Genomic DNA, 144,179 nt, shown 5'->3' on the forward strand with positions numbered 1-144,179 from the left:
GGTATGGCCACACACTTCGCAGCCCCCGGGACAAGGGCATTTCCCCTCCTCCCCGCTCCCTGGGAGGGGAGCAGGGAAGGTCTCCCGGCACAGGCACGGCAGCCGTGCTGTGGCCAATTGGCCGGGCAGGGGTCTTCTGTCTGGCCGCTGCCCGGCGCACTGCCCTGCGGGAGGAGCTGTCCCTAAGGCCCCAGGCCGAAGCGTGCAGCTGGCTGTGGCACGGGCAGCCTGTTTTGCGCCCGTACCTCTCTGCGAGCGGCCAGCGGCAGAGCCTTGAAGACTGAGCCAAGCCCGTGCAAGTCACGCGCCTCGGCTGAAGCCTTGGGAGCAGCCCCAGCTATCGGTGGCAGTGCTTTAGGAGAGTCTCTTCTGCCTTTGCAGAGCCCCTGCCGCCATGTGTTTGAGGATCCCTATCGCCCTCCCCACCTCCTGAGACAGGCCTATGCCGAGAAGCTGAGGGAGAGGCTACAGGAGAAGGAGAGAGGCCAAAGCCCTGCAAGGCAGAGAGCATCAGAGGGGCGGGCAGAGCTGCACCCCCCCAGGGAGAGCCTGGGAAGAGTAAGTGTGCGCCGGCTCCTGCCGAGGCCGAGGCCGGGGAAAGCTTTGAGTGGCTCCCAGCCCTGGAGGCATCCGGGCTGAAGACGAAAGGCCGGCTCAGCGGGCTGGGCTCTGCCCTCCCAAAGCGGGCAGCCTGCGCTTGCCCTCCGTGCGCGGTGACTGCCGGGCAGCCGGCCCTCAGCTGCGATGCCCGCTCGGTCCCGGCTCTCGGCGCTGCCCGGCCTCCCCCCGGGCTGATCTGCGCTCTTCTCGCTGCAGACTGGTTGGGGTGCGAGGGCCCACGAGGCGCCGCACAGAGCAGCGGGCTGGCCTCGGCAGCACCTCCAAGAACTACTGGCCTGAGCCAGGCTTTGGGGCGTTGCGGGCCCTTCTCCCTGGCCACAGAGCTGAGGCCCTTTCTTCTGTGTCCTTTAGCAAGGGGGAGAAGACGAGGCTGCTGGAGCGCCGCGGGAAGGCCCAGGGAGTGCCAGGCACGCCAAGAAGCTGCGAGCAGCCCCGGCGAGTCCAGCGGCAGGGGCCTTAGCCGTCACGGCGGCCACCCTTTTCAGCCGGAGAGCCGTCCGTCCGCAACGGGTGGCGGGGGCGAGGAGTGCCTTTGCCAAGTCCGGAACGTGCCAAATAAAGGCTGCTGGTGCCTGTGCCCAGCCGGAGTGACCATGCTGCTCCCTGCACTGCTTTTCTCTGCGGCCAAGGGGACAGGAGGAGCCCTGCAGCCCCCTGGTCGGAGGGGTTTCCGGGCAAACGGGCCGGGGGGGCTGGTCCTGCCAGCCAGTCGCGACAGGCCGTGCGACCGGCAGAGCGGCGTCCCTTCCGGGGCACGGGGCATGGGGCACGGGGCACGGGGCACGGGGGCTTCAGAGCACAGCTTCTCTGCACGCAAACGCCACTTGGAAGGGATAAGCAGAGCTCTGTGGCTGGTCCCAGCACTCCCTCAGAGCACATTCGCCCTGGCAAAAGAGAACGGTGGGCTTGATGCTCCTTGAAGAGCTACACCGGCACGGAGAAATGTGCTTCACTGAAGACGCTCCGTAGCGGAGCCCTTGGCTGACCCTCAGGAACCGTCTCACGGCCTTCTTGGTAGAAGAAAGTTTATTCATTTAGGAAAGCGAGAAACTTTTGAAAGTGAAAAAGCCCCTTTTTTGGCAAGGTAAACCTCAGCCTGAAGAAGCAAGCTGTGATCTGGAAGGGTAAAAGAGCACTAGCAGCAGCACGTGCACCCAAGCCAGACCCGCGCCGCTCAAGGGTCTACACTGGGACCACTGCTCCCGAGTGTCTTCCTTAACGACGTAGCTAGTGGGATTGAGCGCAGCCTCAGCAAGCCTGCAGATGCCCCCAGGCTGAGTGCTTGGAATCTGGGGGTTCTTTTGGACAGTACAGAGTCCAGCTCCCGCGGGACCTGGAAGGGTGAGATTCCCATCTCTCTGCGTGCTCCTCTGCCCTTCCATAGCGCGCGTCTTGCCCCGAGCAACGGCAGGACAGCGGGGCCCCTGGGGGTTGAGCAGAGCGTTTGGGAAGCCGATAGTCGTGCCTAGGGAAGTCTTGCAGGACGGCGAGCGTGCCTGGGAGGAGGCACTTGCAAGGCACGTCGTGTCTTTGCAGCAGCCCACGCGGCACGTGCTGTTGCGGTCCTCCTCTGAGGATCCCGGTGCGGTGCGGTGCGGTGCGGTGCGGTGAAAGAGGTGCGTGCCAGCGGCCCTAGGGGATGGGAGGGGCTGAGTGTTGTCTCGTGATCCAAAGCTTCGCGTTGCTTCCCCTCGTGGCCCGGGGTGGACCTCTGCAGCCCTGCTCTGAGTGCGCGGAGCCCCTTCAGCATTAATGCGCGTTGCTTCCCGGCTTCCAAGGGTTTCTCCGTGGCCAGCCGCGGGGGGCTGAGTTGAGGTACGCAGGCCGGAGTGTCAGCGCAGCAGCCTCAGGTGCCCAGCGGGGCTGCCCTGCCCATGCTGGGGCCAAACGTGGGCGGGGCTGCGGGCTGGCGTCACGGTGGGACACCCGCATCACAGTGGGACACCCGCATCACAGCGGGACCACCCGCGTCACAGCGACAGCTCCCTCTCCCCACCGTGCCCCCGGGCCACATTCCCCGGCGAGGCCTGGGCAGTGCCAGGGCTGCTCTCGCCAGCTCTCTGCTCCGCAGGAGCTGCCCTGCCGCCAGGAGGAGGCGAGGGGAGGCTGCGGGAGAGCGCTGGAGACGGCGCTTGGGGAGGTGGCGAGGAGGAGGAGGAGGAGGAGGAGCAGAGGGGTTTAGTAGCAGGACAAGCACCTCTTCCCCAGCTGCTGCAGCGCAGGGGGGCAAAGATGATTAAGTACCTGCTCTTTAACCCCTTGGAGCCCGAGAAGCTCCCAACCCTCAAGGAGCTCACCACCAGCGGTAAGGCCCCGGGGGGCCCTTGCGGGAGCACTGTCGCAGCCCAAGACGAAGTGGAGACGAGCTGTGGCGACCCTGAGGCTGGGACTGGGGCTGTAGCGGGGGTCTTCTGGAGGGGAGCGGCGGCTGCAAGGAGAGCCCCGCCTGATGCTGCCCTTGGGGCTCGAGGGTGGCTTTGGTAGCCCAGGCCTCTAGCCGCTGCCCGTGTCAAAGGGCGGCACCCCCTTCGCCAAAACTCTACTGATGCCTGCCTTTCCTCCCCAGGTCCGTGCTGGGCGCAGGGCGGGCTTCTTGGAGGCTGGGGGCGCTCAGGAACGCTGCTGGGCAGCCCCGGCGGTGCGAGCGTTTGCTCCGGGCGAGGGGGTGGCTTGAGCGCACTCCGCTGTCGCCTCCGTGGGTAGCGGGGGGAGCTGGATGGCTGGCCGTTGCTGACCCGGAGCACGGCACGCCTTTCGTTGCTTTCCAGAAATCTGCAAAGTGTGGGCTTGCGCATCGAGGCACATCCGGAGACAGCTCGTGCAGAAGAGGGTGAGCCTTGCCTCCCGCCCGCGCCCCATCCTGCCCCTCTGGGCCTCCGGAGCGGGGCACAAAGGACCATCCCCAGGGCCACGCGAGTCATGCGGCAGCCTTCCCGCCTCTGCGCGGCCCTGCCAACGCTCCCTCTTCTTGCTCGCGTTTTCAGGCGGTGGAGATCGGAGTTGGGACATTTGCAGTTGTCCCAGCGCGTGCCACGGTGGGAGAGGACGAGGTCTTGCCTGTTGAGAGACCCGTGTTCCAGCCGTGCAGGCTTCTGAAGAAGTTCTACAAGCTCAAGTGCGCAAAGACCAAAATTCCTGGTAAGAAGACGGGTGCTTCCCCTGCACAGCCCTTGCCTTTGGCTTGGTGCCGACGCCTCTGTGACACGGCCGGGCAAAGGCTCTTCCAACCTGGAGAGCGCTGAGCGTGGGCACACGTACGGCGGCCCAGCACCCTGCCCCTCCCCGCGGAGCCAGCCTCATCTCCCCAGCTCGCCCCACGCTCCAGCTGGTTGCTCGCAGCAGGAGGCAAAGCTTCTCTTTGCCTTCTCCTGTCCATCAGGTCCGTTCCGGAGACGTGGCCGAAGCTGGAAGGGGAGCGAGCGCTCTCCGGCGGGCCGTTGCCCGAGGGCTGGGCGCTGACGGCACCTGGTCTCGGAGCCGGCTGAACTAAGTGCGGTGGGCGTGACTTGGTTGCTTTGCGCTTGCTTCCTAGACGAGACACCGTCCGTTCCGCTCGACTTCGAGCAGATTGCCGCGGACATCCACTTCCGCCGAGAAATCGTGGAGCAGTGCATACACGAGACCCTGCTTTTCTTCGCTGGGGCCCTCCGAGACAACAAGGAGGTGGAATTCTCCTTCAAGGGCATTGGCATCCTGGCTGTGCGAAGAAAAGCCGTCAGCATGACCTTCTTTGATGACTGCCTGCTGGAGCTGGATGCGACCGGCAACATGCTGGCAGCTCTTCTCGGGGTGAGCTTGTCATTCCTCTGGGGCTCCTCCTCGTGGCTCTTTGGCAACGCTGTCAGAGCTCTCTGCAGCTGCTTTCTCTCAGCTGCCGTCCGTCACCTGCCTCGCCACCTGGCCCAGACACGCTCTCGATGAGCTAGGCCCAGCCTCGGTAGCGCCTCGGCCCCTTCGAGGGAGGGGCTGATGACATCGAGGGAGAAAGAAGGTGGTGCGAGGCGTTCCGAGACCGCAGCCTTCGTGCCTTTGAGCAGCGAGACGGTTTGCCGCCTTTCTGAGCGGCAACGGGCACGCGTCCTGAGCGTCTGCTGACGCGTCTCTTGTCCCTTTGCAGGACCCCAAGATGATGCGTATCGTGGCCTTTCCGGGCAAAAACGATTTTAATCGGCTCAGTGAAGACGGGGTCATCACGCTGCCAAGGTGAGCAGCAGGACGGCTTCTGCAGCCCCTGGCTGGCCCAGGGAGCAGCTGCTCAGCTCCTGCCGTGGGGGCACCACCCGCTTGCCGAGGCCCCTCTCCTGCCAAACTTGGGCAAGACCAGCTCCTTCCCAGGAGAGCTTCCGGGTCCGCCCGCCGCTGGCTCCTCCTTGGCTTGGGGAGTGCGGACGAGGTGGCCGGTGCGCCCCCGATGTGCCCCGAGGGAGTGAGAGAGGCGGGAGGGTCTGCGGGGGCAGCAAGGAGGGCGTGTGCTGCGATGGTCAGCTTTCTGGCAGGAAGGCGAGGGAAGCACGGGCAGAGGCTGACCGGAGACCGTGGGGCCCCTCAGGTCCCACAGAGAGTTGCGTCCCCCAAGGACTTGGCGGTGGCTCCCAAAGACGCCTGCCGGCGCTGAGCTTATTAGCGTCAGCCCCCGAGGGAGCGTGGTGCCCTTTTGCCCAGCTGGTGCCTTCCTGTTTCCAGGCTTGCCGTTGAGATCCCGCACCAAGCGTCGGCCCCTGCGACTTCTCTGAAGCCCAGGAGAGAGAGTCGGCGCCTTGGGGCGGGGGTGCCCGCAGAGGTAAGGTCCCAGCTGAGCGCTGGCAGGGGGCCGTGGGCGCGCCTCTTGTCCTCCTCGCGAGGGCGGGAGGGCCGAGGTCACCGTGCGAGGCGTGGCGGAGGAGAAGGCCGCTCTCTCTGCGAGCCTGCGCGCCCGTCCTGGTACGTGCGGGGCGACCCGTTGCGGAAGAGGCTCTGAGCTGGACAGCCCCGCGCTGCGAAAGGCAGCCGAGGGCTCTGCGTCCCGTTTCGCCCTGGCGGCTGCCGTGCAGCAGCTCTGCCCGGAGCTGTCGGCGAGGCCGGGCCGGGCCGGGCCGGCGTTGCTCTCGCAAGCCCTATGCTTGGACCTGAGGAGGAAAACTCTTCTGCGCTGGGGTAGTTGCCCCTGCCCAGCGGGCCCCTGGTCGTTAGTTGCCCCTGGGCTTCCCCAGCACCTCCCAGTTCCTCCCAGTGGTGGGTGCCTGCTGCCGGCAGAGGTGCGAGAGCGAGCCGGAGCAAAACCATGCCCGGGGGGAGGCGGGTGGCTCAGTAGGAGTTCAGCGCTGGAGCAGATCCAGCGTGGGCAAGGGACAAGGACCTCCCTGGAACCGTGGCTCCCGTGGGTGGCAGGGACTGTCGGCGAGCCTTGCCGCGGCACGACCGAGCAGCTCTGCCGCTCACGCTGGCCCGCAGGGTCCCAAAGCCGCCGTTGTGCTGATCTCTTGCCTCCCGCTTGCAGTGAGCGTGCTGGATCCGGTGTTCCTGGCTCAGCGGAGGGTTTCTCTAGCCAGGCAGGCGGCGAGGCAAGGCGAGCGGGCTAAAGCCGAGGAAGCTGGCCGAGCCAGGTGAGCCTCCCGGCGGAGCGGCGTGGCTGGGGGCGCGGGGGCACAGCGTGCCGTCGTTGTCGTGCGAGTGCGATGTTTCCCTTGGCCGGAGGGGTGCCTGCGCTGATGCCAAAAGGCCCCGCGGACGCTGCCCTGCTGGACACGTGGTCCTCCTGCCGAACGGCCCGGCCTGGTGGTGCCGGAGCCGGGAGGGGCAGGCCGCGAGCGGCCCGTCGCGGAGCAACCGGCTCAGACGGGGCTCCCGCAAGCTCAGCCTGCCGTGCCTCTTTAGGTTCCTGCCGGTAATCCAGGAGAAGTCCCAGGTGGAACTGAAGCAGCCCAGACCTCCTGCCTGGCCGCGGTTGCAGCTCCCCGCCTGTGTTGCGCAGCCCTCGGGAACGGTACGGCCTCGGGATCTGCCGGCCCTGCGTCACGTTCCGGGCTCCGGGCCGGGGCGGAAGAGGCAGCAAGAGCTGCCCACCGTCCCAGCCCTCCTGCCCTGCCCAAGGCCGAGGAGACTAACGCTGCATGTGTGTGTGGTGTGTGCGTGGCCTCCAGGGAACGAGCTCCCCCCGCACCGAGAGGGCAGAAAAACGTCTCCGCCTGCTGATGGCATCCAAGCGCCAAGAGGTGGAAGCGGAAGTGTGGCGCCAGTACCATGCCAACAGAGCGGGACGGAACATGGGGCGAGGCGGCCAGGTATGGCCACACACTTCGCAGCCCCCGGGACAAGGGCATTTCCCCTCCTCCCCGCTCCCTGGGAGGGGAGCAGGGAAGGTCTCCCGGCACAGGCACGGCAGCCGTGCTGTGGCCAATTGGCCGGGCAGGGGTCTTCTGTCTGGCCGCTGCCCGGCGCACTGCCCTGCGGGAGGAGCTGTCCCTAAGGCCCCAGGCCGAAGCGTGCAGCTGGCTGTGGCACGGGCAGCCTGTTTTGCGCCCGTACCTCTCTGCGAGCGGCCAGCGGCAGACTGCCTTGAAGACTGAGCCAAGCCCGTGCAAGTCACGCGCCTCGGCTGAAGCCTTGGGAGCAGCCCCAGCTATCGGTGGCAGTGCTTTAGGAGAGTCTCTTCTGCCTTTGCAGAGCCCCTGCCGCCATGTGTTTGAGGATCCCTATCGCCCTCCCCACCTCCTGAGACAGGCCTATGCCGAGAAGCTGAGGGAGAGGCTACAGGAGAAGGAGAGAGGCCAAAGCCCTGCAAGGCAGAGAGCATCAGAGGGGCGGGCAGAGCTGCACCCCCCCAGGGAGAGCCTGGGAAGAGTAAGTGTGCGCCGGCTCCTGCCGAGGCCGAGGCCGGGGAAAGCTTTGAGTGGCTCCCAGCCCTGGAGGCATCCGGGCTGAAGACGAAAGGCCGGCTCAGCGGGCTGGGCTCTGCCCTCCCAAAGCGGGCAGCCTGCGCTTGCCCTCCGTGCGCGGTGACTGCCGGGCAGCCGGCCCTCAGCTGCGATGCCCGCTCGGTCCCGGCTCTCGGCGCTGCCTGGCCTCCCCCCGGGCTGATCTGCGCTCTTCTCGCTGCAGACTGGTTGGGGTGCGAGGGCCCACGAGGCGCCGCACAGAGCAGCGGGCTGGCCTCGGCAGCACCTCCAAGAACTACTGGCCTGAGCCAGGCTTTGGGGCGTTGCGGGCCCTTCTCCCTGGCCACAGAGCTGAGGCCCTTTCTTCTGTGTCCTTTAGCAAGGGGGAGAAGACGAGGCTGCTGGAGCGCCGCGGGAAGGCCCAGGGAGTGCCAGGCACGCCAAGAAGCTGCGAGCAGCCCCGGCGAGTCCAGCGGCAGGGGCCTTAGCCGTCACGGCGGCCACCCTTTTCAGCCGGAGAGCCGTCCGTCCGCAACGGGTGGCGGGGGCGAGGAGTGCCTTTGCCAAGTCCGGAACGTGCCAAATAAAGGCTGCTGGTGCCTGTGCCCAGCCGGAGTGACCATGCTGCTCCCTGCACTGCTTTTCTCTGCGGCCAAGGGGACAGGAGGAGCCCTGCAGCCCCCTGGTCGGAGGGGTTTCCGGGCAAACGGGCCGGGGGGGCTGGTCCTGCCAGCCAGTCGCGACAGGCCGTGCGACCGGCAGAGCGGCGTCCCTTCCGGGGCACGGGGCACGGGGCACGGGGCACGGGGGCTTCAGAGCACAGCTTCTCTGCACGCAAACGCCACTTGGAAGGGATAAGCAGAGCTCTGTGGCTGGTCCCAGCACTCCCTCAGAGCACATTCGCCCTGGCAAAAGAGAACGGTGGGCTTGATGCTCCTTGAAGAGCTACACCGGCACGGAGAAATGTGCTTCACTGAAGACGCTCCGTAGCGGAGCCCTTGGCTGACCCTCAGGAACCGTCTCACGGCCTTCTTGGTAGAAGAAAGTTTATTCATTTAGGAAAGCGAGAAACTTTTGAAAGTGAAAAAGCCCCTTTTTTGGCAAGGTAAACCTCAGCCTGAAGAAGCAAGCTGTGATCTGGAAGGGTAAAAGAGCACTAGCAGCAGCACGTGCACCCAAGCCAGACCCGCGCCGCTCAAGGGTCTACACTGGGACCACTGCTCCCGAGTGTCTTCCTTAACGACGTAGCTAGTGGGATTGAGCGCAGCCTCAGCAAGCCTGCAGATGCCCCCAGGCTGAGTGCTTGGAATCTGGGGGTTCTTTTGGACAGTACAGAGTCCAGCTCCCGCGGGACCTGGAAGGGTGAGATTCCCATCTCTCTGCGTGCTCCTCTGCCCTTCCATAGCGCGCGTCTTGCCCCGAGCAACGGCAGGACAGCGGGGCCCCTGGGGGTTGAGCAGAGCGTTTGGGAAGCCGATAGTCGTGCCTAGGGAAGTCTTGCAGGACGGCGAGCGTGCCTGGGAGGAGGCACTTGCAAGGCACGTCGTGTCTTTGCAGCAGCCCACGCGGCACGTGCTGTTGCGGTCCTCCTCTGAGGATCCCGGTGCGGTGCGGTGCGGTGAAAGAGGTGCGTGCCAGCGGCCCTAGGGGATGGGAGGGGCTGAGTGTTGTCTCGTGATCCAAAGCTTCGCGTTGCTTCCCCTCGTGGCCCGGGGTGGACCTCTGCAGCCTCATCATGTTCAACAAGGCCAAGTGCAAGGTCCTGCATCTGGGATGGGGCAACCCCCGATATCAATACAGGCTGGGAGATGAAGGGATTGAGAGCAGCCCTGCAGACATAGACTTGGGGGTGCTGGTGGATGAAAAGCTGGACATGAGCCCGCAATGTTCGCTTGCAGTCCAGAAAGCCAACCAAATCCTGGGCTGCATCCAAAGAAGCGTGGCCAGCACGTCTAGGGAGGTGATTCTGCCCCTCTACTCTGCTCTGGTAAGATCTCCTCTGGAGTACTGCACCCAGCTGTGGGGCCCTCAGCAGAAGAAGGACATGGACCTGCTGGAGCAGGTCCAGAGGAGGGCCACAAAAATGATCCAAGGGCTGGAGCACCTCTCCTAGGAGGCCAGGCTGAGAGAGTTGGGGTTGTTCAGCCTGGAGAAGAGAAGGCTGCGAGGAGACCTTCTTGTGGCCTTTCAGTACGTAAAGGGGGCCTACAGGAATGATGGGGAGAATCTTTTTAGCAAGGTCTGTTGTGACAAGTCAAGGAATAATGGATTTACTAAAGAGGTTAGATTTAGAGTGGATATAAGGAAGAAATTTTTTACAGTGAGGGTGGTGAAGCAGTGGAACAGGTTGCTCAGAGAGGTAGTGCAGACCCCATCCCTGGAAAGATTCAAGGTCAGGTTGGATGGGGCTCTGAGCAGCCTGGTCTCGTTAAAGCTGTCCCTGCTCAGTGCAGGGGGGTTGGGCTAGATGACTTCTAAAGGTCCCTTCCAACCCAAAGCCTTCTGTGATTCTGTGATCTTATTTGATCCAGAACCCATCTTCTGTTCTTCAAATCTGTCAATTAAAGTTACTTTCTTTGTGTGATAACTGAAGTTGGGAACATGTTTGAACTGACTGCTGTCCTGTAAATCTCCTGCCCTCCTTTTCCATAAGATCAATCTAGTCCTAGGTGTACTGTCATGTTTCTAGTCCACTGGCTATGACCTGCTGGTAAGCAGTGACCTCTTTTGCTTTCTCCCCTGCGGGCTTTGCTTCCTTACATGATGCTGGATGTGTCCAGGGTTCTGAGGAATCCAGACAGGATTAATTCCTTGAGGAATTTAAGTTCCTCCCTTGATCTGAGGAGTGAGGAATTAAAGACGAGGCCCAACAATATGGACAGGCCAGAACCATCTACAGTCTCCACTGCATCTTCTTGTCATAGCCAATCCTCCCCCAGCTTATGCAATCTGCAGGCATTGACATACATGTGATACTTCTGAACCCATAGAAATCTACAGCAACCTTTTTTTCTGTCTCCTATGGGATCAGGCTGGAGCAATAGTTGAATAAGAAAATAACATGCCAAAACACATCTGCTAGGCAACAATAATTTGGATCTTCTCCCAAAAGGCTTCCAGTTGGTGCTACAGTAATTTGGAGCAATCCCTATTTTGCATTTACCACGGGAGTAGCCCCTAAGGCACTCACCAGAAATACAGGTTTTTGCTTAACATTCATTATTAGGTGGTTGACATTTTTTCACTTAAGTTTTGTTTTAAATGAAGAGTGATTTGTTGAAAGACTGGGTGTTTGGATTGAACTTTGAACTAAAACATATACATTTTTGATAAAGATACCATTAGCAATTTCAATTACTTTTTTTTAAAAAAAAATCTTTTTCTGGGCTCATGCATGTAGAGATAAAGACATAAACTGTTGATAAACATCCTGATAAAACTGGGCTGAAATACTTCTTTCCTAGTGTTTGTCTCATGATAATGAAAAGAGCAGTGTTCATCTGTTCTAACCAAATCATGTTGGAGGCTGTAAGGTACTGGATGCTACACAAATAAAAAGCTCTTCCTAAAAAGCTGATTATCTAAATGACGGAAGGAGGGTAAGGGAAGGCAACAAAAGCAACATAAGTGACTTGCCCCTAGTCATCCAGCTTGTCAGGAGTAAGGAAAGAAGGGACATCCTAGGTCTTTCAGACCTATGTGATGTGCTGGGCGCTGGATCCCACTTTTCTGTTTTATGTCCTAATTACTCTTTCCCATGTTGCTGACTGTATTGAAGTCACACACATTTGCTGCCCAAAAGGAGAGGCCAAGGACTGAGCAGGGAATAGAATATGAACTCCACTTGATGAGGCTAATTAGTCTGGGTATCGCTGCTATCAGCTTTCAGTGGTCCACACAGAGCTTTTAATTTGCAAGTGTTTTTCAAAGGTTAAACGTGTAAAAAGGTAGAATGCCTTTTTCAAATCCTAAAATACAGTTTCATGTCTGCTTGTAGCCTTAATGTCTGGTGAGAACACCCCTGGTAACGTTCACCCAGGTGGCTGGAGATACAGGGAGGGTAAAAATTACTTTGGTGATGTATGTGGGAGATCAGAGTTAATTCTGACAGTGTTACAAACATTCTTTTTCTCTGTAATATGGGATGTGTTGGGAAGTGATGTTTAAAACTTCATAGCAATCCTGTTTAAATAACACAGTCAGTTGGGTTGATGCAGTGTTTATTCAGATGCTGAACAGCTTACCCTTCCTTCCCCTCTACTCATCACCCGGGTTGAAGGGAGCTCCACTCAGTACATTGCCTTTGAAACCCCAACTCTCATTCTCCTTCACAGTGAGCCCTGGTCCACAAGGAGGCTTTGGTGACTCCCTTTGACTTTGGTGGGAGGCTGGTGTCAGAATAACTCATGGACCAGAGCCCCTTTTGTCACTTAGGCTGTGAGAAAGAACCTTACTGTCAACTGAAGACAGAGAATACTAAGAGAGTAGTTTCACACTGGTAAATACTTCACCTTTAGCGGTAAATACTGATTTACAGTACTGCCATCCCTCCCTTCCCCTCATCCTTGCTCTATGCTGCTGTGAACCCACCCCTTCACATCTGCCAGTGCAGCTGTTTGCATGGCTTCTCTCTGGGTGGGAATGGAAGCTGAACCTGGGCTCAAAGGCAGAGAGAGATGGTGGTTTGGATTTTGCCAAGTTATTTTTAAGCTGGGTGAGTTCCTTTACCACAGCCACAGAGCAGCCACGTCTGCATTTGTGCTGACAGAGCTGGGGGAATGGTGTATACTCAGATTTCCACCAAGAATCTGTCTCGTGAAACTGCAGCTTGTGCCAGGAGGGAAGGGATTGCCCACACAGAACTAGCACCTGGTGTAATGAGGCCACCGTAAGGAGCCTTAGCATGAACGGAGACTATACCCATAGATATCACAACAAAAACATACCAACAAGGGACATGCTTCCAATAAGCAGTTTAAATTTCCTCCTTTTTTTTTTTTCTTTTTTTGAATTAATGCACAGAAAGGGCTAAAAAAGTGGGAACCTCACTGTACTGTCAAGTGGAGGAACCAGGAACTCTTGCTGCTCGGATGCTTCTTGTTTCTCCAGTCCCTCAGGAATGGCTGATGTTTTCCAGGAGAATGAGAAACTTGTTATGAAAGGAGGAGGACTCAGGAGAGTGGCAGTGGCTGTGGGCTGCTGCAATTCTGCTCTCATGAAGAGCATATTGCCTGCTTTATTTTTGCACCTCTTTCTGGCATTACAAAAGTGTGTTACAAATTTTACAGAGGAAGGGGAGAAAGGAAGAAAAGCGGAAAGGGCCCAGGTATGCTGGCCTAAGGCTCTGCAGTCCTGTTTGTCCTCTGATACTCTTCCAGCTCTGATTTCCTGTCCATGGCGAGTTGCAACTCCTGCTTGATGATTTCAATCTGCTTCTCCAGCTCCGTAAGCTCTTGCATCACTGAGATCCTAGCAATATTGAGGGACTCTGCTTTCCCATTGGTCGTTAAAGAAACCAGAGTGTCTCTCCTCACCTGAGGCAGGGGGATGTCTTGGTGCTGTCGGATCATCACCTCATTTTGCCCTTCATCGATGCAGATATATTTTTTCTGGTGGCAGTTGCCCAGATTGGCTGTATTCCACACAACATGCTGGCTGTTCCCTACATGGGACCTGAAAGAGATGCGAGAGTTAATATGAAATCAGAGCATGCTCTTGTGTGTATGCAATCCTCCCCTGTGAGCCATCCTACTGGAAAAATATGATGCTGCTGTTATGAATTACATAGAAATATTATTCCTTTATCCTTGGAATTATTGTTCTTGACAATTACAAATCATGAATGTAAATGGCCAAATTTTTGTGATTAAACCGTAGCAGAGACTAGAACAGAATCCTAAAATTGATCTTCCCCAAAACTTTTTTCTGTTAGTTATGAAATTACAGCCCTCTTAACTCCAGCTCAGGAAAATGCAAGTCCTCTTCTGAAGCTTTATGAAAGCTTTTGTTGTTGTAATGTCCTAAGTCCATTACAGCATTAGTCCTTTGTGTATTAGTAGTCTGTGCTAGCTTGGGCATTTGCCCCTATGGAGGAGGAAGATGGCTGCCTAGAGTTGGTGTGGAGAGATGAAGGGGAAAGTGCGTCCTTTGGACTTGAAGTCTTGTGGACTAACTGCTTGCACTTTGGCGGATGGACACGATGAACCGTATCCAAACCTTGCAGTGTGCAGATGTGAGTTCCTCACAAAATAAACAGAATTTGGAGTTTTCATGTTGAGGGAGAAATTCCCATTTGGGAGCTTTTTCAAATGCTTCAGTGTTTTCCTGTGGAAAAGTCTTTCCAAAATATTTTGATTCCAGAGAATTTTTTCCCTCTTTCTTGGGAACTTCATTTTGCAGCCCTCCCAAATCAGGGCATTTCCTAGGGTTTCTTCCTGAATTGAAGAGCACCCTGTGGCTTCTGGTCTGCAGCTGAAACATAAGGAAGCACAGAGTTTCTGTTGGGGGAGAGGAGCTTGGCTTTTGTACCTGCTTTACCTTTTGGATAGATTTGTGTGTGTTCGCTTTATAAACAGGTTGAAACTCTAAAGTAGTTGCTCTTAAAACTGCTCCATCATAGAGCACTTCTGTGGGTATCCTTGGACAAAATGCCTATTAGTGTGCGAAGTACCAATCAGCAGGTTAGGGAGAAGGATTAACATTTTGGGATTGGGATTGCTGAAAACAGTTGGTTTAGAGAAGTCTGGAGCTAGGAGTAGATACTTTTCTCACCTGCAGGCAGAGAAGGAAGTTGGAAAGCGGAAATTTCTTTAGAGGAGGTGGCAATCAGGAGTGTTTTGAAAAAAGTGGGGTAGCAGAGAGGGAGAAGGGGAGCCTTTAGGCAGGAGTGGCAGTCCCAGCCAGGGTCACGCTCTGGAGGGCTCGGGGAACTCCAGCGGGGACATATATGTAGGGTTGTTTATTTTACTGTAGATAACTGATTTTCTCATACTTCAAGATAAAAGACAGGAAGACTCTCAAGTCTTGTGCTAAACTGCATGTGTGTTTTATGATGCAGTTATGTTAATCCCCTGAAGAGATGAAAAAAGGTCACCTAGCAAAGAGCAGAACTACTGGCAAGGGGCTGTGGTGCCCGAAGCTGTCTCCCTGCTGTGTAGCTCTGCAGAGCTCAGGGTCCTGGGCAGCCAGTGTTACCAACACCTTGGAGCAGAAGTATGCATCTCAGAGAAGCTGCAGCCCTTTGTTTTGTAAATATTTCTCAAAGTCATATCGTTAATTCATAATTTCTGATACATTTTTCTTTCCTCTCATAAATCAAAACACTGCTTTTGGTAAGAGTTAGTAACTGACAGAGCTTCTGCTGCTGCTGGCGGTGGTGCTTTTGTCTGGGGATCTGGGCAGGTGGCTTTAACAAAGGCCAGAGTCCACAGTTAACACTCAAGTTTCGTCAAGTAAATGTTCTTGGCCACTGATGCTGAGCAGCTCTCCTTGTTTTTGCAAAGTTACAGCCAGAAAAAAACAGTGGATTTTCTTCCCTGAGGGAAACAGCAGCAGCATAATACAAATTCTTTCCACCTCTTTTCTGTATCTTGGTGCTTTTAATAATTCCACAGTCCCCAGCAGGAATAAAAGAAAGTGTAATAATATAATTGATTTGAGAGTCCTGGGTCATACCTTGCCACATCAGTGTTCATGACAAACTAGGCACCACGTGACTAGGTGTCTTGAGTTAAATTCCCCATAATTCTGTGCAAAGAGCAGCTCAGACCATGAGAAGAGCAAGGATGGTGGGTGGGTGTGCATGCACACACACACATGGGCTGGATGCTCTGTGGGCAGAAGTTTTTGGGTAGCAGCACTTTTTTACTCTCAATGTTGAAAGAGTATTTGTGTCGTTCTTTTTCTAAGCCATTCTTTATGGGTCTTATGGCCATCTCCTTGTGTTACAAAATTTTTGCACTGCTCAATATCTGGTAAATAATTCAGCTGGTGCTTTTTTATTATCAAAAATACAGACCCCTCCCCCCTCCTCTGGAAGACTCTCCCTCCAGCTGAGTTAGTGCCTCAGGTTGTGGGACTGTGAATGATACCACCCAGTGAGGAGAGTCTAGGAGCAGGAGGAAATGTTTTACACCAGTCAGCTCCTGGTACTGCCCTTCAAAGATCAAAAGCAACCAATTGCTGTGTGCAAGGAGGTGCCACACTATGGGGTTTTGTGGGGCAGTAAGATGAAAGAATGAACAGAGGAAAATAATTGCATACGCTTTTATATACTTGTTTGTATATATGCAGTCTAGAAGCTTACAGATGTTAACTTCTTATGTTTGCTGCCATTAGTGCAGGGATGACAAACTAAACACAACCTACATTTATATACATGGGTTTCAGCCATGCCAAACAGCCAGGCAGACATATAATTTCTATAGTCTGTGGCTGAACTTATCTATAGAAAAGCAATAACGCTGCCTGTTTCTTTAAAAAGTGTACTAATAGTTTTGACTTACTGAGCAAATGGATAGTTTTTATAGAACGCCTTGTGTTCCTGGTAGCTATAGATAAAATTGTCTCCTCTTCAGAAGACATAGGCTGTGAAAACAAGGCAAGGTTGTTACCTACTTTTTTTCTCCAGCAAGAGTTGTTTGAGACAAAGGTTTCTGAAAGGAGTGAATTTTCCTCTTCTCAGCTTTCTTATTTCTCCTTCTAAAAAATAAGAAAGCTGAAAAAGTTTCTCACATACACACTACCTGATCTCTCATTCACTGTGAAGTTATCTCACAGGGCCCTAGTTATCTGCCAGTGCTTTAGTATATGAGTAATTAATTACCTAAAAACAAGGGCAGGGGACTTAAAAAACTGCAAAGCCTGTCTTTAGGATGGGGGTGCTTTTATTATCTGTATGCGAAATCATGAAAGAACAAAATTTCTAGATGGAATACTTTCTATTGGAAACAATTCATTCATTTCTGCCTCCCTCCCTTGTCACTTCTATCTTGTTTCCTTTTTTGGTTCTATTATCTTTGGGGTGTATTAGATCCATAAGTAGATATCCAGACACAACATACTTCATTTCAAAGTAATTTTTGTAGTTTGTGTTTTAAGGCATGCAAAACTTCCTACCTCTTTTCTACTCGTTTTGTCTTAGGCTGGCATTTGTCCTCAATAAATGAACTGTTTAGAGCACGATGTAATCTCTAGAGGGAAAAGAAGAAAATAAATTAATAAAAGGAAGATTAAGAATAGCTCCATAAATAGGTAAACAATTTGGGCTTTGTGTGATGGACTTGAACATAAATTATTTTGTATGTTCAAGGATAGAAGCAATGTCTGTGCTTTGTCATTACAACAGATTTATTTTCCCATAGTTTCCCAAGGAAGGGCAATCTGAAAGATTGAGAAATAGGTTGCAAACAATCCTTGGTGTTAGAATTCCTCAGGAAAAAAGTGGATCTTTGCAAACTTCATTATTTTCTAAAAGATCTCTTTCACCATGCTGCTTTAAAGCAATAGCTCTTCCTTTTTGCGCCTTTTGCTGCAAAGTAGCCTCTTCCTTTAGACCAAACACCTACAGCAATTTTCTTCCATTATTTTCTCTAGAATAATGAAGGAAGTTACCCAGCACTTCCTGCATGCATCAAAATTTTGGGAACCTGTTAACAGTGAGACAAAATGTTCTGGTTAGCCAGTTCAGGGTAACAACACTGTTGCTTCTGGTGTCCGAAAGAGTTGTAAGGTTTCAAGTGCAAATGGAAAGGTCCCTTCCGTAGGCTTTGCAATGTGAATACTCGAACTGTTTCCTCTGTGCTTCTCATTTCATCATTAAGTAAGCCTCTTTGAACTCCAGAAGCTGCTGTCACACTTCAAATGCCAATCATCAGAGCTCTTGCAATCTTCTACACCTTGTTCTTGTCTAGGCTTTCTTAATCAGCCACATGACTTTCACAGGGTTACTTCTGAATACATACCTGACTTGTGTGGAGCCAGTACTTCATCTTGGATTTCTTCTTGATTCGTGGTAGGACCAGTCTGTACACAATGTGTTCCCCAATGGTAGTGAGAATGGACAAGCCAAACCCAATGCACAACATCACAAAGAGCCCAGAAAAATGCTTGATGCCCATTTGCAGTGTCTGTGAATAAAATCAAAAGGGGAAGTTAATGAAATAGGCTGTTTAGTGTATTTTAACAGATGCTTCTGTTGTCTCATTCGGAAATGTGGTCTGACTGAATATACAGTGGTGAAATACTGCAGAATAGTCTGGATACTGTTCACAACAAAGTCTTTCTGTGCTGCAGAAACCTCAGTGTTCAGTCAGAGCGAAGGACCTGTCATGGGAATGAGAACCAGTCAAAGACCAGGGAATTTCTTTCCTTGTGCTGTTTCCCTAATGATATTAAGTGTTGAACATGTACGAGCATTCAGTATTCATTTGTAAAAGCAAATTTGTGTTTGTAAAAGCAAATATTGCTTGACAGAATACAGTGAATGTACTGTAGAGCACGTCTTTCATCAGCAGTGAGCTAAGACTGATTGTTCGTATTTTCTGGGAATTGATCATTAACTTCCCCTTTTTGTGCTTTACTCCTGATGGAAGGTCATAAAGAAAATGTTTTGAAGTAGTAGCACAAACATGGCACCTCTCCACTTCCTACATTAACAGGACTGAAACTGTGTTTGTTAGGAACCCCGACAGCAATTATGAAAAACAGGAACACACCTTGTTCTGCCAACTCACTCTTTTCATGTAGGGTAGGAAGCCTTTAATTAATTTGAGTCTTTTATTGGTATTAATCATGTCTGAAGACCAAGAAACCATGTGCAGCAGCAATCTGTACCACAAACACTTGCACTCCAATGGGTGGGTCAGGTTTGCATGTTACGTATAATCTCAGTACCTTTATTCTCAGGCCTCTCTAACTCAGTTATGAGTTTATCAGTAACTAAAAACTCTTGCTAATAATTACTGCCCACAGACTACTTTGGAAATATTTTGGAAATATTTCCAAGAATACGAGTTCTGCTTATGCCTTTCTATTAGAAAATGTCAGGAAAAAAAAGGAGCAGGAAATTGCTTGGGTAGGGTTGTGTGTCAGGAGATGATATCTGGGATGCTATCACCCTGGAAAATGGACCTGTGTGTTCCTTCGGTTTGTTGTTGGTTTGATGGATGGGTGGTGGTGGGGATGGTGCTTTGTTATGACTATAGCTGTGTAATCCAGAAAAGAAACTGGCTTTAGTTGAAAGATAAATCACAGAATATTTGAAAAATCTTGTTATGAGGTCATTTTAAGCCATAGAGTTGATTAGTGATGAGTCCATTGAAGTTGCAGGCTTGGAAGTGCCTTTATATAATTTTGTTGGGCAACTGTGAGCAGTATTTCTCTCTTCTGGTTTTCATATTTGATTTCTGTTCTTTAAAGTACAATGATATGAGGTAGCACATCACAGTTTTTTAACAAGAAAAGAGCTTCAGCAGTCCAGCAGAGTGAGAACTTTTGCATGTGGCACTGGCAATGAACTCTTATTTCAGGGGTTCTCTGACAAGATCAACCCGCTTGCCCTGAAGCGCACTGAGCAGAATTTTTGGGAAGAGAATTTTTGTACCAGTGAATAAACACTACAAAGGTATTGAAGAGTACAATGGGTGTGTAAAAGCAATTTCTAAAGAAACTTACTGCAGCCTGGGAAGGAAAGTGGAAAAACACAGTAGAGTGAGTGATTCTGGGGTAGAAGGGTGTCAGAGTCTTGGCACAAGGGTTTTCTGATGCTGAGAGTGCATCAACCTGTTCAACCTGAAAGCAAAACTTCCCTCTCAGCATTGGAATTTCTTGTTGGCAAGAGCCCGTTGTCCCATACTTTGTCCTTCCAGTTAGAGGAACAGGAGGGCAACACAAAAATGACAGGTGGTAATGGTTTAAGCCACTCAAAAACCAGTGTTTGACTGGAGGTCTGTGTTACCTGGCCTGCTTCTTTTAATTAGCAGTGAATCCCAACTTTTAGCCCAGGTAGCATAAAAACAGAATGAGGCCCCATATCTGACATTTTTCTCAGTGGTCTTTAGAGCCAAGACCTCAGTATGGCTCATCTGTGAATTCAGCATATGTAAGTATCTGTAAGAAGCAAAAAGACTTCTATCTGTACTAGCTGAACATACCAGTTAAATGTGCTTTTCCTAATCCTCCAAGAAGCATTAATGCGAATCACTTGCTTCCCAAAAAAGATGTTCAAGGGCAAATATGAAACAACTTCCTTAGAAATGTAGAGTTAACAGGAAATGTAAGAAAAAACTGAATGAGAAATAAAATAATAATTAAAAAGGAATAGATTTTCTCAGTCATCTGAAGAATGCACCTATATATATATACTCCCAGGCTACTGCTGTTTGGTGTCATACAGAGTAACAGTCTATGGGTGGGCATTGCCATAAACACCGTTGGTGGCAGGAACTTGTCAGTCAGCTGGGTGGAGGTCCTTTTGCTTAGCTACTTGAGAAGTAATGCAGAAGTCTCCAAATGCAGGGGAGAATAGTAAGGAGGCCTGATCTGCTAGTGTTAGGATGCTGTATGGTATGGAGCATTTATATTGATCTGAGAATAGGAAATAGGTTTAATGGAAAATAATAAAACTCAAGCCATTCAAAATAATAATTAAAAAAAAGAGATACAGTGGCAATTGCAGTGGGGATTCCTGTATGCGTGAGATGTCTCCTCCAGCCTGAGGTCAGTGTTTGATGCCACTGCTGCAGAGAGAACACTTGGCCAGCTCTTCACATGAAAAATAACTCCCTTGTCTTCAGTAAAGCTGCTCTGATTTATGTTGATGAGGGTCTGGCTCACTGTCCTGTCAGCCCTGCAGAATAGTTTTCTACCTTCCCTGGAAAGAGGTGAAAGAAATTCCAGCACTGGCATCTCAGATGCGTTTTTCACTTGTAATGGATAGCTTTTGAAATTGTCCCAAACAAGACATCTTTTCCTAGGAAAGGAATGCCAAAACAAAGCATCAATAATATGTCATCTAGCAATAAAGAACATAATGCATTGAAAGAGCTGCCTGATAAAGGTTGCACAGTAGAGGGAAATTTTTGAGACTAAATTAAGTGGGGAAACAAGGTAGCAGTGTGTCTTGCAGTGTATGGAGTGATTATTTATAGCAATATCAGCACATTTACATACCATTGTAAAAAGGCAGTTTATCAGCTGTTCATAATTACTGTAGACACACACATGCTAAATAATTAAGGAAACCATGTAATAGAGGCACCTCATTTTCATAGCTTCATGCTGATCAGTATCAGAGTAGCAAGCTCTACTACTTATTTTGTAGTTTGTGTATGTTTTTGTAGGTGCATATATAGAATATATTTGGAAAGAGCAGCAATACACTGGCTTCTCTGTATCACTGCTTTCATCTCTGCTGAAGTGGTAGGGGGTCAAGTGTGTGTGTGTCAGGTCTCCGCTGGCAACAGAAAACCAACTGATGACCTTCTCTACTGCATTATCTTCTTTTCTTTCTTTCTTCTTTAAAAAAACAAAGGAGTAAAAGCCCATAATGTGGTGTGTTCTCTATTAACCCAGGATAAAAATACAGTCCTTGCTCCAACTTTGTAATCATAAATTCAGGAGGTAGCTCCCTGCATTTTAGGAGTAGGAACTCAATTATGCTCATGTGGTGGTTCTGAAGCAATAAGCAACCATAGTGAATCCTGTGATGATTACAGCTAATGGGTGCTAAGCACTACACTGGCAACAGCTATTATGTTATTTGCCACTTCCAAATTGGGAAATTGGCAGTTTCTGAAAACCATGAAATACAAACACAAAAGTGGAGGTATCTGCTTTTTTTATATAACCTTGGAGAGTCTTTTCTGATTTATCAACCCATATCTGCAATTCCTACCTAAACATTTCCTGCCATCTCCTCTGTAGTTACATGATTTTCTTCGGGCTTTGAACAGAATGAAGGGGATGCAGAGAAAAGAGTTTGATATTTGCATTCTTTTTGAAGGGGGGAGCAGAAACAAAAAACAGCACTCAGTGATTTCATTATTGGATTTCATGGGCAAAACTCCTGCCTTACTCCCTACTACAAGAGACTAAATGCCTTACTCTCCCTGGTGCTACTGAGAGCAGTGAGTAAGCCATCAAATACACCTGTGTTCCAGCTCTGACTAATTAGAAGCCTCTAAAGATTTTTGTGGATACTTTGCAGGTTGGCAGCACAGCATAGGTATTGGTGCTATACACTGCTGAACACAAACACATACAGGGGTATCATGTGTGTATTAGCTACAACAATAAGCTATCCATTTTAATAGCATTTTCCCCACAAGGATTTTAAAAAGCTTTGCTGAGATCAGGAAGATTTTACAGCATCTCTGTGAAGAAGGAATTATTTCCAGCTTTACTAGGGATAAATGGACACGAAGGGAAGATTTCTGAACTCATTTGTGCATCTCAGTAGGTTTTCAAACCCTACTGATGCTTGTATTTAGGTAGATAAACAGTAGTAAAACCTATCCCTGTCTCCAGATCATGGCTTTTCTTGTAGCTGCGGAGACTGTTATTTATTTATTTATTTATTATTTGTCCTTATGGCTTTCTGTGCTGTCAAAGAAGTGGCAGCAATGAAGTAGCATGTATTTAATCTCTTTAGGGAGATTATCCTTAGCAAAGACCAGTGACCGTGGCTTTAGGGTTTCAAGTGCCAAATTTTAAGATACTGCAAATCACTGTCTTGCATTAGCAAGACAAGTTCCTTTCCCCTCTTATTGTGAGAAGTTTTGCAGAGACCTTGAAAAATACTTTCTTTTGTAATAAATCTTTTTCTTTGAAGTTATCCATTATCCAAGCCCTATCTGTAGTGGGAACAACAACAATACACATATCATCCAAATTACGTACTGAGAAGATATTTGCTTCTGTGATATTACCAGCTGGTGAATTGGGAATAACAGCTTCATCTCCACAGATAGTGAACTTCTCCCTCCCCCCTCTCCCCCCCAGTTTCAACACGTGAATCTAAATCTGTTACTCATTTCCAGGAGACTTAAAACATGCTTCTCCTGACTCTGTTGTCAGGCTCAGTACTCACACACTCCTTTCTTCAGGACCATTGTGGAAAATATTTTTCCCCCAGGGCAAGTCCAGATGCCATTGCCTCTTCCCACATTGAGGTGACCCCTTTACAATGCAACATCTGTCAGTTTGTGACACCCTTCTTCATAATGTCCCCAGTCCTCCAGTGCGCAAGGGCCAACTCTCCTCCCCAGACAGCATATGTGCAGACTGAGCAAATTGTCTTGGCAGCAAAATCTTTGTTCCTGTTCTTTGTGTTTGTTTTTCATGCACTGGCAACAAGGTACCATGAAAGGTGGCTGATGGGTGGCTGTCGTGGTTTAGCCCCAGCCAGCAACCAAGCACCACGCAGCCGACATTTATGAGCACAGGGCAGGTCGTTCCCTCTGTGGAGGGGTCTGCATGGCCTTCCCTTTATACCTGCAGTGCACCAGAGACAAGCACATAAACCACAGCTTCAAGGTAATGGCTAGAAAACTGACTGTTGAGTTGTCAGGTGACTGGTGTAACAAAAAAGGAAACTTAACTGTTGACCTTTAAGGAGACTAGGCAAAACTCAAAGCAGAAAGGCACAATTTGCTGGATGACAACTAGATAAAATCATGGCATGATCAATGAGGTACTGTCCGATTGTGCATCCTGGGTGATGCCAAGGCCAAAGATCACCAATTCAGGCACAAGCTATGGCAGGTCCAGTTCGAACAAGATCCTCAAAGACTCCAGAAAGGAGCCATCAGTGGATGCCACCACTGATGAAAGAAGAAGGGAGGATAAAAGGACTTTTTGGATGAGATGGAAGCCCATGGTCAATGACTGATCCCTGCTACTAGCAGCGTGGACCTCTCCCTCAGACACCGGCAGAAGGACCATGGCACTATGCCTTCCCCACTGTCACCACCTGTGCAAAGGGGTGGGTCTGCAGTAACAGGGTTAGTTTGGGCTGGTGTAACTTGTGTGCTTGCATATATTGTTATTGTAAACGTTAGGTTAGATACTGTTTGTGTGAAGCATCGGTAAGTTGTTAGTATTAATAGTTGGGATACTGTTACGTAACAATATGTTATTTTTTATTCCATGTATTGGTTGTTATCTGACTGCACTGCCAGCCTATGTGTAAATCAGTCTCTGAGTTCTACAGCTTCGGTTGTCCTGTGACAGTTGTGACTGGAGAATATACAAGCTTTTCAAGTGAAATAGAAGAAACAGTTTCAACAACATTTTTTAAAAAAATGCAGCTTAAAAGCTATGAAACAGTCTGTATGCATAATTACCTTTTCCCAAAGCCTGACTACTCCCTGGACCAGGAAGGGCCCTTCTCTTTCATACTGTCTTGAGACACTGCGACGTGCCATCTCATCTCCTCTACACCCTGCCCTGATGATTACTGCCTGGTCTGAAGAGTCAAAACCACTGCTAATTGACAGGCAACTTGCCTGTTTAGGCTATCCACCCTGCTGCCATCACAGTGGTTTAGTGCTGTAGCTGTTTCGCTACCATGAGCAGAAAGTTGAAAAGCTGCCAATTCACTGCATTTTGGTTCTGAAAAATGCCACAGAAAGAAAGAAATTGCAGTCTCTCCTGAGCTTGGGTGGAGCTAATGTGCTGGAGGAGAAAGTCCTAGGAGCCTGGCTCCTGCTGAAGTGGCATTAATGAGAATAACAATAGGGTAGAGGAAGGGCCAAGTGTATTGTATGCAAATTGAAAACTAGTGACACTGATTATGTCCAGACGTGGTATGTGCAAATATAACACTGCCAACCCCACTTCCCTCCTGCACTATGCCCTGCCCTAAGCAGGGACTTAGCAAATTTGCAAGAAAGAAATTCCTCTGAGACTAGAGTATGACAATTTTAAATCAAGAGTACTCAGGTGATATTGCTAGCGACTAGCAATCGGTGTGAACAGCCACTGCTACCAACTATTACTTGTGGTGGAGAGGGTAAGATGCAATTCACTGCAGCAGTTCATTCCAAGTTTGAGTTAGCTGCATCCCCCATGAATGATCCAATAACTGCTGGCCAGAGTAAGATGTCTTGGGCAAGTGCTTTTGCTCAAGAGGTTCATACAGAACAGTGGAGTCAAGACCTACTGACCTCTGCACTTTCAAACTCATCTTTATTTGGTTTCTCAGCTTGAAGAGTCACTGCAAATTTTCTGGCCCCAGTCTGGGTCGTGTGTTTCCAGGACAACTTTGTTTTCAAATGCAATTTAGAACGAGCAAAGTGCTGCCCGACAGAGATGGAAAGAGCGAGCAGTGAGTTCTGCCACAGGAAATAGAATTTCCTAGTGTCACATTAGAAAAAAATGATGAGTAGGAAGACAAACCTCAAAACAAATCTAAAAAAAAATTAACCTCGGTGGGCAGGAGTGGCGGGTGTGTAAGAATCAGGTACCACCTAAAGAGGTAATGACAAAAAAGGAAGACGGATATTTCATAGAATCATAGAAACATAGAATCGTTTAGGTTGGTTTCACCCATTTAAAAGCTATAACTGATCAATATTTCACCTACGTATGTTCCCATTTTTGGGTCACTACTGTTGGTCAACAGGTACAGTATGTCACAGACCAAATTTATCAAAAAGATGTAGAAAAATACAAAGCCTTACTCTAGCTATCAAAAGGCAATTGCTGGGTCTTAGTTTCGTATATAATCCATGTGAATGACTACCCATTTCGAAGCTGAGACTGTTTCAAAAATGAATTATCTGCCTCTGTGTGGAACGTTGTCCACACTTCAGTGAATCTATTGAATGTTACTGTGACTGACTGCATGAAGTTAAATAACGGAGATTTCACTTTGTAAAGGATACAAATTGACATAAAGATAAGACCAGGAATAATTCCCACGCTTCTTGACGTAATGATGGGGAAGCTATCCTTTAGAGAGTGTCTGCTGCTTGGCCCTGTTTAGTAAATTTGTCCCAGCTGTGAAATTGCAAGTTCTAAATCTGCAAGTTCTTGGCCAAGAGGCATGGATGAAGAGGAGGGGATGCTCATGGGAGATGCAGTAGAATAATTCAGGAAAAGGAAGGTCTGGACTTAGCAGAGCTTACCCCACAACGGCACAGACTTACAAGTGGTCTTTTTATTCTGCTCAGTCTTTCTGATTGCATAAGGCCTTTGAGTACCTGAGGATTTGTTCAAAGACAAAGCCTTTGAGTGACTTTAAAAGAAGTCCTTCAGTTCAGTCACCTGAACCAGCTTGTTGGACCTTGGCCTCTGGAGAAAAACTCAGTTATGCATGTTGGGTTAGCACAATTGAAGATCAAATAAGGACTACAGTCAGATAACTAGCCCCAGAGCAGCCAGACCTGTCTTCCTTTCTGGCCATCATGTGGAGGTTACACTCAAAAGACTGAATTACTTTAAAGCACAGTACGTCTTCCAGCTGTGACCCCATGCTTAAAACCCCATGCTTAAAACCTATTCAACACCAAGAAAAAAGGAAGCCCATGGGACTATTCACGTGACAAAATCAGAATTTTCTTTTCAGGCTGGAACAGCTTTTTTTCTCACCTCTTTTCCCTTTGTTGGCAGACCTTGGGAAATCTTTGACTACTTAAACCACGTCATTGTTTTTTCATGCCATGAACACAGGGAAGTTTAAGGTTTACCTGGAAATCACTGACTCTCAGTATTGCATCACTGAACATGAAGGAGTTAATGAAAATCTAGGGAAGTGAAAGAACTGGGTTTGCCTCAGAGATAATGTACTAGCAATAGCTGTGCAGGAAAATGGTATGATCTTTCCTTGTATTTTTAAATTGCTTTCAGAAGGGTAACTGTAAAGATGACATGCTGCCTATCAGACTTTTTCTCTCCAGTTTGAATGCAAGGCTTATTCTATCTTTGCTCCTGTTTGCTTTTCTTCGCAAAAAGACAAATCCAATTGGTTTTATAATATGCCTTCTGTGGTTTGCCCAGCCAGGGCTTATTTTCTTTATTACTATATTTGCTATGGCAGAAAAAAAGTTCCTGTTTATAGAGACAGTCTTGAGATCCTAAGGCTTAGACTAGTGATCTCCAAACTTCTTGTTGATCGTGCACCTCTATCAATAACTTTTTGAGCATGCATCCCCATATATATATATTTATTTATAATGTTTATGTATATATATATTACTGAAGTTCTAATATTTTCTCCCTGCAACCCAGTGGATCATCTCACACAACCCCAGGGGCTGTATGCACCTCACTCTAGAGACCAGTGGCTTAAAGGAGCAAATATATGTTCTGGGAGAAAACCAGTACTAAATAAACTCACATTTTTTAACTGGAAGATATTTAGAATTGATTATGTGCCCTAGCTATTTCTCTAGGAATACGGAGAATACAGCCATGGATACAGCTACTGGAGTGATATTCTCATGATCAGAGGAAGCTCCTTATGGTCTCATCACTGGGGAATTACTAGGAAGGTAAGTTTGTCTCTGTTATAAGAGTTTTCAGTTTTAAGACAGTTGTGGTAATTAACACCATTACCATCTGGTAATTTTCCTGAGATATATTTCAAAAGATTGTGTTAAAATGTAGAGTAACAAGAGGTCACTGAATGAAGTGCTTGTTAGGAACAGATATGTCATCTACATTAAAAAGAAAATTCCCCAGATACCTGTCTTGTTAGATGATATTATAATCTTTAGATAAGCTGGATCAGAAATAGCAGTGAATACACACTTTTATTTAAATGTGCTTTCTTGTGTTGAATTAATCACACAATAAAAGAAAAAATTGAATTGAACAAGTTGAATAAAAATAAATTGAATTTCTTCTATGAATGTCTGATGTTAAAATAGAATTTATTTCATATTGACACAATCTTAATGAAAAAGTTAAAATTGTAATAAGAGATGCAGAAATACCCCAAACAATCTATGTATTAAAGCAGTCAAAGTTTTTCTTTGTCTGATCTCTAAAAATAGCAATTTTTCTAATGATTTAGTCAGCAGTGAGAGATTTGCAGATAAGATGCTCAGGTAGCCACTGAAGGGCAGAAGTCAGAGACCTAGGCAACTGGGCTTCTTTTTGGGGGGAGAATGGCCATGCTATCACTTCCTTGGGGAAAACACAGAGTTGGTTTGATATTTGGCTGAATGCTCTGAGGAGGGGATAGCATACTTCTAGCTACGTTTTGTACCAGTGAGAACATGTAACCTACAACTTTTGGAACACCTTGAGCTAAAAGTGTATGCTCCAAGCTTCATGCATGCTGGATCTTTTGATTCCTCAGTACTTTATCTATTTTTACTTGACAGTCTAGGGAACTTGACAAAAAACTGCTATTGCAATAAGAGGAGTCTTTTTCTCATAAATAATGGCCTACATCTTCAGCTGCCATGAGCTGGCACCACAACTCTGATTTGATACCAGGATGTAAAACCATGGGGATTTACTTCCATTTCCTGTAGTTCTACTTAGCATGAGACCTGCTTCTCTTCTGTTCTTAGCATGGTATCTTAGTGGGCCGTTTCTAGGCTGAAGTCCTATCTTTCAAACAAGGAGCTGCCACCCATGTTAGGAAGTGGTCAGGATTATATTAGAAATTTGGGATGTACTAAATTCCCACTCTCTGCTTTTTTTGCTCATGTTGGTCTCTGTGTTAGCTATTTTAGCTATCACTTCCATGTGAGATGGTCCACAATCACTGACAGATCCTGTAGATGGTGATACGCATAATTGAGTGGAATCAGATAGATTTGTTGTGCAGTGCGCCAGATCACTTTTTTTAATGCTACGTTACATGCCCCGTTTGCCTCCAGAGGTGCCCTCTGATGCATGTGCTGAACGCCTAACTTAGCAGCACAGCCTTACTGATGTTTTTCTTGTGCTCTGATCTGAACGCTGCTGAGCTTAGCATCTCTTGCTTTTGAAGCCTAATGCATCCCTTCAGCTGCAGCCCATCTCTGTCATGTATGTCTACCTACCACACATTGTGAATGAGGGGAAATAATTGGCAACTTGGGCAAATCCTCATTTATGTGACCCAAGTTCATCGCTTACCTCTGTGACAGCAAAGCTTCTTTTGCCACATGGAACAACCTTGTACCATTTGTCGTGCAGAACATCCATGAAACCGTGGGACTTGTACTGGCTTATCAGTTCAGAGATGTTTGAGGTGAGCAGAGAGTTGGGGGGAAGACCAATACCATATCCTAGAAGGAAAACCATTACAATCATCTCTCTCTTACTTGTTTGCTTTTTGCTAAAGTATGTTCATTTCAGCTATCCATTACCAGCATGGTAGATCAAGTTGGCTTTCTGTTTCAGCAAGCCAGTTCAAACCTGGATGCTGGCTTACCATGGACTGAGAATGCTGAGATGAGACTTTTTGCTGTGCAAAATAAAGTAGCCTAATACAAACAGGATATGTATATTCAAAATTATTAAGGCCACAAAAGTAATGTGTAAAATTGGAGGTTTGAAAACTTAAGATGAAGGTACTGATAGATGAATAAATCTGTTTTATCTCTAGAAAGAACCTTTTGCATGCCCTTGCCATGGGTTCTTTTTTTTTTACCTTGTTTTAGCAATGCAAAAGGGCCTTAATGTCAAGTAAACAATTCTGTGATCCCTTTACATTTTTAGACCAGTGGATGTGACTTATGGTGTCAGATGTGACGTTTTCTTTTCTTCCTATGCATTTTCTGATGACAAGCTGTGTGCATGTAGATGTATATGGGAGCAGTCTGTATTGCCACACAGCAATTTAAAGCCCAGGGGACTATGCTTTCCATTCATGCAGTTCTGCTCTGGCAGTGACATGGATCTTCAGATAGTAATACAGTTTTCAGCTACTGTGTTGTCTGTTTCCACTTTAAAGTGCTGATGAAGGACCTAGTGTAAGTTAAAATGGATTCAGTAATTCTAATTATGGTCTTTCAATTTGCAGAAACTGGGTTTTGACTTTAGAAAAACAAATACAATTCATGCCTGGAAGACATGAAGTTGCATGCAGAGATGTCCTGCCAACTGCCTGCAGAGATTCCTTTCTGGTCCACTGTGGATTTTCATTTTTCAGTTCAGAATTCAGAATTTCAGACTGTCTCCTTTAAAAATAAAAACAACACAGGAGAAAAGAAAAAAAAACATAAATGGACAGGAGTGGTAAATTTGCCATCCCAGTGGCTTGCTTTTCAATGATGCAGAGTGATGGGGTGATACGAGTACCTACAATGCAACAGTCTCCCTTGCTGCTGATTTTTGTACACTGTGCCTCTATTTTCACCTGAATATATTTGCTGACATTGAAGGAATGGTTTCAGAGAAGGCATAGCTATGGTTCATGAATACCACATTTTCAGCATATTTAAGTGTTTTGCAATTGAGTGCTATGAAGTCCAGTTATATAAAAACATAGAGTCTGGGTTTGTTTTTTTTTTTTTTTTCTGTATTGAAATTCGCTTTACTTGATTCAAAGTTGTGGAAGCTAATGGTTTACTTCAGTAGAGCTGACCTTTCTGAAATGGAAGATTTATCAGGTTACATATGCATGGTGAAACATGCAGCTGCACACACACAAATCCTGCTACAGCCCGAACAGCTCTCTGTGCATCTATCCCCCAGATAACAAAAAGAAGAAAATGGATTGCTTTCAGGTCTCTGGTGTGAATTCAAATGGGAGACGCTGATGAGGTATAGCAAAAAGGAGTGTTCTACAAAATGTCTAGTACTGGTGACTCATAGCTGAAATGATTAAAATGCTCAGCTTCCCCTGGCCTTCACTTAGCATATTGCCTTCCTCAATCAGGTTTGAACATTTCTGAAGGAGGTTGTTTTAATGTGTGATGGGAGCGGCCAGAGTGATTGCCCTTGGAGGGGAGGAAGGAGGGAGCTTCAATCATTTTCATTGGCCATCTATCACAAAAGTGATTCCTGAAGTCTAATAGCTGCTAATGTGCTCACCCACACTGGAGGCAGCTTCAGACAAGCCCAGCTTCCAGGCTACCTTCTGATCTGTCCTTGCTAATACACCAGGGCTGCAGGAGGCTGTGTACTTGGGTAAGCTCCCTTCTTCAGCTTCAATTACCTACAGATTCAGCGGGAATCTTAAGCTGACCTTTAAAATGGGAACAGTATTTATCTGTTTCAGATGACAGCAAAACTGTAGAACAGCATTTTGAACATATTCCACTGAGCTTTGACCATGTTTAGTGAAAGTGAGCCTACAAAAAGTAAGTCTTATTTCGGGATCTACTTGATTTCTTTATGAGCAGTGAAATGGATGGCGTCTCCTACTTGTTTGGAGACTGACTGTCTCAGCACTTTGAATAGTTCCTATAAAGATCATGGCAACAGACGGTGCATGTGATCTGAAAGTTCAAAAACCACAAAAAAGGGTGAAACCTTAGTTCTGCTTAATCACTGAGAATTTTACCATAATCTTCAAGGGGTCCACAGTTTCACCTGCATATGTTCATTCAGAATACCAAATCATAATAACACAAATGCAACACATGAGAAAGAGAGCAGTATGTTTAAAACTGATTATTACCTTCAATAGCAAAGGGTTTTCCCACAGTTAGAAGCTTGCAGTCAGCATCTATTGATACTTCATAATCTAAGAGTGCTTTATCCATGATGAAGGCATCAAGTTTCTCTGGATCATGCCTGTATTCAACATCAAAGTCAGAAACAGAATCACTTCACAGTCTAAGACTCAGTGATGCTCATTGAACATTTATCTATGCAGTTCTCTGGAAGATTACTAAATGAAAACAGAGGCCAGGGACTGCTATTTCAAATGCAAAACCGATCTATACTTTGAAGAAAGGAATTGTGCATGAAATACAGACTTTGTGCACCTACAGCAGGACAGTGAGGGTAGGACTTATTTTGCTCCCATGAAATATTACTGATCTGAAAGATAAAAAATACTACAATATGTTAGACTTCAACTCAATTGAAGGGTAGCACAAAACTTTCTTGGAAAAAAAAACCACGCTAAAATACTAGTGCTGTCTTGGTTTCCAATTGAGCAAAAATGGTTTCTCCACCTTTCTCTTTGAATATGAGATAAATTAATTTCCTTCACCCAGATCAGCTTTTCTCTATGTTCAGTCTTCATGAACACAGAGGACTGAATTTTCCTCACATCATCATTTATGAATAGCACGCTTGCATAAAATGATGATATAAAAGAACAGTTGCAGTGCCTGTTCTCATCTGATCCAGGGACTGCACCCTCCACTCGTGTCACTTTAAAGGTCCAGGTGTTCTCCTGATGTGAAGTTACATTACTTCCTTGGTTTTGATGGATTCATTCCAGTTTAACCCAAAGGAACCACCATGTATCTTAATTATCATTAAGGTAGGTCTGGGACAATTACATAAAAAGGAAACAACTTCTGGTGAAAAATTCTCAGGCCATCTGTTATGCAACTTCTATGTGTAAAATGAATGAATTATTTCAGGCTTATTATCATCTCTTGTTTCCTGACAGAGTCAATCAGTTGTGTGACCTCAGACTGTTAGGCACAAATGTCTCTGAAACACAGTGGTGCCATGATTCCCTAAAGCAAGAAGATTTGGTGTTCATTACTTTTTACCAATCTAATGCTTCATTTATTCATTTTAATGATAAACACTTTAAGGTTTCTCTCTGAGAACTTTCTCTCCTCCCAGCATGCTGAAGATGCCGAGGAACCTCATTCACAGCTTTTGCTTGGACCACGATGTTATTTTCTGAATGTTTCTCACTGCCTCATGAAGGGCTCCCAAGCACAGAAACCTGCCGGGATTTATATGTTGCCCATGCTTGATGGCACCCTAGCAGTTAGTGCGAAGCAATGCTTCCCCTGGAAACACTCCATCTGGTGCTACTCTAGCTTGCTCTCCAAGTGTCACTCCCTCCAGGTGACTACATGCTTTCTTCTCTATCTGCCACATTCCCTTCAATGACTGTTTTGTGGGATAAGTGACACTGAAAGTGGGAAACCCATCACCATCTCACTGCCGTGCATTCTGGTTGAGGGATCAGATCTGCTGTTGCATGCAGAAGCTCACTTTAGATATGCTATTCCATCTGGCGTTGCAGGAACATTGTACCGTCGCATGTACTCATGCATCTCTGGGAAGCTCTGCCTCACATAGTCTTCTGCACTGCTTTCTCGCACAGTTCCAAAACGAAACCCTTGGGATGGGTGGTGGAGCTGAGGAGATGAAATTACAGATTAGCAGAGTCATTTGCCTCCTTCACATCTGGTATCTTTGTCCTATGTGTGAACAGTTTGTCAGAAATTCTCAGCATTCATAGACCTGCCTCTGATGTTTTCCTGCAGTCAGCTTTCCACATCACAGAAACAGTTTGAAAAGAGTTAGCAGGTGACTGATTAGCCTGTTTGTGTACCCTCAGGATTTTGTGAAAAACATTTCCCTTCAGACACCCTGAACCCCCAAATCTAGGTGTTTAGTTGTATTATTTGTCTTTAAACCAATCAATGTTTCAGGCAGTGTCATAAGAAGACTCTGGGCTTGCTAGGATCCACTTTCTGGGGCTCTGGGAAGGCAGCAAAGGACCCACAATCTGGATTTGTTTTGGCAGAATGTGTTTTATTGACTCCTTAAGGATGACATTTAGTCTTCTGCTGAAGGGTAGCATCACCACTTCATTTCTAGAAGCCTAGACACCATACCACAGACCGCTGCTGTCTTTGCTGACGTTCTCTACAGAGAAACTGAGACTGAAGTGTTGTGGACACCAAAAAGTCTCCCCTGGAAGTGAGGAGGAAGAATACCCCTCAGCATAGCCCAAGCTGTAAGCTTGATTACCAGGCTATACACAGACAATTTTTTCAGTCCTGTGTCCTTTCCTTTTTACAACTGGCTCCACCTTCTGTATTAAAGCCCCGAGTAGTTTGGATGTTCACAAGTTTCACAGATCTCTGTTTCTGGAGTACCCTGTGTCTTTGGAGCATTTAATGATTCATGGGGAAATTCTCAAATTGCAGTGGCGGTGTCAGGCAGTGTCCTCTACCATGCCAAGCACTTCCTTGAGATGGCTGAGTGTTGCCAAGACCATACTAATTGGAAAGCCTTCAGCAATGTACCAGCCTCTAAAAGGTCAAACTTTCAGAGCACAGGAAGCCAAATGAAGCTAAGACTGAAGTAGTCATGCTCTGTTTGCTTCCCAGGAAGCTCACGGTATTCACAGCAGGTTGCAAAGATGATCTCATCATGGCCATGCTCTGCTTTGCAAAGACCAAGCAAAGAGGTATTCTGCTGGTCCGTCTGGCTATCTGCATTATCATCTACATAAAACAGAGTGTAGGGCAACACAAAGCCATACAAAAGACCTTTCCCACTCTTCTCTTCAATGACGCCATGGATAAAGAATATTCCTAGCTTTTTTAAGAATAACAGAGGTAGACTGCAAACAGAGTCATCTAGTTTGGTCTGAAAGGGAACAGAAAAAGGTCTTTTGGATGGTATTTTGATGTCCTGGAAGCTATGAATATACTATATTTCTGGTAATTTTTATCTGGAAAGTGGGCAAGTGCTTTCCACATTGTGGTCTGCTGATCTGGTCCCTGTGTTGCAACCCAGGAATGAGACCTGTGCATAAATGTAAGACTGTGGGCATGGAGGGAGTCTTGGCGTGTTTTTTGAGGTGTTCTGGTCTGGATGATCACAGGACAAGCAGTGCAGGGTGTGACAAGCAGACCTGGCCATAGTGCATGCTGTGCCAGAAGGACTGTGGGTGCAGAGGGAAATGTTCTTGCCTGGAAGTGTGGAATCAGCATTCAAGTGCCAGAAGACATAAATAACAGAGAGTGGTGCTGTGACAATACATCATGGAAACTTCCAGCACAATGCTGTCAACCCAGATCTAAGTCTAGTCTTGAGGCATTGAAGATGACTTGCTTAAAGAATGAGCTTGGAATGGGGTCCATGCACGCTATGTCCCAAGAAGCTAGTCACCACAGTCAGTACTATTTTGGATTTTATTTCTTGGCAGTTTCAGTGGAGAGACCAAAAAAATCACTGAGCCTCAACACTGAAGCATACTGCCACCTTCCAAGTCAACTTAGGTGTTGGTTGTGGTATTTGTGGCCCACCCGGTGATGCCAATTGCAGTGCAACATCTGATCTGCAGATAAAGGCTGCTGATGCCTGACTTCACTGAAAGTTATCCCTCACTCAGACTGTCACCAGTGTCTACATCTAGCTAAATATTTCAGCGTCTATGAGAAAGGCTAGTACAAAAGAGAGTGCTAACTGCACCTCCATGCAATTTTCTGTCCCAAATGCTTTACTGAGGACTGTTCATGCTTTGCTTTGCGTTGGGCACATTGTCAAATTTCACCACAAATGATGACAACATTAGATAAAAAGTCCATCTGGCTTAATATCCTGTCTCTAGCAACACCATATGTCTGGTGGGAAGTCTTGGAAAGTCTCTGTAGGGAAGTTATGTAGTAATCCTTTGCATCCTATGCTCTTCCTGTTTCTGGTAATCTATGCTTTTTCTTAAGCATAATTATGTGTCTGCAACTTTGTATTTGATAACTCCTAACTCCTTTTGTGAAGGAGTGTTTTAATCCCCTATGTCTTTTGGGACTTCTATTTTCTTCTTACTGCTGCTTATCCACATGAGGAAAGGGTTTGCTTGCACCTGTATAAATAGTGGATTAACAATGCAAAATGCTGCCAAAAGGAGATAATGGACTACCTGCACTATCTTCACTGCTAATCTACTAAGACTGCTAAGGGTTAATTGCTTCAACAGAAGGTAAAAACTTCAGGATGGAAACAAGACTCATCAGTTGTCATTGCTGCTTTCTTACTTTCTGTAGTACTCTCCTGGGAAGACTCTGTGAAAAGATGGAAACCACAAATATCTGTGTCCCCAAAGGATAGGTAAATGTCACAGTCTTCCTGTGAGTCTTGCCTTATTAGTTATCTCTTTTTATATTTCTCTTTTCTGTTTCTCATGCTCTGTTTCTTTTGTGTTTCTTGTATTTTAAGAGTCCTACATTGAAAAAGTATTTATCTTTTCTTTAAACCAGTAATAGAATCCTAATGCTTAGGGATTCAGAGAAATCATGAACTCTGAAAAATCAGCATTTGAAGAACCACAATTTGAAGAATCAAGACTAGCTTATGGTGATTTGGGAGACACAGTTACTTGCTTTTTTATCAGTAATAGCAAATATAAAAGCTATCTTACTGAGAAGAAATAGCTGTCCAAATTATAGGCATTTCTAGTATGTGGAGGCTACACTTCTGTGTATACTTTACTGTGTTTTTTCATTCAAAGCTCAGTTAGTGTGAAAGGTAAATAACCATCACAAAGCAGGTAATGGGCACTAAGAACTGTTCACACTTTTTGTATTCATAGAGTGCCTGGAGATTTGCTGGTAACTTGAGTATGATTAAAAATAAATGAATGCAATAGCTGCAGATCCATCTCCAGACATGAGCTTTCTTGGCATTCAGCTCAGATAACCTTACAAGGTCCCTCCAAAGTCAGGCATCTATGGCTGTAAGAAATCAAAAGGACAAGGTTTGGTTTGACCTAGAGAGAGGCTTTCAGGGGGCAATGAAGTCCTGGTTTGACATTGAATAAGATGTAAAGATAGTTATGGGTACAGATGACATATCCCTCTTTACTTAACTCTAACTGCCAGACCTCCCTTTTGAAGACCTGGGAAATTAGTTGTTTTTTTTTAAAAGGGCCACTGCTCCTGAATATAATTGCTCCTCAGCCAGTAGACCAACTCTGTACTCCCAAGCAGCCTCTCCCATGCAGTGCACAGGAGCTAAGCGTTGCTGCTGTGTGTGTGGCTCGTTAGTGCTTAGCAGGTAACCAGCCCTTTGAATGTTAGCTGGCAAGGCCACCACAGCGAACTGCAAACTGCACTGGCCATGCTGCACAGTGGGAGAAGTTGGGGAGAGCCAACAGTCTGGGCAATGTAACAGTGTGTATATGACTATATCAATGGAGAAGTTAAAAGACAATGTTTTTCAGGGGTTAGAAAGCTGTTTAGTGTTGCCGGTTAGTGGCTCTTCCAAAAAGGGAAAGGGTCTAGTAGTTAACAATATCATTTTTGCAGCTCAAACACTGGAGATTAGGGATTTCATATTAGTAAACTGAGTTTTATATCTGAAGCACTGGTGTATACCATGAATGGCCATACTACTTAGGTGCATCCCAAAGTTTTAGAACCATCTCCCCAGTCTACTGTGAGAAAGCTGTTGCACCTGCTGACCTCCCATTTGGATCTGGATTGGTACATGTGGCAAACCCAAGAGATGGTCATGAAAGCCCTTGCAGCAGAGGGAGGTAGTGCCAGAGGGGGCTGAGCACTTGTCATCTTGAATCAGTACTCTGACTTCACAAGTTCAGGGCTGTGGAATGCCAAGACCAGAGGATTTTGCTGCATAGGTCAGGGACAGATGGTTCAGGAAGATGACCCACCTTCTGTGAAGATAGAGGTCATGGGAGGGATGACAAGGAAATGCTGCTGTGAAGTGCAGGATGGAGGTGCAGGAGAAAGACTGAAGAACTTTGGAAGTGAGTACACTTTCTGGAATTGAGGTACCACTGCTGTCCCTGTGACCTCTAAGGACAATATCTACTGTGGGTTGCATGGGCTGTGCTGGCATTTCCAAGAACAGGTCTCACTGTTTAAGAAAACATACCATGGGTAAGAAAACAAACAAGGGATGTTTTCTTACACTGTGTAATAAAACAAGGAGTAATGTGAATGCCTCCAAGTGCCAGAGAGATGAAATGGTTGTTGGGTCACTTGAGCACTGAGACAAGGAGGTTATGTAGTGTTTAAGGAAAGTCAAGAGCTCTACAGAACATCCAGCTTTTCTGACAGCACCAGGAAAAGCTTTGGGACTTCTCAGAGCCTGATGTACCTTTTATAGCATTGTACTACTAGACAAATGATGTTTGTGCTGCTTACTGCCAAAAGCAAATACTGTAGCTACCAGTTCCCTTGGCTTGGCACCTTCTAAATCTTCTTGGTTTCTGTCTTCTGTTGTTAAAACATCTGCTAAGTGGGAAGTGCAGAATTCGTTTTATTTGGGAAGATGTTGAGGAGAATTGGGCATGTGCATACATCTATGGCTTGGGGTGCCAATTATGCATGAAAATACCAATGTGATAAAACCACAGGAGCAGAAACAGGAAAATAAAATCCTAAATGTCAGGGATTTTGCATTACTTGGCACATTCTAGTTTATGTAATACAGTGCCATTACTTTCAGTGTCATCAGCTAGGCTGAGAACACCTAGACTCAGACTTGAAAAGACTCAGGCATAGAAATAACCTATGCAAGTTGGGATTTAAAACTGGAAATGCATGAGATGCTGCCAGCAGTTAACCCTGACATACTCCAATGTTGGGCTGTTGGATTTTGAGGTCTTTCTAGCAGTTTCTGGCTTCTGTATGACCTTTCAGTACTGCAAAGCTAGAAGATTTGGCTCAAGGACTTCCCCCCACAACTTGGTGCCCTGGTTGTTATGTCTATTATCATTTTGAGGTTTGCATCACACTTGGTTGTTGTGTATTTTTGCACTGTGTAGGAAACCCAGGTGTTCTGAATATAAATACAGTGCAAAGATGGTCTCAGCTCCAAAAAAGCAGGCAATACAATATTGCCTTCTGATCCTGCGGAGTTTGAGCTTGCTGGGAGCTGTGAAGAGACACGGAAGGTCTAAACAGAGCAACTGTTGGGAAGTGAAATTACGGCTATTTTCTATAAGCAATGAACCCATAAGTGACCGAAATCTAGGAAATGTTTTCCCAGTACTTGATCGATGTGGTGCATTAACCCTCTCACTGAATCTGATTCAAGACTATTCTGTGCATCTTGACAGCTGCCTGGAGGAAAAATGCTTCAGGAACTGAATTTCTAATTGGCATCTCAAATCATTAAAATTATTTCATCATTCATTCAGTTAGCCTCTCCTTTCCAAAATTCAACTCCATGAATTATTCTTTGAGGGAAATCAGAAAAGGGCAACCCAGTATACAGTGGAGTGCAGTGCCACTGACTGCACCCTGCAGCGACAGATGCAGAGTTAACATGGATTCAGCTTTTACCCCTACCTACAAAACTGCTTTTTAATTTTAGTAGGGTATAGAAAGGGGGAACATGGCTGAAAACACTTTCCTAACTTTTCCAACAACTTCTGACGAAAATTGACAATGTTTCAGTAGCTCTGCCCCATGATAGTGCTGGTTACCTGGTATAACACCAAGTGTAGTGTTTAATGGACATCTCGTATATCAGCAGAATTGCTGTTAGTGCCAGCATGATCTCTGCCAGGGAACTGCTGCAGAATCTTGAAAAATACTCAGTTTCAGTTGCTAATCGCTGGAGAGGTGTAGCATTAAGTGGTCTGCTCTACTGTGAGGAACTGACATGCTTTTAGAGATCTGCTGTTTTGCAATGAGTCTTCTGGTTTTGATGTATGAAGAAATAGCATTTTATCTTGCCTTATGCAACCAATACATTTAAGTGGTTGGTTGTCTAGCTGCTAATAGATTTCTCATGACCCACTGATAAAAGAAACGCAATTGCTAGTGCTAAGCAAAGTTTCAGGGGAAAAAGAACAAAACAAATAAAATTTTAAAAAACCCAAACAATGTAGAACTCTGTTCATGGGCTTTTCCCTGCTTATCTGCAAGAGTTTTTGAAAACTAACTGGTGAATATTTATGGGGTGCAGAGGGAGATGAAAGCAAATAAAATTATTCACAGTGAAGCACATGAATTTCAAATTTTAGCAGATGAAAATTCACAGCTGAACTTCTGGAACTGGAGACTTTGTTCAGAAACTGTCCCATGTGTTCAGGCATGGGAAGTGGAGATGTTCCCAGGGCCTCCAGGAGATGGTGTATGCAGAATACATTTGAAAGCTCACTTTCCCTTCTCTGTTGCAAACAGTGTCACTGGAGCTGATTCTTGGCTTGCCAGGATAATGTCAGATTTTGTAAAAACCCTGTCACTTTGAATCCAACTCAGCTAGGTTATTAGTTGGCATAAATCTTTACATCTGCATTGAAGTCAATAAGCAGTTTCAATCTAGAAACAAATGCACATTCCAGTACTGACAGTTTATTCTCCTGCATTGCAACAAGAACATGCATGAAAAGAAATTGTGACTTAGGTCTCCGTTTAAAAATATAGCGCCTCTATATTGACACTCCGCATGTAAGTGCTGATAATCAGTTTTAAGATCTGCTCTACTTCTCTGTGTGCTGCAGAAGCTGTACAGCTAAGGGGTGACACTGGGGACTCTGGTCTGTGGTAGGTAAGTTAATTTCTGAAAATTGCCCTGCTGATTGAGTTGCTGGGCAGTGTCTTACTACAAAAAGCTCCATAAGAACAGAACTCCGGTGATTATGAACTTAATGGTGTGTTTATCCCTGTTTCTTAATAGCACTTAAAGAGTTTTCTGGACACAGGGATCTTTGAGCTGGGATTTATTCCAGGAGAGCTAAGAACTGTAAGATAGTAAGTGTAAATTATTGTAGGAACAATGGATAGACTGAGAAAAAATGGATAGACTGAGGAAAATAAAAGGGATGTAATTCCCAACAGGCAATAGATCAATGTTTCCAGTTGTGCTTCAGCAGCACAAAGCAGATGTAAAAATTCTTCAGACTGAGTCACTTCATCGACGATGTTCTTCTGCTTCCTACCAGTAAAATAGGGCTACTACTGCTCTAAGGCATATGAAGTACATTTCAAATTTGAATCAAAGGAAGGAGAGCTGTTTGGCTGAACACATGCTCAAACTACCAAAGAGACATGGGAGATTGCTGGTTAAATAATCCTTCTTGTCCTTCCATCCCAAGTCTCAGGTCTGCGGCTGAAAAGCTATCACGGTTCTCTACACTCAACTGAGGGCTGGAGGGCGAAGCCTAATGTTACAGTAGTTTAAAGTGTAGGTAGCTTTCTTGCCTTCAAAACAATCATATTTCAAATCCTTTTTCTTACAAATTTCTCCTGCTCCAGCTGTTGCTGGTTGATTAGGGCAACACTGTCAGTCCTCCTGACCCCTGGCCATATGGCATTTCCCCCAGGTACCAGGGCCAAACACAATCCTCTGTGGTGACACTGTCTAAACTTGTAAGGCAAGGCTAGTGCTCTGTGGTTTCCAGGAAAGGAACAGTCAATGGTTTTGTATTGCAAATGGGTCACGAGTTACTCAAAGAGGTTTCCAATTGCAGATCATGGAACCATCTACCAGCGCAACTCTAATTTCTTAAACGTTATCTCTTATTGGCTATTGTTTCAAAAGCATCAAATGAAGGTAAACCAGAAGGAATCCTTTGTTACTGACAGATCCAACACTGGAACTAAATGGTTTTTTTTCCTTCCTGGAATCCATCTGGAACAGTGAGGCATGTGTTAAGCACAAAGTGTAACAGAAAAATGATGGGCTCTTTTGGATGCCTTGACCTCTTGCACAGTGAAACAGGGACAATAGTATTTTACTTTACCTGGTGTTCAGTCAAATCTTATTTTACTCAATGAAAACTACTTTTTTTTATAGAAGGCTTGATCTCTTGGCACCCTTGAAATCCAGGCGATCAGTGTGGGAGCTGACTGACGAGTTCTATCACTAGGAAGGTAGGCCAGGCTAGCATCCAGGTCTCTGTTTATAGATCACACTTTGATGATCACACTGTGACTTTTTTGAACAATAATAAATATCCTCAATGCTGCTAAGTCAGCTGTATGATGATCTTCCATCTGCCAGGCGATAAGATCAACCTTATGCATCTTCTCTGTTCTCTGCTCCTCTTTGCCAGTTACTTCAGGAACATCTTCTCCTCATATTTCTCTGCTTACATTATTTGTTGCAAGGGTCTGAGCCCCATCTATGATGCAGTTCCTATTTCTGGTGATGGGCTCACTTTCTTTTTTTTTTTTAACGACATTACATACAGGTATACTGCAGTTTGAGAGTAAGAAACTGACGTGAAGACAGCTGTGAAAATGCTAAAACATATTAATTCCTTCTGGTGCTGAAAGAACAACCTTCATGACCTACACCACATGGAATGAAGACAGCAGGACTTCCTCCCTTCCACCCCTACCCCTACATTCTTTGGAACAATTAGCATGGTGAGGTAAAAAGTGGCCAAGACAGTAGGTGACAGTACAAGGCATTCTATGCAGGTAAAGACCCGGAGCAGTAGGGGTTAATATGCAAAGATACTGAAAGGATAATTGTTGGCAAGAAGGCATAAAAAACAGGTCTCAATGTGAAAGGAAACTTGATTTGGAGAACAGTGCAGTGCATTGTCTGATAAACTGGATATCAGAATGATAAAAATCCAAACTAGACATATTCTGAGCCTCCAAAGCTGTAACTTTACAAGAAAGCTTTAATGAGGTGATGGGGAAGCTAAACAAGTCAAGTGTTCACCACCATAAATTGCATGGGGAAGCTAAAGAAGCCAAGATTTCACCTCCATAAATTGCAGGTGTCTTTCATTCCTATTTGAGGTCGCTCTGCAGTGCCTGTTCTTTATTCCAACTGGAGTTTGCTACTTACTTTCTCCTTTGTCTGAGATTTTTTCACTTTGGTCTCTGTGACACTTAAAGACATCTTGAGTTCAAATCCTTCACTAGCTCATTAATACTCAGGAAAGCACCATGTATTAATTAGCAGGCTGTGATGCTGTGAGTCATGACCTTCCTGTGTCCAGTGACTTCCTGCACAGAAACACATGCTTTATAGATTTTGCTGCCAACTTTTAATTGTAAAAAGAAAAGAATCCTGCAGTCCTGTACAGATCCTAAACCCCATGGGAGCAATAAGATTTCTGTTAAATCCACTGAGTTTGTTGTGTGGTTTTTTGCTATACAATTTAATACATTTAATGCATATTTAAACACATGCTATTTCATTATATATTTAATAAATAGCAGTGCAAGTGGCACTCTTTATAATGATTCATCTTAGGTTTCTACAGTGAAAGACCATGGCAGTCTTTAAGACCATTTTCTTCAGTGTAATTCTTACAAGGCTTCCTTTTTCAGGAAGAAAATTTATCAATAAACACACAACAGTTATGGCTTCACTCAAAAGCTTGCTGAACTTGAGGGAGAATATAATTAAATGCAGGGGTATATGAATCGTGCCTGTAATGATGAAAAAGTCCTATAAAGTGGCCGGACCTTTCCTTTTACATCGTTTAGTATTGATAAAGCTCATCTGCAATTACTTGCCAGTTGGTATTTCTGGACTGTTTTAATATATATAACAGGGAGTTTTTAACTGATATAATAATGGCCATAAAGCCTCTAAATTAACTGAGATTTTCATAAATCAGGAATGAAAGTTTGCACCCTCACATTTTATATTTTAAATCTAGAAACAAAAATCTGGGTGACTGTACATCTTGAATTCCTGAGTAACAAAATCTCAGAAATATCTTGTCTGGATTACTCAAAGTACTTAGTTTTGTAATAAAAAGATGGAGAGCTTGTAAGAGCAAGTGTTCAGACAACAGGTTGGAAGAGAAGCAGAGATTTCAGAGGACTAACCCCGAAGTACACCAAGGCTTTTGAAAGGACTTGCTGGATAGAGCTTGTCAGAGTGATTGTAGGTGTCTGCAGTGTATTCCCTGGGGCATCTACAGCATTTGTGAGACATCAGTGCTGGCCACGCTAGTGCACCATCATGCATGATGGACAGAAGTAGGCACTTTCAGGGAACGGTTTGGGTAATCTCATCCTGAAGTAAGTGTCTTCAACAGCAGCCCAGTGTGCCTACCTCTCCCAACTAACTGTAAAAGCATATTAGACTGAGTAAATCATATGTAATGTCTCCACTGCAGGCATGTAAAGTTAGGTGAGATGACACAATGAAATTGATGATGGTGAGATTCACAGGTATAGCCCTTTTTGTTAAATGAAATCTCAATAGGTTTGATACTTGCTGTCAAAATACAATGTAGAAAGGAGCTTTGCCATTGTCAAAGGCTGTTTTGAAGGTAAAGTGATCCAGAGAAGTAAATTATAATCATAGTAAATTAACAGGCATAGCTATTCGAGTGTATCCTAAAGATGGCAAAGAAAAGCTGACAGCTGTCACAGAAGTGCCGGTGGTTGGATAGCACCTGAAAAGCTCATTATATTGTTGAAAGAATGACACTTTTAGCAAAAAGAAAGGCCACCTTATAGAAAATATGTCTAGCTAGTCAGCTTCTGCTGTTGTATGCTTCCTTGTCAGCATGTTTGAAATGTTTCTTCTGTCCTGTGGGCTGCCTCAGGTAGTCTGAACTACTCAACATGCTCCTGACTTTATAGTGCTTCTCCAACATGTGCTCTTGCATTAGAAGCCTGAAACCAAAGTCCAAGTCCCCTTGCCACTAAAAAAAACCACTCCCTGGGGAGACTCTGTAATACAAGACCCTATTTTTTGATTTGATAATGAAGAGTTTTATCAAATCCAGGCCTTAGTTTCAGGCTCGCTGGGCAACGGAAGGCACTAACACTGCTATGTACTTACAGATAATTTATTCTTTTCCTGTCTGTGGCACTGAGACCTAGATTACTCACATGCAGATAGTACTGCTTTATGGAAACCATACTGGAAACTGAAACATAAAATATCTGGATTTGTCACAAGACTGGCTAAAAGAGACAACAGCTGTAAAGATACATGCTTCTGAAGCATAATGGTAGCAAATTCTCTTTTTTGTACCCCGAGCCCCTTACTTATCAATGTGCCCTAGACTTTGGTGGTAGGTTTTTCAACTATAGCTGAGTATAATGTCATCATCAAGGGTCTAAGGAGCTATACAATAAGCAAGGTGGTAACCAGGTTTGGGAGATGTCAGGAATCAAGCCAGCTGTCTCCAGGCTGTTAGAGGTAGATAGGACAAATGACCAGACCAGCTCAAAGGCAGGCTGCTGGTTTGCATGCGTGTAGGCTGAATAACTGACCTTGTAAACAGCATACCTGCTCTGCCAAGCATTCTGACAAAGAAGAATGGAATTTTTTGTGCATCCAAAGATGCGACACTAGGAGAAAAACTGAAATAAACCTCTGGGATTCACGTGAGAGAAGGGATAAAAACAGTACAAAATTATGCAAATACAATGTTTTTCCTCTGTCTCTATCTCTATCTGCAAACAAGCTTTTAAACTTCTTTTCCCTGTACTGCAGAGAGCCTCCTAAGAGGGAATCAGGACACCGCTGCAACTTTCATCTGGGTAAACAGCATGTTCACCCCGTAGCTATCCTCTAGTGCTCAAACAGCAGACTGAAAATGTTCAAGCAAGTTTCTTCCCCAAAAGCTGTTTTTGCTAGTTTCCACAGGCAAGAGGTGATGGTCTAAAATGTGTAAGACTAGAAAATAAGGGAGAGAGGGCAGCTGTGGCCCAGAATTGCCCATTCTCTTAAAAGAGTAAGATTTTAGGGTGGCATGACATTACTTTAATATTTCTGCAACTTATTGGCTATGTTGTAGCTCCTACTGTAAAAAGTCACCTGAAAGGTGACCTAGTAAAGGCAGTAGCCAGCTTTGATGGATACTCCAGAAGTTTGGCTTTACTGACCCACCCTTGTTAAGATTGTTACATGGAAAATACATACTAAGTTTCCAAAATTCAAGACATGTTCCAGGAACTTAATTCTCCTGCCTCCCATTGCTTGCCTTCTGCTCTGATTTGTCTTGCCTCACTGGCTGCTCCTCCTTTCAGCAGCTTCACAATACTTCTGCATTCCCTCACTTCTACATCATTAATGCATTTAAAGTTCCAACTGAGGTATCTCTAATTCCACATTCCACTTTACCTTGTGACTAGTGGTTGTACAGCAACTCTTTTTCTTTTGATTTCTGAGGAAAATGTTGTACCTTCGAGATTTCAGCAACATGGGAGGACCTTGTTTCCTTTGCTAAGCTTCAATGAACAACTGGTAAAATACTGTACTGCTTGGTCAATTAAACATCACTGTTGTAATATGAATTTTTCTAGAAGGGCAGATGCTATTTATTCAGGCTATATCTAACCTTGTCCCTTTTTTTAACCAGAAGAGAGAGCATAGATATTCCTGGCAATACTGACTTTAGATAACAGGTTTCTAATCTTGAAAAAAAATTTTTAATTTTTCCCAACTTGCCTGCCTTCCTGACTGTTTGCAATCTCAGATGGGATTTGCCGTTTGTGGCTGCCAGCCTAAAGAAATTACATGTCTTACATCACCTCAAGAGGGTTGCTCCTCTATTTTGGGCTTTATTTTTTAAATACATTTCAAAAGCACAGTACAAGGGCATATGTATCCTGAGAGCAGCAGGAGAATGTTTAAAAGTATATTAAAATTAAAAAGATTATTTCTGCATCCTGCTGCCTTCTTTTTGAAATGAGTCTCCACCACTGAAAAGAAAGAGGTAAGCAGATCTGGAAAAAAAACCATAAAATCTTTAAATCATGTAAAAAATGCTTTGAGTGACTAACTAAAAAGTGATGCGTGTACCTCTGCAACTGTTGTGCCCCAAACATTTCCTAAACCTAAGCTTTGTCTTAGAGAGAACTTTGAAAGGGCACAGCGCAGACTTTGTGTGAGAAAAGGTTAAACCAGTACATTTTCTACTGTAAGTGCTCTTATAGGCTAAGACTTTGGAGGCAAATGCATGAATGAAATATGTGAAGCTATATATTTTGTAGTTCACGTAATGGCAGGCAATCCTCTTCCATAAAATCTACTTTGTCTTATTCCCACATTGGAAACTGGTTAACTACTCAGAAGCTTAGATCTAGCATATGAAGCAGAGAAGTGCCTGTCTAGGAAAGGCCAGTGATGCCTCTGATTTAATGGGATCACTGAGGTTACTAACCATGAGTCATCGGTGTTTCTGTTCAGGACTAAGACCTGTGTTTGCAGCACCTGACACGCTTCAATACTCTGCACTCAATTTTGTAACTCAAGAGCCAAGCTTTACAATGCAGCTTTAGAATAAATTAATTTTCTTGCAGTGCAGAAATTTCCCAATACCTGTCTTAGGAACTCTCCATGTGTGGTCACAATGATGCAGAAAAACAGGATGTATTCTGGTGTGATTTGATTTGATGGATTAGGTGATGCCCAGGCAAAGAGTAGAGGACTAACCTCATTTTCAAGCCAATATTAATGGCTCACACAACAATGACAGTAACAGAGATATGCCTGGAGCTGGGGAAATTCAGCCAAAAGGTCTCACTTGCTTATTCAGAATACTTTGAATAAAACAAATACATGATTCCTGGACTTTTGCGGCTTAAATTGATGGGAGTTATTGATGCAGTATTTATAATATTTTTTCTGGGAGAGGAAGGATAGATTATTAGTAGCAATTTTCTGTAAGTCATAAATAAATTTTAGAGTGCCTAAGGCCAACCATAAAAAGTATTGTATTCCCATTAGCAAGGGAAATTTGCTGTTGTCACCCTGTCCCCTTGAGTGACTGTCAGGTGAAAAGGATGCCTACTTGTGTCACCTGCAGCCATGTATTCTCTCTACAAACCATTCTGCACACATGTTTTCATGATCATTACTTAGTAGCAAATAAAATCAGAATAGTCTTATAAAATGACTGGACTTAAATTCCAACAGAAGACCCCTTCAGCCCCACTTGGGAGTACAGGAGAGAGTGGGTACAGACAGTCCCATTTCCACATTTTTTCTTGCCTTGCCAAAAAGTACTAGGAAGTCTGAGCTATTTGCAGATGGGTTGTCTACAACATAATTCATCTCCTCCCATAACAGTTCCCCAGCAGAAACAACAGTGCAGATCAAATGTTTGACTACTTGTAAAGTGAATTCTACTATTTTGATGCAGAAGGTAGGATTTTTCAAAAGATTTCATTTCTGCTTCAGTTGATTTAGCATTTGTGTGGAATTTTGCCAGTAATGCCTTTGTAAGCACTGTTATACCCTGTAGAATACTTGAAAAATCCTACCTAGAGCATCAGTGGTTTCGTCTTCGTGCTGTGTGGTTTTTTTGTTTGAGTTATCTCATGATGACCCTAATCATCCAACTGATCAAAACAACTACACCCAAAGGGACTTCAGAACTGAAACCTAACCCTTAATCTGCATGTAGAAGCCACTTTTCTTCTCTTCAGTGGGCAACACCAAAATCCTCTGCCTTCCTCCTGACCCTCAATCTTTGAAATCCCCCCCTACACTTCTGTGGATGTTTAAAGATCCCTCTCACTGAACTTTCCTACTGAAGTGCCGTCAGATGCTAACTAATTGTAGTGCAACTGCTGTTTTGCACACAGATTGCTTTCTGATTTTATTAGGAACCATAAATTATGCAGCAGTGAATTTTGACTGGGAAGAAGAAAAGGCTGAGTTAATAACAACAGACATACTTTACCTTTGGGTCGTGTATTCCAGAAAGCTCTTCATAGATCTTCTCTCCTACCATGACAGCAGCTAGGTTGGCTGTGTATGTAGACAAACAAAACAGACAGAAAATAGCCCAGAGATTCATTAAAAATCTTCCAGTCCAGCACTTGGGGGGTTTGATGGCAGCTGTTCTTCCAAACAAGATCGCATAGCAGACGTTCAGGGCAGAGGAGAAAGAGAAGACTTTGTTCCTATTCCTTCCCTTGGGGGTCATCCCAAAAGGACTTTTCCACTCATATAAGGTGAGGAATATAGCTGTGATGTGGAGAGCAACAAATATCCCCAGCCACATAGTCCAGTGAAGCGGCCACATAAAGGCTCCAATAGGAGCTGCTGTGTCTCTGGTCCTCACCAAGATGCCCAAGCTGGTTGAAAAGAAAGGGCTGGTGAAATCAATCACTTGGCTGCGGGCAGTGTTAATGCTAAATGACGTCACTGCCATGTGAGCTGTGCCAGCAAGAAGGTCTCCCACCAGCCCTGTCCAGTGGCCATTCTTCCAGGCTCCATATTTTCCATCACCAACAATGTACAAGTCAAAATCAAAATTCATATCCTCAGCTAGCTTCTCCAGCAGGTCAATGCAGTAGCCATAGCAGCACTTCTTCAGCTCAATGGGAACGGTGTCATTCCCTCCTTGAAGGGTTTCAAACAGGTTATCCAGCACAGCTGAATCATTGGTCAAAGGATCCAGGCACAGCTGCCCTGCTGGGCAAAGACCTTCATCATCTACATCTCTTGTAAAGACAAATGGATGCTCAATGAGAGTTACCACTCTGAGGTGCAGCCGGGTGGGGTGTTGCATGTGATTTTTATGTCTCTGGGCCTGTTCTGGCCATATCCCATAGTCCATTATTATCTTTCCTTCTTGCCAGCTCCCGAGACGAGTCCACGTTGGGTTCCCAACAGGGTCGTGCTGCAGATTCCAGATGAAGAAGTTGTTTTCTGAGCTGACAATGGAGGAGCCTTTCACTTTAATGTGGCCACTGAGACCGTCAAAAGTTGTGTTGGCTAAAAACCTGTTGGAGGGAGAAAGCAGAGTAATCAGAAGCAGACAACTGAAGTCATCATGCTAAAGCTTATGCAGACACCATGAATTTATGTTTAAGAGAATAGACTGGGGATATTGTTGAACACCTGTATCATTAATAGCTTTCCTATGGCATGATGAACAAGCCACTTAATTTATGACTAAAGTACTTGGGAACGCTCTCCTACATATCTTATGTAAGGTAAATGAAGACCCTTCAGGAAAGATATTCTTTTTACTTACTAGAAAAAATGAGTGAGAGAACACCACTTTTTTCGTTACTTTTGCCTCATAAATTAATGAAACATAGGTTAGTTCTAAGCTGAACTTACCAGATCTGTAGTCAGTTTCCTAGATAGAAATATGTATGAAAAATGGAAGAGTGGAAATTATGTATGAAATGTCCTTCCAAGAAAAATCTTATAATCTCAGTAAGATCTAGCCTACATAAGAGAGGTTACTGAAGTACTGTCAACAGCTTTCAAGCACTCTGAAGTGAACCAATCTGGATTTGAAAATGCAAATTTGGCATTGGTAAATCACTGTTAGCCACTTCAGAATGAAGAAAGGGACTCAGTGAAAGGTGGTTGCCATAGGACAGTAGTTTTAATTCTTACATTAAAAAAAATAGTTTCTTAAAATATATGCAAAAGTGATGTTCTTAAAAGTGCAATTTTGACATTGTAGCAGATCTCATGAAGTATGCCAGTTTTGCACTGCACATTTTGCATTGAGATTTCTGCGCTTCTGCTATTCCAGATATTCACAATAAAGTTATTTCCTTTGTATTGGGTGGCAATGTTTGCTAGTAGTTGTCCTCCCTTTATGTTGAATTCAGCTTGTCGTAAGTCATTATCAAAGAGGCTAAAATAACATGTATAAAGGAGCAGGAAATAAGTGTTATAAGGAGAAAATCCATTTTGCTGTAAAGACCATGACAAGCTGAACTGCACTCCGTTAGTAAGAAAGCTGCTATGCATTTTGCAGGGGCTGTATAGGGACCCTACTAAGACTGTTTAAGTCTTAGTATGGTGATTCCATTAAAATCAACTGAGTTAAACTGCTGCTAATATGGTGTAAGGTAAATCAGGCACATATTTTTCAGTAAGAGGCATTCAGAAGACAGACTTTAGCTGTCATAGTAAAATATAATGCCTCACATTAGTTCTGCAGATTGGATGAAAGCAAGTATTGGAAGAAGTATAAAGTCTATAGCTGTCATTCCAGCCTCAATAAGCAAGACATAAACTTTAAGCAGTGTCAATTGTTTATCAATAGTTAGAGCAGATAAAAAAAAACCGTTAAATTGATTTGAAAAGGATAAATCTACAGCAAGTGTGCATGCATGCATACTTCTGCCCAGTCTCTACCCTTTGTTTTGATGACTTTTGATGATTTTTGATGGAATTTCAGCAGTTAAAACTCTGGACTGTGTATGTCTCAAGATCATACCAGTTTTTGTCCTCAGCAAAGGATAAATATACAAAACTAAATATAGTTTTGAGTGTGGTTGTGTGTTTGAGAGCCTTCTCTGAGATGGCTCCAAAATTCTTCTTATGCAGTCTCTTTTGAGTAGGTTGAGTTCAGAGAAGATACAGCCAATACTGTCAAAAGTAATTGATCTGTACATGTGTTAACTTGGGCCTGAAAATTATGCCTAAAACCGGACATAGGTGTTTATAAATGAGACAGACACATAAATGTGGTTCTCATTTTTAAAATCCTTTACCATTTAGTCTAGTGTTAGCTAAATGATACCGTAAGTGGTGCCTGCCAATGTTTGATGAGTCCTTTCCTCCTACCCTGTATTTCATATTTGATGGTGTACTTGTGTATGTTTGTGTATGTAAACACTATCAAGACAAAGTTTTAGGGGAAGGCAATCTTGAGCACTAAAGAAAGGTTTATGTGCCCGTAAACTTACCTGTTTTTTCTCTCTCCTCCTCAGTCTTTGTAAAAAATAGTGTAACTTCTTCCTTACAAGCCTTGCTGTGCTTATATGCTGAAGCCATCACTATGACAATAACAGTAAACCCACTGCATGTGTACATGGGTCTGTATGTAAAATTTTAAAAGAATTGTTTAAGTGTGGAAAATAGTGTTAACAGTTCACAAAATGCCAAAATTGAGGGAGACAAGTCCTCAGATGGAATAAGCTAGCAAAGTTCTGATGAATTTGGCCCCACGTTGCTACTACAGCTTGGATATCAGAATACTGCAGACCAGGTGCTTTGGGAGTCAATGAAGCTATGGAATAATGCATTAGATTAATTTTCTGCAGATAGAATGAGAACAGTGGAATTTATGCACTGTGTTGTCTGACTTTCACTGTAGAAATAAGCATGCCCATGAGGGTGAATCGAGCCCTCTGTACCTGTCCTGTGGTTGAATTGTGTTAGAAGCGGTTACCTGAGAAATTTAGTAGCATTTAAATGTATGACTTCGCTACGTTATCAAGTTAGTGGCTTACTTTTGCAACTGATTTGCATGTTCTATACTTTCGGTAGTAACAGGACATTAATCAAAACAAATGAGGGGAACCATGTGGGAAATACATTTTAACAACACTTTGTTTTCTAAGTCAGTGGCTATGGCTGCTAATCATTTGCATACACCATATGCAGCACTAGTGAAACTCATGCCAGTGACTTCACGTAAAAACTGCCTTACTTAGTAACATTAGGAAATAGATAAGGGTATCTGACTACATTATATAAGCCAGCAACCTCTAGTGTGAATCTTTGGGAACTCAAGTGCTGTGTATTGCATAGACACACTGGCAGTATCTGAGCAATATCTTTCAGTAGGGCTACTGACATATTTGTATGGAAAGATGACGTGTACAAATTTCAGAACATGAAGGGCCAGATCCTCAAGTCTGACAGCTGAATGAATTTCCTTGATGCTATGTCAATATATGTGAGCTGATGATCACACCAATAGTCTGTTATAGCTGTATCAAAGCTTTACTAGCTCCACTTCAGTTTGACCAATGAGTCCAAAGTGTGTCATTTGCTCCTTTCAGCTTTATTTGGTTTTCATGTGCTTTGTTGTAAGAACTGCTCATTAGAGCTTTAGCAGTACTACCACACTCCAGCAGCAATATGTTAGAATCATAGAATCATAGAATCATTTAGGTTGGAAAAGACCTTTAAGATCATCCAGTCCAACCATTAGCCTAACACTACCAACTGCACCACTAAACCAATTAAGCGTAGAGTAGCAATTTCGTGTTTCCCGGCTTGGTGGCGGGATTATTTTTTAATGAAAGTAAAAACTAGGAATCATTTAAGATTGGAAAGGATCTCTAAGATCATCAGTCCAACCATCAACCCAGCACCACCATGCTCACTAAACTATGTCCCAAAGTGCCACGTCTACATGTTTTTTGAACACTTCCAGGGATGGTGACTCCACCACCTCTCTGGGCAGCCTGTTCCAATGCTTGACTACCCTTTCCATGAAGAAATTTTTCCTAATATCCAATCTAAACCTCCCCTGGCACAGCTTGAGACCATCTCCTCTTGTCCTATCACTAACTACTTGGGAGAAGAGCCCAACACCCACCTCACTACAACCTCCTTTCAGGTAGTTGTAGAGAGCAATAAGGTCCCCCCTCAGCCTCCTCTTCTCCAGGCTAAACAACCCCAGTTCCCTCAGCTGCTCCTCATAAGGCCTGTGCTCCAGACCCTTCACCAGCTTCATTGCCCTTCTCTGGACATGCTCCAGCACCCCAATGTCCTTCTTGTACTGAGGGGCCCAAAGCTGGACACAGTATTCCAGGCGCAGCCTCACCAGTGCTGAGTACAGGGGGACGATCACCTCCCTGCTCCTGCTGGCCACACTATTCCTGATACAAGCCAGGATGCTGTTGGCCTTCTTGGCCACCTGGGCACACTGCTGGCTCATGTGCAGCCGGCTGTTGACCAACACCCCCAGGTCCTTTTCAGCCAGGCAGCTTTCCAGCCACTCTTCCCCAAGCCTGTAATGTTGCATGGGGTTGTTGTGACCCAAGTGCAGGACCCGGCACTTGGCCTTGTTAAACCTCATACAGTTGGCCTCGGCCCATCGGTCCAGCCTGTCCAGGTCCTTCTGCAGGGCCACCCTACCCTCGAGCAGATCGACACTCCCACCCAGTTTGGTGTCATCTGCAAATTTACTGAGGGTGCACTCAATCCCCTCATCCAGATCGTTGCTAAAGATGTTAAAGAAGACTGGCCCCAAAACTGAGCCCTGGGAAACACCTTGGTAGTACCTTTAAGAATGATCTAATTAAATGATTTAATTTTCTTTCAAGCTTCGTCATTCTGTATCTTTCTTGGAAAGTTTACTGGAGGCAACAACTAGAACGGGTAAGCAAATAGAATTGCAGGCTGCTGAAATTACCCAAGAAGCAGAGTTAAAGTTGTAAGACTAATTAAAGCTGTAAGACAAGATGAGGCTTTCAAATTTTAATGCCTTGTTCCATCAACAAGGATGCTCCCATGATCAGGCAGGAATAGATCATGGAATCGATCTCATTGTAAGAGGAATGAAAGATGGAGGATTAGAACAGTATAATCTTCAAGGGTTTGTACATCTATATCCATATCCATATAGATAAAGCATGCTTCGCCATGTACCAGATCCTGGTCTTGTTCACAATCATTATTCTGCTCTTGGGTGGCATTTAAATGTCTGCACAGCCAACGCACGAGTGCAGTGGTGGCAACGAAAGCTCAGGGGTCAGTTGCGGCAGCTTGTGGGACTGCTGTTTCACTACACACTGCAGTTAAGGGAGATGAAACTCTGTGTCACTGTGCCTTCTCCATCCCCACCCACCACAGCTCCAAGGCTACACATCAGGACAGATAGGTTCATTCAGATAGAAAAATGCCCACATTAATAAACACCAAATTAAGCACCAGATAAAAGTTTCATATTTGGAGGGGCACCACTTGCCTAAAGGCACTCATGCAATTGACAAGGTTGGTCATAGTTAAGCCACTCATCAGTGCTTCACGCCTGAGAAATTATTAGTACTGCTCAGAGTTAATAGTTATGCTGCTAACTCAAATATGTCATACTGGCCATCAGGTATGTGTCTCACACACTATAAAACCAGCTGTAGTGATTCAAGACAAGGGTTTATCTAATCTGTTATTTTGTCTTTAGTAGGGTCCACAAACAGATGCCTATGGAAAAAAAGGCTAAGCGTCTGATCCTTTCTTCTTTTCCACAGTATCTTTACTGAGATGAAGGGACAAGAAATTTCATAGATGTGAAATTTCATATTGTCTCCCAAAATATAACAAAAGTTACAGCAGTCACTGTTCATGAGAGAGCTAATACTTTTCTAGGCAATGATGAAGAAATATTTTGCAGGAATACTTTTAAGAGCTTTAATTTTGCTTTTCTTTTTCTTTGTCCCTTCCTTAACTCTCAAAAAGTCTATTTGTAAAACTACTGTCCTCAAATATTTGTTATTTTAAGAAGCCTCTTGCTGAGTTTTACTTTTCAGGGACTTAGGTATGATCTAGTTAAAATAAGACAAAATCAGTATCACAAGGCAGTGGGGATATTGCAAGCCAGTGCAGTAGTTATTCCCAAGCCTTGTTTTGCTCTTTGGAAACAGGGGGGTTTTGACCCTAAGTTATGGACGAGTGCTGATGAAGGAACTCTAAGGGTCTCAAATGGTTGTGTTTTGAGCAGTGCTGTTACCACGTTATTATCATAGAATCATAGAATCATAGAATGCTTTGGGCTGGAAGGGACCTTTAGAGGTCACCTAGCCCAACCCCCCTGCAGTGAGCAGGGACAGCTTTAAACAGATCAGGTTGCTCAGACCCCCATCCAACCTGACCTGGAATGTTTCCAGGGATGGGGCCTCCACTACCTCTCTGGGAAACCTGTTCCAGTGCTTCACCACCCTCATTGTAAAAAATTTCTTCCTTATATCCATTCTAAATTTACTCTCCTTTGCTTTAAAACCATTACTCCTCGTTCTGTCACAACAGGTCTTGCTAAAAAGATTATCCCCATCCTTCCTATAGGCCCCCTTTAAGTACTGGAAGGCCACAAGAAGGTCTCCTCGCAGCCTTCTCTTCTTCAGGCTGAACAACCCCAACTCTCTCAGCCTGGCCTCATAGGAGAGGTGCTCCAGCCCTCACATCATTTTGGTGGCCCTCCTCTGGACCCGCTCCAGCAGGTCCATGTCCTTCTTGTGCTGAGGGCCCCAGAGCTGGACGCAGTACTCCAGGTGAGGTCTCACCACAGCAAAGTAGAGAGGCAGAATCACCTCCCTTGACCTGCTGGCTACACTTCTTTGGATGCAGCCCAGGATTTGGTTGGCTTTCTGGGCTGCAAGCGCACATTGCGGGCTCATGTCCAGCTTTTCACCCACCAGTACCCCCAAGTCCTTCTCTGCAGGGCTGCTCTCAATCTCTTTATCCCCCAACCTGTACTGATACTGGGGGTTGCCCCGTCCCAGGTGCAGGACCTTGCACTTGGCCTTGTTGAACCTCATGAGGTTCACACAGGCCCACCTCTCCAGCTTGTCCAGGTCCGTCTGGATAACATCTCGTCCTCCTGGTGTGTCAACCGCACCACTCAGCTTGGTGTCATCTGCAAACCTGCTGAGGGTGCACTCGATCCCACTGTCTATGTCATTGATGAAGATGTTAAATAGCATCGGTCCCAGTACGGACCCCTGAGGGACCCCACTTGTCACTGGTCTCCGTGTGGACATTGAGCCATTGACCACTACCCTCTGGATGCGACCATCCAGCCAATTCCTTATCCACTGAACAGTCCACCCATCAAACCCATATCTCTCCAATTTAGAGAGAAGGATGTTGTGGGGGACTGTGTTGAAGGTTTTACAGAAATCCAAGTAGATGACATCCATTGCTTTTCCCTTGTCCACTGATGCAGTCACTCCTTCATAGAAAGCCACTAGGTTGGTCAGGCAGGACTTGCCCTTGGTGAAGCCGTGCTGTCTGTCTCGAAGCACCTCCCTGTCCTCCATGTGCTTGAGCATAGTTTCTAGGAGGATCTGTTCCATGATCTTCCCAGGCACAGAGGTGAGGCTGACAGGTCGATAGTTCCCAGGGTCCTCCTTTCTTCCCTTTTCAAAAATGGGCACAACGTTTCTGTTCTTCCAGTCAGCAGGGACGTCACCTGACTGCCATGACTTTTCAAATATCATGGAGAGTGGCTTGGCAACTGCATCAGCCAATTCCCTCAGGACACTGGGATGCATCTCATCAGGTCCCATAGACTTGTGTCCATTGAGGTTCCTCAGGTGGTCTCAAACCTGATCTTCCCTTCCAGTGGCAGGGGCTTTACCGCCCTGGTCCCCATCCTTTGGTCCATCGATTTGGGAGGGGTGAGGAGAGAGGTTGCCTGTGAAGACTGAGGCAAAGAAGTTGTTGAGTACCTCAGCCTTCTCTTCGTCCATTGATACAAGTTCGCCTTTCTTGTTCATCAGGGGGTTACGCTTTCTTTAACCTTCCTTTTCTGGTTGACATACCTGTAGAAGCCCTTCTTGTTATTTTTTGCATCCCTTGCCAAATTCAGCTCCATCCTTGCCTTGGCCTTCCTGACCTCCTCCCTACACAACCAAGCTGCTTCCCTGTACTCTTCCCAGGACACCTGTCCCTGCTTCCACTGCCTGTGCAGTTCCCTCTTACTCTTTAGTCTGACCAGCAGGTCTCGACTCAGCCATGATGGTCTCTTCCCTTCCTTGCCTCATTTTTTACACTTGGGGACTGATAGCTCTTGTGCTCTATGGAAGGTGTCTTTAAAGATCTGCCAGCTCTGTTCCATTCCCCTGTCCCTGAGGACCATTTCCCAGGGGGTCCTTCTGACTAACTCCTTGAAGAGCTGGAAGGTGGCTTTTCTAAAATTTAGGGTCCTGACTGTACTCCTCGCTTTTCCCATGTCCCTCAGGAGCGTGAACTCCACCAGCGCATGATCACTGCAGCCCAAGCTGCCTCCAGTCTTGACATCACCAATGAGCTCAGTTGCATTGGTGACCATCAGGTCCAGTATTGCATCCCGTCAGGTAGGGGTGTGTATTACCTGGCTTAGGAAGGTATCCTCTATGCATTCCAAGAATCTCCTGGATTGCCTACAGTTTGCCATGTTGTTTGTCCAGCAAATGTCGGGGTGGTTTCAGTCCCCCAGTAGGACGAGAGTCTGCAAGAATGAAGCCTCCCAGAGCTGGAGGAAGAACGCTTCGTCAGCAGGCTCCCCTTGATCAGGCGGCCTGTAGTAGACACCAAGCACAAGGTTCCCTTTGTTGCCTCTGTCTCTGACTCTTACCCAGAAGCTTTCAACCTGCTCGTGGCTATTCTTCAGGGACAGCTGTTCACACTGTATTGATTTCTTTACATAGAGGGCAATGCCTCTGCCCCTCCTTCTTCGCCTGTCCCTGTAGCCTGCAGCCATCAATAGCCACACTCCAGTCGTGGGATTCGTTCCATCAGGTTTTGGTTATGGCAATCAAGTTGTAGCTGTCTAGTAGTGTCCTGGTTTCGGCTGGGATAGAGTTAATTTTCTTCCTAGTAGCAGGCACAGTGCTGTGTTTTGGATATAGTAGGAGAAGAATGTTGGTAACATGCTGATGTTTTTAGTTGTTGCTAAGTACTGCTTATGCTAGTCAAGGACTTTTCAGCTTCCCATGCTCTGCCAGGTACACAAGAAACGGGGAGGGGGCACAGCCAGAAGAGTTGATCTAAACTGACCAAAGGGATATTCCATACCATATGATGTCATGCTCAGTATATAAACTGGGGGGGTTGGCCGGGGAGCAGCGATCGCTGCTCGGGAACTGTCTGGGTATCGGTCGGCAGGTGGTGAGCAATTGCATTGTGCATCACTTGCTTTGTATATTGTTATTATTATTATCATTATTATAGTATTACTATCATTTTACCTTATTTCAATTATTAAACTGTTCTTATCTCAACCCAGGAGTGTTTTTTTTCACTCTTACTCCTCCGATTCTCTCCCCCATCACATCGGGGTAGGGGAAGTGAGCGAGCAGCTGTGCGGTGCTTAGTTGCTGGCTGGGGCTAAACCACGACAAGTAGCACAGCAGCTTCCAGCTCCTCCTGTTTGTTCCCCATGCTGTGTGCGTTCGTGTAGAGGCATTTCATCTGGGCTGTTGGCAGTGTCACCTTCTTAGTGGAACATCCCTTGTTTCCCTTGGGGTGTTTCACGAAGGTTACCTTGTGAGCTCTAACTATCTCAGGAGCCCCCGGCTCATCTCCGCCAGACTTCAACTGTGCTGCAGCATCCTCATCATGCCTCTGGGCAACAGGTTGAGGGCTCACAGTAGCACCCCGTCCCTCTAACCATTGCGTACTGTCCCACAGCTTGTCACAGGCAAGCCTGATATGCTTCCCCTCCCCCTTCACATCTAGTTTAAAGCCCTGTCAATAAGCCCCGCAAGCTCCTGTGCAAAGACCCTCTTTCCCCTTTGAGAAAGGGGGCTCCCATTTGACTCCAGCAAGCCTGGTGCCATGTAGGCCGTCCCATTGTCGACGAACCCAAAGTTGTGACGGTGGCACCAGCCACGGAGCCATGTGTTAAGAGATTGGATCCGCCTGTTCCTACCAATGTCACCTCCCACAACTGGAAGGAGGGAGGGAAAGATGACCTGTGCCCCCGATTCCCTCACTAAGCATCCCAAGGCCCTGAAGTCTCTTTTAATCACCCTTAGGCTGTGCACTGCAACTTCGTCACCACCCACGTGGAAGAGCAGTAAGGGGTACTAGTCTGAGGGCCGTACCAGGCTGGGAAGTCTCCTGGTGATATCTCTGACCCAGGCTGCTGGCAGGGAGCAGACTTCCCTATGAGGAGGGTCCACCCGGCATATGGGACCCTCCGTTCCCCTCAGGAGGGAGTCTCCTACAACTATGACCCTTCTTTTCTTCCTTGTGGAGGTGGTAGTAATATGAGGAGTAGGTCTTTGTGGTCTTGGCAACTCTTCTGGTGTAGATGGATCAATGCCCACATCGTCCACTGACTGGTCCTCCACCTCTAGAGCCTCCTAGCTATTGTGCAGAGGAACCTGGGGGGTCACGGTGGGCAAGGAAAGGGTTCGCTTGCCACACCAATTGTGGACTTGTTTCCACTCGCCGCTTCCCTCTACGACCCTGCCTACATCTTGGTGGGGGGAGGATACTGGCTCCCTTTGGTCACAGGCTTTTTCTGGAGGCTGTCCCTGGTCAGGTTTCCGGGAGCTCAGAGCGTGATTCCACCTGTCTATCTCTTGCTCAGACTCCCTGATGCTCCGTAGCCTGTCTACTTCCTCCCTCAGCTCTGCCACCAAGCCGAGCAGATAATCCACCTGGTCACAGCGCACACAGCTGTTTGCTCCACTGCCATCTGTTCCCAGTGCAAGCTGGTGGCACTCCCCTCCCTGCAGCTGGAGACCTGGCTGGCTGTGTGTTTCCCTGGGAGCTCAGTCTGGGTGGATACAGCCTTTCTGGGTAGTGCAGAGGATACAGCCTTCCGCCGGGTGGACACCATGGCCATGCCTAGGCTCCCTCTCACCAGCTGAACTTACCGAACCTACCTCTTGAGCTAGGATGGGGGGCACTTGGCAAACTGACGCGCCACGCCCTGTTTGCCCATCCTGGTCGCCGTGGTCCTGGTCGCTCGCGCTCCCTGGGGGCTGCTTTTATAGGTGGGGTTTGGTCGCCGTCACTCCTGGCCCTGCCCACGCTGCGTCAGAGCTGCCTCACGTCAGCAGCTCCCCCTTTCCCGCTCTAGGCTGGGGGCTGGGCTGCCCGCTCTCACCCTGCGCTTTTTGCCGCCTCAGCAAGGGTGCCCTGGCGTAAGCGTCCACTCCGGAGCCCTTCACCTCAGCAGACACATTGTGAAGACACGTCTCAGATATGACTTCAAAAACAGTTGGAAACATAGAAAAAGCTTCAAGAACTTTTATCCTAACTCCACCCAACAAAATCTGTAGGCTGAAAACCAGGTGTAATGGGGGGAAAACATGCAACAGTCACTGGATGTAAACCTACCGATGAATTCAGATACTTAGCTAGGGCCTTGTTTGTTTTCAAAAAGAGCCATGCAATTTTTATTCTCCTATGTTAAAACCTAGAATATTTCTAGATGTGACTCCCCAGGCAGTTCTGGGAATAACTTCAGTATAGTGACATGCAGTGGTCTACAGGAATAGCTTTAGCAGAAGCTGAAAGAGGAGCCTCCTGCACCAAGCAACAGAGGGAGCACTTTGCAGTTTTGAGTGCTCTCCCCGGCAGCAGTGGCCTCTGAGGTCATCAAGGTGCATCTTTTGTGTTTCTTTTCCATGGAAGCATACTAGCAAGGGCTACATACCTCCTTTTATACTCTCTGATTGCTTTGGTAGCGCAAATATTCTTACTGTGTTTTGTATTCTCTCAGGTACCTCAAAACCTCAGAGAATTTGACACTAGCCCTGACTTTTCCCTCTTACATGCATAAACATAAGACACTTTCAGATCATAGCCTGTAACCTAGCCTGTGTTTACTATGTGATCGCTACTTCTGTGGAGCAGTGTCTTCTACAACTGGCTTAATCTCCCTCTGTGGCTAGGTTTAAGTTTCACCATTTGCCCAGAAGTAATGAAGCAGGAGGAAATACTGAAACAAATATGTGTATGAAGGGGGGTTAACAGCATGATAGCTAAGCCACTGAGAATAGTGCAGAGGGGGAGGAAAATGATTTTTCTTGTATACCACAAGTATTAGCTATGGAAAAGAAAAAAAGGAAAAACTTACTTTGACAAGTACTGCCCTGAAGTGATATTCCTTTCATCTGTGTCCATGCAATTCGTTGTACTTGGAATAAGAGCTAGTTCAGGTTGAATCAGGGTGGCTGCTGCTACAGCTCTTGCTACCAGCTCCATTGCATCCTGTACATAATGCTCAAAGACTGACTGTGTTGTCTTGCCATGAGCGATGAGACCAAGCGGCAAACCTTCTGTCCTCAGTTCTTCCACGTTCTGTGAATCCCCAATAATCCAGTGAAGTTCTGGAGGCATCACACCAAACTGGGTGGTTATTTCAAAAATCCTCCGTGTTTTTTCCATGTCACATCCAAACATCACCATGGTAGATGGTGTGTCTTTGATGCTCTCCAGGTAAAACTGTAAGTAGTTCAGAAGGTCACTGGTTGAAGTGAGGTTTGCTGTGATGTTTATAATGGATCCCAGATGGAACTTGGAGCTCTGTTGTGTGAGGAAGAGAAAATCTGTGATGTTCCACTCCTCCTGGCATAGCATCAGGCTGAAATTATACCAGTTATTCATCGCAAGGATCGAGAAAGTGACGTCAGCATCAGAACTCAGTGAGTTTTCTAAACTCATCTGCAGGTGAAGGGGATTCTGTAGTTAAAAATATGAAAGACCACTGATCAGAAATATCCTGGACCCAAAGTTAATGAGTTTGCTTAATTTTTGTTCTCTCATTTAGTTCAAAGTAATCACCTGTTAACCAAGAGAACTGTGTGAGAAATAGGGAAACTTGCACCCACCCAGCTTAAATGGACTGTGATTCATGGCCTTCCTTGGCTAGAGTTTGAGTCAACTTCAGTAGTAACTAATAAGTCTGTTTCCAAGAATTTGTATTTCTTTCAATCCATCTGTACTTTTGGATTTCTTGACATTCTCAAGCAAAGATTTCCTTGCTCTCCTAACAGGGGTATGAGAAGGTGTGCCCTTACTGTTCAGGTTCAACCCTGGTGTTAACGTTTGAATTCAATGGATGCCGAAAAGTTCTTTGGTAAACAAAGAAGAAATACAAAAAATAAAGAAGAACCCTCAGTTCTTTTTATTATCTCTCTTTTTCTGGTGGTTGGGGGCTTTTTTTACACAGACACATGAGTAACCTAATTAAACAGATCACAGTCTACAAATCAATGCACATCATGCACTGCCAATAAATCACAAGAAGATTGAGTCTTTGGTAAAGGACAAGTTACTGAATGCACAAGAGGCTAAGATACGCAGACCATGATTTCTGAGCTGGAAAATATTCAATAATTAAGCATTCCATACTAATTTTTTCCACATCATTAATGATATAACAGAATTTAACCCGTTATGTTTCCCAACACCACTGCCCTTGGCTTTATCTTTTCCAGAAAAGAAGGAAGGATGTGAGGCTAATTCATCTGTTCTCTTAAGCTAAATATTTCTTCCTTTCTCATTATTTGATCCACAAATACTTTTCCCTTAGTCTTATTCCTCTCCCTTCCCTGGTCCCAAAAATAAAGTTAAATTTTATCTACAGATTTAGTAAGGAAGAAAAAAAATAAAGAATCCAAGCAACTTCTGGCATTTTGCTATGAAATAATTCTCTGTTCTACCAAAATGTTTCTATCAGGCCTTCAGCTAGCACCTTATATACTGTTCCGACTTTAGGTTTCAGCTGAGAACTTGACAGTCTTCAGTGTAGCTTTGCTAAAAAAGTTTACTTTAAAAGTAAGTGTAAAGTTTTACTTTACACTGGCATTTGATTCCAGCCATGAGACTGTTAAAAAAATGTGAATTATGATGCCTGTTTCAGTGCATCTTTTGGTTTGTGAGATCTTGTTGTGACTTTATGTCAACATTTGTCTGTATTCATGCCCCCTCAAATTACATCTTATCCTACGCAGGCACCTAAATTTTATTTTTCTATCCTTTAAGTTACTAAACACTTAAGGTCTGTTCTTCATTCTCTTACATTTTCAGTAGTTAGCATGTATTACCTATAAGACGGATCAATCTTTTACTGTGTTGGTATAAAATGCTGCCATTTTGATTTTAATAGTATTTTACTGTTCATTATAGGCTCCAGTTCATGTGGATCTTAGAAATGTCATTCTGAATTTGGAATAATATGATAATCACTCAATTTGCACTAGTTTTACTAAAATATAATCCTGGGGTCTCCAATACAGATATAAGGGATGGAATGAGAAAAAAAAACCCTGAAGAACTAAACACCATTTATAAGCAGCAAGCTTTCATTGTGTTAATTTGCACTTACATGAACTCATCATCTGTTTTCCAGAGCAGATCATTTAAATTCAGAGCTTGATAAAGAGAATACTGTAATTGAAGATGCTCTCAGCAGTTTTAGTTATCTCTTGGTTTTGGTACCTTGTGGCCTTTTCTTACACTGACACAAGAATAAGCTAATTAAATAGATCACTGTCCACAATCAATGCACATCATGTACTGTCAGTAAGACAAAAGAGGATTGACTCTTTGATAAAGGACAAGTTACTGAACATACCAGAAGCTAAGCTGTGCAGACTCTGTGAGTTCTATGCTGGAAAGCATTGCCTACTAATTAAAATACATGATTAGTTCAGGAAAAAAAAAGCATTGTGCATAATATCTGGTATTGGGAAGCTGATTTGAATAAATTAGTCTCTGCAAACTGAATCACAACAAACTTTTTTTCTGAGGTTATGAGATGATCAGGTACAGTAACTCTAGTTTGTCTCTCACTGCAAATAGAAGGGAGTAGAAAGGATTTTCCTTGTGTCTTCTCTGTCCAAGATCAAGTAAAAGTTTGAACACTTTTCACACAATGACCTGCCTCCAGTCAGCAAAACTTTGCAAGCCTTTGGCTTAGTTAATTTGAGTGTTGGAGAAGAAATGAGTTATTCAGTATACACAGAACATTCCACATATATAAATGATAGCACACAACCTGACCATACCTGTACGAGGAAGAGCAAATATCTTCAGTATATTTAGAAGCATAACATCCCAAGCATAATACTATAGCTACTATGGTATAGGTGCAGGTACAAAAAAAAAAAAAATGTATTGGATGCAGAAAAACAACGACGCACTTACGAGTGATAGAAATTAGTAATAACAGCTGTGTCCACACTGTTGAACAAAACAGCCCCAGGAAACAAACTTGAGCATTTGTACTGTCTAGTTTGTCCCTGGTCTGGTTTTGGCAGATGCCAATCAGCTTTCTCATACTGCACTGGCAGTTTGGATCCTAGCATGTTTTGGGGATCACTTGCAGCAGGCAGTATGGATAAGACTGCATGAGAACTGGCTCTCCATCTTACCCAGCAGGTTTAGATCTTTGAAGATCTCCACATGCTCATGCTAAACCCAGTGCATATGCATAATTTCACATGTGCAATACTGCTCCTGCTTGTCTACGGCACAGTTCTTCCAGCATTAAAACACTTTGAACTGATAAAGGTAACACAAAAGGTAAAAATGACATTTTAGGGTCACTGGGCATTACACTGAGCTCACAGCAAACATAGCACCAAGCACACATAATCCAGACAAAGTGAAACTCTGCCTCAGGGCTGGAAAACTGCATATAATTTTACTTAGCAGCACCAGTGAAAGCAGTTTCCATCTGACTTGGTATTCTTGGTGCAGGGTTGGACTCTCCTGTAACAGCGCAGCTACTGGTTTAGTCCTCAGGAGTTCTAGCATTGCTCCCTGTCTTATGTGCAATATACTTGGATGTGTCAATGTGGTCCAACAGACTGTTCTTGTGTTGAGACGCTACTCCTTCACTGAATGGAGATGGATTTGGGATAATCTGGCTTAGACTGAGCCAGCATTTAAAAGTGCTTCTTGGTGTGAAACCATCTGTGCTTCAGCTGTCACTTTCAAAAGCCCACAGGTGCATCTGTGTGAGCACTTACCAACACTTTGATTTATTAGTTGCTAAATTCCCTGTTAATGTGCTTGAAAGGTGAACATTCATCCCTGAAAAAGTAGCAAATACAGTCTATTTTCTTTATTAAGTGTATTGGAACTGCAAACCTGTCTTCAGAATCTTTCAGATACAATAATATACATAAAATTCAGTCACTAGGTGTTTTTCTTCTGCTTAACTTTCAGCTAATTCTCAGCCTACCATGCCAACATCCCTGCAGGTATTGGGGAGGAACAGCAATTAATGTTTGTTTTGCACAGGGACTCAGGGAAGGGGATACTAGATGGGCCACGGTGTTTCACAGCTCAAGCAAGAAGAACTCTCTCTGGCCTCATCTAGTGAGTGGTTAGTTGATTTCACTGGTTTTATATGCAAAAGAAGATCCTTTTAGGAGAGGATGTGGAGATGTTTGGAGGTGTTTGGATTTAATACCTTCTTAATTTTATTTTGAAAGGTTTATTTGTCACTTGTAGGATGCATTTGAACATTTAGGCTCTGAAAAAAATTACACAGAAGTCACATGTCAGTATACATCCTTTGATACTATAGTGTTCTTAATGCTTTTACGTATTTTTATTGATTTGTATTTCTTCTTTAAAATAAACAATTACTGCTTTTTAATGAGGAACTTCTCAAAATTGTTTATTCAGTCATTCAGTAGCAATCACTGACACTGCATAATTTCACAGCAAAGGCTTTTAACAACTTAAATGGTAGTTTAGATGTGTATAACTTTGTACTTGTCATGGAACAGAAGATTTATGAGATAGTACCAGTGTATTGAACTGTGTCCATCCATCCTTATTAAAGTTCTAGGCAAACTCCTTCATTACCTCACTTTGGAAATTAGTAAAGTTTGACTATTTCAGTTAAACTGTCAATTAAAGATCATATGGAAATTCAGTTGCTTTGTTTAAATTTGTCTTTAAGCTGTCATTAAAGATGGTATCACTTGTTTCAGTTTTTCTTCAAATTATACAAACAGAACTAAACCTCGTTTGAATAATGTTAATTGTGATCTATTTTTAATAATGTGTTTGCATTTACATAGTGTCAAAACCAAAACCAAAACCATTTTCTGTGTCTATCAGGCCTTAATTTTTTACTGCCTGTCATTAGCTCCTGTTTTATAAACCAGCCATGATCAACCAACTTCAGTTTTCACTGGGTAAAGAACAGGCCTGGAATCCTTAATTTCTGACTAATCATGTTCAGATCAGATACCAAACAGTCTTTCCACTGACTTGCAGTAGGCTTTGGACCAAGCCATTCATGGAATATTAAGCTTTACATGGTCTGATGTGTTTCACTCCCGTGTATTAGCAGAGACTGTAACTACTTGCTTGCTTTCTGTATCCCAACAGTTTCATTGCCTGAGACACCTGAGATAGCAGGTTCATTTAATAACTGAAACATGATTTGCATTTCATTTATGCAATATTTTTCAGCATCCATTTCAGTTATCTGTAGACTCATCCTTACCCCTTGTAAATCTTGTGAGCACGAATGCCTGGAGCTGGACTGACTTACACCCTGAAGGATCTGGCCATTTATCTCTTCAACCAAATTTGTAATGCTAATTAGGCATGGTCACAGTGACATTTTATTTGACATTATGATAGCTTCATTAGCAGAGTGAAAAGCATATATGTGAATATTCTTTTGCTAACTGTGTAAAGGTAAATAATGCACAGAAAATATTATTACCCTCTGACTCTTGGAGGCAAAGACAGTCCTCAAATATGTATTTACATTAAGAAACACAAAAGAAAAAACAGGCTATATAATTACGTCAGAGAAAGCCACACTGAAGGGAAAAAAAAGCGTCCTGTCCTACAGTGCAACTGTGGGGACTCACAGCTTTACAAACATGAGCTAAATGGCAGCTGTGAGCAAGCTGATGCTGCAGCTTCAAAAACTGGGAAGCTCACTCTTTCATGTTTGAAATTACAAAATTTAGGCTTAAAATCCCATTCCCTAAAGGCTATGGGCACACCTATTGCTTCTTCCTTTCATGCCATAAAAACAGATCCTATTAAATGTTATTTTTTTAATATCTGCCTTACTGCTGAAACTGCAGTGCTTCAAGTAGGAGTTTGTGTTGGCAGCTGACAGCCCACAGGAAGGACTTTGAATGGAGAGGTCCTGCTGCCCTGCCTGACCAGCCGTTGAGCTTTCCACCATACTGCATCCCAGTCGCTGCATGGTCCACACAGTAGGAACAGAGGGAAGGTGTGCTCCAGCACATCCACCTCCAGGCTGGAGTGAGAAACCTGCTCTGCCCACGTGGGAGACTGTGGCCAAGAGGCCACGCACCCACTGGTTCCCACAGCGGGGGGTGAAGCATCCAGGTTTTCTTCTCAACATCTATCCTGCAGCTTCTGCAGAGATATAAGCAGTGTGCGGGGCAGGCATACGTACCTCCACTCCCCTGTGAAGAGCACTGTGAGTTGGGCCCGGGTGTCATGCTGCTCACAGTCTCTCTCCTGGTCCCAGTTAAAACCCCCACAGCCTTGTCATGGACGTCAGTAAGTGTTAGATTTGGCTCCTAGGCCTTCATCCAGCAAAACACTTAAACATCTGTTTAAGAAGCAGCATCAGTACGATTAAAAATATCATTAGTACATTTCTTCTGCTATTTAGACTTTTGGTTCTCTGGGGAAGAAAATCACAGACTTGCTTTGGCCCAAAAAGAGAAGGATGACTTATGAACTCCTCTTTTTCTTGTCTTTTGCATCTGTCTCCACATACACACCTGTTTGTCAAAGACTGTAATTTGAAACAGAGTAGGCCCCACGCTAAAGGCTATTTTTTGCAGATGGTTTAAAAGCTGCTGAGAGAGAAAAGCTAGCTTGGACTAGATAGAGCTGTCCTGATTCCTGCTGCAAAAGAAGCCTGGCACCCATCCAGGCAACGTTTACAAGCAGATCCTAACAAGGCACTGATTGTTGATTTTAAAACCCACAAAACTGCACAGTTAAAGTCTTGACTTAGTTTGTCCTGAAAATTATTTCTCTCGTTAGACCAGACAGACATGACTTGAGGTTGCTTAGCACCTCTAATGCCTACATACAAATACTCCAAACTAATCTGAATATGTGGCAGCACCCTACAAGGTCCAAGAGGCAATATAAAATATGAACTTTCAGCTGTTCTTGGAAAGTAAGACCCATTATGTATCTTCATAGACACTTATAAATTATCATAAGTATTCAAAACCTTCAAGGTGTTCTTTGCTCCAGGAAGGAAAAAATATAATCCAACACTAAGTTTGTTTAATTAATTAACATAAAGTTTGACAAAGAATATTTCATACAGATGCCAAGAGCCAAAATAGTTTTTCCTACCCTAAAATGTGTCATTGTAGTTAAGAAAAGACAGATAAATGTTCATACAAACAGATCAGGGGGACCTGCATTAATTCTCCATGGTAGGCTTTCCTCCATCATTAAAATGGCAATGCAAAAATCTAGAGAACCACCCCTGCTCCGTGGTACACTCCAAATGGGAGAAAGAGGTGGCTGGGTCCATGTCTGTGACTCTTGCTCCCAAGTGGTACAGTATTGTAATCATTGTCTGCAAAGCCCTTGCAAATGTTTGGGTAAAAGATGCCAGGAGATACTGAGTGTGAATATTGGCCACAATGGACAATTTGTTACTGCATGGTATTATTTTCTAGAAGCTCAACACTGTTACAGAGTCAGGTTTTCACAAGTGAGTGAGCACTTGCCAGCAAGAGTGAGGAGATCTTGGCTAGCTCCTACCCCAGGCTTGCTTTCTAATGCCACTTCCCAGTAACATGGCCTCATCTAGTCTGTCACATTTGTGAGCAGGATTTCTCATTTGGCGCTCGTGCTGTAGCCACCCCATTAGAGGTCTTCCCACACTTGTAAAGGATGCAAACTACAGTGGCTGCTCCACAGAAGTGTACCTTTTTGGGGTTCTTCTGAATACCACTATAAGCTTGAATGGTTGGAAAATAGCATTTAGCAGAATGTAATTCTTCCTTTAAGGAGATGTGGCATTCAAGTAACTCAAAGCTCTTCAGCAGACTGCCTAGGGGTGTTCATGTGCTTCTCTGCACAAACATTTGTGTTTTTCACATCCTGGCTATCAGTCGGAAGGGCTCTGTTTTAAAGCAGCTCCCAACAGGCAGTCTGAGGTTTCCCATGCATGTTATTCAGGCAATGCACAGCAGAAGGGCTTTCTTCCCCCAGTTTTTGGTTCATGAGGACAGGTAGCAATTCAACTTCTGATAGGAGCAGAGCCAAAACTGTGGCAGCACCTGGGAGCAGAAAGCGTATGCACTTTGGGCTTGCTGAGATCTGCCTCCTCAGTCCTCACCCTCCTAACGTCTGAGGTGGGATACAGGAAGACCCCGTTGTAAAGAAATTCTGCTAACACACTAGTGGTGCTGTTTTAATTTGAGGAAAATCATTTAAGTAGCTACAAGAGCACTCTATCTGTGTGTCTGCTAATGGAAGAACTCTTACTAGTCCTTTAGAGCGATTACTAATGATCATAGATCAAGGATATAGGTGTGATCAGGATGCAGTAATAAAATGCTACTTGGATTATCAAGAAATCACAGTTCAAAGGCTGCTGAAAAAAACCAAATGGGGTTGTATCAAGGATCCCCAGAAGTGCTATCACAAGATGACAGGAGAAGCCTTGACGCTGCAAGCACAGGAAGGCACCAGTGGTGACAGGGCTAAAAATCACAACTCACCAATGGTCAGCTACTGTTCACTAGGAGATTGCAACCTTGGGAGCTGAGTAAAACTTGGTTTAGGGAGAGCAAAGAACATGTATCCAATATGTAGTATGTACCAGGTACCACAAAGGCGGATATAAGGTGGAACTGCAAACGAATGAGGAGTGGGGAAGTAAATACAGCAGACATGCAGACAGCATTAACAAACATGTACAAGTGACCAAAAGCAAACCCAGAAGAGGAAGAAACATCACCAAAATACTCCTCTCTTTAGAGATCCTGGGACACAAGACAACTTGCCACTAACAACCCCCACCCCCTGAAAACACATATCCATTTGCTCTGTCTCCCTAAAGAAGATTTGTGATGCCAACCTTGGGACCCAGAGGTGCACGGAAGGGTGAGCCCAACACCTGAGAAAAGAACTGCGTGTATGACAATTTGAACCATATCATTATTGAGAATGAGCTGTAGTACTTTGATAATTTGCCTATAAGTGTTAGCATCATCAGGACCAATAATACTACTTTGATTAGACTGCTAGGACTTTAATTAGACTAACAATAAATTCTTGGCTTCGCATATAGAATGGGTTTCTAAATCTCATGTTAATTGCATGCAGTGTTTGCTCTGATGCCTTGCTCTTGAGGACTGCTGTTAACACAGTGCAAGAGTTGACAGAGAATCTGGCAACTAAGACTGTAATTACAACACACATTGCCAAGCATTGCTCCACAACAGGCTCCCTGGCATGCCACCCCTGCCAGGCTCCTCAGCATAAAGGCCTCTTGCAATGGCATTCCCATCCTTGCTCTGTTATGGAAGCTTCCACCTTCCCATCAGCAAGATGGACATGTTGCAGTATATTACTAGAAAACGCTACTTTCTCACAAGCACAACAGGCTATGACTTCACTTTCTGTATGACCTAGCTTTTTAAGCATAAGCAAAATTCTGGCTGAACAAAAAGAAATTAATTCTGCAAGAAAATGTAGAATATAAGGAGAGAGAGTACAGAGAAGACTGATTCATGTTATGTAGGCAAAAAAAGTTTGATCCCATCAGCTGTTGTCCTTTCTGATGCACACCTGGTGTACCCACGCCACATTTAATCCAATTAGATTTTATTCACCATTAACACCTGCAGCAAGGAATAAAATCTGGAGCACTGTTTTCACTCACCAGTCCAATTCCAGGATGGCTTTAAAGTGTCTTCAACTCTTCCTGAGCATTTGCATTCCCCATACGCTCAGCAGCTGCGCCCCCGTATCTCATTATTTTTACAAATGACTATGTGCCTACCAACAGGCACTGCAATCCTATCTGGTGTTCACAGCACAGCAGAGTGAAACTAGGTCATTTGATCTGGGAGACAAATGGGGAAGGAGGTGGCAATTCAACAAAGAAACCTTCCCCTTTCATTGTGCAGGATGTGGCGTGCAGGACTGTCCTGCTGCAGGCAGCACCTCCAGGCACAGGACAGCCCTGGCTGCTGTGGGACTCCCTGCACTCCTTGCAGGGCACTGGGTGCTGCTCCTCGAGGACAATGACTAGCGGCCAAATTAGCCTCTTTGTCTCTATGCCTCCCTGCCTGTCAGAGAAAGACCCACGGGTTGTGCCGCATGCCGTTATGCATGGAGCAGTCCCTGAAATGATAGCTGCACGTGGCAAAATACAGTGGGAGAAATTCATTCTGATCCCATGACCCAATCCTCAGAAAGCCAGCACCAGCTCATGATCGCATCCTCTTCTGCTGGGCCTCGCTCCGGGCGTATTCCACAGGATTAATTTTACCTACAGGTGCATTTTGTTCTATATTGATTTTTCATATGGAAGAAAGCTCAGAATTAAGCTTGCAAAGACTGATCTCTTAACTCTATTACATGAGGCCAGGGTAGATTCAGTTAGCAGTTCATCTTTCTGAGGCTAGACATTTAAATCATGGCTCTAAGGTGAATTCTTATGTGTACTGGCTTGGCTTAAAATCAGGAACAGAATTTAAATATCTCCACTTGAGGTTTCTTATTTAATACACCAAGGATTTAATTAGAAAGATGGGAAATTAGAAAGCAGAGTTTGGCTCTCAGGGCAGGGGGTGAGCAGGGGAAAAAAAAAAAAAAATAAAGCAAATACACTCTGCATGCAGTGGGACAGGGAGCTGACAGAGGGGACCGGCCACTGGGACATGCCATCCTGAGTGGCTGTGAAATACCACTCGCTGCCCGCCCAAAGTCTGTGATGGTGCCCCACTGGCCGGGGTAGGAGGGCCTCATCCTGCACAGGCATCCTCACCTTGCTGGGCACCTTTCACTAATTGTGCCATGGGTGAAGCCACTTTCGTCAGCAGGAGGCAGTTTGTTTGCATAAGAAATAATTCAAGGATAAGTGCCGCTCAACACCAGCAGTTGCTGCAGAAGGAAAAAATAAATAAACTCGGAGGTGTGATGCTTGTTAGCTCCTTGAATGCACATTTACTATCTTTCAACAGAAGACGAGAATCTGACTTTTGAAAATGCAGCAAAGCTTAGTGACTTATATTCACTGCTCTCTATTTCATCTCCCAGTCCTGAATTAATTGTCATTAAAAAAAAAAAACAAAACAAGCCCCAAAATACAACTGTACAATTTAGAAGTTTTGTGGCAGTGTTTGCAAATTGCTTTTCTCAGCATTCAAAACACAAAATAAGGCATGATTCTGTAATCAGGAGGCGCCTACCCCCCACCCCCAAAGGCAGAAGTATTTGAGTTTCCAATAAAGCATGTAGCAACTACCCACAAAAGTGTGTGACTGCGCAGAACCCGTTACCAAGGCACACAGGGAGAGGAGGAGGAGGATGAAGGGCCCCTGGCTGGCTGTCAAATATAGATACTGAGCGATCCAGCTTGAAATCACTGCCTCGTCTTGTGTTCCTTTTGCGAGCAAACCCCTCTCTGTAAAATGGGGATAACCCCCACCGCAGTGCCCTGGGGGGTACAGATCACCACCTCGGCCAGATGATTGCTCCTTTGTGAAATGGCTCTCTGCCCATCTTAAGGCTTACAGCAAGATAAATATTTCACACCCTTTTACACAGGGAGGGATCAGAGGGGAAAAAGTTTTTTTTTAAAAAAAGAAGAGGTTAAGTCACATGTCTTGGAGAATATATCAAGATTTTGCCAGAAGTAGAATCTAGGGCTCAAATCTCCTGTTCCTTCCTGTGCTAAACACAACTCCCCCAATAGATAAAAGAATGTGCAAAATAAGAAACAGCCATTTATTTTATGGGTTATCGTTAAATAATTTGGACATTTGTACCATTACACTACTCACAGTGCACTGGTCTGTCCTTTGTCTGGAAGTGTTACCCATCCCACTGATGCTTGCCTCATCAGGACCCCATGTCTGCAAGCATTTGGATATTGTGATTTCCTCATTAAGTGGATAAGTAACTTATTAATTATCCATTGTATTCTAAAAGAGTCCTGGGTACAGAGCCATGAAATGAGTACCAAGTGCTGAGTAGGTACTTCACAGAGCAAAAAGTGGTTTACAGCAAGTTTTGAGGTGAGGGTTGGGAGAATGTATTAAAAATCACCCATGCCTGTTTCATCCTTTGATTTATAATGTCCAAGATCATCAGGTGAACATTTATGGCTCCTAGTTTTGACTCAGTCTTCTGCTCTCATCTAAATGCTTGACAGAAAATACACAATACCATCACCTCTCTACTGTGCACAAATATTTGCACAGATTACTGCTACCAGGTTTTCTTCTCCTCTGCACCTAGCATGGACATTTAGACCAACAATAAAGTGACTGCACAGAGCTTGTAAATCACTATAAAATATGAATTTTATACTTATTTATCCCTCTTTTTACTGGCCACTTTGTTTGGACTCAGTGGAGCAGTGGTAATTGATATCTTGTAGGCTTCAAGCAATATGTCCGTCCATACATATGTAGTATGTGATAGTAGGCACAGGCTGAAGGGAAAATCAGAATGCCATGCTTGATGGGACCATCTGGCTGTACCGAAAGATTTCGTATTGCTGTCTGACATCATTACTTACCAGAAGCTAGCACTAATCACGAGACACTGGCAAAATAATTGTAATTCTTTTTTCCTTCAGCTCTGCCTGTGGCAAGTGCAGTTGGTCCCAGTATCACACCATTAGGAGAAGCTTGTCAGCCTTCCCCCGTAGATCCCTTTCCTGCTGCAATTGCATAAAAGCACCATATGGACAAATCGCTACTGGTGGCAATGGACCCCGACAACTGCTGCGGGTGCAGCAGCTCTACCGTAAAGAGAGAGCTTTTTGCCTTACAGCCTTCCCTCCCTTTTTGCTATGCTGCCAGTGATCAGTGTGCAGCCCAGGGGCAAGCTCTACAGCAGAGGTCAACACTGCAGCCGCTGGTGAGGCTGGAGAGCTGCATAAACTGCATAGCATTGAAAAAAATTTGGAAATCCATACTGCATCAAAGAAATACAAGATCTTCCATTGTTAATGAGAAACTCAATAGCTTATGGACAAAAGTAACTCAGCATACTGCTCTTACTAGCAAAATCTTTAGTGGCGGGGAAGTTTAATACACTTTTCTACACTTGTAGAAAAAACTAGTGAGGAGTACCTGGACAAACCGTTGTGATGGAATTAAATACCAAATTTTCTTCATTGTAAATAAAGTTCTTCATCCTACCTATTTATGCAAAAACTTATTTGTACTGCTATTTTATGTTTCTTGAGGGAGAAAGGGAAAAAACTGTTGTGGCAGGTTAATAGGGGTTGGCTTTGTTTATGAGAATGTAATGAAAGTAACAGCAACAATTTAACAGGCTGAATGTTATTGATGGGAAGAATGCCTTGCAGCATGGAAATGAGGGGAAAGGCCTTTACAAATCTAGTTTTCTTTTCGACACGGGCTCTAACTTCTCTGCTGCAATTCCTTTAAATTTCTACTGCCTCTGTATCCTCCTCTTATAAAATAATGTATCTCCTCCTTAAAGTTATATAGGGTTTGCGCAACTCTGTGACAGCTGAAAACCACTACACTCATTGCAAAGCACCAATTACCCAAGTACCTTGGGTATTTAATTTATTTTTTAAGAGCTTTGTGCTTTAGCATCTGCTAAGCCTGTACATTTCTGGGAGTCAGAATGCTCACAAATACCCTGAACGAAATGTATCAATAAACTCTTGTCTGTGCTTGAGCTTCCTACAGACATACAAGACACTTTCTTCCTCACAGCTCAGCTCTTCATGCCCTGGCCCATGTAATGATGTCTATGGATGCTTTGCTCTCTCTAGGTCAGCTCTTTAACCATGACGTCACCAGAGAGCTGATGAGTGATTACAGCTGAGGAAGAGGCCCTCAGCTCCTGATAATGAATCCTACAAGCATTTTCACCCATTTGGGCAGCCAGACCGAGCTCTCTGTGGGTAGGCTGGGTGCAGCTAGGGTAAACAGTATCTTTATTTGCCTAGCTGCAAATCTGAAAGCATCAGATGGATTAACAGATCTGCCTGCCTACCACTGCCCTCCTCTGCACTTCATGGCTTATAAACTCTTAAAGCACAGCAGTTGTAACTCGTTTTGAATGGCACCTCGTTCCTCTGAGTCACCATCCTTCCTATAGCCTTCACCAGTCCAGCATTACAGACTAATATCTCAGTCGAGTCTAGCACTACCAGTTCTATGGACTAGAAGAAATAATGACATTTATGAATTTTACAAACAAGACAGAAGTTATGAATTTAATGATCCGGGAGCCAGCCTTGAGTTATGCAAAATACATCGAGTTAGGTATTCACAAAATTGCTTCAGCATAATTGTCAGCACGTGGATTGTTTGCAAACAGCTAGCACAAACTACTTAGTGTTAATCATTTGTTCCGTGACATAGTTAGTCATGCACTATTTCTGCTTCTTGAGTGGGTGATTGTATCCTCCTAAAGGAGAGGGTAAGAAGCAGCAAAAATGAAGCACACCCTGGGAGTTTAACATGGATAAGCGCTTGTGATAAAATACGGAAGCGTCATGTCTCACTAATCTCAGCAAGACATTTGCGTCTATCCATCTCCATGCAAATAATCTGCGATGACTCTGCAGAGTCTGGTGAACCAAGCTTGGGGACGAGGAATTCACATTTGACTATTTTTGGCACTGTGATTCTTTTTAACTCTCTGAAGAAGGGGAAGTGTTGCAGAGGAGTATCTAATTACCCCAGACAACCTGAAAGGAAGGGATGACAGACCACCGCTCCTGAGTTTGGCAAGAATATACGATCAAAGCTGCTGTCTCTCTCTGCAGGAAACGGTACTGCTTCAGGGAGAGAGAACCTATAATTAAAAAAAATCACAAAAAATGTATATTCCCTGAAGAAATAGGAACTTTATTTTCCTCATTTCAGTTTTCTCTGTTTACATGATGTTAGCACTTGAATGCAAGCTTTGGTCAGTTTTCCAAAAGATGAATTAGACTTCTACACACTTCAGTGACTTGGGATGGAACTAAGGAAGGTGAAATACCATAAGCTCTGAAGTTTGTTGTAATGTCACTTTGATATTTCGCAGCAACACAGAGGCTGCACTACCCTGTCTGAGCAAAGGAACTGGAATATTCTGTAAAATTCCCTGCTTAAAACCCTTTACCAGGTACCACACAGAACACCAGAATGTATTATTAAAAAATTGGAGTGGAACAGCCAGCCAGCTGCAAGAATAAAAGGGAGAGAGAAACGCTCACAGAAAGCAGGATCTTCTGTGAACGGTTTGCTTTTCTTTTCTGAAAGGTAAGCAATGTTTGGAGATCATGCTTAAAATGACTGAAGATTTTATACATGCTTGAGCATATTGATTAACACACATGTGGACTGTTAAACTGGGCAGGGGGGACACCAGGTGAAGAGGTGTGAAGGCTGCTGGAACAACACCCTCCAAGCTCACAGTGAAGGCAAGGGGAATTACCCCACCAGCAGGGCAGTGTCCGTCTCCTGGCCCACGCTGTGACACTGGAAGCACCACTCAGGTCAAATAAAGTCCTCTGCAAAAAAGATTTTGTGCACAGCAGGGAACTTGCTCTCTGGGAAGGCTGTTTCTTCCTCTCACCGCTAATACTCTTAAAAAGGATGGATGCTGCAGCACCCCACAGCAGCTCCAATGGCAACCACATCATCATTACATTGGGCAGCTGTCAAATGGGCACGCAGACTCAGCGTGTCATTTACAGACAGGGAACGGGTTGCTGCTGATTTTGACAGCCTTGGACTACTTTTAACCTTCCAGAAGAAACTTCTGACAAAGCAAGGAAATTCAGGCGGGCTTCTCCATGCCTGGACTGGTAGACCAGTAACTATTCCAATACTCAGCCCAGTGTATTTTCCCGTATGTTTTTAACTGTGTTGGAGAAGCCTGAATTTCCCATTTGAGTCCCCTGTTCAATAGTCAGACTGCATACTCATTTCTCCCCCTCTTACTGACAATAATAAGCCATTTTGGTGCTTATTATTCTCTAATAAGATTGTAATAATTTTGTATGACTCTCGGAAGACATGCATTTGCTCTCATAGTGTTGGCATAATACAGATCCACAAGAAGATTAATTGTCTGAATTATCCTTGATCTTAAGTCCGTGAATGGCTTTCTACAGATTTTTAAGTGAAGGGAACTCTCTGGTGAACGTAAGGCTAAGTCAGGTAAAATTAAAGGTTAAAGTTGATAGAAGTGTTAAGTTCACTTATGAATATAGTTTTAATATCACAGCAACAAGCTACAAATCCTATTGGACTAGTTCCTCATCCTAAGCAAAGACACACCACACTTAAATGAACAGGAAGTCTGAATATATTGGTTTGGTTTTTTTAATGATGGCAATTGCATTAGAAACAACACATAGATACTCACATGAATGAAATGATTCACTTCAGCTGTTCCTGTTCTCCTCAATATTTGCTTTTCATGAACATTCCAATAATCAAACTACACTAGGACAAATGCTCATAGAAAATTAATAGCAAAACCAAACACTTGCAGTATTTGCAAGTTCCAGATTCCATGTGTATCTCCAATTCCTGCGTTTATCAGATTGGAAGAGAAAAAAAAAAAAATCATGCAGCTTAGCCAAACAACCAAAACTGTATCTCAAGCTGGTCCCTATTCAAAGCCAGTGAAGTAAAAGGAAGCACTTTCATACATTTTTTTGGAAGGCTCTGGGATGCAGTTATTCCTAATGCTTACATTGTTCGTGCTTGTTCCAGAAATTTCAGGTGGTTTTCAGGCAGAAAAAATTGTCTGTGATTATCAGATGTATTATTCACTGTGAATTCTCACTTTGTTTTCCTCTTAAAGTACACTTCTGGGGAGGAATACAGGAGCAGTATGATCTAGGCAACAAGCTCCCATTCTCTGTCAAGCAAAGCATCTTTCTTATGCTAATCATGTGGTATGCTGCATCCCACCACAAGTCTCATTTTGCAATTTATTCTTTCGCTGTAAACCTGTAAGGGTTGTGAATACCCAAGGAGGACATCACAGCACAGCTAACTTTCACATAACTACATGTTACATATTTATATGCACTGTCAAAATGGTGGGAAGATACAAAATCGAGTTTCACTGGAATCTAGCAGGCTGAGCTATTTATAAATAAGTGTCTTATTTTTGGCGCTCTTCAGAGAATGTGATGAACAGTGAGTGATGAGCAATTTATGTTGCTGATCATTTGTATCACAATAGAGCCTTGTGGTCTTTTTCTGGAGTCAAGACTCTGTTAATTTAGGATCTGTATTATCCCATAGTGGAAGACAGGACCTCAGAACAAAGACCAATGGGCAAGATTAAGAAAACGTGAAATGAGTATGCTGCACTGAAAATGGAAGAGTAGGTAGAAAATGGCATAGCTGAAAAAAAATCTGAGGGTTCCTGGGGATTCTGGGCATCAATATTCAAAACAGACTGATCACCCATCTCTCTCAAAAGAAATTCTCAGTGTGAGGAATCCTTTCCCACAAGTATTCTGCACTGAAGGATTTTCTGTTTATACAATGAAAGATAACATTAAACAAAATATGGCACAATGAATATGAAATAAATGCCGTTAGAAAGATTACATCCTCTAAGGATATCTTAGGGGTATAACTGAATGAAAAAAGCAGGCTTTAATTAACAAGTGTGTAAGTACCCTGTACTATGTAAATAATTCATGTGTATAAAAAGATGATCATCAGGGTGACTGAATAATCATCATTTTGGCTTCCCTGTGTTGACTGCTGATGCAAGATTTCTAATCAGAGGCCACAAGAGCATTGTTAACTGTACCAGCCTACCCAGCCTATTTCTACACTGATACATTGTCATATGAACTTTTAAAGAGGTGATTAATAGGTGGTTTTTTTCTCCCCCGAATCTCTGAGGAACAAACACTGATGCCATGTTTTATCATTTCCCCCCCATTAGCTCTGCAGTAGACAATTTTACAGATGCCGGTGGGAGCTAGGCATGAGCTGCCCCTCTGTGTGATCGGAAGGTAGCTGGTAACAGTAGCAGGCTGTTTGCCCGCCACACCAGGCAGTGCAACTGGTTTTGCAGAACTGGCAATGAAGGTGGGATGTGCGGATCATACAGCACCACACCACCTCCTTCTGCTGCCCTGGAGCAAGGAAACATCGCTAAATGTTACTGATGCGGGTTGTGTGCTTGGTGGATGCCTGGGAAATGGGAGATGGCAGAAGAGCAGAGCGTTCCTTCAAAGCGTTGCTTGGTTAGGTTAATGGTTGGACTTGAAGATCTTAAAGGTCTTTTCCAACCTAAACAATTCTATGATTTTGTACTCTGGAAATAAGCTCCTGGAAACTCCTGTTTGGCAAGTGCAACATGGTGCAACGACGTCTGAAGTTTTCATGTCTCAAAGCTTAAACCAAAAATAATCAATGCTTTTTGCTTTAACTATTTACCTACATTCGCCTCAAGGCTGTTATTGGGTATATATTTGTCCCCTTGGAGCTCTATAGTTTATCACCTATCACATGCAATTTAAACAGAGGAAACCAGGCACATAACTCCTTCACCTTGTTGCCCTTCCAATGTAGGAGTAAAATCAACTCCACGGAATTGGCATAATAAGAAAATGTAAATCACAGCTGAAACACTTCCAGTACACTCTTGAAAGAGGACAGCTATCACCTCCAAGTAAAGGTTAGATCTGTTTTTCCCACGTTCTGATGCTTATGTTGAGTACAGTAAATCCTTAAAAACAACTGTACTCCTACAGAGAGCTGTTTAACTGATACATATGAGTGAGCCTTACACGTTGAGAAAGTGGTAAATAATTATACTTTCATCTAAAATAGCACCGGAAAATTATCAAACTGTGAACTCATAATACTTTTTATCCAATCTTCAAAAAAAAGTTCTTTTTAAGCCAGTTTGAGTGAGTACACTATTAAGATGAGTGTAATGCAACTGCTTTATCAGTAGCACCACTGAGACAACCCAGTGCATAATACAGCTGCTCTTTCTGGCTAATATCCCTATTATAGACATTGCTATGTCTAATAGTTCTTTCCTTACAACAAATGCAAAACTTCATTTTTAAAATCTCAGTTTATGCTTGAAGATCTATCTCGTCTTTTAACTCTGTCTTAAGTTAGAAAGTCTTGTAAAACATCTTATGAGCAGCACGGGCAATCATTTCCTTCACAGTCTTAAAAAAGCTGGAAGTGGAATAGCATGCCTTTAGGGAAATACTAAGAGTTTAAAATATGCCTGTGCAGCATATGCATAGATTTTTATAATGCATTTCAAATACTTTCCACATTGTAAAACAGGCTTTAGAAACTATCATCACAGATGAAAGCTGGTGAAGAAAAAGTAATAAAAATACCATAGCAAGGAAAGAAAAAAATGGTGCCTGCTTCTGAATTCCCTAACATTTGATTTCTCCTATATAATAATAACAATCAAATGATCACAGTAATTTCCCCATTTACTGTGCTTTAGTGGCAGCTTGAGGGTGCACCTGTGTTCATGTTCACTCTTCTCTCCCTCCTTCTCCACCTCCCCATCTGCTGCCCGCAGCTATGCAGATTCAGGTGACTGAAACATTTCCGATAAAAGCTTTTTAGCCAGCACCCTGCACACCAAATCTTTTCAAACCAGTGCCAAGTGGAAACCTTCCAGTCAGCTCCTGAGGGCTCTCCCAGTTCACCACTCCCGCAAGGGTGCAGTCCATTGCAAGGGACACTCCACGCAGCAGGGCACATCTGGGAGGTTCAGCATCATCTCTCAACTTGCTGATAATGCACTGACATACCTTGCAGAGATAGGGATGGCTGCGTAGCACTGCAGCGGTACACGCATACCAACAGGGTATAGATATGCTACAGGGATGCAAGATGCTCATGAATGGCTGCATTGTACTACACTGCGGGGAAAGGACACAATAAGCTCAGGTCTGAGTGGTGAACATCAAGCCTGAACAGAAATATGTTCTGAAACCCTGCCTACAGCCAAAACCAAGTCCTGAGGCCAGCTGCACATAAACAATTGGTTGCAATGCCCTGCAAAGGCAGCACGTAACAATCACTGTGGTTTACTGTGCTTTGTGGTATGCCACACTGTCAAGTCCCTTCCTTCTCAGTTCTTCATGTAGTTGTCCATAATTAACAAGGGTGATGTTGGTAGCTTGATGTGACAGCTGTGAAGCACTCAGGGCCATATTGTGAACTTCTTAGTCACACCAACAAGGAGTGCCTTGCACAAATGGCTTTGCTTGAGTGTGACTCCCTTAATAAATGAATCATTTATCATTGCTGCCTACTCAAGCTTAAATCTTTCTCCCAGTTCTGCTGTTACTTCCATCATCTGCACATCCTCTCCCCATGGTGCTGAGAACCAACTTGGCTGATCAATGTGTTGTTTGGGAGAACAGGGAGACCTTCAGGGCCAGACCAGAAATAAGGAACAGTCTCTGTTGTCCAAAGCTGCAATCCTAAAGCTGCTGTGACTGAACTTGCTCCCATTTCTTAGGAAACCCCTTTTGGGTACCTATTGGTAGATGCTGTGTGTATCCAAGTGACCTTGGTCTGTCTCCTGGTGCTCTGAAATGCTGACCAGAAGATGTCTGACCCCAGATGCCAGAGCATTAGGTGGGACTGTGTCCTGAGACGCCCAGGTGCATCTCTCTTCCTGTAATTCTCAGCAAGGAGGAAAAAAGACTTCCACTAATTACATCCACCCACACTGAGGCCCCACACCCTTTGCAAGAAGGCCACCAGCAGCAGCAATAAACCGCTATCTGCCTTTGATCTAATCCCTATTCCTTTCACTGCTTCCTAGATGTTGACTTAGCAGTTCCCTGGGAGGTCTGCACTATTTTTTTGGGGAAGCATTACACACTGAAAGTAACTGTCCTTAGCCAGGGATCAAGACAGCCTTGCTAATTCAACCTTGACTTGGTTGGCCAAGGTGTTTCACTCTGTGATCCCAGCTCCTTGTACAGTGCTTTCATATAAAATTCAGTTCCCCTGTTTTTATGCTTCTGGAATCACAAAAAGTAAAGAGACAGAGAAGGGCACCTCTTCCTCTATTCTCAATTCAGTTTATTTTCTCCTTCTCCCTCCCTGTGTCACTGACATTTATGTTTCTAGTTTTCTTGCTTCCTTTTCCTGTTTTCTTCCCTCTCTTTTCTCTGGCTCCTTTCAGCTATTCAGAATAAACTCTGCAATGCATAGCTATTGGTATTGCAGTGAGATTCAGTGTACTCCCCTGTTCAACCAAACTGAAATGATGATCCTTCCCCTCTTTAAAAGCTTTTCAGTCAGATCTAGAGAAACATGGATCTATAGCCTGATTCTTCTTCGAAAGACAAATCTAGAATTTAAAAAGAAACTGTGCTTTTCCAGTGTTCTGCTAATTACAATAAATACATAAATTCTAGCCATGCTATGCCTGGGTTTCTTTCACATTAAAGAATTACATGGAAACCCACAGAGGAAAAGAACAGAACACGAGATAAACATTTTATTTGATGACTTAAAACTGTAACTAAATCCAACCTAGCCTAAAGTTCTAATTATGTGAGTTTTCAGTATTTCAAGGATTTAAATAATAAATAACTCATTAAATATACCCCAGATGAGAACATCTGTCTTTGAACTTAATTGTGAGCATAGAATCGAATAACATACAGCATGACAAGATCCGTGGCTGTTTTCTAATTTCCATAGCTCTGCTTACCTAGGTCTGCCATTTTTTAGTGGAAAGATGGGGTGCTTTCTGTGACTTTTGTGGATGAATTCTTGGGGGAAGTTATACTGAACACCCCAACTTACATTTCTAGAGAGTGTTTTCTAGAGAGTAATTATCTACTATATTAGATAATAATCTGCTTGGTACCATCACTTTTGTATTCATATAGTATCTGCTAGCAAATTGTCTTTGAAGTTGTCTTTTTTGGCCAATTTTTTAATTTTTACTTAGTGAGTACAGCTAAATATTCTTTGGTGTTTCTTCTAATAATGCATGTCATTCAGTAAAGTAATAATTAATGATTTAACCCTGTCATAATTTAATCCCTCATATCAGTTTGTGCAGTGTATTATGAAAGACCTCTTCTAGGCTATGCAATAAGGAAGACATTGCTTTGTGAATACCTAAATAGCAAAAAACACAGAAGAAAACATCATGTATGGTATTGAATTCAATGTTAACTCGGCTTTTTCTGCACAGAGCAGCAGCACAGGATGAGGAGTGAGAAAATATTGTTACTAGCCAGCTCAGATATCTTCTCCAGAATCTAGTATGACAGCATGAGACTAAACCATGTCCTGAAGTGCCACATCTACCTGTTTTTTGAACACTTCCAGGGATGGTGACTCCACCACCTCTCTGGGCAGCCTGTTCCAATGCTTGACTACCCTTTCCGTGAAGAAATTTTTCCTCATATCCAATCTAAACCTCCCCTGACACAACTTCAGGATGTTTCCTCTTGTCCTGTCGCTAACTGCTTGGGAAAAGAGACCAACACCCACCTCACTACAACCTCCTTTCAGGTAGTTGTAGAGAGCGATAAGGTCTCCCCTCAGCCTCCTCTTCTCTAGGCTAAACAACCCCAGTTCCCTCGGCCGCTCCTCATAAGGCCTGTGCTCCAGACCCTTCACCAGCTTCGTTGCCCTTCTCTGGACACGCTCCAGCACCTCAATGTCTTTCTTGTATTGAGGGGCCCAAAACTGGACACAGTATTCCAGGTACGGCCTCACCAGCGCCATAGAATGCTTTGGGTTGGAAGGGACCTCTAGGGATCATCTAGCCCACCCCCCCTGCAGTGAGCAGGGACAGCTTTAACCAGATCAGGTTGCTCAGAGCCCCATCCAACCTGACCTGCAATGTTGCCAGGGATGGGGCCTCCAATACCTCTCTGGGCAACCCGGTCCAGTGCTTCACCACCCTCATTGGGAAAAAATTTCTTTTTTATGTCTAGTCTAAATCTATTCTTCTTTAGTTTAAATCCATTATTCCTTGTCCTGTCACAACAGGCCTTGCTAAAAAGATTGTCCCCATCCTTCCTATAGGCCCCCTTTAAGTACTGAAAGGCCACAAGAAGGTCTCCTCGCAGCCTTCTCTTCTCCAGGCTGAACAACCCCAACTCTCTCAGCCTGGCCTCGTAGGAGAGGTGCTCCAGCCCTCGCATCATTTTGGTGGCTCTCTTCTGTTTTTCATTTATGTAGGAAATGTGTACTGGTATAGTATTTAACTACAAGAATCACCTTCCCTCCACCCCTTTCCCAAAACTTAACTCTTTACTACCCTTTTCAAATGGAATTGATATAACTGATCATACACAGAATTTATAAATTTGACTAAGTGATGTCATAAAACTTGACAGAACTGGATGTACTTCAAGAACAAAGTGATCATTGGCATAATTTTATGTACGGAATCCCAGAGTCAGATACCTTAAATAATTATAGACTCAGTGCACATTCTAAAGCTGGGTAATAACCCCTGGCTGTATTTGAGATAGATTGCTCACTGTTTACTCGAAGCCACTCAGATGAAGAATCTTCAGTGGATGTATTTCAACTAATGCTGCACTACCCAGTTTTCAAAGTCTTAGATCAGTATGTAGGCGCTTCTAACCCCCTAACTTGGAAATAAGCAGACACTCAAACTGTGGCATATCCAGCATTTCCTTAAATAATAATTGCCAGGAAAAGATAAAGAAGAGCGTACGGAATATTATGGATGATGAATAATGCTGTGAATGGTGGCTGTCAAAACCAAGCCTCACAACTTACTACAAATTACGAATACTATAAAATAAGAACACCTTTATGCTGTCTAAGCTAAGTATTAAAGCAAGAAAGAAGCCTGCTGTAAGAGTTCACTGAGACTTGGGTGTTAAATAACTTTCTAGTATTACAAAGAACTTCAAGTCCTGAATTAATATGCTTGAAAACACTTTTTCACCTCAAAAATTTGCTCTTCCATACGCAACAAAACACCAGGAAAAATAATGCATTCTCATACCTCAAAGTGTTGTATACATTCACCACATACAACGCTAAAATATTCTAAGCTGCAAGACCCCTTAATTTCAAAACCCCAGTGGCAGGATAGTGAATTAAATGGATTTCTAGGGGCTTTTTTCCAGAGAAGAGGGACTGGAGATAGCACTGAAAGGTGCTACTTGGACAAGTTCACCCCAGCAACAGTTCTGTGTCCTTCTGTCTCAACAGGATATTAAAATTAAGGATCCAGAGGAGAAAACTGAAAGTAAAAATACTCTCAGCACTTTCTTGCATTCTGAAAAAGGATCTTTTGCAGTCATGATTAACTGAATCCTCCTTAAACACTGTATCTGGAATAAAGAGAATAGTTCTTCATTTTCTTTCATTGTCCCATGCTTCTGTGTATACAAAGCTTGTTGACAGAGAAACTACCCTTAAAGAAGTCTCCATGGGTAGGTAGGCTGCAATGTTCTGTTTTACATGGCTGGATGCCTTTAGCGGTGTTTTAAATAGTGTTTATTATGACCCTGACAGTTTAGGGGACAAAGGTGACTTCTTGTATTATCAAGAGTGCAACACACAGAGAAAACAGACCCTGAGCATCAAACAAGGTGAAAAACCGCAAAATACAACTCCCAAACATCATGCACCATCACTTTCACAAAACTGAGGGCTTTCTGACCATGGACAGGAATATAAACAAGGACTCATTTCCCTTCAACACACATCATTTATCAGCTTAAAGGTAACAGATTTGCTTCAGCTAACAACACAGTGCACTATGAAACCTGTGTTACTTTCATAGCTGATGATGTTCAACACAGCACAAGAGCACAAGTAAATCCATTCTCAAAGTAACAGCCTGAGGACAACATATGATATTGGGGAAAAGCATGTGAGAGGCAGGAGATTGGATCAGTTAGTAAATATTGCGTAACTGCTTTTTAACAGAGGACTGTTACAATAAGGAGACTTCTTGCATGGTGCTAGGACCACAATGCTACCAGCAAAACGTCAGTTATGCCTCTGAAATCTGTGTTTAAAAAAATGAATGACTCTACAGGATACCTGGCTACGGAGCAAAACTGTTACTTACACAAAGCTTTTTTACATTAGCTGGCAATGTAAAAGGACTCTCACTTTATAGCAGATCTGTGGCCTAAATTATACAAGTTTCAAAAGCTCACTATGAGCAAAACTGCACAGAGACCTTTGGCTGAAAGAGAAGCAGCTGAACATTTCTTTGCACGTCCTTTCAATTTCCATCCTTTTTTCCCCTCAAGGCACCTCTCATAAACCCTCTTGAAGTGCACAAAACTATTTATGCACCGTGAGGTGAGGAGGGTGGGTAATCACAGGGAAAGACCGAATACATATTCCTCATCTACACAGTAACTAGTAAAAACTTCATCATGTCAGATTAGCAATGACAGTTTCAATTACCAGAGCCTGAAGCTAGGCATATGTTCTGCAGTCTCTCCTGGACAATGAGATTTTTAATTCTTTTTCTTGATCAAAATACTTTTCTGCAAAAACGCAGTTCTGGCTGGAAGGAGGAAAAAAAGCGTCTTTGGGCATTTAGTTGGAGAGAAGCTTTCCCACATCTCCATTCCCTTGCTGTAATTTGTACCTGCCCTTGCTGCTGCTCTGCATAGCCAGTGTCTTGCAGGGCAGCGTGGCTCCTGGGGACACTATACACACAGTGGTATTCCTGGCTATTTCCAAAAGGGAAAGATGTGTCATTCCCCACCCAGGGTGGTTTGATATGTATAAACTATAAAGCTGCTTTCAAACGAAAGCTTAATTCCTTTAAAAATGAAGCAAAAATTAAACGTTAATGGTCAGTTTCTTTTTACAGCATCTGTTCTGAGGCTGAACTTAATCCTTCACCAGGAAATTCACTGTTTAACCTAAAACCCTGACTTGGTTTATTTATTCTTCTAACCCTCTCTGAAGTCATAGCAGTAATCAGCAGTGGCAGCAATTTCAGTTCCTCAGGAAACCAGATAAAGCACAGACTGGCTATGCAGGGACTGATGAATCAGATTTACTTTATTCTGTTTCGTTACTCTGAGAAGATTCGTTTTCATGTTAGAAGACACCAGAGCTACTGATTTAGCTGAAATCCACTGAAAATACTCCCTAAGTTCTGAAGTTCAGAGAACGCTGCTGCAAACATGATCTCCCCTGTGTTTCTGATAGTATCACCTATAAAAGAGATATTATGGGCTATTCTTCCCAAACTCTCAGCCTGAACTGTGGTACTAGAAGTGTTATCACTGTATTTACTTACAGCTCATGTTCCCTGGACCTGTTCTCTGTTCTGTCCCTGGGAAAATTATTAATCACATTGGCAGTCTTGGAATGAAAAAATAAACTGTGTTTCTTCATACAAACATACATAACATGACAAGCCCTGCCTCAGTGGCATCAGTGCTTGTGAGCTGCTCTCTCCAAAATAATGATCTGTCAAAGCTTCAGTGCAATCTGTATTCATGCTAGTAGTAAAGAAATCCAGGGTATTTTTGCTTGCTGAATGATAGTGATGAATTGTTACTTTTGCTTACCGAGAGTGTGAAAATTTACTGGAGTGACAGTAAATTCAGAAAAGTAAACAGCTTTTTTCTGGTCACAACAGCATCTGGATTTACTGTCAGTATATGTTAGTCATTAAATCACATATACAAATGCAAAAGGATGTCACATTTTACTCTGTAGCATCCCTGGAAGCCATGTGTATGTTTTGCCACACCCAATCCTGAACCTCCAGCAAAAGCTGTTGCTTGTGAGAGAACGAATGCTATACCACACCATGTGACGGTTGCTGTCTTGTGATTGTTAGCTGTCACGGGGGAAGACTCTTTGCCCCCCTTTTTTTTAAAAAAAAAACTTCAGGAGAGTAAAATTTAATGAGAAACAGGCTTTTAAAGATGCTCAAGCAACCAGAAAGCTTTTGAAAAGACTCTAGGTATCCAGCTGACTGTAGTTGCCCAGCTGTGACACTGCGGATCTCCTCCTGATGTTACATGTTTGAAGTGTATCATCAGATGTCATGGAGGCAACAGCCAGTATTATTGAAATGTATTCGGTTCTGGATTCTTATCTTCCTTTTCATTTTAAGTATTGCTTTTTGCCATGTTAGGGAAGATCTGCTCAAAGATCAATGTGCTTTTCAATTACAGTGAGTATCTGCTTATTATATATAAAATTCTGTATGAAGTAGTAATGTTAATGTTCAGCAGTGGTACAAGTGTATGCATACGCTTCTGTGCTGGCATGATGTGGAAAATGAGACCTTGTTAGACATTACTACCTTAAAACCATCATAACAAAAATTCTGAATGCTAAAGAGAAGCAACCTGAGACAGCATCTAGCAAACGTCACATTCGTTAGCATGTTTCCCATGCTCCTCATATGGCAGACAGTGGGAAATGTCCTTCAAGGGCAAACAAGTTTTGGGTCTGCTTCTGTTCCTGCCTGGGAAAAAAGCTAACCCCGGGCAGCCCCCCATGGTGTGCTGCAGTGGTGTTTTGGAGGGAGGAAGGATTGCTCTGCCAAAGTACCAGCAGGAAGGGTGACTCCAGGGAGGCCGATGCTTCACATTTCAGAATCAGGGTTAGATCTCAGTCTTTTCTTTCTGACTTTTCTTGTCTGAAAAACTGCATGCTGGGCCTATTAGCAAGATCTGTCTCACCTACAAAGATGCCATTTACACTTGCCTCCTCTAAAATTGCCAGTCAGTAGAAGCAGCCAGTCTGTGGCTCCAGGGCTGTTAACCTGGGAAGGTAGGAGGTCCATGATATGAGAGTGACATGAGACTGTGAGTGACAAAAAATCCTGGCCTGCAGCAGGTAGTAAAACATCAGAGGCTGCTGAGGCCAACATCTCTGGGGTCCCTCAGGTCCAAGATGCTGTTGGAAATCCCGTAACTCTGGGAAGTATGCAAAGTAAGGCTGCTGGAGCATTGCCTCCAGAGTTAGCTTTAAAATGGTATTTATTACGTGAAGGTATGAAAAAACATTCTTCAGAAAGATGTCAGGCCCTCCAAGCCAATCTTGAAAGACTAACATACTTGTTATTACCTGCTGGCCTTTAAGTAAGGCTGAGATGTTTTTAAAATCCACAGAGCCTTGAAGAGCGATTTTTTTTTTTAGTTCAGCTGGAAAAAAACAGACTCTGTTCAGCACAGGTTCAATGTCAGGCATTGGTTTCACTGTCACTGAAGACAATGACACTCATGTCTGCTTAAGAACAAAGTCCTGACTTGGATAGATTGATCCAGTTGGCTGAGAACAATTTGAAAGTTAAGCAGGAGTGCTGAAGTCTGTGGAAAGGCTCAATGACTCTACCCCCTTCTACAAGTATTTAATGCATCTCGTGTCCTCAGGCAGCTTTGGATGAACTTAGACCCATCTCTAAGATGGAAAAAAAAATAATTCTGATTTTAATAGAGCAAGGAGATGCTGAGTTCAGGATCTGATCTTCAGGGAGCTTTGGCTATTGACTCCAGCACAACTGTAAATGCAGCTCCAAAGCTGGTAGATGTAACTAAACAAACTTGAATGCTATTGGCACCAAGTGCGCATCAATAGTGGCATTCAGTGGCACAGATTACCCTTGAGTTTCTGCATAAATGTACAGAAACCTGAGTTATATAGGTTTTTCTGAGGTGGAGAAAACTAGCAGAGTTCAGACCAACATACACAGTCACACCTTCAATTACAGACTAGGAGCTGCCTAGCACAGACTTTCTTTTCCCACCTTTTCTGCAGCCACCTAACGCAAAAAAACCCAGAAGTCTAACGGTGAGTCAGGCTGGGTTTTGTATTTTCTTTCGCAAAGCAAATTCAGTTGCTAATGTTTTTTTTCTGATTACATTTTGAGAGCAAAGTTGAGCTATCTCTTTTCATATAAAACAACTATTTCTCCTGTCTATTTAAATGGCAGCTCCTGCCATTTTACTCATGACTTCCCTTGCATGGGCCACACAGAATACAGCATTTTCTTCCAACTCTTTTGCTTGAAGATGATTACTAGTATCAAACACACATTTGCAAAATATTGAACTATCACCTTTTTCCAGAATGTGTAACACTAAGTCATCATATCTGTGTAACAGAAAGTTTAGCTGCCCTTGGACACTACGACTATTTGTGCCTCTGACAGTCAAACACAATGAATTTAGTTTCTGTTATGTTAGCTACACAATCAAACACAGATGCAGTCAGACTTTAGTTTCTACTACTTTAGTTAGGCGATTTAGCAAAAATCTGATCTAGCAGTGATGGATGAATTACAAGTAATGAAAATCCTAACGCTTTAGATAGCTCAATGCAAAGTCAAGTTACAGGGAATAACTTCCCTGAGAAGTGTCATCTGGTGAACAACTTTCAGTGCCCGCACACAAACAAAGCACAGTGCTTAGCCTAGCGATGAATAAACACCCTGAATGCTCGTTTTAGACTTTGGGGTTTTTTGTTTGTTTGTTTGTTTGTTTTGCTAACAACCTTCTTTTGGTCTGGGAGGTCTGGGAAACGTGTCCTCCTCCAAAAGCCAAGATAATGACCTCCAGAAGAGGAGCTTCTCACCAGTGCATGTACTGGACACCCTTTCTCCTCTCAAGTCTACAACTTAATGCGGCGTATGACTTCGGGATCACAACTTAGCTTTTGCCACCGAGCTCTGCCTTTCCACGGAGCGGACGCTCATCCCCCTCCACCCCTAGGCTGGGATCAAGGGCCAAGAGGGGAGAGGATGCAAGAGGAGGGAAAAACCAAAAAAAGCGGCTCCGGCGGCCCCACAGTCAGAGTGCTTCTCCCCCGGCAGGGCTCGGGACGTGTCCCTCGCCACCCCTGCAGCGGCCCGGCTCCCACGCCTGTGCCCAGCCGGCAGCCGGACCCCGACCCTTCCCCGCAGGGTGCCCGGGGGGCGCGGGGCGGGTGCCGCCTGCGCGGGGGGCACCGCGCTGCCCGGCCCCAGGGCGGGGGAGGGCCCTGCCCGCCGCCCCGCGCCCCCCGGCGCCTTACCGGGCTCCGCCGGGGGAACTCGCCCAGCACGATGCTGACCACGGGGATGCGCAGCGCCGCCGAGATGAAGTCCAGCTCCAGCATCTCCCCGCGGCTCTGCGGGAAGGCGAGGATGGCGGAGACCCCCTGCACCACTACGGTGTGGCAGAGGCTCTGCAGGAAGGAGACGGGGTCGTTGCTCCAGGAGGCGCTGGGGGAAGAGAAGGGGAAGAGGGGCAGGTCGCCCAGCCCCGCCTCGATCGCCATCACCACCTCCAGGGACAGGTTGTAGGGCAGCAGCCCGGCCACGCCGTTCAGGTTCGCCACAGCCAGCAGCAGCGCGTCCCGCGGCGAGGGCGAGGGGGGCGGCCGCCGCTCCCCGCCGCCGCCGACCCCCGGCCGCCGGCCCCGCGGCCCCGCCGCGCTCCCCGCCTCGGGGCTGCCGCCCGCCGCCTCCCCGGGCCAGGCGGCGGCGCGGGGCTGCAGGTGGGTGGCCCCCACCCTGACGGTGTGCCCGATGCGCCGCAGGATCTGGCAGGGCTGCGGATGGGACGCGGAGCCGGGCACTGCCGCCAGCAGTAGGGCGCAGGGCGGCAGCAGCAGCAGGCACGCCCGGCCCAGGAGCCCGCGCACCTTCGGCCGCCACATGGCCGGGAGCCGCCCGCCGCCGCCGCCTCCCCCGGCCCCGGCCCCGCCGCCCGCGTCAGCCGCCCCGCGGGCGGCCAGCAGCGGCATCAGCCGCGGCGGGCGGCCCCCGCGCAGAGCCGCCCCCCGCCGCCGCCCATGGGGCCGCCGCCGCGCCCACGCCCCGGGGCCGGAGGGGGGGCTCGGCCCACGCCCCCCACGCCCCGCGGGGCTGGAGCGGCCCGGCTCCGGGGCGGCACCCCGCGCCGCCCCCCGCAGCCACCGGCAAGGCGCCCCTGCCCGGCACCTGCGCCCGGGCGCTCGCCCTGCCCGGCTGCCCTGCACGGCGGGAGAGGCTCCCCCGCGAGGCTGCCCGGCCCGGCTCCCCTCCGCAGCCCCGGTCCCCTGCGAGGCTGCCCGGCCCGGCTCCCCTTTCCGAGCCCACCGCGCGTTGCCCCGCACGGTTGCCTTGCGGGACTCCCCCGCACGGCTCCCCTCCGCAGCCGCCCGCTGCACCGCACTCCCGTCCCCGGCTCCCTCGCACGGCTCCCCTCCGCAGCCCTCGGTGCGTTCCCCTCGCCAGCTCCGGAGGCGAGAAAAGTTGCCGAGCGGCCGCGGCTGGCGCTGCCGCTGGGGCTGCGGGCGGTCGCTGGGCTGCGCTGCGCTCCCACCGGGAGGGACGGCGAGCGGCGGCCCCGCGCCGGCTCCTCCCCGGGCAGCCGGGACTTGTAGTCGCCACCGCCCCCGCGGGCCGGCCGGGGGGGGAAGGAGGGTTTTGGCGGGATCGCCCGCTCCCTCCGCGCCGCCTGCTTGCTCCCGCGGGGAAGCGTCCCGGGACAGGCCTGACGGAAGCCTCTGGCCGGGTGCTGTCGCGGGGCTCTCCACCCCTCACAGCGCCAGAGAAGTGAAACAGTTTTCCGGCGCCGAGGAGAGACCCCGGGCTCCTCCGTCCCCGGAGGGGCTGCGGGCCGGGGCGGGGTGACCCCCTATCCCCCTCGGCTGTGGGGAGCTGCGTCCCTCGCCGCCGCAGCATGCTCGTCGGGAAAGCCGGCGCCGGCTGCGCTCGGTGCCTTTCTCATACGCTGCTGCTTCAAACCGAATCGTTTTTCGACACGTGGGACCTGAGATCCCGGCTCAGCAAGCCAGGGACACTTTCTAAAATTGCTTTTATGATAGAACACCCTTATCCTAAGAGAAAATAGGGCAGAGCCGAGATGGGCGTTTGTGTGCGTGTCTGCAAGGGCCTGTGGAAAGTCCCGACCTTGTCTCGGTTCTAGTAATTGGGCTTAATCCTGGGCAGTCGGGAGCCGCGCTAACGCTAGGTCTGAGCCTTTAGTACTCCGATTGCGGCACTGGCACGCTCAGCGTTGTGTCTCTGCTCCGTGATGGATCCCTAGGATCTTGGAGGAAGCCCGCTCCCGCAGCCACGTTGTCCGTCAGAGGGGAAATAATCCTCACGGCTCTCCGCGGCAGCGAGGTGCAGGCTGCCTACCAACACGGGGGACGCCCACAGGCTTCAATGGGTTTTCTGCCTATGGGACTCCTGTCACCCTTTCCTGGCTGATGCAGCCCTGTTTGAATGCAGTGCGGTTTCCTGCTGTCTGCTGTCCCTCGTGGGAGGACAGTTTGAGACCTTCACTGCTGGAGTGGTTAGAAATCTTGTGGTAACTTCTTCATGAGCAGTTTACCCTGCCCTAGCACTAGCCTTATTCTTTAACTTAAAGAGCTCTTCTCCCCTGAATATTAACCTTCTTTCCTGTTTCTTTGACATTTATCTTCAGAGCTATTTATGAAGAAACATCATAATGCTCCCTTTCTTTTTCATGTGCTCTTTCTCTTTTTCTTCATTTGGTATGCACAAAATCTGTATAGAAGGAAACACCTTTCATCATCCTGTATAAAAGAGGTGGTCACTACCCTCCAACAGGTCTGAACTGCATGTTTTCTGATTTAAATTTATCTTTCTTGAGGGGAGGTTGCCAACGGTGTACACGGTCTTCAAAGTGAGGTCTTACCAAGGTCTTGTGCAGCTGTGCTGGTATTTCTCTGTCTCTTATGTCCTTAGCTCCATCATGTTAGCATCTCATCATACCTGCCTGCTCTTACTGTCTTCCAAATGACCTGCAAAGCTAATGTTTCTCTCATGCTGCTCTCTCTAAATGGATATGTGGTTGCAAAATTGGTTCCCAGGTGGAAAACTATGAATGGCAGAGTGGTAGTCTGTAGGCCAAGCCTGACTATACCAGCTGCTGCATGTAAAGGTGAGCTAATACTATGTTAAGAGTTAATAACAATTTCCTATTTCCCCTTTTTCTTCTTGCTTTTCCTTCTAGTCTTGTAATCACATTTTTATTTCTTGGTATCTTCTTTGACCAACCCAGGTTCCTCCTGTCCCTTTTCCTCATTTTTTTGAAGGAATGGATCTTATTAACACAGGTATTCAGAGTCTCCTCTGTTATCAATAAGGAATTATTGGCTGGGAGAACTGGCTTTGAATATAGTAAATTTAACACAGTGCAGAGAAAAATTATTTTTTTCCTCCCAAAACCACAGGAGTTAACTTTCAGGTTGTAAGAATGAGCTTATTTGAGATCTGTACAACTCCAGAGGCATTATCTGTATTTGCATTCTTTTTGTCAGGTTTGGAAAAAACTGGTAAACATGTAGCTTCTCTGCTGTGCAGTTAGGTAATTGCTGGTTTTCATGTGGGAATTATTTTTATAAGAAACAGTTGCTCTTCTGTGTCTTAACAGACAGCCCTAAATTGTCATTTATTTGAAGCTTCATTATAGGAGCAGATCTTTCTCTGGCTTTAGGGCACAGGTGACACTAGTTTAAAAAGCAAATGTTTCAGAAAATGTAATCAAACTTGTTACTGAAACAGCTCTGAAAATTGCACAAGAAATTGATCAATAAAGGGAAATCAGTCAGTATCTCCATCTTTTGTTTTTTCATTTGTGGATAATCTATGACCAGATTGCAATCTCTGCTCTTTCTGGTGATGATGCAGTACTCTTGGGACTACTTCTGTAAATAATTCCTGGTCTGGAGCTCATTTTTGAGCAAGTCCTAGCAAGCAGTTAGAAACCTGAATCGTACAGAGTGGGCAGACACCACAGGTGATGTAATAATTTTGACTCGAATGGCTCTAGCTCTTGAAGCTATCTTTTCAGCTTGATTATGTCTAACAACAAATTATGAATTTGTCTTCTTTGTAATTTGTGTTTATTTTTATTCTTTGCTCAAATATTCCTTTCAATGATGTTCTCTACAATACCCCTGATATACCAAAGTGCTTAAACACAGGCTTTTTTTTAGAAGACATTTAAATCCTTAAGTGTTGCTCTGTAAGAGGCTGGAATATTTTCAGAAAGTGATCTGAAAAAGGATATAAACCCCACCAAATTGTATACATGTAACATTTGGAAAGTTGTGTCACTAATTTTTCTGCTTTATTTGCGTAAATATGCATGTGGAAAAGAGCACAATTGGTTTAGTCTAATAAAGGAATTGGAGACTGCTGTGTGTCAATTGCACCCTGCTTTTTAGCAAAACTGCCGTTCCTCTTCCCAGGCTGCCAGCAGAATAGACTTTTTGACAGATTCTGGACTTTTTTCATCTTCAGCCAAAAGACTGGATGCCTTCTACTCTCCTCCCCCTTTTCCCTTTCTTATAGTGGTTGCTGCAGTAGGAGTGTCCACCTGCTCTTCTCCTATGTTAAATATTCAACTGAAATAAGACCAGGCAGATCTGGGCAAGTGGATAGACCTCCTCTGAATTGGTTCTCACCTTGGGTAACCATGAATAGAGCAATGCTGGTGGCATTGATTGCTAGGAAATGGTGACCACAGCAGCTATTCATCCTTGATTGGTGGCTGAGTGTCACAGTTAAAGCTGGTGAAAGCCCTTCAGCAATGAAAAATGCAGTAGGGAAATGTGATTAAAACCACCACTCGTATTTATCTTGTGCTCTTTCCGCTTGCTTGGCTCATTGTCATTTCTTTGAAGTCGGGTTGGTTTGTTTGCTTTCTGGGCTGCAGAATAATTAATTGTTCTGTGTGTTTCACAGCAACCTTCTGCAAGGCTTGTTCCCTCTGAGCAACTTGGCTCATTTGGAAGTAGGTTATCGCTGTCCTCCTGTTCATGTCTGTGTTACTCTTCTCCCTTTTCTCTGAGGGAGAAGCTCCTTGGGCTTGCCAGAGAGTGATAGCCATATTGCTTAAACTCACATTCATCTGCCCCTTTTTTAGCCACTCACATTTTTCAAAATGCCCAAGTCACTAGCTGAGATCTAGGGGTACCACACACTATCCTTTTAGTCTTGGAGAGGGTGAGAGATTTGGTGGACTTGGTAATGTTAGGTTAATGGTTGGACTGGATGATCTTAAAGGTCTTTTCCAACCTAAATGATTCTATGATTCTATGATTTATTCTGGGCCAGCCTGAAACGAAATTTTTTTCTTTCCTTTCATAATCATTATTGAAAAATGAGAATTAGGGGAAAATAAACCATTCAGGAATAATGGTTTAGGGATAATGTTTATATTTAGATCCCCTGATTTATCTAAATGCAGTTTCAAACATTTCAAAATGCTATGTTTTTCATCTGAATTGCCATTTCAAGGGAGGGAAAAAAAAAGTAATCTGGATGTTCCTTACTTTCTGTCCTCCACACTCTTTTTCCAGCAAGAAGAAATTTGCAAATACTTTCAGATATCTAAAACTGCATTAAGAATGTTAAGTAGGTTGTTATGTTTGAAAAATTTTGTGTTGCTCTAGTGCTCATCTGGTGTGAATGCACAGTGCATCAGCTACTCCAGACTTATGCCTGCAAATACCTTTCTTTGGGCAGGCCTGGTGTTGAATCCAAACAATCACTTTGAAGTCAAATTGATTTTCACCAGTGAGGTGTGCTACTTTACTGCCTCAGAAAAGAGGCTGAGACAGTTTTTGCTCCCTAAACAGAACTAGCATTTTGTTTCTGCCAGCAATATAAATCCAGACAAACTCTGATACTGTCAGAGGATGCTCAAAGAGTCAGTGAGGAAAATACGCAGTGAACCACTTTATATCTTTGGTCCCTTTTGGAAAGAGCAGGCAGGACATCTTGTAACATTGCCACTTAGTGGCACACAGCCCACAACCCCTCTGATTTTGGTAGTCTCCTGTCTGAAACTGATGCTACCATGGGAAGATCTCAAGACATTCCAGGTACCTATAAATGGGGAAAAAAATGTGACCAGTATTCAGTCACAGCTGCTTTCCACCACTGGAACTGTACAGAGGTGCCTAAAGTAGGCATGAATATACTTTAACTGTGAGACCTGTTTCCATTGCCAGATGAGGAAGGAAGAGTTTAGTTGCAGGTGAAAGTGCTGTTCTCTCTGTTAACGTGAAGTGATCCGATCAATTGTTTTTATTGCTCCTTGTCTGAGGTGGCGGTGTATATCTTCCCAAACAAGTAGCTATAAAACCTTTATGAGATCCCCACTTGCCACATGTTTTGTTCATGCCGTATATTTTGAGTTTGACACTTAGTCATGTTTTTCTCATTACTGGTCCTTTTATAGTGCTCCCCATTGTTCTCACCTTTAAGATACATTAATCCTGGTCAGAGCTACAACTAGTAGAGAAGCACCATAATGCCTCAGTTGAGTATTAACCCTCTGGCTAGAACTACTTGAAGTTTCTGCCACTGACTGTGTTTGGGTTTTTTTTCAGTCTTTTCCGTGCTGCTGTCACATCTCCTGTATAGTTCCTTCATAGTTAATATGATGGTGACAAAAACAACTCCAGTAGATAAGAATGGTCCCAGCACTGCTTACAGCATCACAATGGGTGCCACAGAGAGCCTTTAGAAGACCCTTTAGAAGTTTAAGTGGATGGTTATCTGGGAATCCAGGGGTTGGTTGAATGTAAAGCCTTCCTCTTGAGTCTTGGAGTCAAACTTTGGTGGAGCCAGCTGCACAGGGAAGAGCTGTCTGGAGACTCCAAACCTGAAGGTACAGGAGAGATTTGCCAGGGGCCCTTAACCTTTAACAAAAAAGCACCAGCTATATGCCAGAAATGTGTTATCCCAGTATCCAGAGGGAGCTGCTGAGGAAGAAAAGTCACCCCCCCCGCAGGCCAGCTTCCCTGAGCTGGCAAGCTCTAAGCAGGAGGCGTGGAAGTGGTTCCTAGGGTGATGTGTGCATGTATGTCATTACTGTGAGTACATTGATTTTTTTTCTGACTTTTTGTAAGCAGTCAGGCAGGTACTCCCTTTCCCAATTTTTCTTCCAGGTAGTAGCAGATCCTCTATCATGGCCCTGCTCAGGACATCCCCCATGGAAACAGGATGCCATTCCATGGACTTTCGTAGGACCAGGCTGGATGTAATACAGCTTTCCCTGTACATATTTGCTTCTTTATTCCAGGATGACAGTTGAGCACTTGTGAAAATTTTGGGAGGTGGGAAAAGAAAAAAGAGAAAAAACTGTTTAAAGTCAGTGTCAAAATTGTTACCAACATCAATGTCATTTGAGTATTGAGGTCAGACAAGCACCTTCTCACAGAGCAAACCCATAATTTTGAAAAAAATATCAGTACTGCTTTGCTGGCATTGTGGTGCCCTCTGCATTATATCATTTCCCCAACGCTTCTGCAGCAAATATAAAATTATTATAGGCTGTGTGCAAACTTTGCACTGTTTTGGCTAGCTTCAAAAGGCCATTTAGTGCAAATGCTCAATAATGATGAATAAAGACTGTTCAACTTTCAGGCATAGTCTTCAATTTCCACAAGGTTAGTAGGGCACTCCCATGCCACATGACCCTGGCAAGATCACACACTTTTCCCTCCGGCTCCCTCTGACTAAGAGGTGGGTGTAAAAGGAGAGGGGGAAGAGTGAGAAATCATGGGTGCTTATCAAAGTTAAATTGTAAGGATGGTGTAAAAAACAGGAAAAGACTTAAATGAGCAAACTAAGGAAGGGCCACAACAGCATCTGTGTAAGAGATAATTCACCCAATTTGTCCAGCTAAACAATTCTGTGAAGTTTATTGAAGGCTCCAAAATTGGCAAACTGCCTCCTCATCTCTGAGAAGTGCAGAAGCAGTGTGGGCTTAACCCTTCTGTTTGCTGTTTAAAGAACTGATTTTGCAAAGCCACTTACTCAGAGCAGCTGGGATGACCTTACCCAAAATATTGGCTTTAATAAGGATTTCTGGTACAAGCAAAATTGAGTTGGGCAGGAGTCAGTTTGCCAGCTGCAGTCATGACAAGTGCGCTCCTGAAAGTCCGTGGGCTTGCTTGTGCCTTTGGGCACTGCCTGGAGCTCCACAGCAGAAGGTGCAGCTTGTCAGGGATGCACGTAAGGGATGCCACCCTCAAAGAGATGTGAGCCCCTAGCTCTGGTCCCTCTGAGGAGCCAGGCCTCATGCAGAGCTCCCTCCCTAGCTTTCATCAGAAGGAAAAACCTCCCCAGGGTCCATGTTTGCACAGTGTGCTTTCTAGCCTCTAGGCAGGTGTGGTACCCACAGCTGTTGGTTGAGCCCTATGTGTTTGTCATATTGAGCAGCAGGCTGCTGGTCTCTCCAGTAACTTGCTTTTTCTGCACAGTATTAGCTCACTGGCATGCATGTGTGTATGTGTGTGTGTAGTGTGTGTGTGTAACAAATAACTGATTTCTTTAAAGGTGCTTCTTGTTGAAATGTCCCTTAAGACATGGCATGCAGATGAAAAAAACCCAACCCAAAACCCACTCTATTGTGCCTGGGCATAGTGCTGAGCTAATGACTCGGGGAAGCCCTAGGAGAGATTGCACACCTTGCTCACTCTTTGCTTCAGTAAGAGATGTCCTAGGTGTCAGCTATACAATCCAATCTTTCTCAGTCAAATACCCTGATAAGTGCATGTGCATGAATGGAGGTAAGACTGTTCTGTGTCAAGGAGGTATTCAGCAGTTTGTTCCCATGCATCTGAGCTCAAGAATAGGCTACACAGCAGGGGTATAAGCTGCAATATAGTCTAAATTTCAACCCCGTTCCAAATGGTATCAGAAAAAATGTGTGATACAAGTAAGTGTCTTAGAAGGCTAAATAATGCTGAAATTTGGCAGGATTAGGCTCACATAGGAGATTATGTTGGCAGAAGGGAAATGTCTGTAAAATGCTGACACATGAGATAAAGTACAAGTGAGAATGGCATTCACCCAAGGTCATGGTTTTAGAAGGAAATAGATGAACTGGATGTGTGGCTTTTGTTCCAGGGAGCCTTTAAATAATGTGATGCTGGATGCTCTACTGGTAAAGTAGTATGGAAGAAGCAATAGTTAAATCAAACATGTGCATATGATAAATGGTTTTTGTCATGCTCCAGAAGCAACCTAAGAACTGAAGAATTTACGCAACTGCTCAAGAAAAATGAAGTCTGATATTTATAAAGGCTATTTTTAAAAACATGAGTTCCTTTTAACAACATACTCATGAAATTCCTGAGTGCTAATGCCAGTGTCAAATTATTCCCATTGTACAAATGGGCTGTCTTGGAGCAAGATCAGGTGTTTTTAACATGGTGCTGGATAGCGGTGATAGGTATATCCTATGAAGAGTAAAGATAGGTCAGAGTTTATGATCTAATCCTGGGCTTTGAAATTGTGATGTGCTTTCCAGCTCTGCTATATACTCCATGGGTCCTTACTGAGTTTCAATTTCTTGCTATCAAATACAGACTCCAGCCCTTCACAGGGAGATGAAAGGCTGTTACTGGGAAGGAAACATCTCTGCTAAGAAAACAGAGCACCACTTTCACACCACCAGAGATTCTTGAAGCATCCTTTTGACAAACTGCTTTAAACACCTAAGAGGTCTGTGATGAGGATAAAGAAAGTCAAGGTTTTTCTCTTTTGTTTGCAAGCCTGGAGAATAAGCAAACATCAGCTGTAACCCTTACAGATGTTGTGGCTAACCACTGTTGTGTAAATCTCCAGGAAAGACCCCAAAGCATCAAAAATGGAGACATAATCACAACACATTGAACATGACTTAGATTTGGTTTGTGACTGAAGCCTTCTGCATTCCTACCCCTTGACAAAGAGCTAGGGCAAAAAATGCACTTTTGCTTTCTATTAGAAGTACTGAAAAGGAAGGCAAAGCAGCTTGTTGCATTTGAAATTAAATGCATTAAGTGCTTGATGCATTAAATTATTAAATAAAAATATTCAGATAGCTTGCCTTTTTGCCTTCTGTATTTTGTATGTAAGCAGCTGGTTTGGTTAATATGGCCATAGACAGTTTAGATGAGAGGCCTCCAGAAGAAAGCAGTTGTCTTGTCCTGGTTATTTCTGCAGAGGAGCAGCTTCTGTAAGTGAGCTGGTGGGGAGAGAGAGAGAGAGGGAACCTGCTATAGACAACAGACGCCTCTAGGAATAAAGAAGAAATTGCAGAGTGCACTGGCACCCTGAGCTTAGGTGCTTCTCTCAGTTGCTTCTAGAAGGCAAAATTATGCTCCGTCCTTTAGTCAGTTTTCATAATAAGATTCAGACCCACCACTGAAGGCCAATTGAGCTGCCACTGCTCAATTTGTGCACTGCTTGCCCCTGGCAAATTGACCTCAGCGGGAGTACTGGCAGAGTTAGGCACTACATAAAAGGGGCAAGAGGAAAATTTCTGATAGTGTGTCAGTGACATTAACAGCTGGAAACCTGGGCATTAGTTGCTCCTAACTTTAATGTCAGAAGTGTTTTTATGGCTGACAAAGGTTGATGAGAAACGAGAATTTTGGAGGCTGTTTGGAATGCAGATCAGACTTAAAGTGCTCAGTGTCTCCAGCCTCAGACTTTTTCTGCAGACAACAGGAAACTCCTTGGGAACATCACTTGGGATGACACTATTTTAGCTAATCAATTTCAACAACAATGGGAAAGATGTTCTAGAGTCTCAGAGTAACTTTTGCCATGAAGGGACTGTCTTCAATAGCAAACTGAATTGTTTGACACATCATCACAAAATGTTTATGAACTAAGCCTGAATAAATATGTGGGGAGTAAAGCAGAACTGTAGCTTAGCCCCATGCATTACTTAAATGTCCCAAAGGATTACCCAGCCATGGGGGATGTCTCATGGAACTGTAAGTTGGGAGTGCTTAACTACTTCGTTTGGCTAGAAGTGGAACAAAAGGAGAAGACAAAATCAGAAATGCATCCACTGAACAACAAAAAAAGCTGATGTGACTTAGAGAAAATTTCTCTCTAATAAGGGATTATAAGTATTGGAGTGGAGAAACTGAGCAAAGGAAATCCAATATTGAACAGCCTCGTGACAAATTGATATGATCTGAGTCTACCAGAAATAGTAGGTGGTTTCTGCAGATAGTATTTTGAGGAAACATTTCTGCTTTTGATTAAGCCACTGGTTTGTTTACAGGAGTGGATTCACATGTGTGTAACAGAGTTCAGCTACTCCAACTGAGTGAATTCTGTGTCTTTAGTCCCCTAAAATGTTTTACACATATAAATTTAATATTTTTGTCCAGGGTTTGCTTTGTTTCTGCAGATATTCTAACAGATTAGGAAAAGGAAATTCCATAAGGACAATGGACTTCTTTGAATATATTTTTGAAAAATAAATATTTTATCAGTTCAGGGCTGATAAGAGTCCTAAACTATACTGAAGTTGGAAGTTGCATGACTGCATCATGTGTTCTTAAAGTGGGAAGAAGAAAGAAGCTAAAATTCCCTTAGTCCCTCAAATAAATCCCCATCTGATTAATTCAATGAATGAGTTCTAACTCAAATCCATGTCTTACAGTTATAGTTTTGCAATTAATAGAATAAGAAATTTGTCCTGAACCCTGCGTGCCTGATGAAATCTATCATGAATTTGAATTCTGTCTATCAACTACTTGCAAGAAGCTGCTTTTGATAAATCTACAAGCTGAGATTGCATTTGACAAATAATTTGGGGAGCAACAAATATTCCAGAAAGAAGCATAGGCTGATTGCAGAACAGAAAAAGAAACAAGATTCACTAAGGCTGCTATGAATTATTCACTGATGACTAATAATAATAAAAAAACCCTCAAAATTATTGGGCTAGATGTACTATCACTGTCTTGTTAACAACCCACAGCTGATATGGAGCACTGCAAGTTTGTCAAGGGGCTAAACCTGTCTACAAGAAGCAGCTGAATCTCTTTAGCCTAATACAGCAACTGGTTTAGTTACAGTGGTGCCACACACCCAGGAAAACAATCTTAGTCTAAAATAAGCACTATTCAGACTAAAATATGTATGCTTTTATGCAGTACTCCAGACTGATTTAAATAAGTCATTTTAAAAAATCACATTTTTATTTAAAACAGTGCTGTTTGTTCCTTGCTCAAGCCTTTAATTTTCCTGTGAAACTTGTAGCAAATGTGGAATAGGACCTAATCCAGATAACTTGAGATTGAGATGTCTTTGAGATGTAATTACTCTTGCGTTAAACAGTAGAACCATAATAATCAGCTGTGAATAGATAAAGCAATGTACGTGTTGGACAGTATTTTAAACAAAGGAAGAGCTACATTTGTAGAACAAGTTGCATGTTGCATTTTCTGTGTAGAAGAAGGTCACATTCTAGACTGGTCATGAGCCAGAGATTGCAGTCAATGCACTTACTTGAAGGAAATCAAAAGAACAGTGTGACCATGTGCCTTTGTGACCAGCAAATTGAAGACACTGAAGAGTCAAGAAAAGCAAAGAGTGTGATTGAGCAGCTCTTCTGGTCAACTGGCCAAGCTTATTAAGGCCATGGTGATTTAGGAAGCTTTCTGGCAGTATCTGCTGGAAGGTTTTCAGGGCAGATGCTTTGGTTAAGTTCATTAACCTGTGTTTGAAGTTAGCTTGGGTACCGATGAATCATATGTTGATATAACATTAGACCTAAATGAATTTATGAATCTAAAGCCAATAGGCATTCAGTAGAAATAGGGCCCCCTTTGACTGTGCCAGCAAGAAGTCACCAGTTGTGGGAGGAATAAGTGTATCAGTGTAGTAATAATTTAATCACACCGAACACATCATATTAGCAGAAGGCCTTGTGATCAAACCAACAAACTAGTAATAACAGCAGGGCCCTGGTAGAATGGTAAGTAAAGTGGGGCAAGGCCATGACGTTATTTGCTGTTGCTCCACTGAGGTCAATGTAGTTGTACGAAATTAACAGCACCTGCTGAGGTCTGAGTAATTTAAAAGATTAGAGCCCCTACCAAAAGATATTCATGCACTGAGTTTAAGTGCTGGAAGAGCAAACATTGAGTTCTGCTGGTACCATGCCAGGGAAGCATATCCTGCTAAAAATTCTGCAGAGGACTGCCAGAAAATCAGTGAGCATTTGCTGTTAAAAAGTTGTCAAAATACTCTTGTAAAAATAGACTTACTGTGAATAATGAGAAATACAGGTGAAAAATGTGTACAGCTAATGAGTGAACAGAAAGCCGAATGAGTTAGAAATGCTTTAAATGCCATTTTTCTTTGTGTTAGATAAAGGGCAGCTTTCTAATTAAGTCAACAGTTACATAAAAAGTGGGGATATATTTTATGTCCATGTGAAGTTCAGAAGTTTAGAAAAGATAATAATCTTTTGTTAGGGATTCAGAAGATTCTTAAAAACTTTAGACGCAAACTATATTCCTGCTGCAGGTTTTCACAGAGCAGACAGTGGCATCATGGATAATAGATAGTACTTTGGGGGAAGGCAGGGCTCTTGCAGCTGAGGATGAGCTGGGTTCTCACTGTGCCTCGCACTTTGCATTCTCCACCTGAAGAAACCATGGCATGAGGGAAGGAGAGGACCCAAGGTGTGCACAGGGTGACTGCCTGGCCTGTGTGATAGAGGGAAGCAAGTCTACAGAGAGCTGCTGTGCCTTTTTGTTGGCATACAGGGCTAAACGTTCATTGAATCTGCTGAGGAGTGCTATCTCATTTGGAGATTCACATTAATGTGGATAAAGATTTTAAAAGGCAAGAGTCTGGGAATGGTGTTGGTCCTGATGACCTTGAACCAAACCTATTATGGCAGTTAAAGGAGAAATTACTCTTAGAGCAGTAGTTCTCTAATTGGAATGGCTCACTTAAGGGAGTGCCATGGTGTAGCTGGTGTTGACTCCCTGGTGAACGCACAGTTGTCTGAACCAGTCTGGTGTCTTGATATGTGCTCATGTGGCCCAAGGAAAGGTTATGTTAAAATCCCACAAATATATCTAAAGCCACTTTTATAGAACTTATTTAATTTCTATAGAGTCTTTTTGGGTTTACCTTTATTAAGTTCCACATGACACTTCCTCAGAGGAAGACAAGACAAAAACCTGAAAGAATAAAAATCTTACTCATCTCCTGATCCATGCATTTTTGTATACTTCACATAGAAATACAATGGGTTGGTTTCGCTCTCTGCTGGTGGTTATGCTTTTATATCCTCAAGCTAAGATTGTCTTCTGGGTTCACAGAGTTCTTTCCACCTAGGTGTCTGAACCATAAATGTAGATGTTGGAGTTGAGTGATGGAAATAAGATCAGTGATATAACCTAAGTCAGTCAGTCAGTCAGTCAGTCAATCAATCACAGTACACTGCTTTCATAGGCATTTCAGAATATCACCTTACTTCTGCCTCAGGTCTGATGAACTCAGTAGCATCTTGTGGCATGGCGGTGGTCAAATATTTTGTCACTTAAAAGAAAGTATGTCTGTATGTATTTTCAAAACACAGTACAGACTTGCTGTAGCTGAGCTTGTCAGCCTGTTGTTTCCTTCTCTTCTGTTTCTTTCTCTTTCTGCACTTCTTCTGTTATTGTCTGCATCTCCAAAGCCTGAGATCTTTTAGCACTTTGCCTTAAAATCTTCCACCCCCTCCAAGCACCATCAGTAGTCACCCCTCAGACAGTAATGTTTCCCTTTCTATCTTGTCTGGAACTCACATATCAACTTTCTGCCACTCTGCAAACCTTAAGCAAGTTAGTAATTCTACTCCAAGTGACACAAGAGTGAAGTTGCACAGATGAGTATGTGCTCACTGAATTTTTGCAACTGTGTGAAGTATGCCTGAAAAGTTCTGGAGTATTTTTGTGTCTGAAATACACTACACAAAATGTATTTTTAGTCTACTAACACATTGTGTTAGACATAAAAGTCACATGAGCAAAATTGATCCCAAGCCTATTGATTTACAAAAAATGCAAAAGAATGGATTCCTGATGTAAATATTATTTATTTCTAGCCTATTCTGGGACATGTTTAGGCTTATCTGAGCAATTTTATCCATGCTATCTCAGATTCTTCTTTAAGACTCCAGTACTTTTCCTTTTTTTCTCATTGCCTCTCTGCTTCTCTTTTTATTTAATGATCTTCACATCATAGCAGCCTTTTCTGCAATGGAAAAATTGCATGGGTTGAACGCATTTCTCCTACTCCTTGTTATTTTTGAGGAGAGAGGGAGAACTTGTTCTCGGTCATTCAAGGGGCTGAGGAGGAAATTCCCAAAGGTGCCTGAGGTGCTTATGCAGCTCTTACATCCTGAGTGACTATCACCCATGCATGGTTACAAGGACTGAACTGAGGTTCTGCATAAGTTTTTCAGTATCCCCAGCAGACATTTTTTTTTCCTTCAGTTTCATGACACTGACCAATGCCAGACGTGTTAGTATTGGCATTACCAAGATATTCTCCCTCATTGTAGAGAAACAACAGTGGATATTGGGTAGTTTAATCTGGGCAGGCCTATTTAACAGGCCAATTAATTAGAGGAATGATGACTCTGCAGTAGTATGATTAATAAGGACAGTGCTTTAGTAGCAACAGAAGAGTTGCAAATGCTAACATTACACTGATCTACACATTACGCTTACTTTATGCGTTTAAGGTTTGTCATAAGACCAGAAAACCTGAAGCTTAGAGGTTAGAATCAAAATTTACGCACCTGGCAGCTTGAAGAGGCAGCACTTTGAATTTACTGTTAAGTACTTAAACCCTGAGAGAACTTTACATCTTTCCACAACAACTTCTGAAATTGATAGAATCCCTTCCAACAGTTGAGAGTTTTTTACTTAAAAGTCAACTTTCAGACATCCAGATGAAGAATGTCGATATTAACTTCTGGAATTTCATAATAGATGAATATTTTAAAACATCAGAGCTTCTGGGACTTAGTACTGAGAAGAGTGTGTATATTGGGGCCTATAAAGAGTTTGGGGTTTAGTTTGTTTTTTTTTCTAAAATGTTTCCTATTTAATTTCTGCCACTTCATGGAAGGAACTCCCAGTTATGAAAGGTCTGTAGTGATATTACATTAGAACACTTTTTTTACCTTTTTATTTTGCAAACCTGGACATTTCACTTTTAAAGCAGACCTGTGCATTCTCTCTTTGAATAACCTTCAGTGTAGCTGAGGGATGGCATTCAGCACCTAATCTAAAAATGGAATTGCCCACACAAGTTCAAGAATCAAGGTGAAATAGTGAGAGAAGACATTGGCTTATAATCAAAAAAGAAATGAAATACAAAGAAATGAGGGGAAAAAAGCAAGGCCATTACTATCCAAGAAAGCTGGAAAACTGATATTTTTTCCCAAGCTTGAGGACAGCAAATACTTGTGGGCAACAGCAAGTTTGGAAATATGAAGCAAAGCATGCCAGCTCATGCTGACTGCCTTTTTTCGCTGAGGCGTTTGGCTCTGGTGACAGGGAAAGAGCAGTGGATGTTGTATTCTTTGACTTTAGCAAGGCAAGGAACTATGGGTGGAGGGCAGCCTTGGTCACAGTGACCATGAGAAGATCCGGGGTTTTAGCTCCTGGGGAAAGAGAGCAAAACTAAGATAGTAATGACTACCCTGGCCCATAGGAGCAGAAGGATGCACCCAAAGGCACTGAGGTAGTTGGCCAATATCCTTGTGCAGTTGCTGTCTGTTGGTTTGGGAAGGCCCTGGTGGCTGGAGGCAGGTTCTTGGGAAATGATGGGCAGATGTTACCCATCTGATTGGTGGTGGATCTTGTTCTACTTTCCAAGAAAAAAAGAGAAAGCCTGAAACCCCCCAAGACATGTTTTTACATGAAGCCTGCGTATTTGTTTAATGTTCTATTTCTGGCCAACCTATATGAGATTGATTAATACTTTAGTCCTTTTCTAACCACATGCACAGATAGTCCTGGAAGAGTTACTGTTTGACAGGTGGATTAGACTTGCTCAGTACTGGAATTAGAAGTCTCCTAAACATATGTATTGTATAACTTTGTCTTTTTTTTGCAAGTTAGGTTCACCCTTGTTATTTGAGTAAATTTAGCTTTTACAGGACCAGAGATAGACAGGTTATGTCTATTTCATAGACAAGAAATGCCAATCAGAGCTTATTTCATTATGGCTAGACTGTGAAGTCTCAGTTCTCTCAGGTACTTATCCATGTGCATAACTGGGAAAATGAATAGCCCTGTTGACTTCAGTCCAATCATCCTTTTATCCCACCCAGAGGGAGGAGATGTTCAGAGGAAGGATTTTCAAAAGCCTTGACTCATGGCCTGTTTCTGCTCCTCTATACAGGGCATAGGATTTTGGCATCTTTTAAAATTGTTTTAGTACTTTAACCATCATGATAGTGAGTTATGAATTGAGATTTCCTTTCCAGTCGGAGGTGAACTTTTGAAGAGCCACTCATGTAGTTTGTTTCTGTTGATATTTATTTCCTTCCTGATTTCATGCAAGGATTCCTCAAATTTTCTCTTCTAAAAAATAAAACAAGGGAGTTTGGAATTTATTATGTTATATTTTGCATAGAGCCTTGATTAACTACTTGGCCTTTATTTATTATCTGAGCTCAGTTCTTTTGGGAACTGTGAATGAACAGGATACGGATTCCTATTTCCTTCCTTCAACAGGGATGATGGATCCTTCTCTAGAAATTTCATCCATCTGTAGGTATGGAAATCATTGCAATGCTCTATTTGGTTTCTGCTAGTTCAATACTATAAAGGCATCAGGTGATGGAAACTAAGAAACTAATAAACATTTTATTTATATATAATATAACAGATACAACAGATTCTGAACATAACTTCCTTCTCAACATAACTTTCTGAATAAGAGAAACTAGTTTACGCTTCTATGCATAAAGTCTTTTTAATCTGTTGAGCCAGACATTTTTGTGGGAAGAACTGAACTTGTTTTAAAGATGGAGTTTGCTACTTAGAATGTTCATAGTCAAAAAAAGTTCTTGGCATGTTCAATGGTAATTACCTGAAGATCTAATTTTGTCAAGGTCTTCTGATACTAAGGTGCAAATAAAATGTTGTAAGGGTCCTTTAACTGTGCTTTACCTGGATCTCATAAATATGAAGCTCCTTTAGGAGAACATTTGTCATTGGCATTAACTTTTTGAAAAACTATGTTCATGAAAGTAGCTAAGAGAAACGAGATCCTTCAAAAAGAATCATAAAATGTTTTAAGACTATATTATTCATCATGAGTTTTGGTCCATAAGCCATTATAGTGCCTTCACAGATAATCACTATCATTTTCTTTCTTCTTTTGAAGAAATTTTGAAGAAAGTTCATTCCTTCATTGTTCTCACAACAACTCCAGCTTGCAGGACAAAACCCACATCTCTTCTACTTCTCCTTATTTTCCATTTCCTTCATAGGCCCTTTGCTCTCCAAACCTTGCCCTGTTCTGAAAAGGTCTCATCTGATTTTCTTCTGGGCACCCTTGTTTCCTCCACATTGGGTCCTGATTTCAGAGAATCATAGAATCATTTAGGTTGGAAAAGACCTTTAAGATCATCAAGTCCAACCATTAACCTAACACTACCAAGTCCGCCACTAAACCAATTAAGGGTAGAGTAATAATTAATTTCATGTTTCCTGGCCTGGTGGCTGGATTATTTTTTAATGAAAGTAAAACTAGAATAGAATCATTAAGGTTGGAAAGGACCTCTAAGATCATCAGTCCAACCATGAACCCAACACCACTATGCCTAATAAACCATGTCCCAAAGTGCCACGTCTACACATTTTTTGGACACCTTCAGAGATGGTGACTCCACCACCTCTCTGGGCAGCCTGTTCCAATGCTTGACCACCTGCAAGTAGGAGTCTGTCTATTAATATTCAGAGCATCTGCTTCAAACACATTCTCAGCTTCCTACTAATTCTTCTGGAGTTGATCTGCCCGTTGGTGATTTCCCAGGTGTGTTTGTTGGGGATGAAATCCTGCCGGCTATTGCACAGAATTTTTGTAATATCCACGTCTCTCATGACATCTGTTTTCCTCTCTGATATTTTGCCTTGTGGAACATTTGCAAATGGAGTGAAAGGATGATGATGTCTGACCATCAGCTTTTCTTTGACGGTCAGACTCTTGCAGACTTGCTTTTCCTGATGGTTGGTACTCCAGGCTCTCCAGTATACAGACCCAGACATAAAAAAGGTTCTGCAGCTTATTTTTGAAAAGGAATAGTCTACATAAATTTAATTTGTCTAAATAATGCAAAATAGATTGTATTTTTTAAAGATCTTAGATGAAAAAGGTACATTTTAGAGTCCTAATAGGCTGTTGTCAAGGACAGTTCAGTTCCTTTCATTAATTCAAAGCAAGAGAAAGTAAGATCATCCTGAAAATATATAGCCAAAGTTGATTTATTAAAACCTTATGACTCACCAACTTCCTCCTCCTTCTCAAACCTAAATTTTGGATTGAAATCCTTTCAGAAAAATTCCTGTAGGCAATAATGAGGGTGTTCTTCATCAATCTGTGATGGATTAGTTTTAGTAGAGCCTCAATTCCAGACAGTCATTCCTCGCAGGCTCAGTACAGTCTGACTCATGGTTCATTGCTGCTACTTGTTTTTTCTCCTGTGCTTTGATTCACGTCTTTTTTCCTTTGATAAGTAAATAAATATGTCACAAAAGAAACAAATCCAGTCTCTCTCTCTCTCTCTGAATAGGAGATTTGTGGCTGAGGGGCTAGGGGGTAAAATAAGAATTGAGGATTAGTGACTGGTTATCCTGAAAGTCAGGTTTTCCAAGAATGAACACTGAACTCTTTCAGAAAATGAGGTTGTATTGATGTATCTGATGTGGGAAGCACTAAAATGGAGAGTCCAAAATTACTAATTGATTTTGAAGAATTGGACCTGTGCTGAAAATGCCAATGTCTTAGGAGAGAGAAAAGGGAAAAAAAAACCCAAACCCCCAAGCAATAAAAAGATTAACACTTTCAAGGTATATAGCACACTGGCAAATCTAGATTTTTGCCAACAGACAAGCAGCAAAATGGCTGCAGTTGAAAATTCAGAATAAGCATACTGACCTTTTGTAGCCAGAGGTGGGGTTTATGGATACCCTGTGGTAACACTACAAAAGAGGGAAAAGTGATGGATAGCAGAAGAACAGCATGCTCTGCACTTAGAGAGGGAGGAAGAACACCTGCACGTTTTGTCTAAAATCCTGTGCACTAAGAATCGTATTGTCTGCTGTAATTAACTGAGTGAAATAAGTGATTCTTTTGCAAAGAGGAAGCCCTTCGGGCAGTGCTGTGGTTTGCCCTCTATCATAGGTGATCTTGACTGTGGGACAGTGCAGGTGAAAGATGTCTCTCAGCTAACTTAGATGATAATATGTTGTATTCACCATACTAAAAACTGCCCATGAATCAAATTGCACCTACAGTGGCTTTAACGGCTGCCATGTGCCAATGGAATGGAATAAAGCAATGAGGATGGAGCAGCGGATCTGGTTCCGGGTCTCTGCTGCTGACATGCCATGTCTCTTCATGTTTAGCAAGGGGATCATGAACTTTTACCAGGTTCTGGGCTTTGTTATTTCAATTTCCATCAAGGCTGGCAGATGTCTGGGCAGGGGGTCACACATTGGTCTCTTTCACACCTGCCTACAATAATGCTGCAACTGAAGGCTCTGCAGGTACTTTGCTGTATATCTCTGCACACAAAAGGTTTTATGAAAGTCACCTAGGTCTGGCATCCTTGTCTTCATTCTCAGTCTTTTGTCCTTCATTATGTTGCCAAATTTCAAGCAAATACAAGCACATTTGTGAGAAAGGCATTGCAGACATCATGTATTACCCAAACAATTACTTGTTACTCAAGAAATATGTTGCCTTGCCTGACTTAAGTCTGTAGAAATAATACTATTTGAGTGTGTTGAGTACAAGCCTGGTGGTAAAATGATGGAAAAGAACTGTAAATCTGTAATTTTCCATCATGAATTATTCATGGATGTTACTCAAGTCACAGACTGGAGACTCATACGTACAAAGTTAGCTAAACACAATCGTTCATTTATGAAGAGGACTCAGTCATATGAAGACTTACCATATGGCCCCCTCTAGTAGAAGCAGAGATTGAGAGCCATATTTTCTGCTGGTGTACACAGGCATAGCTCCACTGACTTTAATGAAGCTGCAATTTACATTAGCTAAAGATTTGGCCCCTTTCCTTTGAGAGGCTTTGTTGTTGTTTCTCTACTGACCCATTTATTTTTCCTTGTCTTGGTTAGAATGTGATTATAAATCCAGGTTTATAATCACTCCTTTACAATTGTTTAGGTTTTTTGTCTCTAACCCATAAAATTAATATTTCATGGGGGAAACTGAGTATTTTCTGCTTTGCTTGAGATTCAAGAGAATTCAAATATTTAAACAAAGATGAGAAAAGGGGCTTGAAAAACATTACTAATATAATGGTAATAATGGCTACTATAACACATTCAAATTAGGAGAGAATCAGAGCAGCTTGCTTCAGAGGACTAAATGTCTTTTAAGATTAGCATCTACTGTATTGAAAATCAACAGTAAGTTGTTACGGTGGGTTTTGTTTGTCTCTCTGCTAATCTTCCAGCATGGCCTGGTGCCATAAAATTATTTTTGGGAACATGGGCCACCTCTTTAATTTCTCCCTTATACACAGGTTTCTTGCCTCATATTACTTGAGAGAACTGTGAAAACAGGATGGCTTTATGGGCTAACTGGAAGCTTTCTATCATGACCTCATGAAGATGGTAAGTGGGCAGCGGCCTGCATGTTGGCAGCTCTGGCTACAGCAGCCCTCAATGTTCAATGCTGCCTGGACCTAGGTTACGCCACCAAAAGCCAGGGTATTCAAGAGGTACAAAGATTAGTGAATTACACTATTTTATGAAAGGTCTCATAGTAGACTGGGGGAAGAGATGCAATTAATAATAATTAAAACTATCTTGGAATGTGATGGGGCAATTCCACATATTTTTATGACAAAAGTCTAAAATTCATTAGATTGTGCTTAGTAAACATGCAAGGACATTACAGAATAAGATGCATCTGAATGCATTGACTTAAGTGATGATTCACTACAATTTTTCCTGAGCTACTGGTTGGGCAAGGCAGCCAATAGCCAGCCAAATGTATTTTAAGCCACCCCAGATACTCTAGGCTTGGTAAAATTGCTACTAAATATTCCTCCAATAGGCAGCCAAGTGTATTTTAAACTACCCCAGATACTCTAGACTTGGCAAAATTGCTGCTCAATATTCCTGTCCTTGCCGAGGAACAATTGACCAGGATGATAATTTGTAAAGCAGACAAATATTAGCAAATATTATTAAGAAATCTCTGCTGTCTTCACGTGTACTGTTTTAATGCCAAACTTTTGTGTCTGGTCAGCTCTTAACAAGCAGTGCGCTGGCTAACAAGATTTAAGAATATATACAAAAGCTCTCAGCCATAACATACTTGCTCTGCAGCACACAGAGCAAGGAAGGAAGGATTTTTGAGATGAGAAAGGCATAACCACATGCAAACATGAGTCCTTGTTAGTACCACAGCCTTGCACCCTGCTGAGTATAGAAATAGGCTGCAGGTGAGAAGCTTAAGAGCTGAGATACATAAACCCGATCTCTGATGCTGGCAGCTGGAGAAGGTAGTGCTGAATTGAGTGGAGTCCTGGGAGTCTCAGGTCTGAATCACACCTGCTGTGCAAGTACCTGTCATGGGGCAAAGACATCTTACTCTGTCCTGTCTTCTTGAAATTCAACAGGGGTGCTGTGACTGACTGTTCTTCACTGCAGCATGGAAGAACAAGGAGGCTGCATGTTGGAAAGAAAACGCACACTGGTTGTAGAGCTTCCCCAAGCCCTGGGGCATCAGTGAAACTGGACAGACCAAGTAAGGGAGACAAAAGGGACAAAACTGGCATTAGTGAGGAACTGTCGAAGACTACTCCTAGCAGCTTCATACAGATCCCTGAATATGTAAGCAAGGAGAGAGTTCAGACTTTGTAACCCTGTCAACACTAGCAGCATGGTAAAGAAAACATGGAATACCAGACCACTAGGTAACTGCCATACCACTCTGGTTTAACTGACGTGTCATACAACAGGTGCACTATTTATGACAGGAAAAATCTGACTTCTTAAGTTAATTACATTCCGCAGTATTATAACAACAGTTATTTTGAAAATTTTCTTATACTTCCAGTTTTAATTTTCTTGTTTCTCTTTCATTCTTGAATAATGAAGCTAACCTAATAATTTTTTTTCTCTCAGAGAAAAAGTATATGCTTGGACCAGCAATAATTCAATATTGTTTTCATCTTGCACAGTTCCAGTAACAAACCAGCTTTATTATTAAAATAAAACAAGTGTATTTCTTTTCCTCCTGTCCAAATTATGGTCCTTGCTTGAATAACATACCATTATGCTGATTAGATTTTGTAAAATCTAAACAAGAGGGGCCTGAAATAACCTGTCACATATTTGTTTCTGATATCTCTAGTAGATGAGAACTTCATGGTTAGTAAATAACTGAATTCTTCACAGCTTTGTAGTAAATCTATATGAAAGCCAAGTGCTCAATATGAAATCCAGTTGACAAAAAATGGCCAAAATTTGGTTTCAGAAAGGACAAGTGAAAGTGTGGCTTTGCAAATTATCATTGATCACAGATATGGCTTTACTGCTGGGAAGGGGAAAGAGAAGAGGGAGAGCATAAGGAGGCAGTAACTCATGGTTGCTTGCCACAGTGTTGAGATCTCTTGCCTTCCTCAGACTCTTGACGCTCACATGGGCAGCTGTAAGGATTTGGATAGGAGATATATGTATTTTGGTGATGTGCCAGGGAACCTCATATGTGTCCACATCTGAGGTCCCCTGACATGACCCTGTTCCATCATCTGACCCAGAGCTGGTAGAAAAGGGGGCTCTGCCACTCTGCTTGTCTTGGGATTGTGCCACTGCTAATCAAACATCTCCCTTTGTGGAGGCCGGTGAACCCAGGATGTACATGGAAAATATGTTCAAACATAAATGAAATACAATTTGTTCAAAGTTCCACAGCAGCCTTTAAACTCTAGAGGATTTGCTGTGCATCATGCATGTGTGGGTAATTCTGAGTCCAGCTTGGGATGAGCGATTGGAAGAACATGATGACAGCACTTGTGACAGTTTTACTTAGAAATCAGAAATAAAAGCAAAAGTTGACTAGGAACCAACCTCAAATCACATCCCAATTTAGACTTAAATTTTGTGGGCTTTTTTTCCCCCTTTTTTCTTTATGGTGAGACCAGTAAAAAAAAACAAAAAATAAATCCTGGTTCTCTGGGACATCTATTCTTAGAATCAAACGCCTTTCTTACACTTCAAAATGTTTTCTTACACCCAGTCTATCCACATGGGCTGGGACTGGATAAGACTCTTCTGTGTTCATTACAAATCTAATGGGAAAACAGCAACTCAGTCATGATCAGGTGAAATAAAGCGTGATGAAAATACACAACAAGAGTACAACAGAAAACATGAAATTCTGACATTCAAAGAGAAAACAGTAGAAGCTATGTGTTACATTTTCTGTGTTGAAAAAGGTCAAATTCCAGACTGGTCACAAGCCAGAGATGGCGGTACAATGGTGTTACTTGAAGGAAATGAAGAGGAGAGTGTGACCACGCACCTTTGTGACCAGCAAATTGAAGACACTGAAGAGTCAAGAAAAGCAAAGAGTGTGATTGAGCAGCTCTTCTGGTCAACTGGCCAAGCTTATTAAGGCCATGGTGATTTAGGAAGCTTTCTGGCAGTATCTGCTGGAAGGTTTTCAGGGCAGATGCTTTGGTTAGGTTTATTGACTTCTGACCACTGATGTGCCAGTTCATTCAGATTTCATGCTGAGGTAAAGAGAGAATAGAAGAATCTCAGGTTTTGGAGTCTACTTTAAATAAATGCCCCACACATGCCTGACTCAAGTAGGAAAGCTGGACTGTGAATTTACAACACAGCTTTTCATGCAAGTTAGAATATAATGTATTCTTTCAACCTGGTTCCTAAACCAGGAATTTCAGACAAAACAAGAATTAAAAAATACGGTACAGCTTGTTTCCCTTGTTTTGGAGTGCCTTGAATCTTGAATGAAATGATAAGCCAGTACATAGGTTTATCCCATCTGTTTTCTTACCCTTCTGGCTATAGACATAAAAAAGGCAGACTGTTCATTTCAGGTGTGTTTTTGTGAATCTCAGCAAATTTTGCCTTTCTTTGGGCTTGTTCTGCATTAAAGTAGAAGGGTTTAAATATACCCTCCATGAGAAAAGCCTTCCTTCTGTAATTCCCGTGATTTAAATGAAGCTAGTGAATGAGATGTGAGATTGTTAACCAGAAGAGTCAACAGATGTGTTTCTAGAAATGCACTAGGAATGGGAGCATATATTTTCATGTGGCTAATACGTCAGGAGCTGAGATAGCCAGAGGCCAATAGCCTGAGCAAATGAGCAGTGACTCATGAATGTTCACTGACATTTGTTATAATGTGAACAGACTTCTTAGGAATCCTTATGGTAAAAAAATCATCCAGTTTAAAGAAAATGAAGATGAAACTAACACCTGATATAACCCATGCCATTGGCTAAAACCAGTCCTATAAAGACAAGCTGCAGTGCTATGACAGGAATCCAAAAAAATGTACTCCTAAGAAAGACAAAGTATGTATCTCTGTCTTACTGCTCATGCCAACTCAGGAAAAAGAAGATAACTTCTGAAATCATAGCAGAAGAGGAATTTCTCATTGCTTCTACTTAATTTGTAATTTTTCAGTCTCATAATACTTGCCTGTCATAGTATTAGGATGTTGTAATGATTGATCAGTTAAGTTTAATACATACTTGGATCTCAGGATGGAAAGCACACTTACAGAATAATAAACCTGAAACCCAGCAAACTCACAGCCAGAACAGCAGTCCAATGGTTCTGGTTTTCTGTCCCTCTGATCCCTAGCAGGTATTTGTCTCATAAATGTCATTTTGATAACACAAGTTGGCTCTTGCTTTTGTTGCAGGTGCCAGGATGTGAAAGCCATGTATTTGGGCTTGCAAACAGCCAAAGCTTTGCTAGAAAGCCTTTCTGAGGAGCTCTGCTCCTGATTTAGATAAAGTGATGGCTGTCATGGTTTAGCCCCAGCCAGCAACTAAGCACCACGCAGCCGCTCGCTCACTCCCCCTACCCCGGTGGGATGAGGGAGAGAATCAGAGGAGTAAGAGTGAGAAACACTCCTGGGTTGAGATAAGAACAGTTTAATAATTGAAACGAAATAAAGTACAATAGTAGTAGTAATAATAACAACAGTATAATAATAACAATAATAATAATATACAAAGCAAGTGATGCACAATGCAATTGCTCACCACCTGCTGACCAATACCCAGCCAGTCCCCGAGCAGTGATCACTGCTCCCCGGCCAACCCCCCCAGTTTATATACTGAGCATGACATCATATGGTATGGAATAGCCCTTTGGGCAGTTTGGATCGACTCTTCTGGCTGTTCCCCCTCCCAGTTTCTTGTGCACCTGGCAGAGCATGGGAAGCTGAAAAGTCCTTGACTAGCATAAGCACTACTTAGCAACAACTAAAACATCAGTGTGTTATCAACATTCTTCTCATACTAAATCCAAAACACAGCACTATGCCAGCTACTAGGAAGAAAATTAACTCTATCACAGCTGAAAACAGGACATTGGCTTTTTAAGTGCTCTGAACAAAAGCTGCAAGTTGCCTATTCCCTGAGAATTTTTTAATATCTGGTCTTCCTTTAGCGGAAGAGATTGAGAGCTCTGAAAATCAAGAATTTTCTGAAGCTTATCCACATTTTTTCATTGACCTGAAAAGGATATGAAAATAGCCTATCTTACGAGCTTTCTAGTTGTTGGCTGTTTTTGCTTAATGAGAAAAACTTCTAGTTGTGGTTTTTGAGCTTTTTTGTTTCATTTTTTTTGAGAAGGCTCTATTCTTTCCAGTTCCTGAAGCCTGAAAATTCACGTCATGAGAAAGATTCTCTTTTTCTTCCCTCTTACATTTGTCCAAACCTAAAATTACTTTCTGTTTGGTTTGAATTTCAGATACGGCTAGCATGAGAAAAGTGTTTTCTAGTTTCTGATTTTCAGAAATAACTGCATCTTGAACTGGCAGGCCCAGAAGCACACAGATAACTTGAAGTGGGACAGCCAAAACTGAAGCCAACCTGAAGTCATGAACCTTTCTTCTTTCATTTACATGCCTTCATTGTGCATCCAAGGATGTCACCTCCGTGTTTTCCATACGGCGATGAACTGATTAAAACAGAGATGAAGCTTTGCTCTTTGTAAAGATAAACTCTTACATGACTGAAGATGGCTGGCAGGAGACATAGCATTTTTCTACTCACCTTGCACTCCTCTCTCCTTTCTTACAGTTTTTATGGGTGCTGTATTAAAGAATTTAATAGTTTGCAGAGTGGTAAGGAGACAGGAGGCTGAGGACCTGTGCTGAGCAACCTTGTGCATGCCTCTTCCTGTCCTTGTGCAGCTCCTTGCCCCATTGTTTTCCTTTTATTTAGACTGTGTGAGCTATTTTGAAGGTCCTGTTTTGTTGTTCTCCTTGGACAGTACCCTGGAACAGTGATTTTCTGCCCCTTGATCCAGGTCCATAAGAAGAAGGTGCTGATAACTACCTACTGTCATGCTGACTCTCTGAATAGCCAGGTAACCAGAAGCAGTAACTCCACAAGGGGACAACTGCCATGTTCACTTCCCACAGGTTTTGTTCTGAATGTCAGCAATTAAAGAGTGGCATATCCAGTGCCTGCTTGTGCAGATTGCTGTAATATAATTGCTCTAATCACCTCTGGCATCATTTGTAGATTTCTAGAGTTTGAAAACATCCCATCACGTATATCTTTCCTCACTGCTCTAGGATATGACGTTTTTGGTTGGTGTAGTCTCTGATAATGCCATCAATCCTGCCATCTTCAAAACAGCTGTTTTGATGAACATAAATAAAATCTTATCTCTTAGAATTCTTGATTTTGTCTATGTGCATGTTTTATTAAGAGGAGAAAAAATAAAAAAAATCAGGGCATACAGTATCTGAATGTCTTGTACAGTGATTATATGATTAAAATTCGCTCAGAATGTCTGCATTTTTGACTTGCACAATGCAACCTTAATGGCTGGTAAGTGCGGAATTTTGTCACAGATGAAAAGAACACAAAAAGTGCAAAGCTTGTTAACATGAGCCAAGCCTGCCATTTATCTGATATTTTCAGCACACTGAATGTATTTAAGCAGTTTTGCTGCCATTATGGAACTTATTTTAGACATATCAAGTGCCAATTTTCTTTCAGATCATAAAGAAAGATGAGAGAACAGGAATTTAGTTGTTTTGTTGATAAAGCTTGTCCTAGATCATCATAAAAAAGAACTGCAATAAAGCAAGGCTGCTTGGTGCACACAATGCAGCAAATAGCAGTTCTGTCATAAGCGACAGAATTAGAAGCCAAATCCTGCTGATACTTCTTATCTATGCACCAAAGTGTAATTGAATCAAAATTATGGGAGCCACAGAGAAGCACAGAAACACGCTTTTGTGGCAACTGCATTTCTGTGCCCTGAGACTGCTGAGGCTGGGGGCTGTGCTAAAATGACTGAAATCAAGAGGACTGGGAGGAGACAGGGATGAACAGAAAACTTCCTCTCAGGCAGGTGTGGGATAGAGATCAAGTATCTTTATGTTCCTGTAATGCAGGAGCACTCACTCTGTAAAAGAGCACTGATTCATACTTGTCACTGGATTGAACATTTATTTACCTTTTTGTCCTGCACTTTGAGCAACATATAGAGGCTGCAGGATGAGTTTTTGACTACCTGTCTGTGAAAGTGATGATATCAACCCATCCAATATGCTCCAGACACTTCTCGTCTTTTGCTGACCTTGGTGGTGGAAGATCAGGAAGTTATTACTCAGGTGCTGTGGATTTTTTAATCCTAGGAGAATTGGTAGGAGAATTTACAAGCCAGAGGGTGTTTCAGACACAACAGCTGGACACTTGCAGGGTAGTTTTTACTCTCAGTGGTATAATTCAGGAAGCTGTACTAGTTAACAATATCTTTGATCATTTTCTCCCTAACTCTACTTTGTCTTCACTTTTTGGTTTTACTTGCATGGCTGTGTGTACACTCACATGGTAATATAGGCTTACATTACCAGCTGAGTGGGAAGGATGTGCGACCAAAAGATGGAAAGGTACTAGCTGAACTTGATGTACTAGTAGCAACATGAACTACAGGTTGCTACTGAAAGCAACAGTAAGATTTTGCAGAGGTAGGAGGAAGAGCGATATCCCATAAGGACTGAAATTCCTGTTCCTGGGGACCTATCTGCAGTTTTGTTTTAAGCTTATCTTTTGAGTCCCAGAAGAGAAGAATATTTCAGTTTTCTGAATTCAACAGCAGAAAAATTATTTGATCATACATGAATCATAAACAAACAAATAAACAAACCAAAACCACTCCAGCTAACAAACCAATAATGGAAGTACCTGGTAATATGCTCACTCAGAAACTCTCCACAGACATCCATGGGCTATGGCTGAAGCCCTCAAATTGTCCCACTAATTACAGTATCAGGTCTAATCTAATGCATATTCCTGACAAGGTACCTGGTTTGCTGGGCATGAGAGAAACAGAAGATGTGGTGTATTGGTTCCTGATGCAGTGCTATGAGACAGTCACATAAACTGCAGAGTAGAGCATGATACAGACTTATGGCCTGTGGACCTATTTGCTGCCTTATATCGGGAAGATGTTACAAGTGACGTCCTGAAGGTTAATTGTAGCAGAGAGATAATGTCTTGTTTAATGACTTAAATGATAAAATGGAAATGTTGTGCTAATCCAGATGGTGTGGAGCTGGGAAGGGCTGGGAGCATGATGGGTAATGGGTTTAAAATTAAATATGATTTTGATAAATTGGAGAAGCTGCACAGTATCAGCAAGATAAAATCCAGTAAGCATAAATGCAATGTACTATGTTTAAGGAAAAAAAAGAAAAAAAAAATCAAGTGACCAAAGAAAAGGTGGGTAACAGAGATGCAATAGATGACAGACTGAGTCTGCGTCAGCTGTGCTGTTGGGGAGGAGGGAGGAGGGGAAGGCATTTATAATAAAAATACCTATTAAAAGGAACACTGAATGTCAGATGTGGGAAGAAATGATGCCCCACTCCTGGTCACTTGTGAGGCCGGGGCTGGGGCACTATGTCCCAGTGTAAGCAGAAGACTGAAGGAATGTTGGTTACAAGCTGGAGGGAGTGCAGGAGGGAACACCAGGAATGATAACAGATTTATGAAATGGGGCCTATGAGGGAAGGTTGAATGAATTAGCTGTTTTCATCTTAGAAATATAGGGCTGAAGGGAGATGAACAGTAGCTGTTTTCCAGAACTAAAATACTTGCATAAGGGATGGCAGTAAACCACTCTGCATGACCTCTACATGGGACAAGTTAAAAGTAACTTCCCGCTAAAGAGAAGAAAAAAGATCTGGTGAGGCATTGGGGAAAACTTTTTACACTCAGGATAAATGATCAATAAAAGAAGCTACCTAGGGAAGTTAAGGAATATCTTTTTCTGAAGGCTTTAAGAAGAAATAAGAGTAATATCTTTTAGATGTGATTTAGGATGCAACAAATTATTCTTCAGGAGATAGAAAAGAGGGATTAGCGTGAAATAATAATCATCTCCTGCAGGTGGCTAGGGATCAGGGAAGTAGAAGCTGAATGTACAGATCCATAGCATCTGTCCTTTTAAAAGTCATTGATTTGAAGAGATCATCTAGTTTTTCTGGAGACAGAGTGTATCAGTTATATGCTTAGGAATAGTATCTAGGGGATATACAGGGAACTAGAAACAGATAGAAAGGGTGTGCAGAAGAAGTAATAATGTATTGAAAATGTAGACAGATAAAAATGATAGATATAGCCTTAAAAATCAATTTATTTTTTTCATTAGGAAATTGCTGATGTCTACAATGAGGTCAGTAAACAAAAGAGCCTGTAAACAGGGTTTAGTATCCATCAAATTTTTCATATTCTTGCTTTTCTTCATCAGTGGCCTGTCAAGACAATGTGTATTCAATCTTTTGGCAGCTCTGCTGTTCACGAACCCTACCCTGCAGTATCTGCACTGCTTTCACACAGAAAAAGCTTTACTTTTTTTTATGGTAGTTTACAAGTGGTTTACAAGTCCAGTTTAGTAGATCACAAATTAATACATGGATTTAAAACCCTGAGAGATGTTCTTGGCTTGATGACTTCTCTGAAACCTCTTCCAGCCCTACTTTTTCACTGATTCTATGTTTATCTTTTCATGACTCAAATATCAGAAATTCAGAGAATATTCCTAAGTATGGAGCCTTCAGTACAGATGTATGGGCATTTTCATGTACAACATGAAAACAGAAGAACACTGGGAAAATGTTGCTTTTCTTGTTTGTAACTCCCTCATAAAAAAATGAGGATGGAATATTCTCCCACAGGAGGGAGTAAAAGCAACATTACCAAGGTTCACCCTACTCTGCTACAGGGGGACAGGGGAATGGCTTCCCCTAAAATACTTCAGGACACACAGGGGCCTGGCGGGGCTCCTTCTGTTTTCAGTGAGTCATTTAGTAGTTTTTAAAATTTCTTTTTATTGCCTGTTTATCAGAAGGGGCAAACAACATGAACTGTAGGGTTCCTGTTTTAATAGAAGAGTGTATTTTGTTCAACTGGTTGAAAATTTTTCAGACCTTGTATCTTTTTAAATGTAAGATTGTTCCATCCTCTTAATTTACTTGGTGATGACAGTGAAGAGACATGGTTTCAGAAATAGTTTCTGCTGTGCTTTTTTATAAGCTGACTTTTGTGTATGAAATTTCCAGGCCAAAGCTCTGATTTCATGACAGAGGAAGCATTTGACCTCCTATTAGTTAAATCAGACCTTTGCTACTTTCATCTTCTTCTAAAAGCAGATTTAAAAGATCTTTCTTCTGGCTTGTTACGTAGGAATAGTGTGTGAAAAAGAGGAATTCTGTCTCTTGGCAACCTCCTTAAAAAACAAGTCTTTTGTGTCTGTGTTCCTTTTGAGGAGTTAAGCAACCTTTCCTACACTTCCAGGTAGGGAGGAGCTCATGTATCTTTACACCTTCCTATACGTCAACAAATAAATTTTGTAATGACAGATATACAAGATTTTGCCACACCTTCTGGGGAGTACCCTGAATCAAGCTGGGAAAGTGGTAACATCTAGAGTAGTGAAATGATCTCACCAGTTTCTGCAGCTTTTCCCTACCCAGAGGTCTTCTGAGGCCTCAGAGAAGGGTGTAAACCATCATGGAAGGTTTCTGAAGGACATTTTTATGTGGATGGTCTCCTTAGCATAGGGAGCTACATGGAAAGATGAGAATTCAATTTAGCTACTACTAATAATCATAATCCTCTGCTTTCATTTTGCAGAGGAGTGTTTGGATCTTTTAAAATCCTAGGACCATCACATTTTTATTTAAATACACAAGGAGCAATTGGTGTGGTGCTGCCATCATGGTTCTCATTTCCAACCAAAGAAAAATGGTGCAAATTTGAAAAAAAATTATTTTCCCAACAATTTGTCAGATCGATTATGCTTGCAGGATTGCATGAATTTGTTATTTTATGGTCATTTTGTGGATCACTGTTTCATGTTTGCCTTCCTACTGTGGGTCTTACAGGCTTTCATGAATTGAGAAACACTGCCTATGGTTACAACCTAACTGTAGAAAGGGTATATATCCATCATGAGGAGCAGCGCACAATTGTCTGGATGAATAGTAATAGATTTTCACCTTTGTCTACCTTGGGCATGTCTACCCAGCAGTCACTCCTACAGTTCATAATCCTGAGCTGACATTGATCTAGACTACCTTCTAGCTACTGCTCTCATGGTTTGCATAAGAGAAGCACCTGTTTTTCCCATGTTCTCTGCTATATTATGTGCCATGACTCCAGAGTATTTCCTTATCTTCTTGAGTTACTCTCCTCAATTCCAATGAAGCTAAAGCAAATGTAATTACATAATTAAGAATACCAAACCCTTCTTCTTACAACAAATTCAGACATAGCAGTGTCTGCAAAATAGGCTGTTAGAAGGTAAAATAGTATTAAGGAGCAGGATTTATTAATTCCAATCTTTGCTGTTATGATTCAGACTGAGGAAGTGGGTTACAGAGTAGCTGAGCAGCAGAGAAACACATTTTCACAAATTATTCTATTTACAAGGTCATGCAGAGACATTTATTGCAAGGGACTGTGACATAAGGTTTAGGGGTTTTGAAAGTTCTATTTGAGGGGGGAGAGAGAGACAAAAATAAAATGGTAACAAATCCACATTCTTTTCTGTAGTTCATCTACAGATGTTCTGTAGTAGTCTTTTTTTTTTTTCTGATAGCTTTTTAGCATTTTTTATCTGTTTTTTTCTTCTCAGATTACATATTTTTCATACTTGAAAGCTATGAAGCTTGAGCTCACTTCTGATTTTCCTAGTCCTTTGTCAAAACAAAAAAAAAAGGGGGTTGACCTATCCCATCAATCTTTTCATTTTATTAAGAAAAGCAAGCACTTCCTTTGGCAGTTTTAATAAAAGGTAAATGTTTCTTCACTAGTTTAAATAGTGGGTATGTGGGAAGGGGTTGAGTAATTTAAGATGGGTGTGACAGAAAAAAGAAGCATCAGCCAAAAATTTAGAAGTTACTCCTTATGCTGACCCAAATACACTTCTAATGAAGAACAGTGGTTAGCTGATACACTTTACCCATACTGAAAACCTAAAATCTGAAGAAGTCACTGTGAGAAAATTAGATAAAATTCTAACTGGTTGTGACAGTGAAAGAAATATAATAGAAAATTCAATTCAAAGCAGTCTTTTAATAAAGTAGGCTGTTTTGTTTCTTTTGGTCTGATGGCTTATATTCCTTCCAGCTGAACTTGACTACAGCAAGTGCTGGATGTGCATTAGCAAAATGCCTGTTAATAACACTGATGGTAAAGGAGCGATCACATACTGACTACTGCAGGTAACATTGGATGAGAGGGTTAAACGAGCACAACTTGGAAGGTGCAATTGAAAGTGAAAATTCCTTTTGGAGCTGTTGTTATGAAGGCATTGTATGAGCTCCCAGTTCTCAGTGCATGTGCTCCTACCTCTCCTGAGCTGTATTAACTGTGGAGTGGAGCACCTGAGTTAGTGCCTGGAATCATTTGACAAACAGATCATTCTGACATAGTCTATACGGAAGTAGGAACATACTGCAGATGGTTTTGTAAATATGTTTACCTTCTGCACACACCCGTGTGTCTGCATATCTGTATATCTGTAAATGAAATGCAGGGCTTGTATAACTGTAATGAGGACAGAAGGGTGTAAGTCAATACCATGTATAAGATGGCCCATGTGCCTGTTGGGGAGGTCAAAGACAGTTCAGATGAAATCCATCTTTCACACGTGAAACCTGGATCCTACAATGGCATCTGAAAAGACTGGAGAGGGTCAGCAAAGGGCTGTACTTGGGGTTAGGAACACAGGCCTGGAAGAGGCCTCTCCTCATTTTCTGTGTACTGGAACTGGTGTGCTGGGATAACTGCACCCATAAAGAAGAAACCTGTCTTGTGGCCTCCACCCTTGTGCAACTGTGTATGCAAGAGCAGCACTCATGCTCTCTGCGGCAAGAGGGGCAACAAATCATAGAATACTTTGGGTTGGAACGGAACTTTAGAGATCGTCTAGCTCAACCCCCCTGCAGTGAGCAGGGACAGCTTTAAACAGATCAGGTTGCTCAGAGCCCCATCCAACCTGACCTGGAATGTTGCCAGGGATGGGGCCTCCACTACCTCTCTGGGAAACCTGTTCCAGTGCTTCACCACCTTCATTGTAAAAAATTTCTTCCTTATATCCACTCTAAATATACCCTCCTTTAGTTTAAATCCATTACTCCTTGTGCTGTCACAACAGACCTTGCTAAAAAGATTCTCCCCATCCATTCTATAGGCCCCCTTTAAGTACTGGAAGGCCACAAGAAGGTCTCCTCGCAGCCTTCTCTTCTCCAGGCTGAACAACCCCAACTCTCTCAGCCTGGCCTCATAGGAGAGGTGCTCCAGCCCTCACATCATTTTGGTGGCCTTCCTCTGGACCCGCTCCAGCAGGTCCATGTCCTTCTTGTGCTGAGGGCTCCAGAGCTGGATGCAGTACTCCAGGTGAGGTCTCACCAGAGCAGAGTAGAGGGGCAGAATCACCTTCCTCGACCTGCTGGCTACACTTCTTTGGATGCAGCCCAGGATTTGGTTGGCTTTCTGGGCTGCAAGCACACATTGCGGGCTCATGTCCAGCTTTTCACCCACCAGTACCCCCAAGTCCTTGTCCACAGGGCTTCTCTCAATCCCTTCATCCCCCAGCCTGTATTGATATCGGGGGTTGCCCCATCCCAGGTGCAGGACCTTGCACTTGGCCTTGTTGAACCCCATGATGTTCACACAGGCCCAGCTCTCCAGGTTGTCCAGGTCCCTTTGGATGACATCTCGTCCTCCTGGTGTGTCAACCGCACCACTCAGCTTGGTGTCATCTGCTAACTTGCTGAGGGTGCACTCAATCCTACTGTCTATGTTATTGATGAAGGTGTTAAATAGCACCGGTCCCAGTACGGACCCCTGAGGGACCCCACTTGCTACCGGTCTCCATGTGGACATTGAGCCATTGACCACTACCCTCTGGATGTGACCATCCAGCCAATTCCTTATCCATCGAACAGTCCACCCATCAAATCCATATCTCTCCCATTTAGAGAGAAGGATGTTGTGGGGGACTGTGTCGAATGCTTTACAGAAGTCCAGATAGATGACATCCATTGCTTTTCCCTTGTCCACTGATGCGGTCACTCCTTCATAGAAAGCCACTAGGTTGGTCAGGCAGGACTTGCCCTTGGTGAAGCCGTGCTGTCTGTCTCGAATCACCTCCCTGTCCTCCATGTGCTTGAGCATAGTTTCTAGGAGGATCTGTTCCATGATCTTCCCAGGCACAGAGGTGAGGCTGACAGATCGGTAGTTCCCAGGGTCCTCCTTTCTTCCCTTTTCAAAAATGGGCACAACATTCCCCTTCTTCCAGTCAGCAGGGACTCCACCTGACTGCCATGACTTTTCAAATATCATGGAGAGTGGCTTGGCAACTGCGCAGCCAATTCCCTCAGGACTCTGGGATGCATCTCATCAGGTCCCATAGACTTATGTACATTGAGGTTCCTCAGGTGGTCTCGAACCTGATCTTCCCTTCCAGTGGCAGGGGCTTTACTGCCCTGGTCCCCATCCTTTGGTCCATCGATTTGGGAGGGGTGAGGAGAGAGGTTGCCTGTGAAGACTGAGGCAAAGAAGTTGTTGAGTACCTCAGCCTTCTCCTCGTCCATTGATACAAGTTTGCCTTTCTTGTTCATCAGGGGGTTACGCTTTCTTTAACCTTCCTTTTCTGGTTGACATACCTGTAAAAGCCCTTCTTGTTATTTTTTGCATCCCTTGCCAAATTCAATTCCAGCTGCACTTTGGCCTTCCTGACCTCCTCCCTACACAACCGGTCCATTTCCCTGTACTCTTCCCAGGACACCTGTCCCTGCTTCCACTGCCTGTGCAGTTCTCTCTTGCTCTTTAGTTTGACCAGCGTGTCTCAACTCAGCCATGCTGGTCTCTTCCCTTCCTTGCCTCGTTTGTTACAGCTGGGGACTGAGAGCTCTTGTGCTCTATGGAAGGTGTCCTTAAAGATCTGCCAGCTCTGTTCCGTTCCCCTGTCCCTGAGGACCATTTCCCAGGGGGTCCTTCTGACTAACTCCTTGAAGAGCTGGAAGTTGGCTTTTCCAAAATTTAGGGTCCTGACTGTACTCCTTGCTTTTCCCATGTCCCTCAGGAGCGCGAGCTCCACCAATGTATGATCACTGCAGCCCAGGCTGCCTCCAGTCTTGACATCACCAATGAGCTCAGTTGCATTGGTGACCATCAGGTCCAGTATTGCATCCCGTCAGGTAGGGGTGTGTATTACCTGGCTTAGGAAGGTATCCTCTATGCATTCCAAGAATCTCCTGGATTGCCTACAGTTTGCCATGTTGTTTGTCCAGCAAATGTCGGGGTGGTTTCAGTCCCCCAGTAGGACGAGAGTCTGCAAGCGTGAAGCCTCCCAGAGCTGGAGGAAGAAGGCTTCATCAGCAGGCTCCCCTTGATCAGGCGGCCTGTAGTAGACACCAAGCACAAGGTTCCCTTTGTTGCCTCTGTCTCTGACTCTTACCCATAAGCTTTCGACCTGCTTGTGGCTATTCTTCAGGGACAGCTCTTCACACTGTATTGATTTTTTCATGTAGAGGGCAACGCCTCTGCCCCTCCTTCCTCGCCTGTCCCTTCTGACCAGCCTGTAGCCATCAATAGCCATATTCCAGTCATGGGATTCGTCCCACCAAGTTTCAGTTATGGCAATCAGGTCATAGCTTTCTAGTAGCACAGCAGCTTCCAAGTCCTCCAGTTTGCTTCCCATGCTGTGTGTGTTTGTGTAGAGGCATTTCATCGGGGCTGTTGGTATGTCACCTTCTTAGTGGAACATCCCTTGTTTCCCTTGAGGTGTTTCAGGGAAGTTTTCTTGTTAGCTCCTACTACCTCAGGAGCACCCAGCTCATCTCTACAAGATTTCGACTGTGCTGCAGTATCCCCAGCACACCCCTGGGCAACAGGTTGAGGGCTCATACTAGCACCCCATCCCTCTAACCATTGTGTACCATCCCACAGCTTGTGTCTTGTTTCCCACAGCAGTGTCTCTCACAAGCAAGCCTGGTATGTTCCCCCTCCCACTTCACAACTAGTTTAAAGCCCTGTCAAGGAGTCCTGCAAGCTCCTGAGCAAAGACCCTCTTTCCCCTTTAAGAAAGGTGGCTCCCATTTGACGCCAGCAAGCCTGGTGCCGTTTAGGCCATCCAAGGAAAGGACCTTGCAGCTCTGTTACTGTAACGGAGACCAAGGTGCTGCAGAGGACTTTCAGTTGTCCTGTGTAACATGGCTGAAGTGTCATGTGGCAAGTCTACTTGAATGTCAAACTCAGTACGCATCTGGAAAAAAGTGGATAGAACTGTAGAGAGCCATAAAGTGAAGGGCTGGGCATGGATCCATGCTTCAGAGAGCAAAAGAATATTGTTGGTTTTGTGAGTACTGTACTGTGCTTCATTTGGTATATACAGAAATATACCTGGATATTTTGTTATTGTCCCAAATCAGTAGTTTAGTTACTTTTATTCTAGATATACCTTTTGAAGAATCAGGTGCCATAAATTTGTACTACAATAATGAAAGGAATCTGTCCCTTTCTTAGCTTATAAAGGACTCAAAAGATATCCATGATCTATCTGCATTTAGGAAATTATGAATGAATTCTGCTGAGGCAGGGGTTACTAGACAAACAGGCCATTGATCGATCAGTGGCAGGAAAAACTGCTTGGGCTTCCCCAAAAGATATCTTGGAGGAACTGTAAGGGTCTGCTCACAATATAAGCAAGATGCTAAATAATTACTACAAATAATTCTGTTTCTTCCACTCTCTTTGAGTATGAGTGCACAGCTGTGGCTTTGCTTAAAGTAATCCTGACTACTGGTAGCATTGAATACTGGGTACTGCTAGAAGTCTAGCTTAATACAGAGTCTAGCTGTAACCCCAAAGGCAGTGCAAATACAAACTGAGTTTTCCAAGCATAAACCTGTGCTGTCATGTCTGTAGATACCAGCTCCCAAAGCAGCTGTCTCAAAGACACCAGTAGGTACGTACTGGAAGAATTGCATCCCTGGCAGTGACCTTCACAAAATAAAGCACTCTCAGGAGCCAAGAGTGTCTCTGCCCCTGCATCCAAAGGCTCTGACCTTCTCCCAGTGAGAACTCTGGCACAACGTCCTCTGTGCCAGTGTCCAATGCAAATTTTGTACAGACGGTTTAAGTATGCAGTAGTTGACCTTATTACAAGATTAAGATCTTTCCTTTAAGATACCATATTTGGTAATGGTTTATGGTTTAATTCTGATTTAATTTCTTTTGGAGAGGGAACAACCCATGTGAAAGCAAGAAGATACTGAGCATGCCTGAAAAATGTAATAATTAATATTTCCTAAATTTAGGACTGAAGCTGTACTCTTGTCCTGACATCAACAGGCTACTGAACACTGCACTTGATTGAAAGCAAATTGGGAAAACTTCCTGGTGCTTGACTTTTTAACAGTAGCTACTGGTCTGCAATATCATAGGGATTAATCATGCTCTTTCTGTGATATCTTCGGTTTACATATGCAAACACATTTAAATCAATGGGTATTAACGTTCATGATGAAGGTAGCTGCCTTCCTGTCCCTATATTCCTTTTCTTCCTTCACTTCCCAGCTGCTGTTTTTAGAAACAACCTTTGTCTTTCAGTTATAAAAGATATTTTCCTATATTCTGTAATTCTACCAGTATATATAGATAGGACCTTCATCATACGTATAAGCTAGCAGTTGCACCAGATTGGAAGGGCACAAATTTAAGTAATTTAATTTTATTTCCTTCCATGTGGGAAGCTTAAAAAATAATCCAAAGCCTAATCATAAATGATCCTTCCCCAGGGTTCTAATGAGTAGAAACGTATCTCTGTTTTATGCAGATGTCAAAAGAGCTAATCTAGCAAATCACTGATATAGGCATGTTTAATAAAATCTTCATAGTCTGTTTACCTGTCTAATTGAATAAATGGCCCAAACCAGAATGAACACTTTGTAACCTGCTCTTGCCAGAACTGCTGCTGGGAATAATGATTCTCACTCTATGTATGCTTTGTGGTTTAGCATCTTAAAATAAGGTAAAAGGGTTGAGTTCATTGTCTGAGGATAAAGGAGGAATATTACTTTTGCTATCTGAAAAAGTCAAGAAAATCCAATAATAAAAAAAAGAATTAATATTAATAGATTGGACCTTATTGCTAGATGATGCTATTAATTCTGACATTGCAATTGGTGCACTGTTTATAGACATTTTTTTCCTTGTATTCTGAGAGTATATTTAGTAAGAGCCATCATCCAAAATCTTCTCTATTTGTCTCTCTCTTTTTTGTTGTTTTGGTTTCAAAGACAGTGTGCTTAGACACTTAGACAGTTGAAACTTTTTGTATTGAATTTGTGTAAGCTGCACACTGTACTTAGAAGACATGGCAAAATTGTGTAATAATTCCTCATTCAACTGCTTCTACATTAACAACTCATTTTTCTGACCACTTTCTATCTCAAAAATTATACTACGTTTAAAGACAGAGAAAAAAAATAAAGTGCTATGTAAAAAGCCAGTTTGTGAAGACCATATGAATTTCTTAAGCTCTGCTCAGCGATTAAGGTAACAACTATTTTTCTATCTGGGTCTTAAGGAATAATATAACTGAGGAAGCCCCTGTGTTCTGTCCAGTGCCACAGGTGAGGAGTAAGTGTTAGACCTGCTTATCAGTTGCTCTTGGTCAGATCTTCCAAATAATTCCATGAAGCATTGCTTTAAAACTGATTTAAAATGCAACCTGACTGGGCACCAAACTGCCCTGACTGGCCTGAATCTTCCTGACTTATTTGTGCAGGACAAAGACATGCAATTGGTTTGCATGCTAGACCAAACCTGGATCTCAGACTGCCGAGGTGCTACCTAGTCAGAGCTGAAAATGAAACCTTTCTGCAGTCTGCTTTTCTCCTTCCCTCACCAAAGAACATACAGCTCTGTACTCTGGCAATTTGGGGAGGCACCTGGTCTTTACCCAGTGATCTCCAGATGGGTCCCTCTATTCATGGTCTGCTGCCCTTGCACCCAACTGTTATGCTGCTCTGGCTTTTGAGAATGCCACTTACCTACCATCTCATGGAGCTCACAGAAATGAGCTCTCATGATAGGGCAGAGATGTGGTAGAACCCTTTCTTCTGTCCAAGGAAAGACTAGAGAGATTTCAAGTGCAACAAAACCTTCCTTTCCTTCTTTTCCCCTTCACCTTTTGTGGACTCTGGAGTCCCATCAGCACTTCTGCAAAAGCTGTCATTCCAGTTGAAAGCTGAGGATGGACAAATCTCCAAGGACACAATAACTCCATCCTGGCTGTGTTCAACATTTGCATTCATCACATCAAAAAAGCAGACATACGTGGATTTATGGAAGACACTGAACTCTCCAAAATTTCTTGCCTTGACTTGTGCTGCAGGCTATTATCACAGCCATTAATCTTAAACCATCAAAATGGTGAGATAACAGATGTGCTGGATTTTGTCTAATCTGCCTTCAAAGTAATAAAGACACTGACAAGGAAACTCTTCAGGGAATCTACAGAGCAGCCTCAGCCTTAAACTGCTTGAGAAACCAATACTACAAGCCTAACTGACGACAAGGATTTCTGTATCAAACAGTTCTATTCTGCTCCAGATGATATTTGTGTTGCTTTTGGTCCAGTGGTTAAAATGAAATCAGTGACAATATTCCTGGTGAAAACAGGGCAAAATCAAAAAATGCTGACATATCTTTCTGTTTTGTGTGGCAATAGGTTGGCTGAATGTGGGGTCAACGCTATGTGACAGGACATCTTTAGGAGTCTATGTGCTTTGACTGGCATCGTTACTTTGACTGGCAGCTTCCTTTATCAGCAGGTTGCACAGCACTGAGGTCTGCCCCATGACTGTAGCCTTTGCTTTGCCAAAACCTAAAGCAGCATGACTGTGATCTGGGGCAAATGAGGCTCCAATATGTCACTACTGCTGCAGTATTAAGGTGGTGAGAAATATGTCTTACAGAACCAACCTGGGGACTGAGGATCATTTGAAAGATGTGAATAAAAGAACAGGACTTTGAGTAAATGATGAAATTGCTCACAGATCCATATCAAATTGCAATCCTTTCAAAGTACAGAGAATGAGTTTTAACATTCATCTTTCTGGAATTAAAATTTCCAGATGTTAAGAATGGGAACATAAACTATTTGTCATTTGCTCTCAACCTTTCAAAAGTCCTACTAGACATCTGGTATGCTCTATGTGTCATGTGTTGAAGAAGTTGCCCAGCTAACACAATGTCAAAATGTAATAGCTGTTAAAGTATTTTTCCTTTTTTTATTTTTTAAAGAAGTGATTGCAGTGTCATCATCTTCAGTATGTTTCTGTTGCTTTGAAGCAGGAAGTTATCCAGCATTCACCTGCAGACTTAATGAGATGAAGACTCCTTCATGTTGCTTATTCTCACATGCCATATCTGTTTTCACTTGCCATTATCTTTAGCTTGCAGAATTTGTTGTTGTGTCTTCTCATTCTTCATTTCAAGAGCATTTTCATATGCTTTTTTTTCCCCTCTTTTACTGAGGTTTGAAAATCCAACTTTATAGACCAGAGAGAAGCTCCCTCAGGAAAACTTTTTCTTCTCACAGAAGGACAGGAACATAGGATTTGTCAGAAGAGACTAGATTCACAGTGTTATCATTCAGTATCCCATTTCTCACTGTGCAAAACACTGGATACCTCAGAATAAGATGTAAGAAAACACAAAATCTTTGTACAAGGAAGTCATTAACGAAAAGTTTAAGCTATGGCTATATCATGAGAATTTAACCCCCGGCATTTCAAAATCCTTGATTACTACTAACCTACTTGTTTATCCTGTGAACCCAGCTTACCTTTGTCCTTGAGGCAACCAAGATCTTTTTTACTCTCTTCTACTCCCCTCCCACACTAACTGATTTATTTTGCTAATGTTGTTTTGCATTTTCAAAATGCTCCTTGCTCTGACAGGGTGAAACAGTTGCTGGCGGCTGCTGCCGCAATCTACATTAGAGACGATTTTGTGTTGTTGATGTTTTTGCATCACCAGCAGATGTAAAGGAAGCTGCATTCACAAAACACTTTAAGCTACATAATGGCTCTTGAAAGCCAAAGGAGGGTGAGGAAAGGAGCACACTCTGAGTGCTCTGGAAGGGTACATTATGTCTCTGCCAAATGTCATGCTGTAGAGAGGCACCAGCTGAGCAGAGGTCCAACGAGTGAATGCCTGTAGGATGCATGCTGCTGGCGTTGGTCACTCTCCTCTGCACACTGCTGTGCTCCAGCTGCAGAGGGTGTAGCAGTGGGACTGAGTCCACTGGACAACTCAGTGTGTCTGTCAGCCCCAGCTAATCCTTCTCCTGGTGGTGCTGGCAGTGCAGAAAAGAGGCCTATGCCCCTTCTCCCTGGATTGGGGCAGAAATGGGTGGAAAAGAACACGCTACTGTCTTTCCTCCTATATGCAGACAGTGAAATCACTGTCTTACTCTATAAACTTAGTGGAAGAGAGCTATGACTTACTTCAAATCACAGTCCTTGAAATAGAAGAAATGGTGTTTTCCCATGATGACTCCTATGTCTTAATTTTTTTCTTTTTACATGAAGACTCTGGGCATTATATGGACAGCCACATTTTTCAGTATCTGGGGAATGAGAGGAGGGGAGAAAGGAAGGCTCTTACCTATGCGGCACTTTCTCTGATTTTCCTGGAGAAGCAGACCTCTCTTTAAGATTCTGTGCTTGTACAAGGTTTCCTTTCCACTGAAGTACATGTTCTGATGGACTCTGAGTGGTATGCTTCATAAGATAGCTTTTCCCATACTTCGTATAGATGGGTAAGCTCTCCCTCTTCTGTACTTTTCCAGATGTATTCTGAAATAACAGCCTTTCCTGCTTCCTGTGTGGTGACTGCTCAAGACCCACCAAACTTGCAGGTCATGAAAGTAGTTGTAAAAGTATGGAACAAAGTGATATCTTTGTACAGGGATAGTTTTCACTCTCCACAAATACAAATGGCATTGTTTCTCCACATGCTGAAGTCAAGCTTTCCTTGTATAAATACTGTGGTCTGCTTTGAGAAATGCATTCTTTGCAAAATGCTTTCACTTTGCGAAAGACCCTCATCTCTTTCCTTTGGTGCTGGCTGTTTATTCCTTCCTTCCTTTACTCTTCTTACCTCCTTCTCCTTCTCTTCCTCCCTTCTTCCTTGCCTCCTTTTCCACTCCTTCCCTTCCTCCCTTCATTTCTTTCTTTCTCTCTTTCATGACCAGATGTTTCTCTAATCAATAGATTAAACCCAAGGTTTTTCTGTAAGCACTGTGTTGTTTTCTGTCAGGAAAACTAGTGCCTGTTTCAGGAGCTGGAAATGGACCATCTTCAGTTTGTGTGTGTTTGGGGGACAGCGGGGAACATTGCTGGTGTATCGGGTACTTCCTTTTCACCCCTCTTTTCTGTTTCTTCCTTATAGGTTATTTCTCTGCTTCATTCTCAGGTGAATTTTGAATTTCTCTTCCTGGATGAAGCTTTTCTTGCATTTATTCTTTGAACCCAATCCACCATCAATGAATACCAGATTAACTGTACTGAAGTCAACAGTGCCCTGGAGATTTAGAATAGCTGGGCCTTTAGATGAATTTCTTCTGTGATTTTTCTGCATGGTAATATATGTAATGTCCTTCTGGAGAATCCTTTCCACTTTCCACTCTTCACATTCCAACCTCACTGTGCTTCCATATATCTTTATCTCCTCTGGGTCTTGCATACAATACATTCTTGTAATGTGTGGTGTAGGGGCCATGCTTCAGCACCTTTCGCTTAGAGTAAGAGTACACCTTTAATTGCAACTGTTGTTTTTCCTTTATTCTTTAAGCTTAATTTGATTTTAAACTTTAAAAGACATTGAGCTCTGTTTTGCTCCACAGTACAGCAGAACTAATTCTTTTATGTGTGCTACTCCTTTCTTCACTGTTTCAGGGACAGGGTTGAGTGTCTCCATGATAGACTATGTCAAGAGTATAAGAGGACTGTAGACCATCTATGCCTGAATATTTGAGGGAGAGAGACCTCCCCCCCTCAAATTAGTTTCCAGACTATTAGTATCTCTGTTAATATGTCAGTCTCTGTATATCTGTATTAATGCATCCGGTATGTTTGTAAGTATTCCAAGATAGTGAGGATTTTCTCCCTGGCTCTATTTGTTCTCTGCCTCAGCCCAAGTACAGATTAATACTGGTTTAACAGCAGGCCTTTCTCCCGTGACCTGGGAAGACAACAGAAGTGTGCACACCGTATCACTGCTGATGCCAGCTGTATTGCCTTCTGGCAAGAAAAGAATTGAAACAACGCCAAGTAATTTTAACTTTTTAATAAGACAAGTCTGTGGCCTAAGGGTTGCATACAGGGCTCAGTTAGTGAGTTTTTCTGCCCTAGGGGTTCTGTCCTACTTGCTTAAACACATATTTTGGTTTCTTACTTCAGAAGTTGTATATATCTGGAACAGTGTTAATAAGGTCCTCACTGCAGATGACGTCTTGGAATGGGTATTGAATTCCAGTAAATAATAGTAAATGGAGGTTACCTATTGTCCTGGTTTCAGCTGGGGTAGAGTTAATTTTCTTCCTAGTAGCTGGCATAGTGCTGTGTTTTGGATTTAGCATGAGAATAATGCTGATAACACGCTGATGTTCTAGTTGTTCCTAAGTACTGCTTATGCTAGTCAAGGACTTTTCAGCTTCCCATGCTCTGCCAGGTGCACAAGAAACTGGGAGGGGGCACAGCCAGAATAGTTGATCCAAACTGACCAAAGAGATATTCCATACCATATGACATCATGCTCAGTATATAAACTGGGGGGGGTTGGCCAGTGAGCAGCGATCACTGCTTGGGAACTGTCTGGGTGCCAGTCGGCAGGTGGTGAGCAATTGCATTGTGCATCACTTACTTTGTATATTATTATTATTACTATTATTATCATCATCATCATCATCATCATTATCATCATCATCATCATCATCATCATCATTATTGTATTGTTGTTATCATCAGTACTATTTTAGTTTATTTGAATTATTAAACTGTTCTTATCTCAACCCGGGAGTGTTTCTCACTCTTACTCCTCCAATTCTCTCCCCCATCCCATCGGGTTAGGGGGAGTGAGCAAGCGGCTGCGTGGTGCTTAGTTGCTGGCTGGGGCTAAACCACACCACCTATTCAGAGCAATCCATATATAGCCAAAAAGAGTAGATGAATCTTTGACTGAAACAGGTTACATTTTGTCTGTATTTGTGATATAAGCAGTATTATTGTCCTGTCTATCCCAATTTTGCTTTTTGCCTTAATATTTAGCCCGGGAAATCTGCTTATCCAGAATATTATCCTAAGAGTGTGACTCTGTAAATCTGCTGTGTATCTTGGCTTTACAAATACCGCAGACCTCTAGCTGGGTAACTCAGGCTAGTCTTTCACTTCCTGTTCAGTTATTTGCCATAACCTTTATATCAGAGAGCATTAGGATCTGAATACTAAAAAATAAACCTCCTAGTGAAGATCTTGATTCTTTATTTTACTAAAACTAGAACATCGGAAATATTCTGGTGAATGTTTTATATACAATTTTGGACCAACAATCATCTGTACAATTTTTAGCAGTAACTGAATCATTGGACTAATTGAATAATGAGGTGCTTAAGTGACCTTCTTTAAGACAGAGGCAGAAGTGTCACAGCATAACAGGTACACACTCTCCTGGGATGCAGGAGTCTAGTTCAAATCCTCTTTTGCCTGAATCAGAGGGATTGCATTCAAGGTGTCACACATCATTAGTGACTACCTTAAGCGGTATATGAAGAACTCTGCAACAAAACTTTCTAAATATCTCAGTGCAAGGCAGTTCCACAAGAACAGGTCAAACAGACGTTAGAAGTAGACTTGCAAACTAGTTATTCAATTCTCATAAAAGTGTCCTACTGACTACTGAGTTATTTTTTCAGTCTCAGTTCCACTGACTATATAATGCATCAACAGGAGAAACTGAAATGAGTTAATTGCAGAATAGTGTAAGTTACATTTATAAGGTTACTCTTCTAGGAGGTTGGAAAACTATTGCAAGGAAAAGGTCTTTGCTTTCATAGCAAGTTGGAGGATTTTGTTTCTTTGCTTTCCATGTTAGCGCTTAACTTCAGTGTTGCAGGGTTATTCCATCCTTCTCTGATTTTATAAATCTAGCCTTTTATTTGTATTAAAAATATTCCAAAACAGGTTTCTTTTTTACTTGAGTCTGTTGGTTTTTTTAAAAGAAAAAAAAACAGTTTGGAATTCAAGCAAATATTAATTTAAAAAATCTGTTTAAGTCACTTTCTTAAGAAAATTAATGCCTCCACCTAGTTGAAGGCATGCATATTAGTGTGCATCAATGCATGCTTTTTACCATATTTCACTGGTAAAAGTGAAATAGTTTTTCTGTGGAGTAACTCTGTAAATTTTGTTTGCATTTGGTAGGGATTTTGCCTGTAAGTAACATATGTGTTGGTCCTAAATAGAACAAATATTGCAGCCTGTTAATGACTTAGAAATAAGGAATGTCATTGCTGTTGTACACCCATGTGAAAGATGGGAGAATCTGACAAAGATAAAAATGTAACATCTCACCATCTTTGCTGTATGCCTTTCAGTTCAAGAATTTTAAACATTGTTGCTGTACACAGAAAAGAGTGAAGTCTTGCTAGGGGTAGTTGCCTTTGCTGTATCTCTTCTTCTGCATCCGGAGACCCAGGTGGTGAGAATCTGCTCTGTCCTGGCACCTTCTGGTAGCTCTAAATTCAATAAAAATGCAAGGAGCACCTAGAATCTATAATCTTTAATTTGTAAATGGCTTCTCTCTCTAAAAAAAAAGAGAGAAAGCAGTAGTTAACCAATGAATCATTGCAGATTTCTATGAAAACAGAAATTTTGGGCAAACAAAGATTTTCTAAAGACTTCTGTGAAAATTGTGTATTGTAGGAAAATACCTTTAATGGGCTAAGAAATGGAGTGGGACTGCAAGAAATTCTAATAGACTTATTGGCTGCTATTTCATACAACTCTTTCCCATTTTAAACCTGGTCATTAATTTCATATTTGCTTTTGAAAAGGTTCCTCTATATATGACCTATAAACTGTCATATGCAATGTGTCTAGATGATTGTGGAATTCCACTTCCAAATATTGGCATCTTTTTCATTTGCCAGAGCAAATGTTCCTTTATAATGTACTGAATTATTCTAATGACTTCTGAACATTTCTTCCCTTTCCTTCTTTGTGCCCTTCTCTTTTCTTGGCCATGAACCAAGTTCATCTCTGATGTCACACTGTTAAGTCAATGGAGTTATTTAGCATGCTGGGCCCAATTAGTCCCTGATATCCTTAGATCCAGCTGGTATCAAGCTCTTCATTGGTTTCCTGTGATGTCTTTTTTAAGCTAATTGCTTGGCTTGACCACCTGTGAAAAGGATGAATTGCACTCACATATATGTTAGAATGGCACTTTACTACTGATTGAATTTATTCATGGTCTGCGTGGTTGATGTGTTCATGACTGCTCTCCTCAGAACTGAAGAGTAAAAATATTTCTTGAGAGTGAGAGCTGAAGTTGACTGAAACAGTACAACAGGTCAGGCCAGAATTGTTTGCTGTTAGGACACCAAGGCCAGGTCTGTATAGGTAGATTGTTCCTGGAATGGATTTGAAATAAGACATTTCTGAATATTAACAGGAGGCCAAACCTTCCAGGGGAGAAAAAGTAGTTTCTTTCACATTACGTTAATACACCAAGTCAGTTCTCACCACAATGTTGAAGTGTTAAGGACTCTAAGAGATGATTTATCATAGATTTGCAGTAGCAATTTAAGAGGTTTCTTCTTCCAGCTATCTCCTCTGTCCTTTTCCAGAAATCACCATGTTCAGAACAAGGTCAATAAAGAATACTAGAACATCAGTAATCAAAGATGGCTTGGGAAAAGGAAAACTGTGGATGTCAACCTAGTGTAGAGAGGGTATAATCACAATTGTTTTCAGTATGGCCAAATCTATTAGTGGAATTTTTTAATGAGCCACAGTTGCAATCAGCTAAAAAGAACAAACCAAATATTTACCTAATTGCTTCTTTATCTCCCATCACACTTATTTGGCATTTCTGGGAGCAGTTTCAGGAGGATGTGTTGAGACTGGATGGGGAGGGAGTTTCAGATGAAATAATTCAGGTGAGCTGAAAGGGAATTTTCTCTCCTGTCACAGGAGAATGCTCAAGAGAGTTTCTTTTTGTACAGTTTTACTCCACTAACTCTCTTGAAAACTGTGCTTGCAGACCTGACTTACTTTGTGCTTAATTGATGTCAGCAGAAAGCTATGTCTCCTGCCAGTTTTTCGAGTGATGGAGGTACTAAAACAGGATGAGCTGATATGAGGAAGTGGGAACGAGATACTGTTGTACCTGAGGCAGAGATAACAACAATAAGAGGGGGATCCATACCTATATTGGGACCACATGAAATCATCACCTAGAGTCTTTCTGCACTCTAGTATCTCTTTTACATTAAAGCACTTTGATTAGAGTTGAGATACTTCCCCTTTTTTTTTTCTTACAGTTAATTTTAGGCTGAATGGTGAGCATTTTTAACCCTTTTTATGCAGATAAATTAACTGGCAATCACATAAAAAAGGCATTCACTTAGGTTAAAATAGGATACTCCTAATCTAGTCAAAATCATAGTGATCTAGAGATTATCTGTAGGGCATTGAGTTTACCTATACAAATTGGTGAAAGGTGTTTGTGCTCTTTAAGAGTGAAAATGAATGGATGAACTCCTGCAACAGAACTCACTAGGATGAACCCAAAAGTCCCTGCACCATTTTCTGTATCAGTTCTAGGGGCTGTTACTCTAACTCAGCATTGTGAGAATGTTTTTATTAGAGACCTTGTGGAGTTTAAGGACTCCATGAAGAAGCTGCACAGAGTGTGAAGGGACAGACTTCTTTGTGCCACATTCACCACTAACACATGACCACTGAGGTCAGTGGAGATGATCCAAATTACACTTGCTGAAAAGTACAGCTTCATTCTTCAGATAATTTGCTTTACTCCAGTGCTTACTTGCTTATAATATGAGAAGCAGTTTTTAATGCCTTCATAATTTAAAGTCTGGTAATAAGTAGGTACTTATGATATAGAAAAGAATGGTTTCCTAGGCTAGTGAGAAATGCAATAGATGAAACTAAGGTCATCAAATCCCACATTAAGGTCTAATCCTGCTGGCTGATTCCTTAAAAATCCAGTGAGGGCACAGGATAACAAGAGCTCCACACAGTGGGACCAGTCACTCTGAGGACTCAGGAAGCCTTAGCAGATGTGTCAGACATTCCCAGCATCCATTCAGTTTAACAGAGTCCCCCACCTCAGTGTTACAAAGAATGCACTATATAGTATGAGCTGTTGTTTCTTTCCAGAAATCTTCCTGTCCTGCTTCTCCAGGACATGATTACTCTCCTTCCCTTTCACCCTGTCATTGTCTTCTGTACATATATTCCATAAGCCTTGATTCATACCAATTTCTTCCATGTCCTCCCAAGACTATTCATGTAAGGGGATATCTGTATCCAGAATACTGACACGTTGGACTGAAGCCATTAGCTCTTGATCTTAAAGTACGAATTTATAGATTTGCAAGTACATGCTTGATTAAGTAATGCTGTGGGAAATGCAGGTATGAGTCACTTGGAACATGCCACTTGCAGGAAGAAATATGTGGAACAAAGTACATGCTACATATTTTTCTACTCTTCCATCAGGAAACCTGTGCAAAGGAATGGTTAATTTGAATTGTCCTTGTAACATTTGGTGGGTGATGCTTTTTCTTTTTTTCCAAAAAAAGGACTTATTTTTCACCTCAAGTCTTGATTTCCCCAGGATCATGTTTTGGTGCTTCATGAACCAAAGCATTTTGCTGTACTTGATTGTCTTCCATAACAATGTTTTTGACATTCCAAATTCTTTGAGCCAAACTTCTGCAAACTGCAGCTATTTAAATAATAAGTATTTTTAGAAAATCATTCTTTTATTGTTGGAGGATCTGTGCTTTTGAAGATCTGGCTCTTCATTTTTCCAGTCCATTATCTGGACCAATTCTGCTCTTTTCTTCCATTCATCCTTCAGATAAAATTTTGAGTTCATGAATATTATGTACATGAAGTGATGGCTTCCAGATATTGCTATCACTGCCAAAATACTACTGTGTTTGGCACTGTTTAGACACATGGAAGCAGCTGCAAACAAAGAACACAGATGGGGGTTTTGATGTTAGGTGTTAGAATTAACATACGTATGCCTGACAATGTGAACTTTAAGGACGTACCATTCCCTTTAGTAAAGACTGAAAATTCTGTAGGTTTCTAGGAGCAGCCAGTATTTTACTGAATGTAAGCAAGTATCCAAATTTCTGTGGTGTTGGATTGCTCCTGCTAATATGACAGCCCAATTGAAAGTACCATAATCTGTAAGTCTGCTAAGATATTGCATATTTCAAACCAGAGTATTCATGGATAGATGTCAGATATGAAGAAGAATGGAGATGTTCACAAATGGAATAAACCTTACCTACAGTTACAAAACATCAACAAGAAAAAAAATTGGAGTTTTGTTTCAAAATTAAAAAAAAAAAAAAAAATCTGTTTCTCTCTGAGTTTGCTCTTTCCTGCAAGTTACAGTCAGAAAAAGGTGCAAGCCATGCTACTAATCCATATGTAGAAATCAGGAACACAACTTTCACTCAGGCAGGTGTCTGAAGAAAGACCACATTCCAGGTCTTATATATTGATAGATATTGATAATTGACTGTTTTTGAACAGCTGGTAGTTTTACAGAAGTACACTGCTGCTTTCCATAGCTTTACAGAACATAACATTGACATGGGTATGCCTGCTTTTGAAGAGATTTCTATGAAGGTGATAGGAGTGGAGTCACCACCAACATTTGTCCCCTTGCAGGAAGACACTCTCAGCCATCTCCTGCTCCCTGAACCCATGCTGGTAGAGATGCTGGTTCTCTGTACTAGTTTTAGCTGGGATAGAGCTAATTTTCTTCATACTAGCTAACATAGGGATATGTTTTGAATTTGTGCTGGAAACAGTGTTGATAACACAGGGATGTTTTCGCTACTGCTGAGTACTGCTTACACAGAGTCAAGGCCTTTCCTGCTCCTCACCCCACCCCACCAGTGAGTAGGCTGGGGGAGCACAAGAAGCTGGGAGGGGACACAGCTGGAAGAGCTGACTCCCACTGACCAAAGGGATATTCTGTACTGTATGACATCATGCTCAGTATATAAAGCTCTGAGGAAGAAGAAGGAAGTGGGGGATGTTGGGAGTGATGGTGTTTGTCTTCCCAAGTAACCGTTACACGTGATGGAGCCCTGCTTTCCTGGAGATGGCTGAACACCTGCCTGCCCATGGGAAGTAGTGAATGAATTCCTTGTTTTGCTTTGCTTGTGTGCGGCTTTTGCTTTACCTATTAAACTCTCTTTATCTCAACCTACAAGTTTTCTCACCTTTACCCTTCTGATCCTCTCCTCCATCCCACTGGGGGAGAGAGAATGAGCAGCTGTGTGGGGCTTAGTTGCCAGTGAGGGTTAAACCACAACAACCTCTGAACTTGCCCCTCAGGCTGGACAAAGCTTAGTAAATCTCTTCAGAGCCTCCTGCAGTACCTAGACAGATGATCTGAAAGGCTCCAGGTTACAGTGGAAAAGACTTTCTTCAGGTGTCCAAAAGGAAATGCAGAATTGCTTGAGGAAGCAGTGAGCACAAAGCGGCATCCAGAGCGCTCTCTTCAAATGAGGCTGTGGTCTGGGATGAGGAGCCCAAGAACTTGGTGTCTGTGGAAAGCAGTTTATTATATACCTTTTATAGCCTCTTGTGAAATAGAATTGATTCCCTTAGACTCCTTTATGATGCTTTGTCAGAGTAGTTTGGGTATCCTGAAATACTAAAGTGTTTAGCTTCCAGGACTTTCAACACATTCAAATTTTATCATCTTCATTTTAGAGCTGAGGCATAATAGGATCAAAACTGGAGAGTATTAAATATAGATTCTTGGTCAATCAAGTTTACAAGCCAAAAAATGAGGCAACATCCATCAGTTCACTAAAAAAAAAAAAATCAAACCCAAACCAAAACCTGATACAAATTTGTCAGTTGTTTTCTGTTGGATCCATTTGTCTTGCAGTTTTATGATAACCTGTAGTGCTGACCTCTGCAACAAATGAAACCAGTGGCTTTGCGCCTAGCTTTGTGTAACACTGCTACTATTCCTAATTCTGGAAAGTCAGCTAGTAATTGCATGAAAGCGGACACAATAGTTTATAGGAAGATGATGATCTTCTGATTAAAACCTGAATAGCTTCTGGTTTGTAGAGGAAGGGAATAAATGAACATTCTGACACTTTGTAACCAATATCTGACAGTGCAAGCTTCACTGTTATTTAAAGAGTGTCCCTCCAACCCCCCAGCTGTACTATGTAATGATTCAAATCTGGGTAAAAGGACAGA

General features: G+C 43.4%; 1 protein-coding gene across 1 annotated transcript; it reads right to left on the bottom strand.

Moving 5' to 3' along the window:
- Window positions 1-12,811: 12,811 nt before the first annotated feature.
- GRIN3A (glutamate ionotropic receptor NMDA type subunit 3A) lies at window positions 12,812-91,567 on the bottom strand. Its single transcript, XM_075726654.1, has 9 exons — window positions 90,854-91,567; window positions 60,715-61,319; window positions 47,893-48,940; window positions 32,553-32,698; window positions 31,042-31,157; window positions 28,551-28,702; window positions 17,438-17,602; window positions 16,593-16,666; window positions 12,812-13,148 (listed from the first exon to the last, which is right to left on the bottom strand). Exons 1-9 carry the CDS (start codon window positions 91,565-91,567, stop codon window positions 12,812-12,814), a joined length of 3,357 nt encoding a protein of 1,118 aa, XP_075582769.1.
- Between the last annotated feature and the right edge of the window lie 52,612 nt (window positions 91,568-144,179).

Source organism: Pelecanus crispus, chromosome Z, assembly GCF_030463565.1.
Source record: "Pelecanus crispus isolate bPelCri1 chromosome Z, bPelCri1.pri, whole genome shotgun sequence".
Lineage (NCBI taxonomy): Eukaryota > Metazoa > Chordata > Aves > Pelecaniformes > Pelecanidae > Pelecanus > Pelecanus crispus.

Bases quoted from the DNA above. Each gene is read 5' to 3' on its own strand.
- GRIN3A (XM_075726654.1), bottom strand. From the start codon at position 91,567: ATGCCGCTGCTGGCCGCCCGCGGGGCGGCTGACGCGGGCGGCGGGGCC. The intron at 28,703-31,041 runs GTAATAATCAGT...TTTTCCTTCTAG, and splicing joins AAAACCCTTTGCTATTGAAG to GATATGGTATTGGTCTTCCC. The intron at 16,667-17,437 runs GTATGTATTCAG...TTTTCCCTCTAG, and splicing joins ACTGGCTCCACACAAGTCAG to AGATTACATCGTGCTCTAAA.